At 41.7% G+C, this 144,179-nt stretch overlaps 4 protein-coding genes and 1 long non-coding RNA gene across 7 annotated transcripts; 3 read left to right on the top strand and 2 right to left on the bottom strand.

Moving 5' to 3' along the window:
• Positions 1-15,320: 15,320 nt before the first annotated feature.
• Positions 15,321-16,671, top strand: LOC311058167 (threonine aspartase 1-like; the record flags this gene model as incomplete). The annotated part of the gene is made up of 1 exon (XM_084075517.1): positions 15,321-16,671. The coding sequence occupies one exon, from the start codon at positions 15,321-15,323 to the stop codon at positions 16,557-16,559; it is 1,239 nt and encodes a 412-aa protein (XP_083931643.1). The 3' UTR covers positions 16,560-16,671.
• Positions 16,672-49,719: 33,048 nt separating this feature from the next.
• LOC311058253 (H-2 class II histocompatibility antigen, E-S beta chain-like) lies at positions 49,720-62,758 on the bottom strand. Of its 3 annotated transcripts, none has more exons than XM_084075633.1 (8): positions 62,670-62,758; positions 61,778-62,050; positions 60,496-60,709; positions 59,103-59,170; positions 58,817-58,900; positions 57,111-57,224; positions 55,742-55,802; positions 49,720-50,443 (listed from the first exon to the last, which is right to left on the bottom strand). In XM_084075633.1, exons 1-7 carry the CDS (start codon positions 62,728-62,730, stop codon positions 55,771-55,773), a joined length of 846 nt encoding a protein of 281 aa, XP_083931759.1. In that variant the 5' UTR covers positions 62,731-62,758; the 3' UTR covers positions 49,720-50,443; positions 55,742-55,770. The 3 variants fall into 3 exon arrangements, with proteins under 3 accessions (XP_083931759.1, XP_083931760.1, XP_083931761.1); XM_084075634.1 differs by having other exon boundaries at positions 55,742-55,769; XM_084075635.1 differs by having other exon boundaries at positions 55,742-55,765.
• Positions 53,831-55,725, bottom strand: LOC311058249 (arginyl-tRNA--protein transferase 1-like). Its single transcript, XM_084075621.1, has one exon. The coding sequence runs from the start codon at positions 55,533-55,535 to the stop codon at positions 54,186-54,188; it is 1,350 nt and encodes a 449-aa protein (XP_083931747.1). The 5' UTR covers positions 55,536-55,725; the 3' UTR covers positions 53,831-54,185.
• A 19,929-nt stretch (positions 62,759-82,687) lies between the features above and the next one.
• On the top strand, positions 82,688-128,713 carry LOC311058166 (low-density lipoprotein receptor-related protein 4-like; the record flags this gene model as incomplete). Its single annotated transcript, XM_084075516.1, has 29 exons — positions 82,688-82,727; positions 83,954-84,102; positions 84,804-84,897; positions 86,489-86,613; positions 86,737-86,850; positions 88,543-88,730; positions 89,030-89,238; positions 98,337-98,531; positions 98,880-99,028; positions 100,362-100,455; positions 109,211-109,311; positions 109,435-109,548; positions 110,695-110,882; positions 111,562-111,770; positions 112,068-112,262; positions 112,721-112,869; positions 113,835-113,928; positions 116,160-116,468; positions 116,998-117,098; positions 117,220-117,337; positions 118,321-118,469; positions 118,576-118,669; positions 124,339-124,433; positions 124,539-124,652; positions 124,996-125,192; positions 125,562-125,767; positions 126,252-126,440; positions 128,357-128,505; positions 128,612-128,713. 29 exons carry the CDS (start codon positions 82,688-82,690, stop codon positions 128,711-128,713), a joined length of 4,230 nt encoding a protein of 1,409 aa, XP_083931642.1.
• Positions 128,714-130,255: 1,542 nt separating this feature from the next.
• LOC311058257 lies at positions 130,256-139,921 on the top strand. Its single transcript, XR_014602037.1, has 3 exons — positions 130,256-130,369; positions 136,184-136,237; positions 139,767-139,921. It is a non-coding gene; the product is annotated as an uncharacterized lncRNA (long non-coding RNA).
• Positions 139,922-144,179: the final 4,258 nt, after the last annotated feature.

The raw sequence follows: 144,179 nt of genomic DNA, 5'->3' as shown, positions 1-144,179 counted from the left end.
GAGAAGGAACTGGATTAAATATTTAAAAAGGCAAACAGGTTCACCTTTTACATTATCCAGGTAACAAACAGGTTCACCTTTTACATTATCCAGGTAAATAATGTGTTAGATGAACTATAGAGAACTCAGTGGAGTAGCTGTTATTAGCATTAAACACTAGTAGAGAGAATCGTTTAGAGAAGCTGAATATAAAATAAATCAAATAGACAATGACTATGTCAGTAAATTCACCATGTGTTCTTTCACAAGTTATCCTGATAACTTGTTGGCTGGGTGTGAGACTGTCATTGATTGGTCTATAGCTTTATCATTCACATGTAATTCAGTCAAAGTGGTGCATAAGGATGGTGTTCTATTGTCATTAAAGGCCAGTCATTGTCATTGTTTTGTCTGAAAAGAACAGTAGTTTGTAATGATGATGAGTCATTGGTCAGTGATTTGGTCTATAGCTTTTACATTCACATGTAATTCAGTAGTGCATCATGGGGGTGGATCAAAAGTAAGTATTACAAGTATTAAACAGATAAGGTTACATCATTAAAATGAAGGATTACATTGATTGACACTACTGAAGCACAAACATAATAAAACAAGGTGAAGCAGGAAGTGGCTGAGGCACAAGCGGTCACTATCTTCTTCTGTGGATGTTAACGGCAGCTTGCATCCATTGTGTTGCACTACTGCCATCTGCTGGAGCTATTTAACTCCTACATCTTCCCACTGGTCATATTCTTCCCAACAGTCTGGTTCTCTTTAGGATATTGAGCAAATACTTCCACTGAATTAAACCCTTATGTTTTTGTCATTTTGATCTTGTCTATGACTGGCAGAGCAATTGTACTACAATGATGTCCTTCCATTGTGTACGAGTTCTCACTTACTGACTAGGGCTAAGTAAGGCTAAGTAAGACCACCAAGAATGTGTCTCAATTGAAAAACTACATACAAATGCTACTCATCCCTTTCACAACAACATTTAAGAGAAGGAACTGGATAAATAAATAAATACAAACATCACCAGTGTTTTCTACTTGGTAAAAACAGTAACCACCAGTGTTTTCTAGTAACCAGAGGCCAGTGGAAGGAAGGCAAAAGACAGTAACCAGAGGCCAGTGGAAGGAAGGCAAAAGAGAGACAAACATGACAATGTTGTGATGTTTAAGACCAGGCTTGCTGCAGCAGTCTCGATCACTTGACCTTCAACACATACATTATATTATATTGATAACAACAACCAACAATGTGTCTCAATAGAGCTTTTATTAAATTCAGGCAAACAAATGTAACAACATGTATTTTGGAAAACAAAAATAGAGCCTAAAAAGGGTATAAAAATACTTAATATAAATAAGTAAAACAGTGAAATCCATAAAAATATGCTAACTGAAAATAGCCCAGTCAACAAAAGGACCACATTCTCCCTCTTCTCTCAGCCGTTCCTAACACCAGCAGTTAACAACAGTCATAACAAACACATTAAGAGTATAGAGGGACAGGCTATTGAGGGACATTCACTACAAAGTTAAAAGACTACTGCTAATGTAATTGTGGAAATGATCAGTTAAAAGTGGACTCGACTTTTACAACATGTAAACTTATCATGAGCCTATAGTTCATCTATAAAGAATATGATCATATACATTTGTAAACAGTGTAAACAGTTTAGCAGGCTTACCAAACAACTAGAAATAGTCTCTAAATACAGCACATGTCTCCACAAGGTCGGGTGACCAGTCTACATATCTATGACATATGACAGCATAATTTGACAAGATTTTAAACATTGGGCTGGTGTATGTTTGCTTACTTTCCAATCAAGTTCATGTCACACAGGGTTTTCCTTACATATGTGTCGTTGTAGACTTCCTGACTGAGTAAACCCCTTTCCACATTGACTACAAGAAAAGGGTTTAAATCCTGTGTGCACTAGCTTGTGACGTTGTAAGCCATGGGAATGACTGAAAGCCTTTCCACACTGGTCACAGTGGTATGGTATGGTGTGAATTCTCTGGTGTTTTATTAACTCAGATTTTGTTGTGAATTTGCTCCCACACTGGTCACATTGGAATGGCATTTCTCCAGTATGAATCCTCTGGTGTTTTATTAAGTAGGATTTTGTTGTAAATTTGCCCCCACACTGGTCACAGTGGTATGGTTTTTCTCCAGTATGGATCCTCTGGTGTCTTTTAAGGTTGGCCAGTAGAGCGAAGTTCGTCCCACACTGGTCACAGTGGTGTGTTTTTTCTCCAGTATGAATCCTCTGGTGTCTTTTAAGGTGGCCCATTCTAGTGAAGTGTTTTCCACACTGGTCACATCTGTGGTGTTTTGGTTTTGCCAAGCTTCTTTTCTGTTTATTTACAGCTGGTAAGGTAGGGAAGCCAGACTGAAGATGCAACACTGAAAACAAAGACAAAGGGAAGATAGTTGAGAGGCAGAATGGTACAGTTATTTAGGTATTTGAAGTTAGTTGTGCATTCCCAATTGATAACTTAGTAACCGTGGTTGCACTATTTATATTTCCAACATAAACAAAATACTTAGTCAAATGGCAATGTCATTTATTTGGCTTTTTAATTCTGGACATGAAAACAATGATAGGTGTATATCCATACATCTATCATAATATAATTAGGAAAAGGTTACTTAAGTATCTACGTAACTAAAGGCACTAAAGTGAAACTAAAAATGAACAGACTGAGATAAGAGAAATCATAAACCCAAACACAGGTGCAGAACAGGAAGATAAATAAATGAGTGAAAACAAGTAACTTACTGAGGTCTTGATGGTCTTTGGGTTCCTCCTGTTCAGCAGAATTGTTCCTGGTGGGGTGGAGAGAGTTCATCTTCACCTGAAGTCTGGAGTCCACAGTCAGTTCTGGTTGAGATGAATTATATCCTGGAGGAGTTAATTGAAAAACTTTATAAAAATGTTACTCATCCCTTTCCCAACAACATGAAGGAAGTGAGGTCTTCTCTTTTTTTCTGAAGAGAAGGAACTGGATTAAATATCAAAAAATCAAACAGGTTCACCTTTTACATTATCCAGGTAAATAATGTGTTAGATGAACTATAGAGAACTCAGTGGAGTAGATGTTATTAGCATTAGACACTAGTGGAGAGAATCATTTAGAGAAGCTGAATATAAAATAAATTAAATAGCCAATGACTATGTCAGTAAATTCACAAGTGTTCTTTCACTACACTGACTTTTATGATTATCAGATCCTTAATGTATAAGTGCTTTAATCCTACCTATATCTTCACTTGTTTACATAATACCATGAACACAACACACATTTGAATTGTTTAGTGTTTTAATTGTTTTCGAGTTTTCGAGTGTGTGTGTGTGTGTGTGTGTGTGTGTGTGTGTGTGTGTGTGTGTGCGCGCGCGTGCGTGCGTGCGTGTGTGAGTGTGTGTATATATATATATATATATGGGGTGCCAAGAGAGTGTGGCCCCATTTATATGTATTTTAAAGGCTGGTCATTATTTCCAATATTTGTTTTGTGATGCTGTTTACATTTCATGTGGAAAACATAATGTCAAGCCCATCCAATAATAATACTGTGAATTTACGGTGGTGGAAAAAGTACTCAAATTCTTTACTTAAGTAAAAGTACCAATACTGCAATATAAAAATACTCAGTTACAAGTAAAAGTCCAGAATTCAAAATGTGAGTAAAAGTACAAAAGTATTGACATCAAAATGTACTTAAAGTACCAAAAGTAAAAGTACTAAATATTTGAAAATAGCAGATCTACAAGCTCACAACGCGTCGCGATGCGGCGCGTTGTGAGCTTGTAGATCGGCTATTTTCAAATAGCCTAGGTATAAAATAGTGTTAAAGTGGTTAATGTATGTTTCATAATATCATAATGTATCTGAAAAGTAACTAGTAACTGAAGTTTTCAAATAATTGTAGTGGAGTAAAAGTACAATATTTGCCTCTGAGATGTAGTGGAGTAGAAGTAAAAGTAATGGAAATTTGAAATACTCAAGTATACTCAAGTTTTTTTTTTGAGCAGTGAGGACGGAACGTTTGTTCTTAGCCAAGTTTCTCTGGGATCCCCACATAAAGCAGCACACCTTCCGGTTGTCCTCTCTTGCATTCTGGAAAGAGAAACGTCATTAAGTATGTTCATTGTTCCTGCTTTAACTCAGGTCAGTACAATGGAAACAACCCAACCATCTACCTCATAAGAGCAGGCTTTAGACATGATGTATTTCTGCTAAATGTTACTGTGTAAATGAGAGTTTAAAGTGACGTCTTTAGGTGAGGAAAAGTTTGAATGAAGCTGTAACTGTCAATGGGCGACGCCATTTTGTGCCTAAATGTCACTTGGTTCAGAACGGGCCGTTTGCAACTTTGCAAGGGCAGTGGTGGTAAAAGTACTCAGATATTTTACTTAAGTAAAAGTAGCAATAATACGATATAAAATGACTCTTGTTACAGGTAAAAGGCCTGTGATCAAAATATTACTTGAGCAAAAGTACCAAAGTATTGGCATCAAAATATACCTAAAGTACCAAAAGTAAAAGTACTAAAATGTTTTAAAATAACAGATCTACAAGCCCACAACGCGTCGCATCGCGACGCGTTGTGAGCATGTAGATCGGCTTTTTTCAAATAGCCTATGTGTATAAAATAGGGCTAAAGTGGTTCATGTATGTTTTATGATGTAATCATTTATATCTGCAAAGTAACTGGTAACAAACATTTTGAAATACTTGTAGTGTAGTAAAATTAAAATATGTCTCTCTGAGATGTAGTGGAGTAAAAAGTATTGAAAATGGGAAATACTCCAGTAAAGTAAAAAAAATACCTTAATGTGTTATTTTCTTTATATCATATTTTGTCAATGAGGAACACAAGCATTCTAAACCTTCAATTCAGTGTCCTGTGTCTACAAGCAGATCTACAAGCTCACAAGATATGCTTGTAGATCTGCTATTTTTGAAAAATCATGAACATTTATGCAAATCTTTGAACATTTATATATTTTCAAAGCAAACATTTGTAACTCAAATCTTTTCAAGATGACACAAATGACTTCTAAATCCTACAGTTTTTTGAAAAATATTTAGTAGTTTCTATATCAGTGGTGCTCGAACTTTTTCATGTCAAGGACCCCCAAACTTATATGTATTTGGCTGTGGACCCCCATCTCAAAATATTTTGTTCCAGGGACCCCCATGAAGAAAGATTTGAGTTAAATGTTCCCTTTAAAAAAAAATAGATATATTCAAATATTTGCACAAATGTTGAAGATTTTTCAAAACTAGATCTACAAGCTCATAGCACGTCACTGAGTGCCGCGCTATGAGCTTTTATATCTGCTATGTTTGAATATCCAAAGAAATCTTAAAACGACACAAATGCTTTCCCGGTCTTAATTGATTAAAGGGACAGTGCACCTTGAAACTGCACTTTGATAATGCACTTTTAAACAGTGATTCAAGCCAGTCATATGCTGTAGAAAATATGCTTTACGACTAAAGAGTATTAATGAACATCAAGGGTCAATTAAGGTATTTCAAGTGTTGAATAAGAGTGAATATGCGGGAAAGTTAATTAATGTGATCTGAATATGTATTTGGTGAACTGAAATTGTGATTAATGTGAAAATGAAGAACTCCACTGAACCAAAGACCCAATGTATGCTTGTGATGACATGATTTTTGATAGTTGGGTTTAATAAAACCAACAGATTATGAGTTGCTTTCTGGAAATGGAACATCAAGCGAAGTCTTTGCATTGTTCCGTGTCTTTTCCTGTTTTAACACAGTTTTGCTAATGGGACCCGTAAACATGTGTGTGGAATATGTATGGGGGAGGGGTGGAACACATGTGTGAACAATAAAATAAGATGTCAGGTTGTGATTGGTGGAGAGATGGTTCTATTGTTCTCCCCTTTGGCCAATCATCCAAAGCAGTTTTCGGTTCCACCTCAGGCTTTCTAGTATAAGAAGAGTGTGTAGTTGTAATGTCTTCACAACTCCTCCAGGATATCAATAATTTCAACCAGAACTGACTGTGGACTTTCTGACTTCAGGTGAAGATGAACTCTCTTCAAAGTTCTGCTGAACAGGAGGAACCCAACGGCCTTCAAGACCTCAGTAAGTTACTGTCTCCTTCTTTTCATGTTCTAGCATGTTTAACAGGTGAACATATGTCTCAAGGAACATCCTCCTCGTATGCTGCACTTTGTGTTTGATAGCAGATCTACAAGCTCACAATGTGTCACGCTGTGAGCTTGTAGATCTGCTATTTTCAAATGGCCGAAATGTTTATAGGGCTGAAGTGGTGAATGTATGTTTTGTAATAATAATACAAATCTACAAAGTAACTAGTTTTCAAATAATTGTTGTGAATTGGGGATGCATACAAACTGTTAAAATGTCTCAATTACTGTACCTTTCTACCTCTCAACGTTCTTCCCTTTGTCTTTGTTTTTAATCCAGTGTTGCATCTTCAGTCTGGCGTCCCTGTCCTACCAGCTGTAAATAAACAAAGAACCCCGGCTAAACCGAAACACCACAGTTGTGACCAGTGTGGAAAAGACTTCAATGGAAAAGCAGACCTTAAAAGACACCAAAGAATTCATACTGGAGAAAAAACATACCATTGTGACCAGTGTGGGAAAAACTTCACAAGAAAGGTTGGATTAGTACAACACCAGAGAATTCACACTGGAGAAAACTCCTATAGATGTGATCCGTGTGGAAAACACTTTATTACAACCTCTGCCCTTAAATCACACCAGAGAGTTCATACTGGAGAAAAACTATACAACTGTGACCAGTGTGAAAACAACTTCACTAAATTGTCCGTCCTTAGAGCACATCAGAGAATTCACACTGGAGAAAAACCATATCACTGTGACCAATGTGACCAATTCTTCACTTATCCGTCCAACTTAATACAACATCTGAATATTCACACAGGATCTAAACCTTATCCATGTAGTCAATGTGGAATGAGTTTTACTCAGTCTGGCAGTCTACGACGCCATGAGCGCCGCACGCATATGTAAGGAAACCTCTATTGCTTTGAACAGTGTGACAAGTAGCCTGGGATCCAGCCTGCTTCGCTACGTTCGGCGGACTTTTATTTCTCTCTTCGCTACTCAGTCTGGAATGCCTCCTATCTCCAAGGGAGGCGGGACATGCCAAACGTTTCGAATCGTGCCGTGGCTTCTGATTGGTCTGTGGTGCGGGGCGGGACAAATAAAACAGTGTGATCGTTGTGATTCGTCATTCGTTTAAACAACATCCAATCAGCAACGACGTTGCCTAACGTAACATATGTAGTTCCAGTGTAGTTCTGCAAAACGAGTCAATTCGGTGCATTCCAGACTGAGTAGCGAAGAGAGAAATAAAAGTCCGCCGAATGTAGCGAAGCAGGCTGGATCCCAGGCTATGTGACAAGAGCTTCAGTAGAAAAAGTACATCAGCACAATTTCTTAAATCTTGTTGAAATGTAGTGTCATATGTCATAGATATGGCATGACTGACTGACATCATAGACTGACCGCCCTGCCTGGTGGACATATGTGTTGTACTGAGACCATGTCTATTTTGTATTAAGACTCTATTAAAACTGCTTACAATCATAACATGTATATAAACATTATAGTTGTGTGGATAATAGGATAATTAAATGTGTTGGTTGTTGTCGAAATGCAAATACGTTTCTAACTGATCAAATTCACAGTTTAATATACAATAGCAATACAATTTAACTTACGTTGTAATTAGGAGTGTATATATACAAATTAGGAGTATATATACGCCTAATTTAGGAGAGTTTGGTCCTTTTTTTATTGACTGGACTATATTTTGCTGTCATGTTTTCATGGATTTCACTTTGACCTATGTGTGTACTTTTTTTTGGGATTAATTATAGGCCAAATGTGTGTGCTCCAAAATGTCATTACGTTGCATGTGTTTGCTTGAATTTAATAAATGTTCATTTAAGACACATTGGTTGCTGTTGTAGGGCCTACTTAATGTCTTATGTGTATTGTGTCATCATAGGCTGCGGGTAATGAAGGCTAGGGTAGGCTAAGCCTTCCCAAATGTTATGCTGGGAAATTCTGGTAATTGTGCAAATTATATATAAAATATGTGCGCAGTATTATTTAGTTAAATTTGTGATAATAAATCAGTAAATCCTAACTCTAAAACCGAAATAAGCTAACCAAAAACCTTCAAAGGTCAAATGATCCAGACTGCTGCAGTATGACTCATCTTAAATATGACTACATCGTCACATTCGTCGCATTCCCTTTACTGGCCTCTTGATTGATGTCTCTGCACCCGGTACAAAACACCCCGTAACCTTTAGAACGTGATCAAACCCTCACTTGTATCAGCTAATATACATAGTCGCTAACCCTTGCATTACAACATGCTGGTAACAACATGCTACATAGGAGTACTTTGTGTTTGTTGTACTTTCAGTCAATCACATGCAAGATCCTTTAATGTTAGAACCCATAACATCTGTTGTCAGATGACATGCTGTGGTGTACAATCGCATGCTATAAACGCATAAGCAGTTGCCCCTTCACCACACCATGTTGCTATGAAGGAATGTGCATTGACAGACCAATCACATCACTATAGAAACCACATGTGCATTATGAAAGACCGATTGGAAGGCAATAACAAACCTTACGTGACTTTACACCACATACCACCATATGCTGTTGTGTACAATCACATGCCTGTCCCTTCCCAACAGCAGGTTCTATTTTCTTTTTCACATGGCAAAACATGTCTCCTTGTGAGCACATTTTCAACTTGTAGCTTAGCTGAAAAGATTCACTCACTATAAGACACAACAATGGGAAGAAAGTCTGTCTCAGTGGCTGTTTTCTTAGCTGTTGTCTTTCTTGGTTGCTATCCTAATGATAAATAATTGATTTGTATAGTTATTGAAATTCTTTATTAGGAATAGCCCCTTGAAATGTAGCATCTCGTATAGTGCTTTTCCAAACAAAGTTAAAAAGCAGCTATGAATAGGTTGATTATGAATACAGGTGGTTGTGTTTCAATTATGCAGAATGTCACTAGTTAACATAAATCAAATCAAACATACATACTATTAAATTCGAATTTAGATTTGTTATTGATGTGTCCTAGATAGAAAATGTCAGTCAACATTTTAACATGCAGCCCTCTCTACCATAATCACAAGGAAATGGAATGCTTCAACCATACACCAGATATCTATAATAAGCCCATGGCATGTACTGAGAAAACAGTCACAAACCTGAATTTGATCAGTATTGTATTGGAAGTATACATGAAAAACAGATCATCATTCAAGAATTTATTTTGTCACAATGTGCAAAATAACAGATGCAGTTTCTTCTTCAAATACATCAAATGTATTTTAAAAGTTTTTAAACAATACAAAAACATTAAATGTAATAAACATCTTACTACTCTTATAACTTCTTGTTAACATCTTAAACCAAAAAACAATAAAGTGCTGCTGTGAGAGCAATATCTTAACTGTAAACAAAAAAACATAGTACAAGAATTATCACAAATAATCACAACTGTAAACAAAAACATGCTATGACAACACTTGTGTAGCCTACAAACAGTATGCTACGTTATACTGCTATGGAACTCAGACATTTTCTGAACAATTTCTTTTAATTAATCTGCTGCTGTGAGCTCTTGCAAGACTAAAATGCTAGCCTGTCTACAGACCCACTCACTGAGTGGACTGCCTCTGAACAAAAAAATAAAATAAAATAAAATGCCAAAGGCACATAATATGCTTCCCTGGCAAGTTGCACCCCCTGTTGGCAGACCCTAAAACTGTCTATTCTTCAAATAATATTTTAAATACATCAACTGTATTTTAACAGTTTTAAAACAATACAAAAAAATAAAACGTAAACAACATGTAACAGTAGTAATGCATACAACTTTGGCTTCAGTGCAAATTTTTTTTTTTTTACTTATTCTTTGAAATAAGTAACAGTATGAAATAAGTATTAGAAACAGTAGGCTGAGTCACTGAGTGTTTGGAGAGTCAATTTGAGCGCACAGTCCGATGAATTATAGCTTAAATTATGTTTCACAGTATGGTAGACATGCGCTACCTCAGCAGCAGTTACCTGTAAGAGAAACAAATATCACTATACATGTACAGATATTGTATAGAATATCAAACAGTACCTGACCTGTATTATACATGTATATGTTTGAGAGGTTCATAAAAGTTGTATATAGTATGTATTATTTTTATTTTGAATAAATATTATTATTACATTGCTAACAAAAACATCACTGTATCACTGTTGGAGTACTAAATTACATTTAGCAGTATGAAATTGACAAAAAAAAAAGCTAAATGTGAATAAAAGTATATGTTAAGTATACATGACTTGAACCTGCACTGACCTAAAATGTTGCTTTACCCCTTCATTATTGTTTTATTGTTTATGCCATAATGACATCCACAGGTTTTATAGCATAACAAATATTAAGCCTTACATGTTCAAATCATATGCTTGACCTTATTTCAGACCATTTTACAAAGCATAGAGGCTTCTCAGGTCAGGTGCCCATTCTTCTGGTTACCCAGTAGTAAAGATTCATATTTGCATATGCATACTAGGCTATAGTCAGTGGTTCTCAAACTTTTTTGTGTCAAAGACCCCCTTAATGTTTTTGGCCATGGACCCCCCTCTAAACATATTTTGTTCCAGGGACCCCCAGAAGCAAAGATTTGAGTAAAAATATATATATTCAAAGGTTTGCACAAATTTTCATGACTTAAAAAAAAATCTGATATACAAGCTCATGCTGTGAGCTTGTAGATCTGCTATTTTTGAACAGCCAAAGCATAAAATGTTAAAGTAGTTAAAATAATTGTGATACCATTGACTGCCTAGAACGACTTAACTCGTTTCTAGCTTTTCATCACTTACCTGCCAAAAAAAACATTTTATTTTATTTTTTATTTTTTTATTTTACCCAAAGACCAAGGAGATATGGATTTTCGAAGATCTTTACTCTCATCCACTTCCTTGTTAACTTAAAACTTTAAAATTTTGTATCTCGGCTCCTGAGTACTTTTTTTTTTCCATTGAAAAATCTCTGGCATGAATAACAATAGGCAGTGAAAATAATTCAGGCAGTCAACACATTTTGCTGGGGTCAGGGCCAGGGGTCCAGGGGTCCAGCCCCCCCCCCCCCCCCCCCCCCAGTTTCTAAGTAACAAACAAAACAAAATCAACATGCTTATTATTTTACACACCTGGTTAGCCTCTGGAGTTGCTTGGCGAACAAGGAACTGTGTCAAGGCTCCCTGGCTTCTCCTCTGCTTCTCAGTCCTCTTGTGTTTGTCACCTGCAGCATGTTGTTTAACGTCATGAACGCCACCGTGACCGATAGAGAAGGTTCTTCGGCAGACGGTACAGTTCCCCATGTACACGTCGTCCCTCAAACCTTCTAGCCACCCATAGTCCTTCTCCCACTCAATCCTGTACTTTTGTTTTCTTTTTTGTTCTTTCTTTGGTGGTGGAATTGGAGGATGAAGAAAGTTAACTTCTTCTAACTCTGAGGAGTCTGAGCCGGTAGAGTCATCCATGCTTCGCTGTGTTGTTGTTTTCAATGGGAAAGAGGGGAGGACTTTATACGCACCAGAGCCAATCACCATGCAGTATTGTATCTTAGCAACCACAAACTGCTTCTCAAGTTCTCATTGGTCCTGTCATGAGTACCGACCAGTGGTCTGAGCGGAGCGCAGGCGCAGCTATGGGATCAAAGAGCAGCTGCGCTCAGTACTCTGAGCCTAGCGTCAGCTGCTGTTTATCCCATAGCTGTGCTCCCTCCCTGCCCCGTCTCATTTGTGTGTGAGTGTGAGTGAGAAATACTCTCTCTCATATAAAAATCGCGCCGTCATTCCACAACCCCAAAATACGGAACATAGTGCGTCCCGTAACAGTTCAATACGGAACACGTCTTTTAGTTTCCAAATAAGGAACGATTCCGTATTTTACGGGACGGTTGGCAACCCTAGCCCTCTCACACAAACCTTAAAAACCAAGAGAGAATTCTAAAATACATTATATCACCTGGATAAATGTATGTCTATATCATAATATAATGTGCTAGAATACTGTAGGGCCGGTATGAACTTTACATGAAAGTATCATGTTTATTAGGCGGTGCCAATTTACCGTCATGCCACCAGCAAATATGTCTACAAATGTTTGCATACAACCAACATTATGGTGTCTAACTTTAGTTTAAGCCAAATGCTCTACACATGCAGGCTGTTGAATATAAATTACATCAATAGACCATCCTCCTATAATTTGACTAACCTCTGTGGCGGTGGGTGGTTGGTGTCTTGGAGCGCGCGACTGTTGCCGTTTGGTGCGCGCGCTCGCGACACACACGTGCGTTGCCAGGTTTCGCGCAAGAAACAAGCAGCAAGGTCTATGAGAACAAGGCCAAACGAAACGAACCCTACAAGCAACAAGGTCTATGAAAACAAGGCCAAACGAAGCGCCTTCACACATATACCTTGCCTCTTGGAAAACAGCCGATCTACAAGCTCACAACGCGTCCCCACACCCACCTGCACTTTCACAACCAACGCCAAAACACACTACCACCAATATTGTCCCTAAACCGCTTACAATAGGCCAACATGGCAACACCCACGCTGCCAGTGAGCTTAGCCTGCTACCACACCATAGACCCCGCCCACTCTCTGAGTGCATTCTTGTGTGTGTGTGTGTGTGTGTGTGTGTGTGTGTGTGTGTGTGTGTGTGTGTGTGTGTGTGTGTGTGTGTGTGTGTGTGTGTGTGTGTGTGTGTGTGTGTGTGTGTGTGTGTGTGTGTGTGCGTGCGAGGGGACCCGGGGGGGTGAGTAACATGGCAACGTCAGGGAGCCACATTTCATTCTGCATCGTGGCTCCGTGGTCACACCACAACTTGGGTCCGCGGCCGTGTATGCGTGGACACGCACGTGCGCATGCACGTTGGGGAGGCACGTGTCACAATGTACATTATTTGTGTTTGCGCGACGCCCGTGTGTGTGTTCGCGACGGGCCACGGGCCGCATGATGTACCGTGGTGACGTGTGTGTGTGTGTTTGTGCGCACTCGCGCACGTGTGTGTGGGGGACGGCTCCGCCTGTCAGATCTGTATATGCGCGGGTGTTTGTGTGTGTTCTGTGCCTCCACGACGGGATGTGCGTGTGTGTACACACTACACCATTGGTTCTCAAAGTGGGGTCCGGGGACCCCCAGGGGTCCTTGAGGGAGTTCCAGGGGGTCCCCAGCTAAATGATAGATTAGGCACCAAATGGACCCTTATGGGTCTGTACACTCTCAGAGTTAAATTAACATAGATTTTACGATATAAACTGGGGTCCAAGAGATAGAAATGCCATTAAATGGGGGTCCGTAGCCCTAATGCATGTCAAACTGGGGGTCCTTCAAATTAAAATGGTTTAGAATCACTGCTAGAGCCGTAAAAAAATCTTCTATTATGGGGGTCCCTGGCATATCTTTACAAATGGGGGTCCGCGGGCTAACAAGTGTCAATTTGGGGCTCCTTGACATGAAAAAGTTTGAGAACCACTGTACTACAGTACAAACTCACTTTCCATCCCTGATAAACTGTCTGTTCTCAGCGCATAAGCCAAACTGCACACTTTGGGTGCTCATATTCCCCTACGGGTATGGTCTAGTGTCAGTAATTTCACCAGTGTTTCATTGTTGGGGCTGACTTTTGTAAAACAATCTTTTTTGCTATTACTCCTTCACATTCTGTCCACAAATCATGCAAATTGGTAGACAGCATCTCTATAGTCATGTGATCAAGATGGAAGTGTCCGATATTTCATATTCCATCCTAATTGGCTAACACTGGCTTCCAATGTTTGCTGGATAGGTCTGTTTGAACAAAATGCCTCAAATTTCTGTGAAATTTTGCACACACATTCCCACTAGACCGAAGAAGAAATGCCACCCTTTTCACATTGGCCTGTTATAGTGCCACCAGCAGGTCTAATTTAACTTTTTCTAGTTTAACCTGTTTTTGATTACATTACAGTCATTTAGCAGACGCTTTTATCCAAAGCGACTTACAATCAAATGCATGTCAAAGTGAGGGGTCCTTGAAATTAAAAACAAAAGGTTGAAATTCAGTGAACTAAACTATTACTGGAGCCCCACCAATCTACACTGTAAAATCCTTAGTGTTTATTTAACTCTGAGAGTGTACACATGGAACCATAAGGGTCCATTTGGTTCCATTTGAACACACTCAGAGAACCCACAAAGTTCCATTTGGTTCCATTTGTACACTCTCAAGAGCTACAGACCTTTAACTCCTTCACTGCCAATGACAATATTTCTCGTCATATTTTGCTAAGGTCCAGTCTGCCAATGACGAGTGTGTTTTCAGTGGTTTTCTACAAGATGGCGCTGTTTGCTCGCCTACATGGGTCACCGTTTGGCTCCCAGTGAAGGAGAGAAGCAGCAAGTCACGTGATCGCAAAAAAAACCCCATCCTGTTCACTTCCTTGTTATTCGAGTTGGAAGATTGGCTTTTCATCTGTTTCTGTTGCTTTTTGGGGGAAACAGCCTACATTCAAAAGCCCACAACTATGGAACGGATGCTCGCGGCAGCACTGGTTTCCTACAGACACCTGTACCAGCTGCCACAAACACCTGTACAGGTAGTTGCAGTGCGTCGAGGATGTCCTCTACTTTGGATTTCTGGTCTCAGTTTGCCTCTAGAGATCCCCATCTGGTTGGTGAAAAACACAAACTTGTATCCTTTCTTCAACAAGCTGGCCAGCCTGGCCTGAATCTCTGGAAACAGAATCTTCCAGTCATCCGGTGCAGTGGGAAACACTTTTCCAGACTTGGTGGTGATGATGCAACCATCAATGTCAAAGCCTGCAATCTTGTCACTGCCCTTGACTCCAGCTGCAGTATAGAACATCAGGGCTCCTATCTGCTGCCAGCTGCTCGTGGTGCAGGCTGATGAAGATGATGATGAGGAGGACTGCTGGGCGCTTCCACTGCTGCTGCTGCCCACCATGGCCTGCTCTGCCATCACCTGCAGGTGTCTCAGCTTCTCTTCGGCCGGTCTCCGAAGCTGATTTGTTGAAACACCTGCCCATATATGGTTGAAACACCTGCCCTTATATGGAGAACTCTCCCAAGTTGGTGTGCCGTTAATATGATGTCATAGACTTCACATACTCAGATAAAGGGGTTAGTGGTGCAAACCCTAACCTGCTGACAACGGATACTGCAGCAGTTTAATGGAGTCTGCGGGTGAACCTTGTCCTCTGGTCGATGCGTGCCTCGGTCAGCAGGACACAGCATCGAGCAAGAACGAGAAACCAACACTCCTGGGTGGATTTGTGCTAGTGCATGCAGGGGCAGGCTGCCATTCTGAATCCAAAGCCAAGGAGTACAAGCATGTGTGCAAAAGAGCTTGCCAGAGAGCCGTGGACAGACTCAAGGCCGGCGCTCTTGCAGTAGAAGCGGTGGCGGCGGCGCTGGTGGAACTCGAGGACTCTCCTTTAACGAACGCCGGGACCGGCTCCAATCTGAATCTGTCGGGAGAGATTGAGTGCGACGCCAGCGCCATGGATGGGAAATCGCTGCGTTACGGAGCCGTGGGCTCCGTCGGTGGTATTAAAAACCCAGTCTTAGTGGCAAGTCGTCTCCTGAGCGAAGCACAGAAAGGAACGCTCTCAGCCGGAAGAATACCCCCCTGTTTGTTAGTAGGACGAGGAGCATGCGATTGGGCCGTTAGCCACGGAATACCACCGTGCCTGTCAGAGAAGATGGTCACTAAGTTCAGTTTATCGGCGTATAAGAGGAACAAACGCAAGATGGAGTTGGCTGAAAAGACGGACACAGATCCTCCTAACCACACCAAGAAAGGACGACGATCAAACCAGAAGGAGCGGGAGGAGGAGGACGGCTCTGGGTGTCTGGACACGGTGGGGGCCATAGTCGTAGACCAGGAGGGGAACGTGGCTGCTGCCGTGTCCAGCGGAGGCATCGCCATGAAACACCCAGGCAGGGTCGGCCAGGCTGCTCATTACGGATGTGGCTGTTGGGCTGAGAATGCTTCGAAGCAGACCTCCTCTTACGCCACCGCGGCCAGCACCTCGGGCTGCGGAGAGCATCTCATCCGCACCATGTTGGCCAGGGAATGCTCCACTGCCATGCGGTCTGAAGAGGCCCACCAAGCTGTGCTGGAGGCCATGCAGAACAAGTTCATCGGTTCACCCTTCCTGGCCGGAGAAGAGCGTGTTTTAGGTGGGGTCATTGTGCTTCGCGGCTCCATAGAAGCCCTTGGAGACGCCCAGACTGTACTGGTGGAGTTCCTGTGGAGTCACACCACAGAGAGCATGTGTGTTGGCTTCATGTCTGCCCAGGATAGCAGGGCCACCGCTCACATATCCAGACTGCCGCCAGGCGCTATTCCTGGTCAGTCCCTGGCTATCGAGGGCGGTGTGTGTCGACTGGTGAACCCGATGGAGTGAACCACACCTGTGGGATCCTTTGCCTCTCCATATAATTTTTATTATTTTTTATGTTTATTTATTTTATTTGGGTTTTTAACATGGGTTTGCTAAGTATTATTTATGAATTATGTATTATTATGAAAAAGGCTTCTTTTTAGTTTAGTTTGTATTATCCATCCCTCCATCCCGTCAGCTGTCAACTCTTGAAACACACTTTATTATGTTTTCAGTTGCTTGATTTACCACAAAATACTACAAATGTATATTTTATGTGACCGTAAAGGAAGAATAAAGTATCATGTAACCTTTTAAAGGTTACAGGATTTTAAAGTAAATATTTACTTTATTTTAAAGTAAGTAAATATATATAATTAGTTTTAAAGTAAATATATATAAAAACAACACATTAAAATTGGCCGATGGGGGGAGGACCACAGTATTCACGGAGGACCACGGTATTCACGGTATTCATGACCAATATATTCATGACCGTGGAGGGCCATGGTCATGTCAATATGAACGCCCATATATAGGCATATAATATGGAGAGTCCTTGCGATCTTGTTTCCATTGCGGTCCTTTGGTATGACAAAGCCCCCGACGTAGGTGTGAGGGTGGCCCGAACTCTAGACGTGAGGGTCGCAGAGCGGCCAGAACCTCTAGTAAAATAGATTTTCATAAATGTATGGGAGGGCAAAGTTTTGCCCAACAGCAACGACAGGCATTCTATGTATTGATTGCTAATGGCATCATCCTGTCTTTTTTGCAGAGAAACATACACTGTTATGCAATAGTCCTTTAATGTCTATATATTATATATTCAATATATTCAAGCTCCCCTTGTACTTTTAGAACTTGCTCTTCGAATACATTTCAACAGATGTCACGTGACTGTTACCAGTCCCAATCGATCAGCTGGTTGTACATTTAGCTGCCATATGTGTCCTTGCAAAGATCTTACCTCTGAAAGAGATCATTGGGCTCACATTGATGCACACCTAAAGAAAGAATATGTTTTTGGATTGCATCTTTCAAACAGATATCTGTGGGACGTTTAAATCTCATAGGAGCAGAAAACATAATCCTTATTCTTTATTCAGTTTTAAACCAGATACTGTAACTACCACAACAGTTGACCAAGAATCCGCAGACAATGCTGTTGATGATGTTGTAGGTGACCCATGCTTTGATGTACAATCAGATTGTAAGATTTCAATACTGATGTCACAGGGCATTTGATTCAAATACCAGAAAGTGGAGAAAACTCCAAAATGAAGGATGCAAGACTGGCTCAGATAATCATTCTTATTTATTGGGAACGCTTGACGCGTTTCGGCCTCAGCCTTCCTCAGAGCAGATTTAAAAAAGGCGCAGGGCAAGATTTTACAGCCATGAATCCAGTTCCCACCATGCTAAAGTTCCCAAACTTTCTAGGTGCTCTTAGACGGCATGCTGTAATTGCGTAAGCCCCACTCCTCTGGGTTCCTTTTGGCTGGGGTTTAAACAGCCATAACTCTATTTACCAGCATGCTAAACTTCCCAAACTTGGTAGGTGCTCTTAGACGGCCAATAGGAACAGGTTGTAATTGCTAAAGCCCCGCCCACTCTGTGTTCCTGTTGAGCAGCCTTGAAACGAATGGACAGGGATTCAGCATCGTTCCTGTAGTTCATAAAGCTTAATGAAATTAACTCATCAAATGCACCACTCACTTCACACTGGGTGTCATGTTTCATCATTACTGAGACAATAAATCACAAGAATAGGACTTACAGAAGATGTATAGTCTACCAGACTTTTCATCTAGAAATGAGAGCTGCACATAGCTTTGTTGTATGTTCAAACAGTAAGTGAATGAGAGGAAAAACTACTGGGGTAAGTATAATATGAAAGACACTCAGAGGGCCCTATTAAGCTGAGCTCAAAGAGCTGAACAATCTGCAATCTTATAAACATGTAAACATGGCTGAATAAAGTGGATCACAGTGCCAAAAATACCATTAAATACAATCTTTATAAAATAATGTAAAATGTGTCAGTGTCAAAATGCAGCAAATTCTACTGAAAAATGAACTACTACAGAGCAGGTGTGAAAACCTTCCTAGATCCCTTGGTCACCTCTCCTACCCCAGCAACAAAGCTCGCTTTTTTTTTGAGGGGCAGCAGCTTTCCAGAAGCCTTATAGGCTTTGATTGTGTCCCGTGTATGTGGGTCCTGCTGAATTGCAATGGCACATTCTATAGCAAACACAGGGAGTTCCACCCGTCGAACTGTGTGGTTTTCAACCAGTTCCTTATACTGCAGCAATGGAGCAATTAACAGCTCCGCGATAAGAGCATTGATTGATTGATTTGTTCACTGTCACAACAAAGGAAAGATAGAACAAAGTGATCTATCATGCACTCTGAATTGTCATCTACATGTAATAGGGAAATGATTGGATGAGTTGCTTCTACACGGATTTGCATTCAGGACATTTTCACCGCCCTCCAGGACATTCTGTAGAACCAAGGGCAATGCAAGCCACGATGCTTCCCAACCACAGTGCATTAACATATATGGCCCCGACCACACGCACGCGCTCATGCTTTCAATTTGGTTTATTGAAAGCATGACTGTTAAGATAATTTTATTGTGTTCTGGCTTTTAACATTTGTTTTAGTTTATCCCTGACACACACACACACACACACACACACACACACACACACGGATAGTAATCCATGAAAAGATCTATTCTCTCCCTATCGGTTTACAACTCGGACGGCACTGATTCGACTAGCAGCCATCGGCCGGTCGGCGCAGGCACTTGCTCGGGCACGCCTCCTCGGTCTCGAGCTCTGCTAAGTCGGCGCGCCTCCGTCATGGACAATAACTAGTATCACGTGTGTGTGTGTGTGTGTGTGTGTGTGTGTGTGTGTGTGTGTGAACGCATGTTCAGCGTTCCCCTAGCATAGCTTCCTGGTTGCTATGTGGGGGGGAACGACAAAAGCCAGGTCCGCCTCGCATCAAAGCCCCGCCTCACGGCGCCGCCTCCTCCTCCTCATCACGCCGCCTCGGATCAAAGCCCCGCCTCGCGGCACCGCGTCCTCCTTCTCCTCCTCCTCCTCCTCGCGAGCCTCGCTCAAAAAACCCCGCCTCGCCCCGAAGCCCCGCACCTAAAAACGAGCGCTCCGTTTTCAATTTCCCTGGTTCTCAAATTTCCCTGTGACATATATATTCAACCGACACCATGACCATATTAATTTGCTGACTTTTGACACTGATATTTTATATTGTTTTATGAAGTTTTTCTTTATGGTATTTTTGGCATTGTGATCCACTGTTGGCATATTTATTCAGCCATATTTACATGTTCATAGCAGTGCAGATTTTGTATTGTTTATTTTCATACAGAACAATAATGTTTATTTTATTTTTACACTGTAAGGGCTGTGTTCTGTGTCAGGTGTCGTTGTTTGTTGTAATACATATTGACATTTTCTATATCATTGCTTCTATCTCATTCATAACTGCTTTATAAGGCATAGATAGTCCTCACTTTAGATGGGCTCACGCAAGAAAATACTTACTTAAAAATTAGTATTTAGACTAGAGTATTTTAGTTACTACTCGTTAGAGTAGAGTAGTAACTACCTTCATGAGTATGAGTAAGTGTTTAGAAAACATGTATTAACACACTCACTAACCATGTACAAATAAATATGCATAACTATACATACAAATGGTTTGTATATAATTTACTTAAGACTTTCTAAATTATCATATTAACCATTAACAACTCCTAAATAACTCTTTGTGGCCCTCACATCTAGCGTCTACCTCACAGCTACATTGCACCAGTGATCCAACTGATATGGCCATATATGGAGATCTGCCTGCCCATCCTTCCTTAAGGACATTTTAAGGGAGGGTATTCAACTTTTCATGGACCTTTCTTTATCATAGATATTAGATGTTTGCATCTCTGACCAGACTGCATACACACCTATTGTCACAAAATACACAGAAGCAAAAATTCAAAGATAATACATTTTCTATGTTCCGCGACCCATGATGGATTTCTTAGTGTTTCTCTCAGGTTTCAAAATCATTATATAACACTTTGGCCCAAACAATGCCACCAAAAGGCCAAAACTAGATGCCAAAATAGCAAATACCTCCACTACATCTGCATATTTGCCTGGAGAGCTGATATATGCTGGGATGAAGGCTATCCACACGGCACAGAAGATTAACATGCTGAACGTGATTAACCTGGCTTCATTGAAGTTGTCTGGAAGATTCCTTGCCATGAATGCTAGGACGAAGCTGAGGAGTGCCAGTAAACCAATATAACCTAGTAACACTGCAAACCCAACTATTGATCCCACTTCACACTCAAAAACTATCTTATCACTGTGGTATTGTGTGTTTTTATGAGGAGTTGGTGAGGCAGACACAAGCCAGGCTGTGCAGATTATTGCCTGAATGGAAGTAAGAGCCAGAACTGTTCCTCTCTGCTGCCTTGCACCAAACCACTTCAGAATGTCTGCACCCCCAGGCTTGGAGGCCTTGAACACAGCCAACACCACCATAGTCTTTACCAGGATACACGAGACACACAGCACAAAGCTGATCCCAAATACTGCATGCCTTAGTTGACAAGTCCAGAGTCTGGGACGGCCAATGAAAAGAAGAGAGCACAAGAAACATAGTTTGAGTGACAGCAAGAGTTGGAAGCTGAGTTCTGAGTTGTTGGCGCGCACCATGGGCGTGTCTCGATGATAGACGAAGATTCCCAGGACAATGGCACAGATGAGTGTGCCTATCAATGAGATGGTTGTCAAGGAGATACCAAGGCCCTCATGGTAGGAGAGGAACTCAATGATCTTAGGGACACAGTGGTCACGCTGAGGACTGGACCAGAAGTCCTCTTGACAACTGGTGCATTCTGTAGAGTCTGTCAAAAAGAGCAAGGTAAGAGGGTCAGACAAGTAAAGTATCGTCCTAAAGATAACCTACATTGTTACATCCTATCCTATTATAATCCTACTATATCCTATTATATTTGTATCCTATGTTGCTATAAATCTGTCTGTCTGTCTTCAACCATTTATCTCCTTGGTGAGTTGAACAATTGATCGGAACTTGCACATGGGCACTGACCTTTCTTGGTATTTCTTTGCCACAGACTATGGATCTGTAGTAGCAGTTGTAATCCCTAGTCTCAAGTACGCACATAGTTTGGGTGTAAGCATCCCTGGGTATGGACTAGTAATGTAAATGAACCTGTCGTGTTGCTGATCTCTCCCTCAGAACAAGCAATGCAGTCAAAGCAGCAGACAGGTTCTCCTTTCCTTCTGGCCACACGGGTTCCAGGAGAACAGCTCTCACTGCACACTGACTGAGGGGGCTACAGAGGATATTATCTATGATTAATCTCAGACTAAACTAAATGACATTCACATCATGAGATCAGCATTGGTTATTTTAGAAAGCTGAAGTGACCTTTGTGGATTCAAAGCTCCAGAAGATTCTGTCTTCATCAAGGATGAGTTCTTCATCTCCGGAGGCTGACTTCTTGTACACACCTACATTTTGAACCTTTACACTTCCATCAGGGAGCCAAACCCAGTTCATGAAATCCACGATGGGTGAAGCTACTCCATTGTCATCAAACGATACATCATCCCCAGATGATGTGGTGAAGTTGACTTTTTCCATATAATACAAAAGCTAGAACGTGTGTAGACGACAAGGGAAAAATAATATCAACTCACACACTGTACTTCCCCATGTTTGTGAAACTATTTAGCAAGCGATGTGTCTGCTAAACGGCACTAATACAGGTATGGATGAGTAGAACAACTACAGTACAGAATAGCCTTCCCTTGAACTTAAGGGTTCAAGTTCATGTGCTTTTGGGGTGTAGGTGGATCGCAGAGAGGAGAGAGATAGTCTAACAGAAGAGAACAGCCCAAAGCGTGCTCATCTCGAATGACAAAAAAGTTGCAAAGGCTACATCACAACAAAGTATAATAATCAATCAAAGCCAAGATAAGAAATAAGTATGAGGGTCTGACTACATACACAGGCCATCTGTGTTAATCTTGTGCATGTGTACTGCAGGTTAAGACTTGAATGTCAACGAAAGTTGTGTTATATGCACTATATTTCTATAGCAGCTGAGTGCAGACATCAGTGGCCAAATTTGGTGTGAATGAAGATAAATTTAAGTGTCTGTCTGTTTATTGTTAAGTAATGTAAATTACAGTACATTCTGTTAAAAAGACTTGCTTGCATGTCATTTTGTGGTAGTTAATAGTAAATAATAGGCTATTAATTGTAGTTCTTGTAGGTGGCAGTCTGCCTTTACTACAAGAGTTGTATCTTACCTTCCTAAATCTGAAATAATTACAGGGATAGTATATTGCTATTTTAGATTTGTATCTTATTTTACGAGATGGGAAATGAGATTCAAATTATATTTTCCAAGCAATAATCAGCCAAGAATGTGCTGTGGCAATCACATAAACCTACAGAGTAGTTGGGTTTGCTAACTGTCCAATATCTAAAAGTTGGCTCCTCCACCTCGGATCAAACTTTTTTTTAGTATTTATTATTCCAACTAGAAAACCTTCACAGAAAGTGTTAATTGATATTGTATACCTGCCATGGCTGCATTGTCTGCACACTGGCACAGCTGTGCCCAATGAAAGGCCCTCTTCCTGGCTCACACTGCAGCATGTCATGGAGGGCATGGGCCAGAGCATACACAGACTTGTACACATTAGTCTCTGCCCCCAGGTCAGACAGATCCAAAAAGTATGTTTTTTCTAGGTCTTCTTGTCCAGTACACTGGACCAGCACTACATCAACATCCAACCACCATGGCGGAAAACCATGTTGTGAAAATGTGCACCCAAATGACATCTCCCAAAACTCCCTCACCTGAAAGACACCATGAAACCATGTGAATTACTTTAAAGAAGACATCAGTTTAAAATTGCAGCTTAGAGGTAGGGTAAGTGATCTATATTGTGATAATAATCATTGCTATAGAGTATTTGTTCAGTAACGGTGTTAAATAGCTCTATATTGTGATAGTAATCATTGCTATAGTGTTTGTTCTGTAACAGTGTCAAATAGATCTATATTGTGATAGTAATCATTGCTATAGAGCATTTGTTCAGTAACAGTGTGAAATAGCTCTATATTGTGATAGTAATCATTGCTACAGTGGGTTTGTTCAGTAACAGTGTTAAATAGCTCTATATTGTGATAGTAATCATTGCTACGTGTTTGTTCAGTAACAGTGTTAAATAGCTCTATATTGTGATTGTAATCATTGCTATAGAGTGTTTGTTAAGTAACAGAGGTCTCCCTGTCTCTCCAGCTCTTTAATTAACAGAAAATACATTTTCAGGTAGGTGACAAAAAATCAGCCAATCAGGAGAGAGCACCCATTCATCAGCTTCAATGTTTATAGTGTTCCAATTTAAAAAAAAAATCTGCTCATGTATTTGTGTCATCACTTCCAATTCCACTTGTTTATTCTGTATCCTTTCTGAGTTCTCTATCCTGATTGGATGAAATTGGCATCCCGACCTGAAAATGCATTTTCTGTTTATTAAAGAGCAGGAGAGACATGGAAACCCCTGTTACTGAACAAACACTCTACAGAAATGCGTACCATCACAATATAGAGCTATTCAACACTTATTTTAACCAAAGAAAATCACTTCAACTACCTTTAACTACTGAATGAAACAAAATACTCACTACAGTGTTGTCAGGGTCATTTTCAGGATGTATTTTCATCAGGAAGTCCCTCAGACCTGGCATGTCTCCATGATGGATGGCGGGGCCCAGGTGTCCTGTCATGTAGGGCATGTAGGAAGGATTCTGGAGTCCAGCGTATGTTATATCACCGGTCAGCCACTGCAGACCTGTCACATTCTGCTTTATCACCTAATGGGTTGAACAGAATCGTTGGTGATGCGAACACTGACTTTGAAGTCGGACCGTTCTCGAGGTATGTCAACTACCAGCGGACGTACAGACACACAGACAGACATAGATTTTGCACATTCCTTTGTAAGATGCTTACAATAAATGTTCCAAAATAAAGAACAATAAATAAGCTTGCCTTGAATACTGTATATCCCAATTCCACCCCTTCTCTCCCAACAACGGAATTAAACAATATCAACTCAAACACCAATACATGAAATCTTGCCTTGAATACAGTATTATCAAATTCAGATCCCTTATAATTATGAATCCTAAAATGAACATGTATCATAAACCACAATTAACCTCCTCCATGACAGTAGGCAGAAAGTATGCTGTATAAATGACCACACGAGCTGTGGATTCCTTCATCACAGTGACGGTCCTCTGCAGGCCGGCCAGGTCCTTGGTCAGAACCTCCACGTACGCCAGACATCCCAGACCAGTACGGTCCAGCTCTGACCGGACGTGCCTGGCGATACTGTGGCCGCCAACGTCATCATCGATCACCAGTCCTACCCAGGTCCACCCAAATCGCCTAATCATCTGGAGCATAGCTCGCCACTGATTGGAGGGATATTTAATTAGTATAGATCAGGGTTATTATAGTTAACTAAAACTAATGAAAAAAACTAGAATGAAAAAAGTATAATAATTTAAAAAAAATGCATTATTGGTAACTGAAATTAGTATTAAAAACTAGGCCTTTACAACAATGATAACGAAGTGAAACTGTGTTGTGTGTAATTACAAAACTTTCTAAAACGACTGTTTGCTTGTTAAATCTTGCCTCTGACTAGCCCACATTACCACAAAAAAAACACATCTATAGTCTGTAGACGTTCACCATGAAGGTTCCAGTTGTCAATGTAGTAAAGAAGGAGGGGAACTTGTGACGGTCACCCAGACTGGACATGTAACTGATCTGTAAAAAGACAGAAACATTCGGAATATGCTTTTTTTATTCCCCAAACGTCCCCTGCAAGCAGAGAATGAGAGCATTATGAATGAGAATATAAAAATAAATCCAGTGGGATAATCACCCCCTCAGCCTCTCCCTCTCCCAAAAGCATTTGAAAGGACTAACAGAAAAAGGCAAAAGCAGCAGAAAGCATGAGCACTTCCATTTCAAAGTGTCACCTTCAATTGACTGATTGAACAAAAGCATCAAAGGTAGCAGCTCTATAAGTTCGAAGCGTGTTGTGAAACGACACGTTTCGAGCTTGTAGATCTGCTACTTTTGATACTTTTGAATTTGAATCCTGAACGTAACGGTTTTGGACATTTGAGGTTTCCACCCGACAGAGACGATATATTATTTCCACTGGAATTATTTTCCTTGTTAGTCTGCGGTCTGCTGTTGATGAGGAATTAAACAGTCAGACTTTACAGACAGTAAAGCAGAAAATGTTTAGGAATGACCGCTACGGGATCTTACAAGACGTGCGTTGTGCACATATGTTGCATTTTGTAACCATTGATACATAGGGTTTAAGGTAGGGGTGTTCAACGAGGGGTCCGGGACCTCTAGGGGGTCCTCAGAGTTACTACAAGTAATGCCAAATGTTTGAATGATAGGAACTATTTTTTTAAATAACCATTTGAACCCCTAGCATCCTTATTCTGGGGGCAACATTGAAGACCCCTGGTATAAGGTTACAAAACATGGGGACTCATAGGATATACTATTTTTAGGTCCGGTCAGAGAATCCAACCTCTTCAGGTCCATTGCGCTCTGACCCTCTGAAAACCAAAATGAGCTCCACTCACATGTCCTGTCTGCAAATAAAATGTTGTCGCTGTCGGCAGAAAAACATAGAAATTATTTTTCAATAAATGGAAGAAGAAAAAACTCTGCTCCAATGGATCTACTGTAGTCATTATTTAGTCAAAAGCTAATCATTTTCATTGGTGAAATGTTTATGAAAACCCACACAGACTTTAACACTTTAACTTAAAAAAAAAAAAAACACATAGCTGATCTACAACGTGTCACATCATGGTACGTTGTGAGCTTGTAGATCGGATATTTTTGGTACATTTGTGTAACGAAGCATTTACGAGAGAGAGAGAGAGAGAGAGAGAGGAAAAAAAAAGAAAACATTCAAAGTTGAAATATGGAGATAAATGGTTTCTGCCTGTAACAAATATCAAGTATTTCAAGCTGTAAAAAAGACAACATACAATGTTCGTCACATTTGTAAATAAATAACCAAAATTTAGCATATACCAAATAAAAAACGGCTTTACCAAACGTACCATGGGCACTCTGTACAAACCTACCACACTAGAGATGAAGTAGTAAACTTACCATGGGCACTCTATACAAACCCAACACACTAGAGACGAGGATAGAGAGTGTTGGGGCACCGGGGCCCACAATCCCCAGCACCGGAGGGGACCCGACACAGCTCTCGTCCAAATCAAACCGCTCCTCTCTCCCGGTGACCAATGACATCGCTGCATGGAGAGCACCTCTCAGCATGAAACAGGTGTCATAGATCTCATAGCCCAGAGTCACATTGGGCAGCAGGCTGGGGTTTCTGTTGATCTCTGTGATGGCAAACGCCATTGTCTGGACAGCCCTGAACGCGTTAAAGTAAAGACTAACACAAAACATTCCAGTTATATTTGTAGAAATAAACAACATACTATCAAAACTGTCCAAAAAAGTTGCCCTGTTCTCTTGCGTTATTTAAATGTTTATTTGACAGAGACAATACAAAAAATAATGTATCAAGTTATGCAAACATGAATTGTATGTGGGGTTTCTAGCCGAGGCTAATTTGCGACCCCTGTCCCTGGTTAGGCCTTTCTATATCTACCTACTTGCTATTTGCATGTGTGATACTCACTCTTTGCAATTGTGGTCCAGTTGCCTGGAAGTGAAGTCCACCTCAGGAAAGATGACTCTTTTGTGCATCGGAAACAAACCACCCAGAACAAAGTCTCCAGCCTGGTAAAATCTGCTGAGATTAAACGGTGCCTGTGACTCACAAGAAGAGGGAGATGAGGAAGACAAAGCAGAGAATGAAGAGAACAATATCAAGGTCAAGTTCAAGTATGAAAGCAGGTGTGTGTCTTGAGAAGCCCTCATGACTCGCCTCCTCTGTCTGACCCACACCTTTCTAAATACATTGTCCAGTTGTTACGTTTTATACACGGTGCTGTGCCATCCCCTGTGCCAACGTATGCCACTACGTAATTTTTTCACAACACCCATCAGTGCTGTGCCATCCCCTGTGCCAGCTTATGCCCCTACGTAATCTTTCACAACACCCATGTGGGCAGAGGCAGATGTAGGGGCATGACTTAAAGGGGTACACCATGAATTTTTACTTTTTCTTCTTTTTTGTGTGTTTTTGGTCTCCCCTACCTCTCTTCTATCCTCAAAAATACCCCAGTTTGAACACTCAGGCTTTCACAGCAAATCTGGGGTTTTCTGTAAATTGGTCTAAAAACAGACCAAACTGAATTGTACGGGCTAGTGATGTCACTAGCCCGAACAATTCCTCCCGTTTTTCAGTTCCAACCAAAACAAAAAAAATATTTTTCTTATTTATTTTTTTTACTTTTTCCACACATAACCAGGAGATAACATACAATGCATACAAACTGGCTCAATAGCGCCCCGTGCCAAACAGGACAATGTGGTATTGCAGGTGAAAGTGCTTTATAAGCCAGAGAGAAGTTAGTTGGAATGAGTATATCTGAGGCTCAAACCTTTTGAAAAACGTTTGAGGGACATAAACAATATGATATTAAATATTATTATTATTTTTTAAATTCATGGTGTAACCCCTTTAACATTAGAGTTTTCAACGGGCCTGAAAATTAAGGCCCGGCCCTAACTGGGCCGGCCCGAGGCTCGGTCCTGCCCCGAAAAATGACCACACTTTTAGGCCCGAAAACCAGAGAAACCCGAAAAAGTGTCATAGATTGCTTTATGTCCTCAAAGTCACGCATCTAACACGCTTTGAACTGAGCAGATTGGACCTTCCGTTCTTGAGATAATGGCCAAAACATCTTGAAAACTGCCTCTTTTGCCGATTATCGATCGCCGATTTTGATTGAGTTTTGGCCATTGTCGCCGTTTTTTGTTTAATAACACAGGCTAGGAAGGTCGGACGGCGACAAACTAGATACATGAGTAAAGTTCACTTTGAGTTGCATCCAACACATCCACTGCTATTATCGTCGGCCTTACCGTTAAGCCGCTAGGTGCAGTTGAAATAAATTTTTAGGGGTAATAGATTTTTTCCCCTTTTTTTTTCTTCTTCATGAAACCCGAGGCTCGGTCCGGCCCGACTAATTAGAATAGATTTTGAGAAAATATCGGGTAGGGTCGGGTTCGGGCAGAATTTGAGAAGTCTACTTAACATTCACTAGCAAATGCTTTCACATCAAAATAATGTTTGTGTTCTGTAATGTGTCAACAACATCGACCACATAGTCACCCACTGTAGTGATCAGACTCATGTATACGACGGTGTCCCGTGCGGAAAATAGCTGATCTAAAGCTCACACGGCATCACTTTGTGAGCTTGTAGATTTGATATTTTCGACACAGGGACAAGGTTGCAAAAAACATGTAATGGATATTATGCTGTCTGGAGTCTTCAGTGCAGTTAACAAAAATGTTGAAAAGTGCTAGATAAAATAATAAAATTAACCTATAATTACTCGCAATGCATATTTAACCCAAAGATCAATAGTTGATTATTTAAAAAAACAAACAATTTAAGAGATTTAATTGTCATGCTCATACAAGTTATATTATGAGCATGACAACATGCTCATACAAGTATGTTGTCAACACTTGTGATGCTGTATTTTCCTTAAATCTTGATTTTATGATATTACTCACGGGTCTAGTAAGTTTTTAAGGTCATACTAACAAGGTTGCTTACCATTGTATATGCTTGTACTTTGTCCACCACTGATCTGATGACATTTGTATCTGATCTGTGGGGTTGACATTTCATCCTCCTGGAACTCTGTTATTTAGTTTTCACAACATTCATTGTCAGACTCCCTTTGCCTTCCGAGGCAACCGGACACTGGCCATGTTCTTTTTTCATTACATTACTTTCCTTAATTGTGGGATCGCTTTAGCGATCACACTAATATTATCGTCACTATTTATTGTCTCCGCCAGGAGACATTGTTTTCACTTTCCGTCTAACAAGCTAACATTGGTCAAGCCTCACGTGACACGTGACAATACGGTGAAATAGTGTGATCTGATTGGCTAGTGACGTATAGCGGCCTATAAATACATGTGTCACTTTGAAAGAGTCTTAGCCTCTTTCAAAGTGAGGTAAGACAGGAATAATCACGAAATGGCTGAGAAATGGCGGATACTGTAACAATTGGATAGGACACTTACACAGACAGGACAGATAGGACACTTACACAGACAGGACGGATAGGACACTTACACAGACAGGACGGATAGGACACTTACATAGACAGGACGGATAGGACACTTATACAGACAGGACGGATAGGACACTTATACAGACAGGACGGATAGGACACTTATACAGACAGGACGGATAGTACAGTTATACAGACGGATAGGACACTTGTGTCATGTTACTATGACACAGTAACATGTTCTATTTTTTGTAAGAATTAGAACATAAGAATTAGAACATTCCCAACATTCCCAACACAAGTCTGCTGGCGGAGACTTGTGCTCCGAGGAGCACTTTTTCTAGTTACTCTCCGCCAGGAGAGTATTGTTATCACTGCGTTTTCACTTTCTAAACATGACACACCGATTGGTCAAGCCTCACGTGACACGTGAAATACTGTGATCTGATTGGCTAGTGACGCCACCGGGCCTATATATACATGGCATCACTCTGACAGTGTCTCCGCCACTGTCAGAGTGAGGTAAGACGGGAACCATGAAATGGCTGCATGGCTGATACATAATTGGCAGATAGGACAGATAGGACATTTATATAGACAGGAGGGATATGACATAGGACACTTATACAGACAGGAGGGATAGGACACTCACACAGACAGAACGGAAGAGGACACTTACCCAGACAGGTTGGATAGGACACTTACATATACAAGAGGGATAGCGACCTATAAATACATGTGTCACTGTGATAAGCCAGATTCCAATACCGAAAATCCGGCCACTAGCTCACTCCCAGACCTTCGAACCGGAAGTAGTCAAGTAGTCGCGGTCCAATTGTTCCTATCTGTCTTATTGGACAGATAGGACAGATAGGACACTTATATAGACAGGAGGGATATGACACTTACATAGACAGGACGGATAGGACAGGAGGGATAGGACACTTACACAGAATGAACGGAAGAGGACACTTACCCAGACAGGATGGATAGGACACTTACATATACAAGAGGGATAGCGACCTTCGCGACCTTCGAACCAACACAAGTCTTCTGGCGGAGAGTTGTGCTCCGAGGAGCACTTTTTCTAGTTATTATTATTATTATTATTATTATTCCACCCGTTTGGGTCATTTCAATGGAGAAATGCCATTTAGTGACGTCATAATGCATAATGCCATTCTAGTGAATGGTAATGCCATTCTAGTGACGTCATAATACTGATGTCATTGTATTATGACCCCACTACTAACACTATCAATACTCAATACCAGCAACATTCTTAGCGATCCCTCACTGTTTCTTCAGGAACAGTATTTTATTTTTTTCATATCATGTATTGATTACATTATTGCCATCTGTTGTATCAAATACATCTACTAAAATACTTTTATTGTAGTTGCACATCCCTTCATTCTCTCACGAGGAAAACATTTAATTTATATTATACTGATTGGAGAGAATCACCACTAGTGTCATTGTGTCATGATGGACTCTATGCTGAATGGAAACTCCTTGAATACGGTTCAACTTTTAAACTAGATGTTGCAAATCGTCTCTGTCGGTTGGAAATCTCAAATGTCCAAAACTGTTACTTTGCAGGATTCAAATGAAAAAATATCAAAAGTAGCAGATCTACAAGCTCAAAACAGTCGCTTCACGCCATGTTTAGAGCTTGCAGATTTACAGAGAAAAAAAGAGGTTTCTGCCCAACAACAGCGAAATGTGAAATATTAATCAATATTGAACAACTGTATGTTTATTTTTGTGTACAGTGTTTGTGTTGGGTTTTACAGGTGGAAACACCAGAGGTCCAAATGGACCCTTACAGGCCTGTGTGGGTAAACGGAACCAAATGGACCTGTGGGTCCATCTGGTTCCATTGCACACTCTCAAAGTGAAATTAGCACTGAGGATTTTACGGTGTAGATTGGGCACCCAGTATAGAAAAATGTTGAACCATGTCAAAATATCTGAACTATTAATGTCTCAAGTGGCCCATGATGATGCAACAGACCTGAAAGACAGGTTCCAGGGGTAAGAGAGATCAGGGATGTTTTGTGTGAGGGGAAAAACAGAGAGAAGCCTGAGGCATCTTCAACTCACCAGTCGTGTCCCAAATGACCCTCAGCAGAGTGATGTCATCCACACACACACACACACACACACACACACACACACACACACACACACACACACACACACAGTGGTGTTTTTAATTAATCCAGACCTTAGAGGATAAAACTTTACAATAACACTAATTAAATCTCACATGGGTCAATGCCTTGCTAAATCTGCCGCTCTAATTAAATGTGTTTATTTGATGAGATTGTCCAAAGTATAAGTTTAATAACTTTATATAGATTTATAATTCCCTTACAATGTTGTAGAGTATAATAATGTAACTTTATATCAAAATGTGCCAAAATCATGTATTGTTAATTCAGAGTGAGCGTGTTAAAGTAAACACACGCACACACAGTACTATAGTGTCTCATAGTGGCCCTCACATTGAAGTCTGAAAATTATTGGTCTACAAACGCTATGTTTAATTTCAATTAAACATGATCAGGCATAATTAATATCAATAGAAATGGCAAGTGGATGAACACATGACATTCTGCCCAAACCCGACCCGACGTTTTCGGACCGGGCCCAAAATCCTTGCTAATTAGTCGGGCCAGGCCGAGCCTCGGGTTCCGTGAAGAAGCAAAAAATCTGCTTAGTTAGAAGCTTTTTGGATGTGTCACTTTGAGGACATTAAGCATTCAATGACACTTTTTGGGGGTTTTCTGGCCTAAAAGTGGTAATTCAGGCCGGGCCAGTAGGGCCCAGTTAGGCCGGGCCTTAATTTTCAGGCCCGTTGAGAACTCTAATGTTACGTAGTGGCATAAGCTGGCACAGGGGATGGCACAGCACTGATGGGTGTTGTGAAAAAATTACGTAGTGGCATACGTTGGCACAGGGGATGGCACAGCACCGTGTATAAAACGTAACAACTGGACAATGGATTTAGAAAGGTGGGAGTCAGACAGACGAGGAGAGTCATGAGGGCTTCTCAAGACACACACCTGCTTTCATACCTGAACATGACCTTGATATTGTTCTCTTCATTCTCTGCTTTGTCTTCCTCATCTCCCTCTTCTTGCGATTCACAGGCACCGTTTAATCTCAGCAGATTTTACCAGGCTGGAGACTTTGTTCTGGGTGGTTTGTTTCCGATGCACAAAAGAGTCATCTTTCCTGAGGTGGACTTCACCTCCAGGCAACTGGACCACAATTGCAAAAGGTGAGTATCACACATACAAATAGCAAGTACTGTAGGTAGATATAGAAAGGCCTAACCAGGGACAGGGGTCGCAAATTAGCCTCGGCTAGAAACCCCACATACAATTCATGTTTGTATAACTTGATACATTGTTTTTAGTATTGTCTCTGTCAAATAAACATATATATAAAGCAAGAGAACAGGGCAACTTGTTTGGACAGTTTTGATAGTATGTTGTTTATTTCTACAAATATAATGTTTTGTGTTAGTTTTTACGTTCAGATGTTCAGGGCTGCCCTGACCATGGCGTTTGCCATCACAGAGATCAACAGAAACCCCAGCCTGCTGCCCAATGTGACTCTGGGCTATGGGATCTATGACGACTGTTTCATGCTGAGAGGTGCTCTCCTTGCAGCGATGTCATTAGTCACCGGGAGAGAGGAGCAGTTTGAATTGGACAAGAGCTGTGTCGGGTCCCCTCCGGTGCTGGGGATTGTGGGCCCCGCTTCCACAACACTCTCTATTGCCGTCTCTAGTGTGTTGGGTCTGTACAGAGTGCCCATGGTAAGTTTACTACTTCATCTCTAGTGTGGTAGGTTTGTACAGAGTGCCCATTGTAAGTTTACTACTTCATCTCTAGTGTGGTAGGTATGTACAGAGTGCCCATGGTAAATGTATTACTTCATCTCTAGTGTGGTAGGTTTGTACAGAGTGCCCATTGTAAAGTTTACTACTTCATCTCTAGTGTGGTAGGTTTGTACAGAGTGCCCATTGTAAGTTTACTACTTCATCTCTAGTGTTGTCTGTACAGAGTGCCCATGGTAAGTTTGGTAAAGCCTTTTGCCAGCTCCAATTTGATACATGCTCAAATTTGGTTATTTATTTACAAATGTGATGAACACAATGATGTGATGAACACAAGCGGAGCTAATACCATTAGACGGCCCAATCTAGTGGTATCGGCCCAAGGAACCATCACGCCAGAAGGAAATGTTTGGATCGGGGCGGTGCATCTGATCTGGCGCAGCGCTCAGGTCCTGGACCTGGTGAGACGAAGGAGGAGCCCGGCCAGGAGACAACCCACAGTGCCTAGTCCCTCCACGTGCCAGAGCCTCCCCGAGTCCCGGCAGAGTACTTCCGGAGAAGCGGACTGAGTGGCCCTGTCTTTCCCTATAGGACTGACCGTGGGTGCTACTGGGACGTAAGTCGGGGCTTGATCAACCCTGGCTGGGTCACCTGGGCGAGGGTGTATGTTGTATGTTGCGAGACCCGAAACACCCTATGACCCCAGGCTACAACACTGATGATGCGTCCCAGTTGCATCCATGTGATGTATTTCTTTATTAGTTATTCTATTTATAGTGGCTCATAGGAATTTATAGACTACGTGACAACCAGGAATAGTTTGGTGACCACAGGAGAGACTGTTGACAGCCGGAATGTAGACGGCATCCCGGGAGCAGTATGGGTTAGCGCCCCATGCTGTGTCTTCTGTGAGGAAGAAGCCCAAAAAACCCGCAGTGAGGCCTTTAGGAGGGCCATTCCATTCCAGCGTACCGCAAGCGGAGCTAATACCATTAGACGGCCCAATCTAGTGGTATCGGCCCAAGGAACCATCACGCCAGAAGGAAATGTTTGGATCGGGGCGGTGCATCTGATCTGGCGCAGCGCTCAGGTCCTGGACCTGGTGAGACGAAGGAGGAGCCCGGCCAGGAGACAACCCACAGTGCCTAGTCCCTCCACGTGCCAGAGCCTCCCCGAGTCCCGGCAGAGTACTTCCGGAGAAGCGGACTGAGTGGCCCTGTCTTTCCCTATAGGACTGACCGTGGGTGCTACTGGGACGTAAGTCGGGGCTTGATCAACCCTGGCTGGGTCACCTGGGCGAGGGTGTATGTTGTATGTTGCGAGACCCGAAACACCCTATGACCCCAGGCTACAACACTGATGATGCGTCCCAGTTGCATCCATGTGATGTATTTCTTTATTAGTTATTCTATTTATAGTGGCTCATAGGAATTTATAGACTACGTGACAACCAGGAATAGTTTGGTGACCACAGGAGAGACTGTTGACAGCCGGAATGTAGACGGCATCCCGGGAGCAGTATGGGTTAGCGCCCCATGCTGTGTCTTCCGTGAGGAAGAAGCCCAAAAAACCCGCGGTGAGGCCTTTAGGAGGGCCATTCCATTCCAGCGTACCGCAAGCGGAGCTAATACCATTAGACGGCCCAATCTAGTGGTATCGGCCCAAGGAACCATCACGCCAGAAGGAAATGTTTGGATCGGGGCGGTGCATCTGATCTGGCGCAGCGCTCAGGTCCTGGACCTGGTGAGACGAAGGAGGAGCCCGGCCAGGAGACAACCCACAGTGCCTAGTCCCTCCACGTGCCAGAGCCTCCCCGAGTCCCGGCAGAGTACTTCCGGAGAAGCGGACTGAGTGGCCCTGTCTTTCCCTATAGGACTGACCGTGGGTGCTACTGGGACGTAAGTCGGGGCTTGATCAACCCTGGCTGGGTCACCTGGGCGAGGGTGTATGTTGTATGTTGCGAGACCCGAAACACCCTATGACCCCAGGCTACAACACTGATGATGCGTCCCAGTTGCATCCATGTGATGTATTTCTTTATTATTATATTGTCTTTTTTACAGCTTGAAATACTTCATATTTGTTACAGGCAGAAACCCTTTATTTCCATAATTCAACTTTGAATGTTTTATTTTTTCCCTCTCTCTCTCTCTCGTAAATTAATGCCCTACTTCGTTACACAAATGTACAAAAGAAATCTGAAAAAATCCAAGCTCACAACGTGCCATGATGTGACATGTTGTAGATCAGCTATTTCTGTGTTTTTTTAGGTTTAAGTTTTTAAGTCTGTGTGGGTTTTCATAAACATTTCACCAATACAAATTATTAGCTTTTGACTAAATAATAACTACATTATTTACATGAGTTTTTTATTTTCTTATTGCATTTATTGAAAAATAACATAGACAGAACATGTGAGTGGAACACATTTTGGTTTTCAGAGGGTCAGAGCAATGGAACTGAAGAGGTTTGATTCTCTGCCCGGACCTAAAAGTAGGATAATATCCTATATGTGTCCCCATGTTTTGTAACCTTATACCAGGGTTCTTCAATGTTGCCCCCAGAATAAGGATGCTAGGGTTTAAGTGGTTAATTAAAAAAACAGTTCCCATCATTCAAACATTTGGCATTACTTGTAGTAACTCTGAGGACCACCTAGAGGTCCCGGACCCCCTTTTGAACACCCCTACCTTAAACCCTATGTATCAATCACTTTGGTCAACGCATAAAAAGGTTGCAAAATGCAACATGTGTGCACAACGCACGTCCCTGGTAACGTAAGATCCCGTAGGTCATTCCTAAACATTTTCTGCTTTGCTGTCTGTAAAGTCTGACTGTTTAATTCCTCAACAGCAGACCTCAGACTAACAAGGAAAATAAATCCAAGGCACTCCGTCTTCCAGTGGAAATAATATATCGTCTCTGTCGGGTGGAAACCTCATGTCCAAAACCGTTACTTTTCAGGATTCAAATTCAAAAGTATCAAAAGTCGCAGATCTAGAAGCTCGAAACGTGGTGCTTCACGCCACGTTTCGAGCTTGTAGATCTGATACCTTTGATGCTTTTGTGTGATGCTGTAGTATGATTAAATAGGGCGTTTTTATACGAAAAAAAACACAAATAGTAAAAATATGGAGATAACAGGTTTTCTGCCCGACAACAACAATATGACCTACACGTGTCGAACCTTTCAGGTCTTCATTGTGGTCTGAAGTGCCCTGGATGTGTTTCTACCTCCCTGTTCCACCAAAGAGCACCTGTCCAGTGAGACGCTTCCTTCTCTCGTTTTAAATGGTTAATTCCAACGTCAGTCATGTTTTTTTGTATCAGTCAATTGAAGGTGACAATTTGAAATGGAAGTGTTCTGCTTTCTGCTGCTTTTACCCCTTTTACTGAGTCCTCTCAAATGCTTTCGGGAGAGGGAGAGGGGGTGATTATCCCACTGGACTTATTTTTATATTCTCCTGTGCTCATAATGCTCATATTCTCCGCTTGCAGAAGACGTTTGGGGAATGAAAAAAAGCATATTCCAGATGTTTCTGTCTTTTTACAGATCAGTTACCTTGCCGACTGCTCCTGTCTGAGTGACCGTCACCAGTTCCCCTCCTTCTTTAGAACAATCCCAAGTGGAGCCTTCACGGTGAACGATAGATGTGTTTGTTTTGGTAATGTGGGGTAGTCAAGGGCAAGATTCAACAAGGTCAGAAAAATACCAAAAATAGTAGACTAAGGACATTCCCTCTATGATTTTAGTTTGTCTTATAGTTAGTAATTACACACAACACAATTTCACTTGGTTATCATTGTTGTAAAGGCCTTGTTTTTATTCTTATTTCAGTTTCCTAAAATGTATTTTTAGCGGCGCGGTCCTGCTCTATACCTGGCTTTTCCGTCAACGTTCTGATTGGTCAGGCCTGTCAAGGTTCTGATTGGTCAGGCAAGGGGACTATTCATGACATCACTATTATGTCATGAATACAAAATTAGATGGCTATAAATCCTGTCCGTGTCTTTGTCCAGGTGTGTGTCCATCCGTATGTCCGTCCTCTGTATTCTTATTAACTGGGCTATAAACTAATATTGATGACAACACAAACTCCGCATGAATGCGTATGTTGAGTACGGGATAAAGTGATTGGTCAAGCTTCACGTGACACATGGCTATAAACACATTATAAACACATATCGATGACAAAATGTATCTAAGGCGCCGCTACCTTCACACAGGTGTGATTTTTTAATATATCATTGTCTCCGCCAGGAGACTATGTTTTCGTTCTCGTCCTTCCGTGTGTCCACCAAGCTAACATTGGTCAAGCTTCACGTGACACGTGACAATATGTTGAAAGGGTGTGCTTTGATTGGCTAGCGAGACGCATGATGAAATAGAGACCTATAAATAGGTGTGTCACTTCGAAAGACTATTTATGTCTTTCGAAGTGAGGTAAGACAGGATTAATCCGGAACCGGAGGAGTGTCAGACACGTGTCAGACGAGGCTCCCAGAAGAAACACATCTCCCCCGTTCAGGCTCTCAGCGAGTTCAAGGCCATGGACTCCTTCTAAAAAGAGCATCACGAAAACGCAAGCAAAACAAAACACGATGATGATGATGATGATGATGACAACAAAAATTAAAAGAAGTTTGAAAAACTCCCTTTTTACTTTGTGTTAACCCGCCTCCATTTGCCCTGTGTGGGCTTGGTGACACCTCAGGAGGACTTGAGTACCTGCTAACTGCCACACTACGGCTCCCATGAACTCTCTAGACCTGATGGTCAATGGGCAGGCCAGCACATGCCCAACACTATTGTTTTACTTTCCCTTTTTACTACTGGCGGAGACCTGTGCTCCGCCAGCACATTTTCTAGTTATTATTCCATTACTTTTAGTTATCTATAATAACCCTGATCTAGACTAATTAAATATCCCTCCAATCAGGTGCGAGCTATCCTCCAGATGATTAAGCGGTTTGGGTGGACCTGGGTAGGACTGGTGATCGATGATGACGATGACGGCCACAGTACTGCCAGGAGCCTCCGGTCAGAGCTGGACCGCTCTGGTCTGGGATGTCTGGCGTACGTGGAGGTTATGGCCCCGTACATGGCCGTCGTGCAGAGGATCGTCACTGTGATGAAGGAATCCACGGCTTGTGTGGTCATTTATTATGCACAACATCTGTTCAATGTCATGCAGGAGGTTGGGCTTTATGATATATACCTATGATTGTAGGATTCATGATTACAAGGGATCTGAATTTAGAATATTCAAGGCAAGATTTCATATATTGGTGTTTGAGTTGATATTGTTTAATTCCGTTGTTGGGAAAGTGGGGGTGGAATTTGGATATGCAGTATTCAAGGCAAGCTTATTTATTGTTCTTTTTTGGCACATTTATTGTAAGCATCTTACAAATAAATGTGCAAAATTTATGTCTGTCTGTGTGTCTGTACGTCGGTAGTTCACATACCTCGAGAACAGTCCGACCGTCCGACTTCAAAGTCAGTGTGTGCGTCACCAACGATTCTATTCAACCCTAAGGTGATAATCCAGAATGTGACAGGTCTGCAGTGGCTGACCAGGCCTGGCTATACGACATGGACTGGACTCCAGAATCCTTCCTACCTGCCCTACATGACAGGACACCTGGGCCCCGCCGTCCATCATGGAGACATACCAGGTCTGAGGGACTTCCTGATGAAAATACATCCTGACAATGACCCTGACAACACAGTAGTGAGTCTTTGGTTTCATTCAGTAGTTAAAGGTAGTTTAAGTGATTTTCTTTGGTTAAAATAAGTGTTGAATAGCTCTATATTGTGATAGTACTCATTTCTGTAGAGTGTTTGTTCAGTAACAGGGATCTTTAAAAAGAAAATGCATTTCCAGGTCGGGATGCCAATTTTATCCAATCAGGACAGAGAACTCAGACAGGATACAGATTGAACAAGTGGAATTGGAAGTGACAAATAAATGAACAGAAAAATGTTTGAAGCTGATGAATGGGTACTCTCTCCTGATTGGCAGAATTTTTGTCACCTACCTGAAAATGTATTTTCTGTTTATTAAAGAGCTGGAGATACAGGGAGACCCCTGTTACTGAATATAGCAATGATTACAATCACAATATAGAGCTATTTAACACTGTTACTGAACAAACACTCTGTAGCAATGATTACTATCACAATATAGAGCTATTTAACACTGTTACTGAACAACCACTCTATAGCAATGATTATTATCACAATATAGATCACTTACCCTACCTTGAAGCTGCCATTTTAAACTGATGTCTGCTAATGTAATTGTAAATGTCTGCTACTAATTCACATGGTTTCATGGTGTGTCTTCAGGTGAGGGAATTTTGGGAGTTGACATTTGGGTGTAAATTTTCACTCCATGATATTCCACCATGGTGGTTGGATGTTGATGAAGATATAGTGCTGGTCCAGTGTACTGGACAAGAGGACCTAGAAAAAACATTCTTGTTGGATCTGTCTTTCCTGGGGGCAGAGACTAATGTGTACAAGTCTGTGTATGCTCTGGCCCATGCCCTCCATGACATGCTGCAGTGTGAGCCAGGAAGAGGGCCTTTCATTGGGCACAGCTGTGGCAGTGTGCAGACAATACAGCCATGGCAGGTATACAATATCAATTCACACTATCTGTTAAGGTTTTCTATTTGGACTATGTAGTTTTATGTGATTGCCACAGCACATTCTTGGCTAATTATTGCTTGGAAAATATAATTTGTATCTCATTTTCCATCTCGTAAAATAAGATACAAATCTAAAATCGCAATATACTATCCCTGTAATTATTTCAGATTTAGGAAGGTAAGATACAACTCTTGTAGTAAAGGCAGACTGCCACCATATATTAACTACAATTAATAGCCTATTATTTGATTTTAGCAACCACAAAATGACATGTCATGTGATCATATGTGTAACCAAGTCCTTTTTAACAGAATGTACTGTAATTTACATCACTTAACAATAAACAGACAGCCAACTAAAGTCTGCCCTCAGCTGCTATAGAAATATAGTGAATAGAACACACCTTTCATTGACTGTCATCATGCAAGTCTAACCTGCAGTGCACATGCACAACATTCAGATAGATGGCCTGTGTATGTTAGCCTGGGATCCAGCCTGCTTCGCTACGTTCGGCGGACTTTTTTTTCTCTCTTCGCTTCTCAGTCTGGAATGCACCCCATTGACTCGTTTTGCAGAACTACACTGGAACTACATATCTCTGCTGTCCAGCCAGAAACTGCTAACTCCAAAACGCTCATTGTTCAGGAAACGAAAAAACAAAATATACGTTTTTCAGGAAATGAAGAAAACCTTATATTTTTTAAAACAAAGCAATACTGCCTCATCAAAGTTGGTATAGTGACTTTATATATTGTCAGATACTTGCATGTGTCATTATATTATCAACACTTTAACCAAATCGCGGGTAAATCAACACTTTACCCAGCGCAAGTGGAGTTAGTAGTTTCAGACGAGCAGAAATCAAGCTGAAGTGGAGTTAGGTGTCCAAACAACAATAGCTCCACTCGCTGCTGAGGGTTTCAAAAGGGTACCAATTCTCAAAAGCTAACAATGGATCTCCAAGCTCACAATGCATCACAACAACGTGTGAATTAATGCCCTGATGCTTCATGCCACTTATTATATAGGCCTACAATAATAAACAGGACTTTAACTTCTGCAAAGAGGTAGTAGAACTAGCGCGACAGAAATGCGATGAACGCCTTTCTTCTTGTCACATTGCTCTCCTCATTAAACACTTCATAGATTTTAGAAATATAATTACTTGTTTTCATAACATTAGCGTCAGTGCTAAGTTTGATAAACAGGTACACTGCATAGTTTTAACAGACTATGGGGAGCTTGTTTACGTGTTCCTCCTCCTCGTTCACTGCGCACCGCGCTCTACTCATGCTGTTAAAAAGCAGCGCTGTGGAGGAGAGGGGGGAGTTGTTTGTTTTTGACGGACAGTTTTAGGATCCAATGGAGTTGGGAGTTTTCGTCGGATGCGCTTTTTAATACTTTTCATTGGTTCAAATGTTCTGATTTTTTACACAGACCTAAAGGGTGTTCAATAGCATTGATCTATGAAAAAAAAAAAGATGAAAATGGAGTTAGCTGGTTCGTCCTGGACACGTTACGTATATGTTACGTTAGGCAACGTCGTTGCTGATTGGATGTTGTTCAAACGAATGACGAATCACAACGATCACACTGTTTTTTTTTGTCCCGCCCCGCACCACAGACCAATCAGAAGCCACGGCACGATTCGAAACGTTTGGCATGTCCCGCCTCCCTTGGAGATAGGAGGCATTCCAGACTGAGAAGCGAAGAGAGAAAAAAAAGTCCGCCGAACGTAGCGAAGCAGGCTGGATCCCAGGCTATGTGTATGTAGTCAGACCCTCATACTTATTTATTATCCAGGCTTTGATTGATCATTATACTTTGTTGTGATGTAGCCTTCACAACGTGTTGTTTGTCATTCTAGATGAGCAGGCTTGGAGCTGTTCTCTTTTGTTAGACTATCTCTCTCCTCTCTGCGATCCACCTACACCTCAAAAGCACATGAACGTAAACCCTTAAGGTCAAGTGAAGGCTAATCTGTACTGTAGTTGTTCTGCTCATCTAGCCTGGGACCAGACGAATCTGACAGTGCAAAATAAAATTGCCCTCTGCGATTTGGGTCTGGCACCGCTCCGTTGTGAATCCATTTCCTGCTCCCGAAGTCTGGGGTGACCAATCAGGGCCCAGTATTCAAATATGTGAGATTGGTAGTTGGTTGTAGGTCTAACCAATTGCGTCGAGAGCCATTGTTTTGATCCCGCCCCCTTGGAAAAAAAACGTCCTCATAGAGGTACCAGACTCATATCCACGCAGTGATATAGTCTGGCTATGCGAGGCTACTACTCATCCATATTAGTGCCGTTTAGCAGAGACATCGCTTGCTAAATAGTTTCACAAACATGGCGAAGTGCAGTGTGTGAGTTGATATTTTTAAATTCCCTTGTCGTACACACACTTTCTAGCTTTTGTATTACCTGGAAAAAGTCAACTTCACCACATCATCTGGGGACGATGTATCTTTTGATGAGAATGGAGATGCTTTACCCATCTTGGATATCTTGAACTGGGTGTGGCACCCTGATGGAAGTTTAAATGTTCAAAATGTAGGTGTGTTCAAGACGTCAGCCTCTGGAGATGAAGAACTCATCCTTGATGAAGACAGAATCTTCTGGAGCTTTGAATCCACAAAGGTCACTTCAGCTTTCTAAAATAACCAATGCTGATCTCATGATGTGAATGTCATTTAGTTTAGTCTGAGATTAATCATAGATAATATCCTCTGTAGCCTCCTCGGTCAGTGTGCAGTGAGAGCTGTTCTCCTGGAACCCGTGTGGCCAGAAGGAAAGGAGAACCTGTCTGCTGCTTTGACTGCATTGCATGTTCTGAGGGAGAGATCAGCAACAAGACAGGTTAGTTTACATTACTAGTCCATACCCAGGGATTCTCACACCCAACTATGTCCGTACTTGAGACTAGGGATTACAACTGCTACTACAGATCCATAGTCTGTGGCAAAGAAATGCCAAGAAAAGATAAGTGCCCATGTGCAAGTTCCGATCAATTGGTCAACTCACTAAGGAGATACATGGTTACAGACAGACAGACAGACAGACAGACAGACAGACAGGATAGGATGCAACAATGTAGGATACCATTAGGAAAATACTTTACGTGTGTGACCCTTTATCCTTGCTGTCTTTGTTAGACTCTACAGAATGCACCAGTTGTCCAGCAGACTTCTGGTCCAGTCCCCAGCGTGACCACTGTGTCCCTAAGGTCATGGAGTTCCTCTCCTACCATGAGGGCCTGGGTATCTCCTTGACAACCATCTCATTGTCAGGCACACTTATCTGTGCCATTGTCCTGGGAATTTTCGTCAATTATCGAGACACGCCCATGGTGCGCGCAAACAACTCAGAACTCAGCTTCCAACTTTTGCTCAAACTATGTTTCTTGTGCTCTCTTCTTTTCATTGGCCGTCCCAAACTCTTGACCTGTCAACTAAGGCATGCAGTATTTGGAATCAGCTTTGTGCTGTGTGTCTCGTGTATCCTGGTAAAGACTATGGTGGTGTTGGCTGTGTTCAAGGCCTCCAAGCCTGGGGGTGCAGACATTATGAAGTTGTTCGGTGCTATGCAGCAGAGAGGAATAGTTCTGGCTCTTACTTCCATTCAGGCAATAATCTGCACAGCCTGGCTTGTGTCTGCCTCACCAACTCCTCATAAAAACACACAATACCACAGTGATAAGATAGTTTTTGAGTGTGAAGTGGGATCAACAGTTGGTTTTGCAGTGTTACTAGGTTATATTGGTTTACTGGCACTCCTCAGCTTCGTCCTAGCGTTCATGGCAAGGAATCTCCCAGACAACTTCAATGAAGCCAAGTTAATCACGTTCAGCATGTTAATCTTCTGTGCCGTGTGGATAGCCTTCATCCCAGCATATATCAGCTCTCCAGGCAAATATGCAGATGTAGTGGAGGTATTTGCTATTTTAGCATCTAGTTTTGGCCTTTTGTTGGCATTGTTTGGACCAAAGTGTTATATAATGATTTTGAAACCTGAGAGAAACACTAAGAAAGCTATCATGGGTCGTGGAACATAGAAGCAGAAATGCAAAGATAATACATTGTCTGTGTATTTTGTAACAATAGGTGTGTATGCAGTCTGGTCAGAGATGCAAACATCTATTATCTATGATAAATAAAAGTGAATGAAAAGTTGAATACCCTCCTTTGTGTGATATGTTCATGGTCAAAGGAGAGAAAACAGCAGCCGCAAACTGAAACACTGTGCAGGTACCTAAGAGTTTAGGTTAAGAGTTTAGGTTAAGAGGTTAAGTGTTAAGCTGAGAGGGCTTTTGTAGGACCATTTACAAATTGCAGACAGGTGCTCTTTTATGGCGGCCTTGAAGGAGGGTACGTGGTCACACTTTTTGATGTTTTTTTTGGAAGGGCATTCCACATTTTGGTGGCATAGCAGTAGAACAGATTTGACCCCATTTTTGTGCCGAATCTGGGTTGAGTGAGATCAGTGGAGCTCCCTCTGGTGTTGTGCCTGTGTGTGTCTTTCACATTATTGAAGTATTTTGACAGGTACATGGGCGTCCCCAAAGACCAGGGGCCAGTTGCACCACCTCATACTAAGTTCAAACTTAGCCTAGTTATAGCTTAAATGGCTTTTAAGTCAAGACATTACTAAAATGTAAGCTGTTATACCACACAAATTAGTTATAACGTATCTCTAAGTATTAATTCAATATTTACACCACCTTTTGGCAGCACTAAGTCCTAGGAGTAACTATCAACATGGCAGACCGTATTGATTTTATCGACAAATTAATTGAATACAACGAACAACCCCATCCTCGCCAACGCATTTTGCGAGACAGATTACATCCCCTGGACCTTTTTGATGATGTTGACATCTATGCCAGACTCCGTTTTAAGAGAGATGGCATTATGAAAATAACAGACATGCTAGCGGCAGACCTACAGCACAACAGCGACTTGAACGGTGCGGCGCTTTCCCCGAGTCTCCAAGTATGCGTTGCCCTGCGTTACTTTGCAACGGGGGCCATGCAAAATTGAGTTGGTGATTCCTTTCGAATACACAAGTCTACCGTATGCAGGAAAGTGCGCAGGGTTGCGCTGGCCCTGTGCACACGCATCAATGATTTTGTGTACATGTCAGTGGACAACAAAAAAAACAAAATGACACCAGACAGAAGTTCCATGCTATGGCAAGCTTTCCAGACGTGCTTGGATGCATAGATGGGACCCACATCAATATAACACCTCCAACAGTGGATGAGAACGGATATGTGAACCGAAAAGGTTTCCATTCAATCAATGCACAAGTGGTTTGTGACACTGATCTCATGTTCACAAACTGTGTGTTGAAATGGCCCGGGTCAAAGCACGACAGCTTTATCCAAAAAACGGTCCAGCATATGGGAAGAATAGGCTCTATGCACAGCAGCCATATTGGGAATGAATTGGGCCCCTTCCTTACTTCCTTCACAGGTGTTACCAATAATACTAATTAAGGCTCTGTTCCATTTAGTATGGCATAGTGGTTGTCTAATTTTCAAGGACCCCATAACTCTGAGAGTGTACAAATGGAACCAAATGGACCCTTACGGGTCCATTTGGTTCCATTTGTACACTCTCAGAGTTACACACCCACCATAAGGGGCCATTTGGGAACCAAAATGGAGTGTTTCTAGTGAGCCAACATGCACGATATCAGCACCCTGACCAGAATGGAACAGAGCCTTCATTAGTATCATTGGTAACACCTTTGAAGGAAGTAAGAAGAGGCCCAATTTATTTCCAATATGGCTGCTGTGCATAGAGCCTATTTGAGGCTGGACAGTTTTCAGGAATGCTACTGGGGGACTCCGGCTACCCGCTGAGAAAGTGGCTCATGACACCTTACTTGAACCCATCCAACAAGGCAGAGGAGAAATACAACTATGCCCTCTGCAGCACTAGGTCTGCAGTTAAGAGGAGTATAGGAGTATTGAAGAAGAGATGGTCGTGCTTGCACAAGGGTAGGCATCTTTTATCATTTAGCCTATATAGCAAATCAAGTCATAGTCTATATATTTGTCCACAAAATGAATAATTCTGACCAATATGGTATGTTATCAGTTATAGAGCAAATCAATTCATAAAGTATATATTTGTCCACACAATTATTAATTCAGACCAATATGAAATTATTTTAGTCTGCAGTAGCAAAATAGGCTCTACTATTCTCTAGACTAACCCTTAGCTATTTTACCAGTGGTGGAAAAAGTACTCAAATGTTTCACTTAAGTAAAAGTATTAATACTGCAATATAGAATATATTTAAGTAAAAGTTCGGGATTCAAAATACTTCAATAAAACATACATTAACCACTTCAGCCCTATTTAAACTTTGGCTATTTGAAAATTAGCGGATCTACAAGCTCACAATGCGTTAAGAGGCAACGTGTTGTGAGCTTGTAGATCTGCTATTTCCTATTTTCAAAACATTTAGACATGATAACTTGTGAACGGGACATTCTGCATAATGAGTACTTTCTACTTTTGGTAGTTTAAGTATGCCAATACTTAAATAGGGCTGAAGTGGTTAATGTATGTTTTTTAATAATAATCAATATCTACAAAGTAACTAAAGCTCTCAAATAATTGTAGTGGAGTAAAAGTGCAATGTTTGTCTCTGAGATGTAGTGGAGTAGAAGTATAAAGTATTGGACATACTTTAGTAAAGTAAAAGTACCAACAAAATTAATTGTAAATGTACTTAGTTACTTTCCACCACTGTATTTTACCATAGGGATTGCAATGGATCCTGACAGAGCAGCAGTTGTGCCTGCTGCATGCATTGTACTGCACAAGTCCCACAAGATGGACCTGACTTTGATGCTCGCATGCAAGAGGGTGCTATAGTTAGGCAATATATTACCCAGAATAATTTCATGTAAACGCATCTATAACTCCAACCCCCATCAGTATATCGCTGGATAGACAAAATGTATGTCACCTTTCCTGAGGCATGGCAAACAATTGACTTTTCTTTCTTAGTGCGAGCCTCCTTGTTTTGGGTTATTGGACAATGCACCAGAGTGGTGTAGAGACATTTTTCATGTCTCCTGTGTGATGTATCCCTTATATTTACAACTCTGTTTAAAATTAAGTTTCAAATGATTTAAGACTGAATTTAAAAGAAAAAACATCTAATGTTACATTACAAATACTTAATCCCAAACATTTAATTAAGGATAAACTACAAACCTGCGAAAATGAAGTGCAGCATGTGTGGGGTGACTTTGAAAGATCAGTGGAGAGTACTGCCAATAGGGAAGAGAGCCTGAGAGGGTACATAGATCGCAAAATGTTGGAGATGGAGACTCTCATCCGAAACTCAGTTGAACAATTCCAGCAAGAAGTGGTTAAATGTTTTATGAGGAGAGATGAGAAATGGAACAGTGAGGTGGCAAAGATGAAAAAAGTCAGTACATCGCACCTTAGGTCCCATACTCCACCTTGGCCAGACATTGGTTTCTGTGGAACCCATAATGTACTTATCAGGGCAGTCCGACCACTACTATTATTGTAGCCATGTTCATATATTCTGCCTCACTCAACCTATAGGTATTTCATTTTATTCATGATTGTAATACCTTTCTACTGACTTATTTATTTGTGTCTTTGTAGCTATATTGTATTCTCATGTTCTGTAAGAATATTAATTTTACTGTGGAAAAGTACCACCTTCACTCACCTATACGGGGCCGCCTCCTGCACCATGGCAACGGATTGGCGTGTGGCTTTGATTGGCCCTTGCCTTTCTGAGAGATGTCATTTATACTGGCTGTGTGCCAGCTGCTTCTTTATGCCTGATGAAGGTCCAAGCGACCGAAACATTGCATCTTAACTAAATAAACTCCTATATAAGTGAAGACAGTGTGCGGGACTCCCTCCCCCTTCTCTCTTTTTCTTCCGTATGAAGGACCCCCAAATGAATATGTATTTTGGCCGCGGAATATATTTTGTGCCAGGGAACGGCCATACAAGATTATTGTTGTTATAATGTTTCAAATGCTATTCCACATTTTTTAATTCTTTTTTTTTTTTTAAATAGCTAATCTACAAGCTCACAACGCATCACATCGCATCGCGTTGTGAGCTTGTAGATCGTCTCAACATGGTTCAACAGATTTTGATGCTATATTAACTCACAGGACGATACTCTCTTTTTTTCCTTTGTGGATACAATGTTTGTTTTGGGGGCTCCCCCCACCCAGGCTATTATTCCCCAGTTTCAACTCTGCCGGGAGAGGGATAGTCTGGTTGATTGCAGAAAACGAATCAGGTGTCTCCAAATTCTTTATCTCCACCTCCATCTTTTCCCCAGCTAATTAGAATCGAGCATTTCCATTAAATGGAAATGAGGAGGTGTGATTTGAAAACAGCAGTCAATGACAGTGTAGCTTTCCCATCTTATGGGGGAATTAGGAAATGCTGAAATGTGATCGCACGTTATGGTAACCAGACTATCCCTCTCCCGGCAGAGTTGTTATAGGATGGGAACTATTCTATTTGGCCAGCGCAATATTCCTTTTCGTAGGCAGATGAGTGACCAACGCAGCTTCCGCTAAGTTGTCACAAGGCCTTTACGCACATTGGCCATGAGTCATGTTACACTGTACACCTTTGCTATTGCTTATAGGCTATGAGATGACTGTTTGCTGACCACTGATATTGATGCTATCAGCTGACCTTACCATATCTATCCATCCATCCATCCATCCATCCATCCATCTATCCATCTATCTATCTATAGCTCTCCTGCATGGTGGAATACCCCAGCCTCAAAGAGCCTCTAGTGGTGGACTGGGCTATGTCACCCTGTTGTGTTTTACTCTGTTGCAGGGGTTCTAAAACACTAGACCATACCCGGTCGACGCATGCGTGGGGGGATATGCGCACATGATCTGGCAACCCGGGAGGCAGTTCGTCCCATAGCTGGGCAGCCCCGTAACCATGGCGACAGTGTTTGACACAAAAACGCTAATAAGAAGCTGAGATTTGATGAAATTGAAAAACGGGCTTCACAGTTAAGTTCAGATGGTAATGGTCAATGGCTGTGTGCAAAATCAGAGCAATTGGTCCAGCCAGTGGGGAGAACCGGGTAGCTTCACCACCACCACTACAAACGCACAGAGGTTACTAGAATTATAGTAGGATATAGGATAGTAGGATAGTAGGATGTTCATGTAACATCCAAAGTAGCAGATCTACAGTGTTTTGGGATGGGATGAATTGAAACACAGCACACTGACACAGTGCTTTCCATTGCTGTATTTATGAATAAAATGTCCCATTAAACAATGCATGGTTATGAATGATTACACATAAATGATTACTTATTATGAAGGATTGCAATTGTCATGATTGCAACTCGTGAATTATCGCATAATTATAAACAATTGCAAATAGATAAGACCTTTAACATGTTCATGTCCATTTAGATCAGTAGTTCTCAACCTGTGGTCCGGGGGCCCACTGGTGGGCCGGGAGGATATAGTAAGCGGGCCTCCATATAATTGGCAAAACACTGAAGAAAAGAGAAAACAGATAGAGACACATCTTCTCTTCTAGGGGTCCCTGGCACAACATCTTTTCAGATGCATATCAAGTTGGGGTCCTTGACATGAAAACGTTTAAGAACCACGGGTTTAAAGACAGTGGTGGAAAAAGTACTAAAATGTTTTACCTAAGTAAAATTACCAATACTGCAATACTGTTGAAATACTTTGTTACAAGTAAAAGTCCAGAATTCAAAATGTACTTGACTAAAAGTACATAAATATTGGTATCAAAATGTACTTAAAGTACCAAAAGTAAAAGCACTCGTTATGCAGTCGTTAGTAACTTTCCACCACTGTTTAAAGGACTCATGTTGTGAAAAAGGTTTATCAAGTCATCAGAGTGCTTCTGTTGACATGGATTTAAAAGCTGATTGGACAGGCGTGTTATTTCCTCTTCTCTCCACCAGGGGTCAGCAGTGACTCGCTTCATCTCTGAAAACACAAACATCCAGTTAGAACACATGTGGAAAAACTCACTTATTAAAGACAAAATAATTCTACCTTCTGACAAGAAAAATAATCAAAACAGTTTAAAAGTACAACAGAAGTTTAATAAGGACTGTTCATGAACAGGGCAGAAGCTGCAAAGCAACTGTGCTCTCATACAGGATGCAAACTCTCTTGTACTTCGGTTGCTATGCTGTTGCTATGCGGGAAGAGGAAACAGGTATCAAACTGCCATCCTTAGCCTGCCGTACACAGCCAGTGGTGTAAAGTAACCAAGTACATTTACTCAAGTACTGTACTTGAGTACGATTTTGAGGTATTTGTACTTTACTGGAGTATTTCCAATTTTCAGTACTTTTACTTCTACACTACATCTCAGAGGCAAATACAATTAATCAAAACTTGAGTTACTAGTTACTTTGTAGATTTTGATTATTATTACAAAACATACATTAACCACTTCAGCCCTATATACATGATTTTGGCCATTTGACACAATGCGACATTTGAAAACGTTGAGCAATGGTACATCCTGCATAATGAGCACTTTCTAATGTTGGTACTTTAAGTACATTTTGATACAATACCTTTGTACTTTTACACAAGTACATTTTGAATTCTGGACTTTTACTTGAGTATTTCTACAGTGCAGTATTGATACTTTTACTTAAGTAAAACATTTGGGTACTTGTTCCAGCACTGTACACAACAATACCAGGATGAGGTTTGACGCCTCAGCCCTTGATTTAGGTCAGCAGACAGCAGAACTAACACATTTTCTTCAGGAGTTCAGGAGAAGTTGTCTCAGTAAAAATTACAGAATTGTTAATACTGTAGGCTCTATGCACAGCAGCCATATTGGGAATGAATTGGGCCCCTGCCTCACTTCCTTCACAGGTGTTACCAATAATACTAATTAAGGCTCCGTTCCATTTAGTGTAGCACAGTGGTTGTCTTATTTTCAAGGACCCCCATAACTCTGAGAGTGTACAAATGGAACCAAATGGACCCTCATGGGTCCATTTGGTTCCATTTGTACACTCTCAGAGTTACACACGACACACCCACCATAAGGGGCCATTTGGGAACCAAAATGGTGAGCCATTTCTAGTGAGCCAACATGCACGATATCAGCTCCCTGACCAGAATGGAACAGAGCCTTCATTAGTATCATTGGTAACACCTGTGAAGGAAGTAAGAAGAGGCCCAATTTCTTTCCAATATGGCTGTTGTGCATAGAGCCTATTCACATGTACGCATTAACAATAGACACAGTCCACAAAATGACAGCTTCAAGTGCCTAAAAAGATTTTTCTACAAGATTTGATTACATTCTGACAGCTTATGACATCAGCATACTGATAATATTACACGTGTTCATTCCCAGTATGGATGTGACACCGTTCCCACACCATGCATAAGGATGAGGAAAAACATAACAATGGGAATAGAATCACGTAACTACAAGAGTACTTGAGATCAGATATCTTTTTACTCTACAAACCCTGCATTGTTCTGTGAAAATACAATGAACCTCTAAGAATTAGACTGTACTAAAGTCTATACTAACCATAGACTGTCCTAAAGTCTATACTAACCATTAGCCTGTCCTAAAGTCTATCCTAACCACACAAGTCTTCTGTGTGTCAGTTAATTTGATGTCTGGTGGAGTCTTCTATTGACTCATGATGACACGGTCATCCAATTATTGGCTTAGGAATGTGACAAAAACAAAACAAATCTCCATTAATTCAAGGCTTCATGGGGTGTGTAATTGATAGAAAATAAGCATTTTTTTTGGGGTGAACTACTCCTTTAAGCAAGACTTTTTAAGCATGTCCGAAATCATGTCCGAAGAATTCAAGAGAATGCATGACCTACAATTCAAGAGTTGTAGGCCAATAATGTGAAGCGACCTGTTATAGCACCGATTTTTGAAAGATTTGGGTTGGTGGTTCTAGCTTGGCCTAGTGGTGATGTACTGTACCTGCAAAAGTTTCACAGCAGTTCGGATGCTGCGTTCATGATTTGTGGCATGAAAGATGATATGTCTGACAGACTCACAGACAAGTGGCCTATTTGAGGGGTTGAACCATGATGGATTCTTATTTTGAGTGTATGACCTATGGTTCATTAGACTCGAATGATTAACCCATTAAGACTTGGAACTGTGTCATTTTTAGATTTGAGCTAAAAAGCATTTTACACTTTGGGCTATTCAAAAATAGCAGATACAAGCGCGGCACCGAGTGCCGCGCTATGAGCTTGTAGATCTGCTATTTTTGAAAAATCGTGAAAATGTGTGAAAATCTTTGAATATATATATTTTTAAAGCGAACATTTTTAACTCAAATCTTTGCTTCTGGGGGTCCCTGGAACAACATATTTTGATAGGGGTCCGCGGCCAAATACATATAATTTTGGGGGTTCTGGCATGAAAAAGATAGAATCATACATTTTCAGAAAACTATTGAGATTTAGGAGACATGTAGAATCGGCTTCAGGTCTCAAAGGGTTAAAGTGAAACAGCAAAAAACCCTTTGTACAGAGAGGAGATGGACACACAGACAAAGAAACGGAGTCTCTCTCAGCAATGAATCAAAACGGACTTCATGTGACCAGCCTGTTTTGTTGCTATCGCCCGTTGAATAAGGCCCGTTCTCACCAAAAAAAGAAGAAATCCGAGATGTGTTTTTTCTACAAATCCTAATATAGAAGTGGACGGAAGTGACGTTTTTTGGGATGACGTCACATCCGTCCATTCCTTCTCTCAGAGTCAAGGGATCATTTCCTAAGTTGTCTTAGAGCAACAAAAAACATAACATAACTAGAAAAAGTGCTCCTCGGAGCACAAGTCTCCGCCAGCAGACTTGTGTTGGGAATGTTGAGAATGTTCTAATTCTTATGTTCTAATTCCTACAAAAAATAGAACATGTTACTGTGTCATAGTAACATGACACAAGTGTCCTATCCGTCTGTATAACTGTCCTATCCGTCCTGTCTGTATAAGTGTCCTATCCGTCCTGTCTGTATAAGTGTCCTATCCGTCCTGTCTGTATAAGTGTCCTATCCGTCCTGTCTATGTAAGTGTCCTATCCGTCCTGTCTGTGTAAGTGTCCTATCCAATTGTTACAGTATCCGCCATTTCTCAGCCATTTCATGATTATTCCTGTCTTACCTCACTTTGAAAGAGGCACAGACTCTTTCAAAGTGACACATGTATTTATAGGCCGCTATACATCACTAGCCAATCAGATCACACTATTTCACCGTATTGTCACGTGTCACGTGAGGCTTGACCAATGTTAGTCCCAGTTTCAGAAAGTGAAAACAAACTCTCCTGGCGGAGACAACAAGACCAGGAGACCTGGTTCTGCCAGACCCGGCTGATGCCCATGTGCCTATGCCCATGTATGGACGAAAGGGGGACAGACTTTTATAAGCCGGACTTCACATGACGTGTCAGCCTGTGTATGCCCATATATGGACGAAAGGGGGACAGACTTTTATGGCTGGGGCCTAAGGACAAAGGGGGCATGCCCATGTATGGAGAAAACAGGTACAAAACATGCCCATGTATGGACGAAAGGGGGACAGACTTTTATGGCTGGGGCCTAAGGACAAAGGGGGCATGCCCATGTATGGAGAAAACAGGTACAAAGCCTCATGTAAGCCAGACCCCTTGGGTCTGGCAAACATACGTCCTTGGCAGGCAATGTGTTAAGGTTCAGGTGCGGTAGAGCAACATCCTCTCTGCACAGACCTGCCCCACCAGACCTCCGTACCACCGCACCGCCGCCTCATCACTGGAGCCCTCCTCGCGCTTGCGTCTGTAGGCGGCGTAGGACATGACTGTCTTCTTATACAGCACCAGAGCCTTGTCCACATCGCTGAGCACCCGGGCATCCCCCGCATCAGGGTCCTGGTTGAAGCGAGAGTAAAGGGAGTTATCCAGACGGGGTACGCAGCGCTCTATGGGCGTCCAGACGAAGGTCTCCGGACACAGGAGGTCTGAGGGGAGGTACTGACCCTTGTAACACATTTTGGGACAGGAGCGGATGTAGAAGCCCAGATAGTAGTAGCACAACCTGGGAGACTGTCTGTGCAGCTGCCTGGTGAAGGCGATCTCCCTGAGAGCAGAGTAGGAGCCCAGAGACAATGTGGTGAACTCTGGGTGGTAGTAGAGGTAGACGGACGTCACACAGGTGGGCAGGATGTCGATCACCCCCACCGCGACCATACGCCCGTCCAGCCAGTACTGCTGGTGGAAGGAGCCGTAGCCCGCATCCGGCCCGCCAGGAGGCCACTCCGCCTCCAGCGGAGAGTCGCAGAGGAACCTCTGGAACTGGCTCTCGGAGGGCTTGTCTGGAGGGTCCTTGTGAACGGCCATCTGGTACAGTTTGTACACCTGGTAGGAAGCGTCGAAAGAGGCTTTGAACTGTGCGCTCGGGGGGCTGGAGCGCACCAGCCTCACCTCAAGGCGATGAAGAGGGCTTTCGGGCGGCGGAGCTTCGGTGATGAAATCCTCCAGGATTGTGCTCTGGCTGTGTGGGCCAGGGGGGGTGATGGGGGCAGCAGAGACCCCCTGCGTCATCTGCTGCTTTAGAAGACGACGCTCCTTCCCCAACTCCTTGGCCTTCCGACACAGAGGCCGGCTAGGATCTGCTCCTATTCCTGGTTTAGGGTTCGAGGCGGGTGGTCTCCCATCCGGAGAAGACACTGGATAATTTCTGGATGCTTCTGAGACTGATAGATCAGAGTCCCCCACCTCAGTCTGAACGTCGGTGAAAACGGGTCCCTCTACTTTCTCCTGTGGGCTGGTTTCACCACAGCCAGCGTCCGTGGGGCGCCCCAGTTCCGTTGGCGTTAATTCCCCTTTAGACAGAAATCTACTCATTCTTTTCAGGATCTTCTTGTGAGAGTTGGACGGCTGAAAGTCCAAGGCATGACACCTGATGGTGTACTGTGGACAGCATGTCTTGTTCAGTGTAGGCTTGTAGATGTACCTTCCACTTCTTCTCCAGCCTCGGTCTATGAGGTCCTGGTAGTCTTGTACCGTCATGGTGTGGGACCACATTCCCTGAGAGAAGCTTCCCTTTTCGTTCTTACAATAACCACAACGGCTCTCATCTTCACCAAAATACTCGACAAGTGTACGTGATTGTTTCCTGCCTTCAATGGTTGCAATGGTAACCTAAATAATTTTTATAAACGTGTGTTTGTGTCTATTCAGGAGGAGGATGTGAACGGGGATATGTTTTGGAGGAGTCTACAGATACTCACCTTCAATTCTTCAGCACCGGGAGACTTCCTTATGAGATGGGTGACATAGACACAGACAGATCTGGTTATCGGTAGATAGAGATAGTTATTGGTAGATAGAGCTAGTTATTGGTTGATAGAGATAGTTATTGGTAGATAGAGTCAAGCATTAAGTATCTAACACTCACCCAGAGTCAGTTCAGAACATTTTGTCTGAAGCAAATCTATTTTATATCAGTCTAACTTATGACATCAGATCATGTAAAACACGCCGTGATCAACTTTGGCTTAATGCATGAAAGTCACATTTGGTCCCTCCTCTTGATTAAAAAAATGGACACGATGTCATGAAATGCAGGATGATGTCATGATATTGGGGTTGGGTTTACGGTTAGCGACCTTCAGCATTTAATGTAATAGTTCATCAGGTTCCACATACTGCATTAGAAGTAATAACATGTGCGTTTCACTCTTAATTGGGATTAAAAATGATGACATATTAAGCACAACAGTGACAACATAACTCTTATGTCTAATCTAGTGAAACCAAAAATCTGCCTAAATCAGGTAATCTAAACTAGTCTAAACCAGTAGGTAGTCTAAGGACCCCTAAGTTGATATGTATTAATTGTATTTTGCCCCATAAAAAATAATTGGTCAAATGTTTCACATAATGACAAATGACTATTTGTGTATGTAGAGTTAAAGTGGTTAAACTGGTTTTGATGTCATATTAACACATTTTACTGCGGAATCCCTGGGACCACCTCAAGGACCCCTGGGGTGTCCCCGGACCCCACTTTGAGAACCACTGGTCTAAAATAATGTAAACCAGTAATGTAAACCAGTAATGTAAACCAACGTAAACCAGTAATGTAAACCAACGTAAACCGGTAATGTAAACCAATGTAAACCAGTAATGTAAACCAACGTAAACCAGTAATGTAAACCAACGTAAACCAGTAATGTAAACCAATGTAAACCAGTGTAAACCAGTAATGTAAACCAACGTAAACCAGTAATGTAAACCAATGTAAACCAGTGTAAACCAGTAATGTAAACCAATGTAAACCAGTAATGTAAACCAATGTAAACCAGTAATGTAAACCAATTTAAACCAGTAATGTAAACCAACGTAAACCAGTAATGTAAACCAATGTAAACCAGTAATGTAAACCAGCTCCAATTAGTCTGTTTTTGCATACATAGCAGGCATTTCTCCATCAATGGTTCTCAAAGTGACCCTTACAAGTCTGTAACTCTGAGAGTATACAGAGGTTCATTTGGTTCCATGTGTATACTGTCAGAGTTAAGGGGAGACCTTGGAATGTAAAAAAACTTCAGAAGTCATTGCTCCATGTGACCTGTGACCCCTGTCTGTGTCACTGACCTTGTTCCTGTCTCTTGTAGTAGATGAATCCAGACAGAGTGAAGAGCAGCCCCACAACCACACCTGATGCTCCCATGAGGATCTGGTTCCTCTCTGACTCCAGCAGGGAAGGATCTGACAATATAACAAGTAAACCAGTGGTGGAAAAAGTACTCAATGTTTTTACTTAAGTAAAAGTATCAATACTGCAGTGTAGAAATACCCTGTTAGGGCGCGCTCCCACCGCACTTTTATTTTACTTCTGGGGCAGAATCTGCCAATGCTTTGTCAATGTAAATGCGTGGATTCACACAAGAGCGGATCTTTCCGCCTGTCGCGCAGACCGTGCGTTTATTCGCTCTACAGGACCTGTCCATTTGAAGCAGAAAACTGCTGGAGGCAGGAGCTGATTTTCCCCCTCTGTCCAATCGGGTGAGTCGAAGGCGGACCGTCCCAAGACTCAGGAAGCAACATGATGCTCAAGGCAGAAGGCGGTGCGGGCTACGGGGAGGGTCCTGAAAGTGAGTGACATGCGCGTCACTCCCGTTTTTTAGAATCCGCTGGCTGCAAAAAACTGTGGCCGCGCACAACCTGAGTTTAACGCTAGCCGACCATGTTTTGGTGGGAGCGCGCCCTTACAAGTAAAAGTAAGGTATTCAAAATTTACTGGAGTAAAAGTACTAAAGTATTGGTATCAAAATGTACTTAAAGTACCAAAATTAAAAGTGCTCATTGGGCAGACTGTCCCATTCACAAGTTCAAAATGCATTTTGAAAATAGCAGATCTACAATGTGTCGCATCACGACACATCGTGAGCACATTGTGAGCTTGTAGATCGGCAATTTTCAAATGGCCGAAATGTATATAGGGCTGAAGTGGTTAATGTATGTTTTGTGATAATCTAAATCTGCAAAGTAACTAGTAACTAAAGCTGTCAAATAATTGTAGTGGAGTAAAAGTACCATATTTGCCTATGAGAACATTTCAGAAAATTGGAAATACTTAAGTAAAGTAAAAAAAAAATACCTACAAATTGTACTTAAGTACAGTGCTTGAGTAAATGTACTGTACTTAGTTACTTTACACCACTGATAACAACCAAACACAATGATACGTTACAAGTGGTTCTCAAACTGTGAGTGTTTCAACATATGCAGGGTATCTGCACATTTCTAAAGTGATAATTTAAGGACAACAAAGAAAAAATAAGACCATTACTGTGTCAGAAAGTAATCAGCACACTATTTACAACCAATGGTCAAATGTGACCTAAGAAAGCGTTGTGAGCTTGTAGATCGGCTAGTTTCACAATCTGTGGAACTGAGTCAAACTAAATGTAATGCCTCAAGTCCTACAATTCCAAGTGCTTGTCAGGGTGGGGGGTCCCCAGTTCAAATATGATTATTTTGGGGGGTTGTGGCCTTAATTGTTTGAGAACCATGGAACCATGATAATATATTATATTATATTATATTATATTATATTATATTATATTATATTATATTATATTATTATATTATATTATATTATTATATTATATTATATTATATTATGTTATATTATATTATAATGCTATATGGTATTATATTATAGCATATATTGTATATGTTATATTATATACATGTATGATGACATGTTATATGATATATGGTATATAGTTGCTTGTTTAAAATACATTTTACAACATTTTAGTTGAGAATTACTGTCATACAGTAGAGTGACATACCCCAGTCCACCACTAGAGGCTCTTTCAGGTTGGAGTGTTCCTGCATTCTCTCCTGATCAGAGGTCAGTCTCTCATAGGGCTCCACTGGAATAAGAAGAACATTATGAATGCATTGTTATATTATCAGAAACCTCTCATCTCCATATTTTAATTTGTAAATGACTTGATCATACTACAGCGTCACACAACGACGTCAAAAGTAGCAGGTCTATAAGCTCAAAACGTGGCGCAAAGTGACACGTTTTGGAACCCCTGCATCAGAGTAAGACACAACAGGGTGACATACCCCAGTCCACCACTAGAGGCTTTTTGAGGCTGGGGTGTTGCACCATGCAGGAGAGCTTCTCTCCAGATCTGAAACACACACACACACACACACACACACACACACACACACACACACACACACACACACACACACACACACACACACACACACACACACACAATACATTAGCAGTGTCTGTTATAATATAGTTTCAATGAGTTTCAATGCACTCGTCACATTATTGGTTTAGAGGTTTGGGTGGAATTATGTTCGTATAAGCTCCCTCAGTAGTATTGCAGTTTTCTAGAAAGGGAATAAGGAAGAAAGAAAGAAAGAAAGAAAGAAAGAAAGAAAGAAAGAAAGAAAGAAAGAAAGAAAGAAAGAAAGAAAGAAAGAAAGAACACAGGCCAGACATTAATATGTGCCTGATAGAGAGTGCAATATAAACATAAACACGTAGCTCACATATTAGTCTCAAAGTGAAAGACTCTTACGCCAGTGTGACTGTGATTTTTTTTGCCTCCGGCCGCGCGAGGTCCCAAATACTAACCGATGAGCAATATGAACTTTTGCCACAAAGTCTTTATATTCCATAATGTCCCATGACCCACGTCCGTGTTATTTACATTTTCACGATGCACGTTAGTCAAGTGGAGCTGTGTTCCGTGAGCAGAAAGCTGTCAAGTGGCCTCCAGAAAAGAAATCTGGTTTCCTTTCAAAACGATATGCATTTCAGAATAAGAGTTTTTTAAAAACTCTATCCTTGTAATGTTACAATTCAACACACGTTTTATTTTGAAATCATACTACTGGAAGTAGAAGTACCCAGGTAGCCCAGTTGAAACTACTTAACTTCACGCGAAAACAGCAGTTTATGCGGAACGGGGGGAGAAAAAAAAAATAAGTCAGACAAACAGTGCGGGGAAATCACGGATCTGTGAGAGTGTCCCGTCGTACACACAAATTAATGAATGGTTGTGACGCCCTGTATGTTAATCTGACGTTAGTAGATTATGTTTTATTCTTGAACATGGCCATATGGGTCTGTGGCAGGTTATTTAATATCATATGGGATTTCCACAGCTGCCTTTGACTTTTTCTTAACGGAACGGCGTTCCGGCAACGAATCTTTTACCGGAACGCCGTTCCGGACTGTGCCGGCCCACTTTCACCCCTGCTGGTAGTACCATGTATACAGTCAGTGGGTGTCTATGTGTATTTCTATGTATAGGTGTGTACCTGGGTGTGTACTCCAGGTAGGAGTGGAGCTGGTAGTACCAGTAGAGGTGTGTATTTCTATGTATAGGTGTCTAGTAGGTCTGTACCTGGGTGTGTACACCAGGTAGGAGTGGAGCTGGTAGTACCAGTAGAGGTGTGTATTTCTATGTATAGGTGTCTAGTAGGTGTGTACCTGGGTGTGTACACCAGGTAGGAGTGGAGCTGGTAGTACCAGTCACCATCTGCCAGCACATCAGTGGAAGAGACAGTAGAGGTGGTGGGTTCTCCGTCTCTCAGCCAGGTGATGATGATCCCTTTAGGATAGAAGTCATAGACGCTGCACTTCAGCATGGACGCATGTCTGCCAACAGGGGGCCTCACTGGGCTCAGTCTCACATTAGGCTCAGCTGGAAGAACAAGAACATTTTATTATCATCATCATCATCATCATCATCATCATCAGTAGTAGTAAGAGTAAGAGTAGGAGTAGGAGTAGGAGTAGTAGATACCATTAATATGTAAGTGTCATTATCTATAGTTTCAGTTAAATATAAATGAATGTTGTTGTTTGACCAGCAGATGAAGCCAGAGGATAGTGAAATATTTTACAAACACTGATTTCTACCATAATTCCACAGTTTGTTTACAGTGTAGAATATATTTGTATCTGATGTGATCTAAACATTATATTAAATTATTACAATATAATTCAAACTGATGTTCACACAGTTTCATAAAAAGAGGCATTCATTATGTGTTATACATTTCCCCACAGGGATCATTAGGTTGATCTTATTATTTGCACTTAACAAAACAGTTATGTGCTTTACATAAACAAAAAAATGGAACAAAGAAGAACACACTTCCCACATAATCCTGTAAAACAGAACTAAAGACAAAGAGTAAAATATAAAAGCAGGTAGTGAAAGCAAGTCTAGAGTTGTTTTTTAACCATTTAAATCCTATATACTTCAGGGTTAGGGTGATATACTGGAAAGAGCAGATGTACAAGCTCACAACATGTCACTTGGTGATGCGTTGAGCTTGTAGTTCTGCCATTTTCTGTATTAAAAATAATAATCATTATAATGTTTGCCTATAATGACATGCCCAAAAAAAAAGTCGCCCTTCCAATTAATAAAAAATAAGAAAATGACATGTAATCAAACATATACTTTAAATAATAATAATTATATATATATATATATATATATATATATATATATATATATATATATATATATATATATATATATATATATATATATATATATATATATATATATATATATATATATATAATTAATGTGATGTTACCACCATGTGAACCATGGAACATTCTATCAGATATTATGTACTGTAGCTGTGCCTCATGGCAACCAGTGACTCGGATAAAACACACAGAAACATCACACTTATTAATGAAGCATCAATCAATCAATCAATCAATCAATCAATCAATCAATCAATCAAACCTGTCTTATCCAGAACATTGGGGTAGTCTATTTCAGCATTGGGTTTGCAGTATGCCTCTCGCTGTGCTCTCATCACAGCCAGCTCTGTAGGGTCCTTATTCAACCGCTCTGCGTTCTTCACACCAAACTCAGTGTAGCCAACAAACTGGTCCACCCTGCTGTCCCACCTCAAAATCTCCACTCTGTTGAAAGTGGACGAAGAAATGTACTGAATGTCCTGCAGCTCAGTGGAGTTGAACACACACTGGTGAACCTCAAAGAAGAGATATCCATCTGGAAACAGAAACATTCAACGTCATCAGTCTTACATACTATCTCTATAGTCTATAATGTAACAAATTGAATTGATTTTTAGGCCAAGGACCCCTTAGCTGGGAGAGAGATGAAGCAGGGACAATTGTGTTTCAGATTCAACTTTTTCATAGATTCCATAGATATCTTCATAGACTTATTTGACAGCACTATCAGTGTTGTGTCAATTCATGTTTTTACACAATGATACAAAATATCAATATGTTGGATTCATGTTAATGTGTATTTTCGAGACATTTAACCACTTCAACTATTAGTATAGTAAACTTGACCTTTCTCTCTATACTTGGTCTGCCCTTTTTTCCCTCTACATCAAACCTCTTTGCCAAAAATAGCCGATCGCGAGGAGTTGTGAGCTTTTAGAGCGGCTATGTTTGTCTAATATTCCCCCCAGAATATGACTGCTGCGTTTCAAGTGGTTAATATTATGGCCCGGTCGGCTGGCGTAGCCATCTGGGCACCTTTGCTGTGTGTCACTCCCCATCTCTCTCTCTCTCTCTCCTCATTTCCTGTCAGTCTACTGTACATATCAATAAAGGCAAAAATATATAACTGATTAATGAATTAAATGAGAGTTTACCTGCTCCATGGAGACAGATGAAACACAGTGAAACACAGAGCCAGAGTTTAGCTGAAGCCATGTTGATGAGATGACGTTCTGATGTGGAACTGAAAACACGGACTCACTTTTTCACTCCAACAGTCTGTACTCTACTACAACCAATGAAAAAACATATTTCACTCTCATCACTTGTTGCCAAGCAGGCATCAAACCAAATAATCTACAACTGCTAACAGCTTGTTTTAATGTTGACTAAATGTGTCTATAATAGGACAGGACTGGGGAACCTTTTGGAACATGAGATCATCTTCATCCATTTACATGACTGGACACCTCATATGTCCAAAACAGTTACTCTTCAGGATTTAAATACAAAAGTAGCAAAAGTATCAGATCTTCAAGTTTGAAACGAGTCGCTTCACGCCGCGTTTCGAGGTTGTGGATCTGCTACTTTTGACCCTTTTGTGTGACGCTGTAGTATGATCAAGTTAGGGTGACCACCTTAAACCGGTCAATTGAGGGACAGATGAACCCGTTTCGCGGGCGAGCGCGTGCATGAGGACCTCCCGCGTGTGAATTTCTTTTGCGGTTCTGGGCGGATTGGGTTCGTTTTTTTCCAGTTTTTGGTTTCTTTATTCCGGTTTTAGGGTTAGGATTAGGGTTAGGTTAGGGTTATGTTAGGGTTATGTTATTTAATTCTTATTTTTGCCTGATTTTACCGATTTATTATTAAAAAAAAAGAAAATCTCTTTGTTTTCTTTTTTTTTCATTTCTTGTCCACCTTTGGAGTTACATCATGGCAAGGAAACTACTCAACCCAAACCTCTACCAAAGTGGTCTTGCCCTTTAAGACACACCTTTTTAGCATTGCCTTTACCTAGGTTTTAGCATTACTCCTTTTTTATTGTCTCCGCCAGGCCGAAAGGCATGGCGAGAGAGTATGTTTTGCCCCCTGTCCGTCCGTACGTCCGTACGTCCGTCCGTGTGTGTGTGTGTGTGTGTGTGTGTGTGTGTGTGTGTGTGTGTGTGTGTGTGTGTGTGTGTGTGTGTGTGTGTGTGTGTGTGTGTGTGTGTGTGTGTGTGTGTGTGTGTGTCCTGTCTGTCCGTTACCAGCTGATCTCCGGCACCGTTGGCCCGAAAAACTGCGAAACTGTGCACACCCACTCCCTGGATGCCAATTCAGAACCTCTGCCCAACGTTTTTCTCATGGGCCTGTCATAGCGCCACCAGGAGGCCGATTTGTGCAAACCCCAGTTTTTTTTCCATTACTCCTACAGCTTTTATCCAAACGTCATGCAAATCGGTACACAGTATCTCTATAGTCATGTGATCGACCCAGAACTGTCCCATTTTTCATATTCCATCCTCATTGGCTAAGGTTGGCTTCCAAAGTTTGCAGGATTGGTCCGTTTTGAACAAACTGCCTCAAATCATGAACGCAGCTTGCTATTTCCATAAAATTGCACACGCACATTCCCACTAGACCGAGGAAGAAATGCCACTTGAAAAAATTTAAATCAGCCTCATGGTGGCGCTATAACAGGCCAATTTGTATTTTTAACTATAACTGCACCGATCTGCGTGAAACTTTGCACGCACACTCCCTAGAGGCCAAGGAAAAACATCTGCACTGCATTTTTCACATCTGCTTTTTACAGCGCCACCAGGAGGCCCACTTATGTAAAATACATTTTTGGAGATTATTCCTTCAGATTCTGTCCAAAAAAACACGCAAATTGGTACACAGTATCTCCATAGTCATGTGATTCTGTGGATCTGTCCGATATTTCATATTCCATCCTATTTGGCTTACAGTGGCTTCCAAAGTTTGCAGGATTGGTCAGTTTTGAACAAAATGCCTCAAAACATGAACGCAGTGTGCGATTTGACTAGGCCGAGGAAGAAATGCCCCCTTTTCACATTCACATTGGCCTGTTATAGCACCACCAGCAGGTCTAATTTAGCAAAACACATTTTTGGAACAAAATGCCTCAAATCATGAATGCAGTGTCCGATTGCCGCAAAAGGCCTAAGAAGAAATGCCATCCTTTTCACATTGGCCTATTATAGCGCCACCAGGAGGCCACAATAACCTGCCTGACCTGGCGGAGACTTTTATTTTCCCCATTGTATGTTTTTTTAAATGTTTTTTTATTTTTTATTTTTTTTGTTTCTGTGAAGCGCATTGGGTTGCGCTTGCTGTATGAAATGTGCTAAATATAAATACAATTTGATTGATTGATTGATTGATTGATTGATTTGGTTCAATTTGTACACTGTCAGAGTTACACACCAATAAGGGGTCCATTTGGAACACCCTCAAGGTACCATCAGACTTTGACCACACTTTGAGACCCACTGGTGTGGTAGAGTGTTTCCAGTGAGCCAACATGCACAATATCAGCACCCTGACTCTGTTTGACCAGAATGGAACAGAGCCTTCCCTTCATTAGTATCATTGGTAACACCTGTGAAGGAAGTAAGGAAGAGGCCCAAGTTCATCCAGGTCATGAGATGAACATTAGGCAAGAATAGGTAAATATTCAGTGAAAATATCCAATCTACAAACTTTGCGATTTGACGTACAACATATTGTAGTATAGGGTTCAAGAAGTTACAGGAGTATGAAAGCCTAGGATGATTTTGTAGTTAGTTTTCCAGTTCAGGTTTAAAAACCTAGAGCAAAATTAAAACATGTGTCGTGGAAATCTGTGGCACAACCTCGGGAACAAAGACTCAGAGCAAGGAAACACGAAACATTGTCTTAAAACATGTATGAGTTGTATTGTTGCAACAAGAGAAAGACATATACAATACATATGCAATGCAATGGAACATCCTGTCTGTCCTAGTGCATGTCAGTTCTGACCACATCTCATATACTGAGCCCACCAAAGGCTTCTCACATGGCCATAAACCATATCAGGGTTTCCGCTAGGCCTTTTTTGGGCCGGCCACCATGGCCGACAGGATTATATTTTACAGGCCAAAGAAAAAATGTATCGGCCATATATTATAATTAGCGTCACATGCGTGTTTGCACTGCATACATGCACCCAACTGATCATTACACCTTGTTACGTTAGAGCTGCGCTTCTTTCCACTTTATCACAGATGCAGTCTGTTCCTGTTTTTATAGATAACTAAATTATATGATCTACTCTATCATGCAGAGATGTCGCTTGCCAAAAATGAAATTAATAAAATGTGAATGAGTGAAATGTGAACAGTCGCCTCGGGGAAAATCTGGCGGTATTCGCCTGGTATTCCTAAACATATCAGTAAACTATGCCTAATTCCTAATCTTAACCTCAGTAAAACTATGCCTAATCCTAAACCTATTTCTACCCTTATCCTCAGTAAAACAAGTATAAGAATACAAGAAACGCTGGTCCGCCTGAAAGATGGGGCCTAGGGTGTTTTGGGGCGAGTCCTCCGGTTACCCTGCGCCAGAGCCTTTCCCTGCGCGACTCCGTCGCACAGTATAAACAAATTGATTTATATTTTGGGCTATACATCGATTCTCATTCAACCTTGATATGCAAAAGTAGGTTTTGTTTTGTTCTGTTAACGTTAATTATATATGTCATGATATATGTGGCCTTGCACGAGGTTGATTACTTGCCTCTATAGTTGCCTGCTGCAATCAGTGTCACCAGCTTTCACCAACTTTCACCACTTTATCCATTGCAGACAGACAGTAACTGTGCTTGCAAAATATCCACGACCCAGACGTGTTCGGGTCCCTTTATCGACAATTGGGTCCGGCTTGGTTCAGATTCTCGCCTCGGAAAATCCCGGTTCTGTTTATCAACGCACGAGCGAACCACTCTACTCAGGTACTCAGGATTAGGAGGAGACACAGCTGTGTCTCTCAGCTGTGTTGTGGCGTATCAGAAATAGCAGTTGAGACGTGCTGTGAGCTTGTAGCTCTGAGATTTTCAACGCGCGACACCATCGTACATCGAATAGGCTAGATAACTGCAGCGCGCAGCAGCAGGCTGTCGGAATTAAACCACACAGTCAGATCATGATAAAAACTTTAAATGATAATGATTTTAATGGTAAAAATAGCCTAATAACAGCATTTTCCCAACCGGCCACGGTGGCCGGTGGTGTTTATAATTACCGGCCAATTAAACATTTTACCGGTCAATGGCCGGTAAATACCGGCTAACGGAATCCCTGAACCATACCGTAGGAATGTACAGGAACAAGGCAATATATGAAGACATATCTCATGGCATGGCAGAAAAGCGGTTCACAAGGTTCTATCTGCAGTGTCAGAGGAAAAGAAAGAATTTGAAAAACACATACTGTATAGAGATAAAAGTCACGACGCCTGTGTCGTATCAGAAGCAGATATGTCGAGGGGGTAGGGAGTCATTCTGAACACACAGATCTGTGACAGATCAGATCTGGTCACTTGCAAATGCAGTGTGAACAGTCGGGCCAAAAGATCAGATTTGAGAAATAAATGATGTGACTGCAGTCTAAACGGGGCCTAACAGCAGGAACTCTTCTCCCGCTAAAGATCAACATTCAACAGCTGTTTGGAGGAGTCCACTGTTGGAGGAGAGATGTACAATTTTCTCTCAAAGTTCTCTCAAATGTATAATATTACATATTCCAAATCACCTCGACACATGGCAGACTAGTAAGCAACACAGATAATCAAAATAACATTCTACTACTCCATCAAAATGTGGAATGCCCTTACACCCTCCATTAAAGCACTGTTTCCCAAACAATGGGTGAGGACCCATTTTTATGGGTCACAAGTAAATTACATCTTACATCATGATGTACTAAAAGGTCAGCCATGGCGTGTTTTTAATCTGCTGTAGTTTTTATTAACCTGGACTGGAAAACAAAATACATCAGCCCAACTGTACGTGAAATCACATCTACAGTTCAATCAACATTGTTCAAATGATTTGGCTTCATTCCACCGTTTACTTTTATTTCCAGACCAGTTTTTTATGCACATTCTGCCAGAGTGACATCAGCTAAAGAGCCTGACTGTTTGCATTGCCTCTGACTGATTGAATACTTTATTAACAGTTTGCAAAGAGTACAGAGTGAATCTATTTATCATGAAAGTGCAGATGGTGTCTTATGAATTGCAATCTGAAAATTGTTGATGTAGTTATACTTGTTATTCTGTTAAACCTCAAATCAAGAAGCCACTTTGTTAGTTCACACCATGCACACTGGAAACTCCCCAAACTTGACTTTCACTTCCCGCTTCACTCAGCAGCCAATCAGGCACTGGAAACTCCCCAAACTTGACTTTCAATTCCTGCTTCACTCAAGCAGCTAATCAGGAACACACATTGTTGACAGCAGAAGTACATGTTGGACATGGATGTTGTGGGAATTGAACTTGACTTTGTGGTTACAGGGCAGCCTTGCTAAGTGCCAGAGAGTGGTTCTGACTTGTTTATCATGAATTATCATGTCCCAACCAAAGGTCTGGCATCTGGACTTCACTGACAGCTGGAGAGAGAGAGAGAGAGAGAGAGAAAGAAAGACAGACAGACAGACAGACAGACAGACAGACAGACAGACAGACAGACAGACAGACAGACAGACAGACAGACAGACAGACTATGACAGTAGTCCTTTCAGATTACAGTCAGACAGTATTCCGAATACAAACTGACATTCTTTACAGACAGACAACATTTAGAATACAGACCGATATTCAAGGAATCTCTGTCTATGATTATGTGTGTGTATCTCTGAAATGCCCAAATATGGAGATGTAGCAATGATGTCATAGACTGACCTCCGACTAACAGATACTGCACTAGTGTATTTGGATGTAAACAAGGGAACCAGGAGACCTGGTACTGCCAGACCCCTAGTGGTTGAAATCTGAATGGCCGGACTTCGCATGACGTGTCATGCGAAGTCACGTCATGCGAGGTCCCTTCTATGCCCATGTATGGACGAAAGGGGGACAAAAGATGGACAGACATTTAACCCCATATATGGACGAAATAGGGACAAAGCCTCATGTAGGCCGACCCTCTGGGTCTGGCAAACATAATTAATATGTAGATATGAGTAGTTTTATAAATGTTGTGATGCCACAGGATGCCACAGCGTACTTGCATCCAGTCTATGTGTCAATAGATATTACAGTTTTTGGTGAACATTGAATAAATAAACCTGACTGTATGTAGTACAGTGGTCTGACCAGCAGAGGACACTGACGTAACACCCAGTCTATGAATTGATAGCCAGTTGCCTCATTAACCTGTTGTTTGCTGTAGTAATTAAAGACATCTTTTTAAAAGTATTAATCTAAATAAACAAGGATTGTATTAACTTTGAATAAAGGTAATTACACTCATACCTGCAGAAAAGCCCCTGCCAATCCACTATTGATGAAATGCATAAATACCCAGTGAACAACCCCATACTGTTGTCACTGCACCACAGAATCAAGAGACTTCCATGCATGTATGGGGGGGGGGGGCTTAATTTCTGCCGAGCTGGCCGGGTTGTGCTCTGGGAAATGCCTTGTAGCCTACAATATGGTTTTATTTAGGCTATTTATTATTAATTCAGCTTATAACCCGAGAGAGAGAGAGAGAGAGAGAGAGAGAGAGAGAGAGAGAGAGAGGGGGAGGGAAAACATCACGAGAGTGAATTGAGGAGTGATCAGGTGTGTTCTCTCAAGTTTGATGTTAGTAAATAAATAAACAGCCGGTAACGCGCTCTCTCTAGTCTGTCTGTGTTGTTAACTAACTAACTAACTAACTAACTAACTAACTAACTAAATGAGAATAAATAAAAGAGAATACATAAATAAAATGAATACATTAAAATAAAAATTAATTTAAAAATACAGGGTCATCATTGATAAAGAAAGTGGGTGTTTACCGAATACCAAAACGCCCGCTCGCCCCAAAACACAGTCGCCCCAGGGAAGATCCGGCGGTATTCGCCTGGTATTCCTAAACATATCAGTAAACTATGCCTAAACCTAACCTTATTCCTAATCTTAACCTCAGTAAAACTATGCCTAATCCTAAACCTATTTCTACCCTTATCCTCAGTAAAACAAGTACAAGAATACAAGAACCGTTGGTCCGCCTGAAAAATGGGGCCGAGGGTGTTTTGGGGCGAGTCCTCAGGTTATCCTGCGCCAGAGCCTTTCCTTGCGCGACTCCGTCGCACAGTATAAACAAATTAATATATATTTTGGGCTTTACATCGATTCTCGTTCAACCGTGATATGCAAAAGTAGGTTTTGTTTTGTTTTGTTAACGTTAATTATATATGTCATGATATATGTGGCCTTGCACGAGGTTGATTACTTGCCTCTATAGTTGCCTGCTGCAATCAGTGTCACCAGCTTTCACCAACTTTCATCACTTTATCCATTGCAGACAGACAGTCACTGTGCTTGCAAAATATCCACAACCGAGACGTGTTCGGGTCCCTTTATCGACAATTGGGTCCGGCTTGGTTCAGATTCTTGCCTCGGAAAATCCCGGTTCTGTTTATCAACACACGAGCGAACCACTCTACTCAGCGCTGATTAGGAGGAGACACAGCTGTGTCTCTCAGCTGTGTTGTGGCGTATCAAAAATAGCAGACATACAAGCTCACAACACGACACCATCGTACATCGAATAGGCTAACCTATAACTGCAGCGCGCAGCAGCAGGCTGTCGGAATTAAACCACACAGTCAGATCATGATAAAAACTTTAAATGATAATGATTTTAATGGTAAAAATAGCCTAATAACAGCATTTTCCCAACCGGCCACGGTGGCCGGTGGTGTTTATAATTACCGGCCAATTAAACATTTTACCGGTCAATGGCCGGTAAATACCGGCTAACGGAATCCCTGAACCATACCGTAGGAATGTACAGGAACAAGGCAATATATGAAGACATATCTCATGGCATGGCAGAAAAGCGGTTCACAAGGTTCTATCTGCAGTGTCAGAGGAAAAGAAAGAATTTGAAAAACACATACTGTATAGAGATAAAAGTCACGACGCCTGTGTCGTATCAGAAGCAGATATGTCGAGGGGGTAGGGAGTCATTCTGAACACACAGATCTGTGACAGATCAGATCTGGTCACTTGCAAATGCAGTGTGAACAGTCGGGCCAAAAGATCAGATTTGAGAAATAAATGATGTGACTGCAGTCTAAACGGGGCCTAACAGCAGGAACTCTTCTCCCGCTAAAGATCAACATTCAACAGCTGTTTGGAGGAGTCCACTGTTGGAGGAGAGATGTACAATTTTCTCTCAAAGTTCTCTCAAATGTATAATATTACATATTCCAAATCACCTCGACACATGGCAGACTAGTAAGCAACACAGATAATCAAAATAACATTCTACTACTCCATCAAAATGTGGAATGCCCTTACACCCTCCATTAAAGCACTGTTTCCCAAACAATGGGTGAGGACCCATTTTTATGGGTCACAAGTAAATTACATCTTACATCATGATGTACTAAAAGGTCAGCCATGGCGTGTTTTTAATCTGCTGTAGTTTTTATTAACCTGGACTGGAAAACAAAATACATCAGCCCAACTGTACGTGAAATCACATCTACAGTTCAATCAACATTGTTCAAATGATTTGGCTTCATTCCACCGTTTACTTTTATTTCCAGACCAGTTTTTTATGCACATTCTGCCAGAGTGACATCAGCTAAAGAGCCTGACTGTTTGCATTGCCTCTGACTGATTGAATACTTTATTAACAGTTTGCAAAGAGTACAGAGTGAATCTATTTATCATGAAAGTGCAGATGGTGTCTTATGAATTGCAATCTGAAAATTGTTGATGTAGTTATACTTGTTATTCTGTTAAACCTCAAATCAAGAAGCCACTTTGTTAGTTCACACCATGCACACTGGAAACTCCCCAAACTTGACTTTCACTTCCCGCTTCACTCAGCAGCCAATCAGGCACTGGAAACTCCCCAAACTTGACTTTCAATTCCTGCTTCACTCAAGCAGCTAATCAGGAACACACATTGTTGACAGCAGAAGTACATGTTGGACATGGATGTTGTGGGAATTGAACTTGACTTTGTGGTTACAGGGCAGCCTTGCTAAGTGCCAGAGAGTGGTTCTGACTTGTTTATCATGAATTATCATGTCCCAACCAAAGGTCTGGCATCTGGACTTCACTGACAGCTGGAGAGAGAGAGAGAGAGAGAGAGAGAAAGAAAGAAAGACAGACAGACAGACAGACAGACAGACAGACAGACAGACAGACAGACAGACAGACAGACAGACAGACTATGACAGTAGTCCTTTCAGATTACAGTCAGACAGTATTCCGAATACAAACTGACATTCTTTACAGACAGACAACATTTAGAATACAGACCGATATTCAAGGAATCTCTGTCTATGATTATGTGTGTGTATCTCTGAAATGCCCAAATATGGAGATGTAGCAATGATGTCATAGACTGACCTCCGACTAACAGATACTGCACTAGTGTATTTGGATGTAAACAAGGGAACCAGGAGACCTGGTACTGCCAGACCCCTAGTGGTTGAAATCTGAATGGCCGGACTTCGCATGACGTGTCATGCGAAGTCACGTCATGCGAGGTCCCTTCTATGCCCATGTATGGACGAAAGGGGGACAAAAGATGGACAGACATTTAACCCCATATATGGACGAAATAGGGACAAAGCCTCATGTAGGCCGACCCTCTGGGTCTGGCAAACATAATTAATATGTAGATATGAGTAGTTTTATAAATGTTGTGATGCCACAGGATGCCACAGCGTACTTGCATCCAGTCTATGTGTCAATAGATATTACAGTTTTTGGTGAACATTGAATAAATAAACCTGACTGTATGTAGTACAGTGGTCTGACCAGCAGAGGACACTGACGTAACACCCAGTCTATGAATTGATAGCCAGTTGCCTCATTAACCTGTTGTTTGCTGTAGTAATTAAAGACATCTTTTTAAAAGTATTAATCTAAATAAACGAGGATTGTATTAACTTTGAATAAAGGTAATTACACTCATACCTGCAGAAAAGCCCCTGCCAACCCACTATTGATGAAATGCATAAATACCCAGTGAACAACCCCATACTGTTGTCACTGCACCACAGAATCAAGAGACTTCCATGCATGTATGGGGGGGGGGGGGGGGGCTTAATTTCTGCCGAGCTGGCCGGGTTGTGCTCTGGGAAATGCCTTGTAGCCTACAATATGGTTTTATTTAGGCTATTTATTATTAATTCAGCTTATAACCCGAGAGAGAGAGAGAGAGAGAGAGATAGAGAGAGAGAGAGAGAGAGAGAGAGAGAGGAAAAACATCACGAGAGTGAATTGAGGAGTGATCAGGTGTGTTCTCTCAAGTTTGATGTTAGTAAATAAATAAACAGCCGGTAACGCGCTCTCTCTAGTCTGTCTGTGTTGTTAACTAACTAACTAACTAACTAAATGAGAATAAATAAAAGAGAATACATAAATAAAATGAATACATTAAAATAAAAATTAATTTAAAAATACAGGGTCATCATTGATAAAGAAAGTGGGTGAAAGAGATCCCGTCCTTAATGTGTGTCTGTCTGGTTATACTCATTCTTCTCAGTCAAAGAATCAACCACTTAAACCATTGATTCTCTATTCTCTGCCTTTTACATTTCAAAGACCCCCATTTGATACCATTATTTATATCCGGGACCGGGACCCCCAATCTACACCGTCAAATCAGTGTTAATTTGACTCAGAGAGGAACCAAGTGGACCCTTAAGGGTCCATTTGGTTCCATAAACCCTCACTTGTGAGTTTTTTTCGCCGGACGTTCGTCTACCTTCGCCAAATGTTCATCCTCTATTTCCTCCGCATTGCTTCGTCTCATGTTTTCCAAATATTCATCTATCTTCGCCAAATCTTCATCGATGTTGTCCGTCGAATCTTCGTCCGAGTTCGCCGGATGTCTCTCGTCCGGATCCGCTCTCCAGAGTCTTTGGCGCTGCGGCGGGTAAACGGCGTGGAGACACTGCGAGGTCTTCTGCTGGATGCGGTCCAGGACGCTCTTCTTGTCGGCCACGCTCCTCCTGAGCGTGTCCACCTCCTTCTTCTTCTTCTCCCACCTCTTGTGCAGCTTCAGGAGGCTCTTGTCCATGCGATGGAACTGCTGCTCGATCACCATGATGTCCTCGTCTGTCCGCTGGAGCCGCTGCTGGAGCTGAGCGCTGCTCATGGCCTGTAGGGTCATTGTTCTGCCTGCCTTTGTCGGTAAACCCATTGTTCTGTCTGCCTCTGCCTGTAAACCCATTGTTCTGTCTGCCTCTGTCTGTAAACCCATTGTTCTGTCTGCCTCTGTCTGTAAACCCATTGTTCTGTCTGCCTCTGCCTGTAAACCCATTGTTCTGTCTGCCTCTGCCTGTAAACCCATTGTTCTGTCTGCCTCCTGTTGCTCCATGGCTTTAATAAATGTTAAAATATCACAAATACAGAACCTCTAAACGGGTATCTGATTACAAAACTGTATTTTCCAATTAGAATGTCTGATCAACAGAACAGCCATTAATGTACTGCTAATCCATCACAGTCTTAACTGCAGCTGCTGTATGATGCATTTATATAGTTATGGAGTTATGTAGTCATATAGGCCATATTTCTTGAGCGTGATGTAAGCACAGATGATGAACTAACCGTTGCCCAAATATGGACTTCTGGGCATGAAGTCTATGATGGCAGTGTGGTAGTCGGGATATTTTGAACTTAAGTGAATCGATGCTATTGTTATTACCCCCAGTATAAATGTGTACAGACACCGGAGTTCAGCTTGCGTGTCACAAAGTGACACACTGTGAGCTTGTATATCTGCTGTTTTGAATAGCCAACATATAAATGGATACCTGGGGGTCCCCAGAGAACCAATGGTTTAGAGTGTGCGGTGTGCGCCCTGAGATTGGGAGGTCCCTGGCCGAGTCACACCAAAGACTATAGAAATAGGACCCAGTGCCTCCCCGCTTGGCACTCAGCATCAAGGGTTGGATTGGGGGGTAAATAAGTGTGTATACAGCTTGAGGGAACCATTCAATGGAGTTCAATGGACAGGTGGCGCCATCTTGAGGGGCTTTCACTATTACTTTCAATGGGATGACATCACATTCTCTTAATCTCTAGATACCTTTTACCTACATACTTGGTTGTGTTTTGGGCCGAGATACAGTACTGTGAGAACACTATAACTTTATATTACAGCATAGTACAGGCTAGTGGTTGGGGTATATTACTGCATAGTACAGGCTAGTTGTATACTGTAGGTATATTACTGCATAGTACAGGCTAGTTGTATAGGTATATCACTGCATAGTACAGGCTAGTTGTTTAGGTATATTACTGCATAGTACAGGCTAGTTGTATTGGTATATTACTGCATAGTGCAGGCTAGTTGTATAGCTGTATATTGTACACTGCTGTTCATTATTGATGGTGCTTCTGTAATGATATTTCTTACCTTTGTATTGCTGTATCAGACAGTACTTTTCTTACTCTTTATCTGTAACTTTGTAACTCTAACTGATGTGCTGCCTCTTGGCGACTGAAATCCCCCCCACGGGATCAATAAAGGCCTATTTAATGTATCTAAGTCCCTGTGACATACTAGCATCGTGCCCAGGGGGTGTACTTCAACACTGAGCTGCCTCACGCTACAGAAACCATGATCTGGTACCACCCACATTTAGAACAAACATTTAGGAAAATTGTCATTCTATAATGATATTCGAATACTGGGCCCTGATTGGTCACTCACGTCTTCTGGAGCAGGAAATGGATTCTCTATGGAGCGGTGCCAGACCCAAATCGCAGAGTGCAATTTTTTTTTGCACTCGCAGATTCGTCTGGTCCCAGGCTACGTGTGTGTGTGTGTGTGTGTGTGTGTGTGTGTGTGTGTGTGTGTGTGCGTGCGTGCGTGCGTGCGTGCGTGCGTGCGTGCGTGTGTCAAACATGCAGTGAGTCAAAACAGCACTGAACCAATCCTTCCATCTACCTCTGTGGTTAAACTGCTCGTCTTCTCCAGGCACTTACTTATACCCAACTCAACTTGCTCCGCCCACTCACCAGCGATGTTGAACTTATGGCCCAGGTATGGGTAGGTCTCATTACGGGAATATACCCTAATGGGTTGACCCATTATTAGAAAGGAGGGAGGCTTGTCTTTCTTGGCCTTGTACCAACGGTTGCCGCCGCTGCGGCGTTCATGGAGCACAGCACATTTTGTGTTTGACCTCCAGCCCGAACCAGTGGAGGAATTCATCGGTGCGTGCCAGCATGTTCGTGATGATGTTCTAATGATGTAACTGTGGATCCAACATGGAGGATGTAGTGTAGTTCTATCTTATAAAGACACATGTATTAAAAAATCGCAAAACTCCTCTTTTGGCATCTGCCACTTGAAAGTAAGGTAACTTGAATGATTGACATGAAGAACGGCCTGACAGCTGCCTTCACGGCTTCTATAGTGGGCATACCCACAATCATCTTAACCTTGATTATCACCTTGTTTTCACTGATAGTTATACTACCTATTCAAAATAAAATCATCCTTAACCCTAAGTTTTAATAAGTTAAACCTTTAATAAGTTACAAGTTACATTTATTTTTGTGGAGTTAAAATCATTGTTTCAGAAGGCAAAAATGCTAATGTTAGCAGTGATGTTTACCTTTCCAAAATATAACCATAGAAGAAGTAAATGTTGTATAAACTGAAATTATCCTTGCATTCGACACATCATGGGTCCGTTTCGGGGTGAACTACCCCTTTAACAAGAGCTTATAATGCAATAATAACTACACGTAGATCCACCAGGCCATTGTTGTAGTCAACCAATAAATGCATGTCAGGGATGAAATGATCATAAACTTGTTGTTTTGCATGTTCATGTGGACTGTTGTGTTGCTGTTACTACAACATCATTGGTCTGACTGAAATGCAACACTATTCATGACATGATATTCTGTTCTGGAGCCATGGTGTTGCCTGCAATATAAACGTTGTCCACTTGAAGGCAGCAGGTTACAGTGCAATGAGAACAGAGGCACTGTTTGGCCATGTCAGTTCCAACCATGTCAATGTATTATTTTTGCCCCTCAGTGACCACTGGTTCAGCACATGGTGGACTTGTGCTCGGGGGGCGTAATGTGTGCCTGCCCACACAGCCCACCACTGCACCTATATGTAACACTGGGGAATCGAACTCGGGTCTTACCACTTTAGCCATTGGAGATATTAGGGTTTTAGTCATCAGGCAGAGGCTCTGAACCACAACTTCTTCTGTACATACTGTACTGTATACAAACACAATTGGCCCATGTTCGGGGGAGGGATGCCTAAAGTGGTTAGTGTGTTTTATAATATAATAATTTCTATCTACAAAGTAACTAGTAACTAAAGTGGAGTAGAAGTAAAAGTATTGAAAATGAGAAATACTCCAGTAAAGTAAAGATTCCTCAAAAGTGTACTTAAGTACAGTACTTTAGTAAATAAAAAAAGTTTAGTAAATAAAAAAGTTTAGTAAAAAAACACACAAATAATGGTGAGGGCTCCTCACTGGTAGTTTAGTCAGTAGGATACAACAGCAATGACAACATATAAATGTGTGTGGGGAGTAATTAATTGGTATAACGGCTAAATAGGGGAGAAAAGGGGTAAAAAGCACAAAGAAAATAGATGGTGGTCTTGAAATGAATGTATAGTGATGAATAGTTTTTCATAAAGAAACAACAACATTTTTGCTATAATGTATGGCTATTGGCTAGTGAATCAAACTTAATGTACATTGCTTCATACAGTATAAACTAAATGAGATGCACAATGTTTGACCAAGTATTAAACCCCAGTACTTGAATCAAGGTAGATATTCCTGGTAAAATATTATTCAACTACGCGTTACCGAAAGTTGCACACTCAGATTTTTACTGGAGTAATCTAATTGCTTATTCAAAAATGCATGCTTTTAATAATACGATTTGTACATGTGTTTTTCTGTTTGAGTATACTGTATATTGTGTGTGTCTTTTTTTTTTTTGCTTAAAGGACGACTTCACCACTTTTCAACATATCTTCATATAATAGGTCCTCACTAATGCTCATGATAAAATGGTAAAAAAATAATCTAATCAGTCTCTGTCTCAGAGGAGGGCTGTAGACAGTTCAGAAACCTGTCTACCAGTGATGGGGAATCCAAGCTAATAGAAACTGCAGGCTTTGTATTCCTGGAAAGTTGCAATGCAATAATAGATCCCATTGTTCTCGCCTTAATAAAAATCTGAATACAAAATGTTTAACTTTTTGGAGAAAAAAAATCCTGCCTAACGATGATGTCACTGGTAGACGGGTTTCTGGACTGTCCACAGCCCTCCTATGAGACACAGACCAAGTAGAAAAAAATGGTATCATTTTATCATGAGCATTAGTGAGGACCTATTATATGAAGATATGTTGAAAAGTGGTGAAGTCGTCCTTTAATAAAAATAATACTTTGAATTAGTGTTTACAGTGTGTTGGATTTCCCAGTTCAGATTCGCTGACAGGAAGAACAGCTTCCTGTCAGAATGTCAGTCAGAAAACTGTGACGCTAAAGAGAAAGCACATCCTGATGAAAAATGAAAGTTGAAGAGGACAGCTGATGTGTCAGACATAGAGAGATAGAAGACAGGAGGTCGTGCTCGGTCAAAGACCAGTTCAGACTGCAGTGGGACTGAATCATCTAGAAGGCAAATATGGATCCAGTGATCTTTCTAATTGTGTTCTGGAGCTCAGGTAAGATTATGTTAGAATACTTGTTGGGTTTATGTCACTTGATTTCAAAATATTAGTGAAATCACTCATATGGTTTAGGGCCAAAATATAACTCTGACTTTCTTTTACGCTATGATGCCTCAAGAAGTATCAGGCCGTGCAGGACTGGTATACTGTTTAATTATCATTATTTAGCAATACCTAAAGAATACCTATTTGAATACCTTTAAAACAAATTAATCGTTACTGTCCGGCAGGAACCAGCTAACTCCATTTTTACGCTTTTGCATTTTTTCCCCATAAATCAGGGCCATTGAACACCCTTTACGTCTCTGTGTTGGTAAAAAAAAATATTGAACCAATGAAAGGCATTAAAAAGCGCTTCTGACAAAACCAGCTAACTCCATTGAATCCAAAAGTCCACCGGAGTTAGCTGGTTTTGTTGACTCCAGGCTCCACCCCCTTTTGACCTCCAACCTCATTGTGAGCTTGGAGGTCCATTTAGCTGTTCTTATCAATGATGAACGAAACCTCCTAACTCCACTTTTTTTCATTTCCTGAAAAATGAACATTTTGGAGTTAGCTGGTTCCTGCCGGACAGCAGAGATATGGGAAACATAAAAGGGTGTATTTTATACTTGCGACTCATAAGAATGGGTCCCGAGACTTATGCCAATGTTCACCACTGCCTTTTACTATTAGATCATTCTATTTTAAAGGTAGGGTAAGTGATTTACTTTGGTTAAAATAAGTTAAATAGCTCTATATTCTGGTACTCATTGCTGTAGAGTGTTATGTGGTTCTGCTCTTAGCTCAACGATAGGAGCTTCTCCGGTGGTGATTGGGGAGGCTCCCATGTCCTGTGGTGTCCCTCAGGGTTACATTTTAGGCCCATTATTATTCTCCATTCACATGTTTCCACATGGTGATATTATTCCAACGTTTTTAACCCATTAAGACCGGGAACACATCTGTGTAATTTTAAGATTTCTTTGGCTATTCAAAAATAGCAGATATACAAGCTCATAGCGCGGCACTCTGTGCCGCACTATGAGCTTGTATATCTGCTATTTTTAGATCTGCTATTTTTGAAAAATCTTGGACATTTATGAAAATCTTTGAATATATACTTTTTTAAAGCAAACATTTGTAAAATATTTTGTTCCAGGGACCCCCAGAAGCAAATATTTGAGTTACAAATGTTTGCTTTAAATATATAGATATATTCAAAGATTGGCACACATTTTCTCGCAGTCAACAGCATACAAAGCGTGAACTCTGCTATGGACTGGGGTCAGAGGTCATACATCTATTAGGGTGAAAAGTCTGCCAGTGATTCCCTCTTGTCTTGATGGAATCTTCCTCTTTCTCATTGTCTTCATCACTGGGTGTTATTAACTCTACGATGGCATCGAGGTAGATGAAATGTTAACTTTTGTTGTTCAGTCTCAGTTCTCACAGGGAGCTCTGCAGCACAAATGTCATTTTTCTTGAGGCCACTTGACCCCCCTGAACACTTCCCCAAGCTAGAAAACTTGTCTGGCATGTTCCACAGTCAATCATGTTTGGAGGATTATTGTCTTAGTTTGTTATTGGTGGAGGTCTGTGTGACCAAATCATAACGTGACAACCAAACTGTTAGTTTACAACATACTATGCCTTTGTCATCTTTTTTTTAAATTAAATGTTTACTAATTTCCCTTGTATAAGCCCTCTCTTTTACAGGCAAATATTCCTATGCCCTTTCCTATGGGTATAACCCTGTAGGTTACAAGGAATGTATGTGGCTTGCAGGACGATAGGAATAAGTTATTTATTCTATATAACTTCACAGATAGCCTCTTAAATTAATGTTGTTTGTTTGCATATAGTTTCTATTAGTCTGTTGGATTCATGTTAATGTGTATTTTATGACATTTAACCACCTAAACCCTCTATAGTAAACTTGACCTTTGGCTCTGTACTTGGTCTGCTCTTTTCCCTCTGCATCAAATATTTTTTGGAGAAAATGGCCGATCTACAAGCTCACAACATGTTGCAGCAGCTTTGGTTTAGGCAAAGGCAGTATTCAAATCTAGATGAGGCTATATCGTAAAATAATTCAGATCCTCCAGTTGTCTATGCACGGAATGACACTCTGTGCAATGTATACGAAGTTGTGTGAGATCGGGTTGATTAACAACTAGGATGAAACACAATTTAGACTTTTCATGAATGCAGGTATAATTGTATTAAAGCATTACAACATAAACCAAGTACATGAAACAGTCATGTTATACACTTCAATGCAGTAATAAAAAAAGCACACCCAGTGTGAAGAGAGTGGTGCCTATCATCTTTTACGTATTTTTACTAATTTTGAGTATTTTTACTCAGTTTAAGTATTTTTACTCAGTTTAAGTATTTTTACTCAAAAGTGTGTGTGTGTGCGCGCGCGTGCGTGTGTTGCACTCCTGTTTGTGTAATTAGTGAAACTGGTTTTGTTTTGCAATCAGCCGCAGCTGTTGAGGTCATGCTGAGGTCGTGCTCATACGGACACCCACCCGGCACCCGGACACCCGGACATAACATACGGACAGACAGACAGACAGACAGACACCCACACGGACAAAGTCATGTATAGGAATGGTTGGCACCACTCAAAAAGACAGCACAGCCTTTCTGTTCCTATGACTCATTCCTTGTTTAGAGAGAAACAGAAACACACTGGCCAAGAGTTCTCACTTCGTCTTTTTAGCCCTGCTAGTTGAGCTCCACACACACGTGCGGCAGAATGCAATGGACCCACACACACGTTCTGCAGAATGCTGTGGACACACACACACACACACACACACACACACACAAACAGAGTGCTGTGGACACGCACGCACGCACGCACACACACACACACACACACACACACACACACACACACACACACACACACACACACACACACACACGTTCTGCAGAATGCTATGGACACACACACGTTCTGCAGAATGCTATGGACATACACACGTTCTGCAGAATGCTATGGACCCATACACACTTTCTGCTCTGCTGTTTCTAAACATTAGCTAGGCTGGCTGCGGGTTACATGTCGCCTTTCCGTCATGTCGCCTTTCCGACGTTAACGAACCCTATACCTAACCCTAACCCTAACCCTAACCGCACGCGGAAGCCACTAGTCGGAGTAGTGAGATGTCGGAATGGAAGGCGGTTACCCTGGCGGCGATTATGAGAGGCCTTCTCAGTTTGCGGTTCATGGTGGAAGATAAAGGGAGAATAATAGACCTATTGCTAGCCAACTATTTCTGCAAAAGATCTCCTTCCAAACATATAACTATTCAGAGGGGACAATGGCAATCGGACAACAGCAGAACATAAGCACATCGGAACTGTCATATACATGAACGTGATTTTACTCAGAGGGGAAAACATGTAACTGGACAATGGCAGACTGTAACTACATAAACGGTATTGATTGGACATGTCCATGCTCATTTTGTTTTGTTATGTTTCTCCACAGCTCTCCAGGCTGAACCAACACTCCACACAACAGGTAAAAAAAAAATCAATCAATTGGTCTGCCTGCTTGCACGCTGTGTGCGTGCATGCATTTAAATATACAATTTCAGAAAACTTGTAATACGATAAATCATTGTCTTCATGTAAGTAATCAACTGGGGAAGTTTCATTATGATAACTATTTTTAAAATGTTGTCATTTTTTTCACCTGTCATGTACGTATGGGGAAAATAACAAAATGTGTGATAAATATGAAAAAGCTGCTCCTGTGGAAAGGATATCATATATTTTTATATATTACAATTTAATATAGGTATGGTTTTTGCCCAGTCTTTCGATAATCATTGCTCAATTTTGGGGCTCTGGCTCATGGACTATGTAGGCCTACATGAGAATATACACGTAGGCCCATAAGGCCGGGGTCTCACGTCCTTCTTTATTTTTCTCAGCCGGGAGAAGGTTTGTCAGAAAGTATCTTTCCAAGTTCCCTTTCTTCAAAATTGCTGCTTACTTTTTTGCTGATCAGCAAGCACATTTCCCATTCTATAAACTCATAGCACGGCAGCGCTATGAGCTTGTATATCTGCTATTTTTGAATAGCTAGGAATGATGATATGATTCATTGGGGTTCAGGGTTCCCATTCAAAACCAGTACACCTGACAGTGGACGATGTGAATAGATGTTTTTGTCTAGGTTTTCAAATTGTTTGAAAAAAAAACATTTGACCGGTCGATCTTAAAGACATGGTCGCCCACCCCTGCTCTAGAACTGCTGTTGGGTCACGTAATGGAACAATAATATTTCTAACGCGATCCTCCATTGCAGAGTGATCGCCGATCGAAAACGGCTCACTTCCACCACGTTAAAGGAGAATTCCGGTCATTTTAAGTGTTATGTTTGATGTGTGTCAAATCACTTACCAACATAGAAATGAAAATCGCGTTACTCCACAGATCCCCCTGTCGACCCCCACCGTTGGCATGATAGGAGGCTCGTGGATAGCCCAAATTCGCCTAATTTAACAAATGTAAAGTCTGTTTTTTTCTCCTAGTACTCATTGTGGAGTCCCATGATAACGTAACAGGCGCTAAAACTCCCGACAAGCTAACGGCTAATAACAGAACGAGCTAACGCTGGGGCTGCTTATCTCTCTGCATGGCAGCCCCAGGTTGCCAGGTCGGGAGAGAAACCAGCAACCAGCATTAGCTCGTTCTGTTATTAGCCGTTAGCTTGTCGGGAGTTTTAGCGCCTGTTACATTATCATGGGACTCAACAATGAGTACTAGAAGCAAAAAAACAGACTTTGCATTTGTTAAAATAGGCGAATTTGGGCTATCCACGAGCCTCCTATAATGCCAACGGTGGGGGTCGATAGGGGGATCTGTGGAGTAACGCGATTTTCATTTCTACGTTGGTAAGTGATTTGACACACATCAAACATAACACTTAAAATGACCGGAATTCTCCTTTAAAAAGAAATGGAGATATTAAGCTTTTAGTCAAGGAGTTAACATTGGGGCGGCTGACCGGAAGGATTTTTGACATGGATCCACAGCCGACCTCTCCTTCTCAGAGACTCCTTGGATGATCCCAAAGTTTCGTTAGAGCGCCCCACGTGGGCCCCACGTATACAAAAAAAAGTACCAAAAGTGAAAGTACTAAAATGTTTGAAAATAGTAGATCTACAAGCTTGCAACACGTTGTGAGCTTGTATATCTGCTATTTTCAAATAGCCTATGTATAAAATAATGCTAAAGTGGTTAATGTATGTTTTATAATGTAATAATTTATATGTGTAGTAGTAGTATTGATTGAATATTTTATTAGGCAGAAATGTAAAAACAGCACAAGTACAATTAAAACAATTTGTCTAAAAGGTCCGTCCGAAAAATGAGCTTGCGGTCTTGTTTCCATTGAGGTCCTTGGTATTAGTAGTAGTAGTGGATGTTGTTGTTGTTGTCTGGGTCATCGTATTCGTTACATCTGTGCATGTTTTCTCCACCCTGCAGTATCAGGTCATCCATGTCAGACCAACAATGGAGGCTGCAGTCACCTGTGTCTGCTCTCAGCTGGAGGAGGCTATAAGTGTGCCTGTCCTATCAACTCCTACTTGGCAGCTGACGGCAAGCAGTGCATGTCCAACTGTTCTGCCAGTCAGGTGATTCACCTCGGGTTGACTTGTTTCACGTGTATGACTTCATACGCCGTATTTTGCGCATATTAATTACTGGCAGGTCTTATGTCTTATATTAAGGCTTGGAGGCGAGGTTATCGCTGGTTTGCTATTTTGAGGAAGGTAAAATGCGCATTGCGCAAGGCGGTAGACGCTAAAGCGGCTGTGAATTAGTCGTGGGTGTGGTCTGGGCGCTACTTTAATCAAACAATCAGAGTATCGGCTGCCATTCCCTTTAAGATCAGCGCAAGACGCAGCACTTTTCTGTGCCAAGAAATATTCACATTCTCAGTTGCCAATTATTAATGGCATGTGTGTGTAATGTGCACCGACCGCCGCCCGACACTTCCTTTTCACCCTTAAGGGTTTGATAGAGGGATAATAAGACATGGTCCTGACCACATCTTAGCGCTATGCGGTAAGTCTTGTTAAGTCAGGGACAAAATAGCAGATACCGCATAAAGTCTTTAATTAACCTATGAACACTCAAATTAAATATGCCGGCGAGTCTTAAGCCATACGCGTTTGTGTTCAGCACAACATATAAAATAGCGATTGTGCATAAGATGGTGGCGTTATTATTGCATAAGACCTGGAAATAAGATGTGCAAAATAAGACCCTATGTCTCATGCCTGGTTTTGATACATGACTGACTCTAAAGATAAGCCTGTGTCTCTCCCATCAGTTTGCTTGTAAGAACTTCAAGTGCATTCTGCTCTCATTGAAATGTGACATGGAAGATGACTGCGGGGACCAGTCGGATGAACCCACAGACTGCCGTGAGTGGAGACAGAGACATTATCTCAACAATCATGCTTTATTATTACAGAGCTTACAGTGATTAGTTACTACTGCATACTCCAATCGTCCTTTGACAGTTTCCGAAACCTCTATCCTAACGTAAAATTAACAAAACTCTATCTGCTCTCATTCAATTTTCTCCACACATGGTGGGTCTGTAGATCTGCTTTTTGGTGGCTTCTTTGCCCAGAATGAGTGCTCATAGGCGGGTAGGAGTAGCGAGGAGAGTCGGTCTCTGGTGGTGCTTGTTCCCAAACTTCCATGTGGTGCATGGCTGTGTGTTAGGCTGATCGAGGGTCTCCCAAGTTGGTCTGACTCACTGGATAGTCCCGGAGGGTCATGGTTTTTATCATAGTTAATCATTAATAAAGCAATTAACTACTGTAACTATTAACTAAAGAGAGTACATGCAGGTGTGAATCATGTGAATCATGTTCTCCCTGTTGTTAAGTGTGTGTGTGTGTGTGTGTGTGTGTGTGTGTGTGTGTGTGTGTGTGTGTGTGTGTGTGTGTGTGTGTGTGTGTGTGTGTGTGTGTGTGTGTGTGTGTGTGTGCGGTGTGGTGAGTGCTGTATTTTCCATTTAAACGTAACGCTGATTGCTGAGAAGTGGGCTTGCTGAGCTTGTAATAACTAGAATCGTAACTGATTATGCATAAACATAGGCCTATGTGGCTGGGGTTTCAGTTCTTTTTCTCGGCTGGAGATTGAGAAATGATTTGTGGTTTGTCAGAAAGTGTCTTTCCAGGTTCCCTTTATTCACTATCGCTGCACACTTTTTGCTGATCAGCTTCCCAATCAACTTGACATAAAATTTTCTCATGGTGTTTGTTCCCACACGTATTCTACTGATTACTTGTGTAATATGTGTGGATGAAAAGTAGTAAAAAGTAGTAAAAAAGTAGTATCCAAATTTGTCCCCTGTTTACATGGACCATTGATATGCTGCCAGGGTCAACGCTGTGCTGCTCCCCTGATATGATTCATTCAGGGTTCAGGGTTCACACTCGAATCAGCAAACCTGAGAGTGGATGATATGAACAGATGTTTTCGTCTGTGTGCGCCTCTGTCGTTTTAACTGTTTTTAGCGGAGCCGCCAACCTTTTACATCTTGGGTTTGAGAACGGCACTTCTGTATTCCTGCAGTGCAGCAGGCAGTGCCCGGGACGTCTAACGCTCCACTCCCTTCCAGTCAAACGTTTGACGTTTGGTCACATTTTGCATTTATGCATTTTGAGGAGCTTTGGCTGATATAACCTAACATACTGTATCTCATTAATGGGAATATAAAAGCTGCGTAAGCTTGATTTACCACTTTAAACGTTGGCTGAAGTTGATAATAGGCTATAGTGTACAGTACATAGTGTACATGGTCACATACAATAAAACATGTATAGGCCTACCGATAGACCCCACCATCTGCCAGTCCAGGTCTGGTAAGAAACAATAGTAGTTAATTTAGATAGTCCTGCATTGAGGTTTATGTGTATTTTTAACCTCTTAAACCTTTTATGGTTGACCGGAGTCCCCTCAGGGCTCTATACTAGTCTCTTTTCTGTTTTCTGCTTTCAGCTTTTGCTGAAAATAACCGATCGACAAGCTCACAACATGTTGTGGAGCCCTTCCTCATCTTTGCCACCGTCAACAACCTGAGGAAGATCAACTTGGACGGCTCCAACGGCACAGTGCTCAGACGGGTGAAAACTATTGAACATAACAACACATCCTGAACAATATCATGTACAGAATGCTCTTGACATGATGGCAGAATCTATATCTCTCAGAGACTAATAACACAACTGTGTGTTGGTGTGACACAGGGCTTGACGAACGGGGTGGCTCTGGACTTTGACTATCAGCAGCAGATGATCTACTGGACAGACGTGGGGACTAAAAGGATCAGTCGCATGCACATCAATGGCAGTGACTTCCAGGTCAGTGTGATAATGAGGATGGACGACGAGGAAGGGAAATGATGTTCCAAATCAGTTGTCGGGGAGTAACGCATTACACCAACGTGTTACAAGTAACACAGTACTGTAATAATATTACTTTTTCAAAGTACAGAGTAACTGTTGTTTCCAGCATAATAACAGCTACAACAGACGGCACTCCCATTGAAAAAAAAAGTTCAGGTGTACTGCTAGTGGTGTAGGCCTATTGCAAAGTCAGAATATTCAGTAGAATGCAATTACCAATTTTGTGGAGTGTAACGGAAAAGTAATGTAAGTAATGTTCCTGTTGGCAGGGACTAATAGGTAAAGTAATAATATCACTTTTCAAAAGAGTAACGAGTAACATTCTTTTTTATTTTTTTTTGTAATTAACCCAACACTGTTACTTGAGATGTCACCGTTAAGACACGCATGACGGCATTTAGACCATCCCCTATGCAGCCTGACTTCAGATCAAAATGACCGTTTTGTCCTGCTATTCCATCAGCCACTGTCTCCCGTCTGCGCTCCAGACGAGCTGACACCTTATCCCCCACGCTGCGGGGCACAGCGGTGCATACCATTGTCTTTTAAAGACAATGGTATCAGTGAGCTCAGTGAGCTCACATATGTTGTCAGACTACATGCAGGCAGAAACATTATAATATAGGCTAACTGGGAACGTGAATATGTAACTTGTAATGGTAACTGTAGATCCTGTATGTAAAATCTCTATGAAAAAAAAATGTATAAAACAGCACGATCGCTGTAGTGGTACATTAAACTATTGAGTGAAACATGGATAGCCTATATGAACCATTAGGCCTCTGTCTAATTATGTGACTGTCTCCATTGTCCAAAACACATGGATATCTCTTGACAAACCAATATTATTATTATTATTCATAATAATATTCACATTAGTTGCCTAAGCGTAAAGCGTCTCCTTCTATCATCACTGTCCACTGTGCCTTATAATAAGCAGACATGGCAAGCGAGAGAGAACCAAATACGCACGCAGCATTGCTCATTGCTTAGATGAAATACAACATTTAGAGGTTAGATTTATGGGGACAACACAGTTGTCATTTTTATTTAATTATTAGTAGGCCTAAAGGCGAGAAGTCGCTTGGCCAGGCTGACTGTGAAATGCAAATCATCCATTAACTATAGAACAATGTCGGTCTCCGGGTGGTCTGTAGGTGTGAAGCGCTCTAAGCCTGGGGGACAGAGGGTAAGAGCGGTCTTAATAGCCGCAAAATAAGGTCAGAGACGATATAAGTATAGCTAATTTCATATTTAGAAAGTGTTTTAGATGGAGAAAAAAAAACGGAAATCATTTAAATCGAATATTTAGGAAAAGTCATGGAAGGGAAACCTTCTGAGAGCTTCATGAGAAAAGATATTCCACTTCAAAGTCTCAAAATCGGTCAGCATGACTGCTTAGACACGCGTGTTAAATGAAAATGTGGTGCTGGTGGTCTTACCTTGCATGTCTCTCTGCCCTTGATTTCCTGTCTTTCAACATTTGCTCACAGGTTCTCATTGGAAACAAGACCGCAAGGACTTTCATGAACGACCTGTTAAAAGGAATTATCCTTTATCCTTATAACATTCTCCTATAAGACCTAAATCATAAAAATGGTGATAAAGCAACAAGTGGTGAGTGCATACTGTATGGCTTGTTTGCAGGTCCTTCCCCACAAGTCGCTCGGAAAACCAGACGGTGTGGCTGTTGATTGGGTGGGACGAAATCTGTACTGGAGTGACACAGGGCGGAACACCATAGAAGTGTCCAAACTAAACGAGGAATACCCATCAGTACTGGTCAACACCGGCCTAGACGAGCCACGCGCCTTGGCTGTTGATGTACGCTACGGGTAAGAGCACTTTGGTGAAGGCATTATTTTATTTTTTTAAATGCAAAAATGAAAAAAGCCAAGTACAAGAAGGTTACCATTTACCACATGAGGAAAGTTTTAATAGAGTCATGTAATTTGTCACTTACATGACTCAATTACATTGAGTGTGGAACACTTCATTATGATTGTCTAAGCTTCTGCTTGATAGTACTCCTTTGAGGCAAACTCATATTGTATGTCCACTAGTAGGCTACTCTACAGTGCTCTATGGCTGTTATGTTGTGAATAGTGACCCTGATGCTGTTTCTCCCTGACAGGTACTTGTACTGGTCAGACGTAGGTGACATCAACCCCCACATAGGGAGGATGGGGATGGACGGCACCAACAGGAGCATCATCGTGAAGGATAAGCTTGGCTGGCCTAATGGCCTGACACTAGATTTCAACAATGATCGCCTGTATTGGGCCGATGCCAAGGAGGATAATATTGAGTTTTCCAGCCTGGACGGAACCAACAGACACACAGGTAACACACACACACACGCGCACGCACGCACGCACGCACGCACGCGCGCGCGCGCATACACACACCCACACCCACACACGTATGTACTGTATACATATATACACACATTATCATATAATATCATTACTATACTATTAATATTAATTATATATATATATATATATATATATATATATATATATATATATATATATATATATATATATATATATATATATATATATATAAATATATATATATATATATATGTATATATATATAATGTGACCGGCCACAACATCTTCTCGCTGGTGCCCATTGTTCAGGAAAGCAGAAAAATCCCAGTTAGACTCTTCACATACTAGAGTATGTCTGACATAAATGTCAGAACTTAAATCAACATGTAAATATGAAATAAATGTATAAACATGTTAGTAAAATATAAGGTTAGAGCTAGCATTTGTTAGCATTACTAACCAAATCCTCGGTTTCCATCCAAACATCGCGAAATCGCAGTAAAATCTGCTATTTCTACCGGATCGTTTTGAAAGGTATCACTAGTCTGTTGGCTTGTGTCTAATGTAAATTTCAAAGAAAGATGTATTAACAATCATATTTTGTTCAAACTGTCGTGTACATGTATCCATGTTAGTCTTCCTGGGGCACTAGTTCCAGCAGAGGGCAGTGGCGAAACGCTTGTTGCCAGATAGTGTGTGTTGCCAGATAAATGTTACAGAAATAAGCAACCAGGTCACCACCAACACCAAGAGTTTTTTTGTATTTTTTCACACAAACAAACACGTGTACACTAGTGTGTCACCTACCTAGTCAAGCTATATACCATTTTAAAGGAACGCAAATTTTAAAATGATGCAAACTATTCCAAGATAGCATCAAAACTGACGCTACAATCAACGCCAAAGTCCGACATACACAAACAACCAACAACCAAAATAGCAAATCTACAATCTCACAACATGTCGCATTGCGACGTGTTGTGAGCTTGTAGATCGACTATTTTAGATTTCTGCACAGTGTAACATTACTGTCCTGTTTAAAAATGAATGAATAAACAAGGTTACTGTAGCAACATTAATGAAACCAAATGGACCCATTTGGGTAATTTTTTCATGTTAGGTACAGTAAGCCAGTAGTGAAAAGGGAAAATGTGCATTTATGAATCAACAACTTAAGCCCTGTTCCAAATAGTGACGATAGAAGACACTTTGCGAGCTTCACTTTTATAAAGGCTAAATGTGAATTAATAGCAGTATATTTATCATTCCCTTTTTTAATGTGAATTAGAACTTTAGTGTCAACTTTTTAATAACTTGAGACCCTGTGACAGCATCTGAGGTGTTTACCTGGCCCCCCTCAGACCCCTTCACCTTTCAGCAATGCATGCTGGGATAGGTGTTAAAATCTCACAGATCACAGAAGTGAACCTTTGAGGGCAGTTTTCTCAGTTCACTGAAACGCTGCATGTCATCATTCTATAAGCCATAGCCATCTTGAAAACTGGTGGGTCAGAACTGTACAAGCAATATGTCAATTTGTAGCTATGATTCCCTGCTTTCATATGACATAAAAAGACATAAAAAGATGAAAAAAGCCTAGATGACCGTATCCTTTATCGTGCTGGGTCACACACGCACGCACACACACACACACACACACACACACACACACACACACACACACACACACACACACACACACACACACACACACACACACACAGGGGACATATATATATATATATATATATATATATATATATATATATATATATATATATATATATATATATATATATATATATATATATATATAGCGATACAGTATGACATCACGACGATACATATTATCACGTTTTAATATTGTGATATATTGCGGCACGATATATGGGCACACCCTTATATAAAACATATTAATATTAATATTCTTTTGGTTTTGTCCATCTGTAGTTCTAAGTCAGGGCATCCCCCACATCTTTGCTATAACTCTGTTTGAGGAACACATCTACTGGACAGAGTGGGAGACCAAATCCATCTACAGAGCCCACAAGACTAAGGGTACCAACAAGATCCGGCTCTTCAGCATCCTGTTTCCTGACAGACCAATGGACATCCACGTCTACCACCCCCATAGGCAGCCCAATGGTCTGTGTCACTTACTGTATAGATATAACACTCTTTCATTACTAGTCTTCATTGTATTTTGTGGCTTTTATTTATTGTATATTATCGTATTATTGTCTCCGCCAGGCCAAAGGCATGGTGGAGAGTATGTTTTCACTTCGTCCGTCCGTCCGTCCGTCCGTCCGTCCGTCCGTCCGTCCGTCCGTCCGTCCGTCCGTCCGTCCGTCCGTGTGTGTGTGTGTGTGTGTGTGTGTGTGTGTGTGTGTGTGTGTGTCCGTCCGCTTACATTGGTCAAGCTTCACGTGACATCACAATATGTAATATAAATAGGTAAGACAGAATTAATCAGGAAAAGTACTTTCTAATGTGATACTATCATGAACACAGCGTCCGATGGCCTTGATACTTCACATTGTCCTGTTTATGTCATCCTGATTGGTTAAGATTGACTTTTACCACCTTGCCTGGCGGAGACCTGTGCTCCGAGGAGCACATTTTCTAGTTTGATCTGTTTTGAACGGTGCTGTGTTAATACCATTATTATTATTATTATTATTATTACTATTATTATTATTATTAGTTGTAGTAGTAGTAGTAGTAGTAGTAGTAGTAGTAGTAGTAGTAGTAGTAGTAGTAGTAGTACTAGTAGTAGTAGTAGTAGTAGTAGTACTAGTAGTAGTAGTAGTAGTAGTAGTATTGATTGAATATTTTATTAGGCAGAAATTTAAAAACAGTACAAGTACAGTTAAAACACTTTTATTATACACAATTATTATTATTATTATTATTATTATTATTATTATTAGTAGTAGTAGTAGTAGTAGTGGATTTTCTTGTCATTATTGTCGTACTGTCGTTCTAACATGTCTGGATCATCGTATTCATTACATCTGTGCATGTTTTTTCCACCCTGCAGTATCAGGTCATCCATGTCAGACCAACAATGGAGGCTGCAGTCACCTGTGTCTGCTCTCACCTGGAGGAGGCTACAAGTGTGCCTGTCCTATCAACTCCTACTTGGCATCAGACAACAAGCAGTGCATGTCCAACTGCTCTGCTAGTCAGGTGATTCATCTCACGTTGACTTGTTTTACGTGTATGACTTCAAAGGCCCTATTTTCCACGTATTACTTGCCGGCAGGTCTTATGTCTTATATTAAGGCTCAGAGGCGTGTAAAATAGCGATTGTTCATAAGATGGTGGCGTTATTTCTTAATTACTGCAAAACACCTGGAAATAAAACGTGCAAAATAAGACCCTATGTCTCATGTCTGGTTTTGATACATGACTGACTCTAAAGATAAGCCTGTGTCTCTCCCATCAGTTTGCTTGTAAGAACTTCAAGTGCATTCCGCTCTCATGGAAATGTGACATGGAAGATGACTGCGGGGACCAGTCGGATGAACCCGCAGACTGCCGTGAGTGGTGACAGAAAAATTACCTCAACAGTCATGCTTTATTATTACAGTGTTTACAGTGATTAGTTACTGCTGCATACTCCAATCGTCCGTCAACAGTTTCCGACACCTCTATCCTAACATAAAATGAACAAAACTCTTATATGCCCTCATTCAATGTTCTCCACACATGGTGGGTCTGTAGATCTGCTTTTTGGTGGCTTCTTTGCCCAGGATGAGTGCTCACGAGTGCTGGTTTTCAGCATAGTTAATCATTAATAAAGCAATTAATTAGCAGAGAGAGCACACACACACACACACACACACACACACACACACACACACACACACACACACACACACACACACATGTGCGTTTGTGCGTTTGTTCCCACACGTATTGTACTGATAAAAGATACTGTAAAAAGTAGTAAAAAAGTCGTATCCTAATTTGTTACCTATTTACATGGACCATTGATATGCTGCCAGGGCAGTGGTGGAAAAAGTACTCAAATGTTTAAAATGCTTAAGTAAAAGTATCAATACTGCAATTTAGAAGCACTCTGTTACAAGTAAAAGTCCGGAATTCAAAATGTACAAATACATACAAGTACAAAGGTATTGGTATCAAAATGTACTTAAAGTACAGTACCAAAAGTAAAAGTACTAAAATGTTTGAAAATAGCAGATCTACAAGCTTGTGGCTTCTTAGGGTGACTACATTTGGTGTCTTCTTAGGATGGACCGTCCCCTATGAAGAAGTCAAATGTTGACTGCTGAAACGACACCTGTTGACCAGGGGGGGGGATATCGGGACATTAACTCTAACGGCACTGGGTCTGCTGAATGGACTTTGCAACGACTCTCTCGCCCAGCGGCTCACTCGGCGGTGCCTCTCGTGGCTCAATTCCGCTTTAGCCGTTGTTTTAAAACAGTCGTTTTAACTGTTTTTGGCGGAGCCGTCGCCCTTTTACGTCTTGGGTTTGAGAACGGCACTTACGTATTCCTGCAGTGCGGCAGGCAGTGCCCGGGACGTCTAACGCTCCACTCCCTTCCAGTCAAACGTTTGATGTTTGTTCATATTTTCCCCAAAAAGTCACAATATGCATTTTGAGGAGCTTTGGCTGATACAACCTAAAATAAGGTATCTCAGTCATGGAAATATAAAAGCTGCGTAAGCTTAATTTATCACTTTAAAAGTTGGCTGAAGTGCTTATACTGTCAGATACCTCTTATCTCCGTATTTTACCTTTATTCGTACATTTTTTTTCCGCCATTCTATGTCACACAAAAGTAGCAAAAATAGCCGATCTACAAGCTCAAAACGCGTCGCAGTGCGACACGTTTTGAGCTTGTAGATCTGCTGTTTTTGCTATTTTTGAATCGGAATCCAGATTGGTTTGTTTGCTATTTTTGAATTAGAAACCTGAAAAGTTACATTTTGATTTAATTTCAAATGCATTTAGTTATACTTATGTTAACTTTATGAACTTAAATACAAATACATTGGACATAAAAATGACAGAGTTTTAATACTAGTAATTAAGCTACTAATACAGACTGAAGTAATTAAAGCGGGTCATGTTTGCATGTTTGGAATTGTAACAGCTGAAATCAATAATATATCAGTAATCCAATATTAACCTGCGGGCCGCATTAAGTGAAGGTGAGGGGCACATGTGGCCCCCGGGCCGCCAGTTGCCCACGTATGGGCTATAGTGTACATTGGTCACATACAATAAAACATGTATAGGCCAACCGATAGACCCCACCATCTGCCAGTCCAGGTCTGGAAACAATAGTAGCCAATTTAGATAGTCCTGCATTGAGGTTTGTGTGTATTTTTTACTTTTTAAACCTTTTATGGTTGACCGGAGTCCCTCAGGGCTCTATACTAGTCTCTTTTCTGTTTTCTGCTTTCAGCTTCCGCTGAAAATAGCCGATCGACAAGCTCACAACACGTTGCGGAGCCCTTCCTCATCTTTACCACCTACTACAGCCTGAAGAAGATGAACTTAGACGGCTCCAACGGCACAGTGCTCAGACGGGTGAAAACCATTGAACATAACAACACATCCTGAACAATGTTGTGTACAGAATGCTCTTAACATGATGCCAGAATCTATATCTCTCAGAGACTTAGCTCTGGTCCTTAGCGTTAGAAGGAGTTCTCCTTAACGCTATGGGACTTTCGATCCTTCCCCCTCACACCCGCGGTAGCGCAGGCTGCGCAGCCTCTCGCCTGTAGTAAAAAGAAAAAAAAAACTCACCAAACTACTCACCAAAACAAAGAGGGTTTAATGGAGTTGAAAGCCTACTCTACTGCCCCCCACCTCACGTCTAAAATACACTTTTTGGCCAGATAAGAAAATATTTCACCGGAGGCAAAAAAAGTTTTTTGGTTACTCCACTGCGCCCCCTACAGATCTGGTCAATGGAACTTTTCTATGGACCAAATTTCACCCTCCGGTGAAATATTTTCTTTTCTGACCAAAACGTGTGTTTTAGTCGTGAGGTGGGGGGCTAAGAGTGTATTTTTTATTTTTACTACAGACGAAAGGCTCGAAAGTCCCATAGCGTTCGAAGGAGAACTCCTAACGCTATGGACCAGAGCAATCAGAGACTAATAACACAACTGTGTGTTGGTGTGACACAGGGCTTAGCAAACGTGATGGCTCTGGACTTTGACTACCAGCAGCAGATGATCTACTGGACAGACTTGAGGACTAAGAGGATCAGTGTCATGCACATAAATGGCAGTGACTTCCAGGTCAGTGTGATAATGAGGATGGATGACGGGGAAGGGAAATGATGTTCCAAATCAGTTGTCGGGGAGTAACGCATTACACCAAGGTGTTACAAGTAACACGTTACTGTAATAATATTATTTTTCCAAGTACCAAATTGTTTCCAGCATAACAACAGCTACAACAGTAAATGGACGGCACTCCCACTGAAAAAAAGGTGTACTGCTTGTGTAGGCCTACTGCAAAGTCAGAATATTCAGTAGAATGCAATTAGGAGTGTAACGGAAAAGTAATGTAAGTAATGTTCCTTTTGGCAGGGCCTAATAGGTAAAGTAATAATATTACTTTTCAAAACAGTAACGAGTAACATTCTTTTTTATTTTTGTTGTAATTAGCCCAATACTGTTAGTTGTGATGTCACCGTTGTCGTGTCAAATGAGGCATAAGCTGCGGTTTAGCAGGCTGGTAGATGTAATAAGAAGTGGAGGAGAAGAGACATCAGGTTCCCAGAGTTTCCATATTCACCATTTATTTCAGCATCAAGTAGGCTACAACAGCAGAAGCAACCAGGAGCCGAAGCCCCTGGCCTACAGCCTGACGGCTTGGGACAGTACTACTTCACAGTCACATATCAGTCACCTTTATACTGTAGGATCACATTTGAATGCAGTTCTTGGGGTGGGGGTCGCCCTGTGGGTGACAAGACACCCCTTCATGTCCTTTGAACATTTGGCAAATGGTACTGTCTCTGCTTCCTCTGCTCAAGGTGTGAGCAGGATGGGACCATTCTGATCAAACAGTCTTCCGATTGACAATAGAATGTAAATGTACTTCACAGCTATATGCAGAGTGTCCCTGATTGATTAGCAGACGCCAGTCTGGGCCTGAGTCAACAACACTATTATTCTGACTTTAGCTTTTTGTAGATTACATTCTATATGTTTTTACTTGCATACTGGTATAAAATATAACCAGATACGACACCGTTAAATGAAAATGTGGTGCTAGTGGTCTTACCTTGTATGTCTCTCTTCTCTCTGCCCTTGATTTCCTGTCTTTCTACATTCTCCTATCCAAATTATAATCTAAACTAAATCATAAAAATGGTGATAAAACTAGAAGTGGTGAGTGCATGTATGGCTTGTTTACAGGTCCTTCCCCACAAGTCGATCGGAAAACCAGACGGTCTGGCTGTTGATTGGGTGGGACGAAATCTGTACTGGAGTGACACAGGGCGGAACACCATAGAAGTGTCCAAACTAAACGGGGAATACCCAACAGTACTGGTCAACACCGGCCTAGACGAGCCACGCGCCTTGGCTGTGGATGTACGCTATGGGTAAGCGCACTGTGGTGAAGGAATATTTTCATGCTTGTCACTATTAAATTGAGTTTGGAACACTTTCTCATGATTTTCTCAAAGAAGCACTATCAAGCAGATGACTAACTCATATTGTATGTCCACTAGTAGGCTACTCTACAGTGCTCTATAGACCATATTCACACGACGGCCATATTCCCATTAAGTCAATGAAATGCCACCACAGTGGCCTCGGCAAAGGGGTAGCATTTTCAATGTAAAATTCCAAAATGGCCGCCATGTGAATATGGTCTATGGCTGATATGTTGTGAATAGTGACCCTGATGCAGTTTCTCCCTGACAGGTACTTGTACTGGTCAGACTGGGGCATCAACCCCCACATAGGGAGGATGGGGATGGACGGCACCAACAGGAGTATCATCGTGAAGGATAAGATCGGCTGGCCTAATGGCCTGACGCTAGACTTCAACAATGATCGCCTGTATTGGGCCGATGCCAAGGAGGATAACATTGAGTTTGCCAGCCTGGACGGGACTAACAGACACACGGGTAACTAGGCATTTAACAGTATGAAATGCTTAAACAATGAAATTAACACATTGAGTAATATATTAAAATATGATTTTAAACTTAGTTTTATTAATTTATATTTCAGTCACAAAGCCTTGTTTGAAAAATATATATTGTAGAGACCTGGGGCCCTATTTTGCGACCAAGTCGCGTTACCCACTATATGGGGATTTAGAGCCGGCTGCGCTAGCCTTAACTTTAAATTACAGCAATCGCTTGTGTTCTGGATTAATTAAACTGAATGGTCTGGTGCTGTGATTTATAACAAACGTAGATCGATTTGTCTTTGATAAGCTTAACTGGCAACTGCTGATAAAAACACATCTTATTGACACAAGGAATTAACAGTCCACAGTTGTGGATTACAGTAAAATGACAATCACATTCACAATCCCTATATTGTTATTATTAAATAAAAATAATAAATAAATAAATACTGTGAGCTTTGAGGTTTATTCTGCGGTAATAACGTAATAACGTATACCGTTACATGCCTACAGGTAACACACACACACACACACACACACACACACACACACACACACACACACACACACACACACACACACACACACACACACACACAAACTCGTGACAATTTGTCTAAATATCATTATCTCTTCAGATTATTTGACCGTATAATCACAAACAGAACACATTGACACATATTCATTGTGGGCAAGATTTTGACGACCTTTTCCTCATTTCTACACTCTCACTCAGTTGATACTGAATTTGACTGTGTATGAATAAGAACAAATGCTTATTTTCCATGAGTAGTGGAAGAGAAAGCAAGGAAAGTAGTGAGCTACATTATTTACTTTATTGATCCATTTGAACACTTATTATAATGGCTTTGTTTTGTATTGTACAATACATTATACATTATACATTAATACATACATTAATATTAATATACTCTTTTGGTTTTGTCTATCTGTAGTTCTGAGTCAGGGCGTCCCCCACATCTTTGCTATTACTCTGTTTGAGGAGCACATCTACTGGACAGAGTGGGAGACCAAATCCATCTACAGAGCCCACAAGACTAAGGGTACCAACAAGACCAGGCTCTTCAGCACCCAGTATCCAGACAAACCAATGGACATCCACGTCTACCACCCCCATAGGCAGCCCAATGGTCTGTGCGACTCACTGTATAGATATAACACTCTCATTATTAGTCTTCATTGCATTTTGTGGCTTTTATTTATTGTATATTATAATATTATTTGATCTGTTTTGAACGGTGCTGTATTAATACCATTATTATTATTATTATTATTATTATTATTATTATTATTATTACCATTATTATTATTACCCTTATTATTATTATTATTATTATTAGTAGTAGTAGTAGTAGTAGTAGTAGTAGTAGTAGTAGTATTAGTAGTAGTTGTGGATTTTCTTGTTGTTGTTGTTGTAGTTCTAACATGTCTGCGTCAACGTATTCATTATATCTGTGCATGTTTTCTCCACCCTGCAGTATCAGGTCATCCATGTCAGACCAACAATGGAGGCTGTAGTAACCTGTGTCTGCTGTCAGCTGGAGGAGGCTACAAGTGTGCGTGTCCTATCAACTCCTACTTGGCAGCGGACGGCAAGCAGTGCATGTCCAACTGCTCTGCCAGTCAGGTGATTCACCTCATGTTGACTTGTTTTACGTTGTATGACTTCATAGGCCATATTTTGCGCGTATTAATTACCGGCAAGTCTTAGGCCTATGTCTTATATTAAGGCTTGGAGGCGTGGTCAGCGCTAGTTTGCTATTTTGAGGACGGTAAAACGTGCATTGGGCAAGGCGGTGGACGCTTCCTTTTTACCCTTAAGCGTTTGATAGCGGGATAATAAAATCATGATTGATACACCAAATGAACATTGACACTTCACAGATTACAGAGAACTTCAAATTATAATAATGGTTTGAGAATTTGCCAAGTATGGCTTAGTTAACTCATTAACTGGGGCGGCCATAGCTGAGTGGTTAGTGAGCCCGCCTAGGGAGACAGAGGCCCTGGTTGCCCCAGTTACGATTCCAGGCCAGGCCAGCAAATGTGTCTATGAAATTAAATTTGTCCCTGAGCAATACTCTTAACCCCTAATTGCTCACAGGCCCTCATTGGAAACAAGACCGCAAGGACTTTCATGAACGGACCTGTTAAAGGAATTATCCTTATCCTTATTAACCGCCAGAGTAAAACATCGTCCATAACCGACCTTGCCAGCGATTCCGAGCGTTTTCACTAACCATTGAAAAATCATAGAATATTATTCTTCACAACGTTCCGTCCACCAATTGCTTTAAAAGCTGTATCCGAGTCTCGTAGAATCGTTTATAAAAAATTGTGACATCCATCTCGATAATCCGTTCCATGGTTATTGAATGTAGGCTGTTGAACGTTTTTGCCAAAAAGCAACAGAAAGAAAGAACAAGAAAAAAAGCATTTTTCCAAATCCATTAGAATGGGAGTGAATGTGGGTGTTTTCTTTTTGCGATCACGTGATTTCCTGCTTCACTGCTTAACTGGGAGTCAAATGGTGACTCATAGGTTAGCGAAGAGCACCATCTAGCGTAAACACTGAAAACACAACATGCGTCAAAAGACATCATTAAACTGCCGGTGTCCTTACAACCAAACATTTATTTTTGTGCTTAAGACGTGGTCCTGACCACATCTTAGCGCCATGCGGTAAGTCTTGTTAAGTCAATGGAAAAAAATAGCAGATACTGCATAGTGTCTTTAATTAACCTATGAACACTCACACATGCGTTAAATATGCTGGCGAGTCTTAAGCCTTAAGCGTTTGTGTTCAGCACAACATGTAAAATAGCGATTGTGTTGGTGGCGTTATTACTTAATTAGTGCATAACACATGGAAATAAGACGTGCAAAATAAGACCCTATGTCTCATGTCTGGTTTTGATACATGACTGACTCTAAAGATAAGCCTGTGTCTCTCCCATCAGTTTGCTTGTAAGAACTTCAAGTGCATTTCGCTCTCATGGAAATGTGACATGGAAGATGACTGCGGGGACCAGTCGGATGAACCCGCAGACTGCTGTGAGTGGAGACAGAGACATTATCTCAACAATCATGCTTTATTATTACAGAGTTTACAGTGATTAGTTACTACTGCATACACAGTGTTTACAGTGATTAGTTACTACTGCATACACAGTGTTTACAGTGATTAGTTACTACTGCATACTCCAATCGTCTGTCGACAGTTTCCGGCACCTCTATCCTAACATAAAATGAACAAAACTCTATCTGCCCTCATTACATTTTCTCCACACATGGTGGGTCTGTAGATCTGCTTTTTGGTGGCTTCTTTGCCCAGGATGAGTGCTCATAGGCGGGTAGGAGTAGCGAGGAGAGTCAGTCTCTGGTGATGCTTGTTCCCAAACTTCCATGTGGTGCATGGCTGTGTGTTAGGCTGATCGAGGGTCTCCCAAGTTGGTCTGACTCACTGGATACGCCCGGAGGGTCATGGTTTTCATCATAGTTAATCATTGATAAAGCCATGAATTAAAGGAGTCATCCGTTAATTTTTAGTGTTATCTTTGATATGTGGCAAATCACTCACCAACGTAGAAATGCCCATTGAGTTACTCCACAAATCCCCCTGTCGACCCCCACCGTTGGCATAATACGAGGCGCGAGGATAGCCCAAATTCGCCTATTTTAACAAATGCAAAGTCTGTTTTTTTTCTCCTAGCACTCATTGTGGAGCCCCATGAGACCCTTACGGGCGATGAAAGTCCCGACAAGCTAACCGCTAATAACAGAACGAGCTAACGCTGGCTGCTTATCTCTCTGCCTGGCAACACCAGGTTGCCAGGTTTCGGAGAGAAACAAGCAACGAGCGTTAGCTCGTTCTGTTAGCGGTTAGCTTGTCGGGACTTTCATCGCCCGTAAGGGTCTCATGGGGCTCCACAATGAGTGCTAGGAGAAAAAAAAACAGACTTTGCATTTGTTAAAATAGGCGAATTTGGGCTATTCTCGCGCCTCGTATTATGCCAACGGTGGGGGTCGACAGGGGGATTTGTGGAGTAACTCAATGGGCATTTCTACGTTGGTGAGTGATTTTCCACATATCAAAGATAACACTAAAAATGAACGGATGTCTCCTTTAACAGAGAGAGCACACACACACACACACACACACACACACACACACACACACACACACACACACACACACACACACACACACACACACACGCAGGTGTGAATCATGTTCTCCCTGTCGTTAAGTGTGTGTGTGTGTGTGTGTGTGTGTGTGTGTGTGTGTGTGTGTGTGTGTGTGTGTGTGTGTGTGTGTGTGTGTGTGTGTGTGTGTGTCACAAGCAATGATGTCTGTACTTTACAACCTATAGGCTGCTTTACAAATCTGAGTCTCTTCAGTTTGCTCATTGTCATGATGGAGCAGAGACGTTGGTGAGTGCTGTATTTTCAATTTAAACAAACTACTGGTAACTAGTAACGTAACTGGTTCCCATAAACATAGGCCTTTATGGCTGCGGCTTCAGTTATTTTTCTCGGCTGGAGATTGAGAAATGATTTGTGGTTTGTCAGACAGTGTCTTTCTAGGTTCCCTTTATTCACTTTCGCTGCACACTTTTTGCTGATCAGCAAATACATTTCCCGATCAACTTGACAAAACATTTTTATCATGGCGTTTGTTCCCACACGTATTCTACTGATGTCTTGTGTAATATGTATGGATGAAAAGCAGTAAAAAGTAGTAAAAAAGTAGTATCCTAATGTGTCACCTGTTTACATGGACCATTGATATGCTGCCAGGGTCAACGCTGTGCTGCTCCCCTGGTATGATTCATTCAGGGTTCAGGGCTCACACTCGAACCAGAAAACCTGAGAGTAGACGATAAGAACAGATGTTTTCCGTCCAATATTGCCTTGTTTAAAAACAATAATCCGGCAAACAGCCCAAACAAAGTAGTCCATTGAAATAGATAGGGACAACTCTTGTTGTCGAGGTAAGCACAACATTTTAGATCCCTTTAGAGCAGGGGTTTTCAACAGGTGGTCCGTGGACCACTTGTGGTCCCTGAAGGTATTGCACGTGGTCCCTGACCATGTTGCAATATGTTTTTTTTTTCTTGTTCCATGGAACGGTGCATATTATCGACCTGGTGACCTATGATGACATGTCAATGTTGTCAGTTTCTGGGAAGTCGGAGGTCAATAAATTCCACAGAAAAGGGAGTTAGAATCTTAAGAAGGGGAAGTGTACCGGATTGCCTGATGGAGTCATCATTATTAGGAAATGTGGCCATATAATTGCATGTGTCTGTGTAGTCCATGGACCACTGGTTGAGAAACAGTGGGATGTATCATGGAATGCATGCATACTGTAGCAAGTGTTAGCAAAGCACTAATCTTAGCTCTAATCTCATCCAACACAACAATGGTCCCCAGGTTGATTCTTAATCAGGGTGGTGGTCCCTGGTTCACAATCAGTTGAAAACCCCTGCTTTAGAGAGTTTAAAACTATAACTCTCACTGGAGTTTAGGCTAGCACTAGTGTTTAGCGCATAGCAGTGACATATGGTACCTTTTTTTCCTTGAATATTCTTGAAAGGCAAAGAGTGACATGCTTTGTTTTTTGCCTTGAAAACAATGCATGCGCCTTGAATGGGTAAACGTTTTTATTTTATTAGGACTCATAGAATCACAAAATGTCCCTGGGCTGGGACCCATTCAAATGACCACTCCTGGGTCCTGACACCCACTACTACATTGAAAACCTAACATCACTGCTAGTGCTACTGCTTAGATGAGGAGTTATTTTGTTGCATTAGCATTGCTGAGGTTTTAGACATATTCTAGTTTGTTCAAGACAGTATATTTAAATGTAATATTTTGTGGTTATTTGGTTATTTTGTGCTGCACCACTAGCTATAAAGATATGAATTTAGATTACTCGTTTTGAACCAATGCTGCACTAATTTGACTTGTGATTTTAAAAGGTGTGTGTGTGTGTGTGTGTGTGTGTGTGTGTGTGTGTGTGTGTGTGTGTGTGTGTGTGTGTGTGTGTGTGTGTGTGTGTGTGCGTGCGCGTGCGTGCGTGCGTGCGTGCGTGCCCAATATTGCCTCGTTTAAAAAAAAAGAATCTAGAAAACAGCCCAAACAAAGTAGTCCATTGAAGTAGATAGCGACAACTCTTGTTGTCGAGGTAAGCACAACATTTTAGATCCCTTTAGAGCAGGGGTTTTCAACAGGTGGTCCGTGGACCACTTGTGGTCCCTGAAGGTATTGCATGTGGTCCCTGACCATGTTGCAATATGTTTTTGTTCTTCTTGTTCCATGGAACGGTGCATATTATCGACCTGGTGACATATGATGACATGTCAATGTTATCAGTTTCTGGGAAGTCAGAGGTCAAGAAATTCCACAGAAAAGGGATTTAGAATCTTAAGAAGGGGAAGTGTACCGGATGGCCTGATGGAGTCATCATTATTAGGAAATGTGGCCATATAATTGCATGTGTCTGTGTAGTCCATGGACCACTGGTTGAGAAACAGTGGGATGTATCATGGAATGCATGCATACTGTAGCAAGTGTTAGCAAAGTAGCTACTAATCTTAGCTCTAATCTCATCCAACACAACAGTGGTCCCCAGGTTGATTCTTAATCAGGGTGGTGGTCCCTGGTTCACAATCAGTTGAAAACCCCTGCTTTAGAGAGTTTAAAACTATAACTCTCACTGGAGTTTAGGCTAGCACTAGTGTTTAGCGCATAGCAGTGACATATGGTACTTTTTTTCCTTGAATATTCTTGAAAGGCAAAGAGTGACATGCTTTGTTTTTTGCCTTGAAAACAATGCATGCCATGCGTGCAAGCCATATAAAAAAAATACAGCAATTCATTGATGTGAAAAATAAGAAATGTACTTTTACTTTTACTTGTAATTGTACTTAAGTATTTTTAAAAGCATTTACTCTTGAATACTTAAGTACATTTAAAAGCAAGGACTTTTTTACTTTTACTTGAGTAATATTTTGACTGAGCTACTTTTACTTGTAGTGGAGTAAATTTAACTAGGAGTATTCTGTACTCTTACTCAAGTACTGGGGTCGAGTACTCTGTTCACCTGTGGTCAAACGTTTGACGTTTGGTCACATTTTCTCCAAGAAGTCAAAATATGCATTTGGAGGAGCTTTGGCTGATACAACCTAAAATACTGTATCTCATTAATGGAAATATAAAAGCTGCATAAGCTTAATTTACCACTTTACAAGTTGTCTGAAGTTGATAATAGGCTATAGCAGGGGTGATGCAACTTTGAAGATGGAGAGGGCCACTATATTTCCACACTCACTCCAGGGGGCCACATTGCTTATACTGTCAGGCAGACACCTCTTATCTCCATATTTTACCTTTTTCGTAAAGTAATGCCGTACTTCGCCATTCAATGACACACAATGTCACTTTCTGAGTGCGACGCGTTTTGAGCATGTAGATCTGCTATCTTTGCTATTTTTGAATTGGAATCCAGATTGTTTTTCTTGACATTTTTTAATTGGAATTCTGAATAGTTACATTTAAAAAAATCAAATGCATTTAGTTAAACTTATGTTAACTTTATGAAACTTAAATACAAATACATTAAATTACTGAATTTTAATACTAGTCATTAAGCTACTAATATAGACTGAAATAATTAAAGTGGTTCATGTTTGCATGTTTGGAATTGTAACAGCTGAAATCAATAATATATCAGTAATCCGATATTAACCTGCGGGCCGCATTAAAGGGAAATACCACTCATTTTCAACATTGAACTATGTCTTTAATAGCCTACACCTTAGAGCTGTTTTGTAGACATAAGAAAAAAGTCCCCCCCCCCTTCTATGTTGCCTAGAACTAGATAATTGATTGAGGTCATGTGATCAGTGACATACGCACGGTGTACTTTTGGCTCCTCCCTCTAGGCTGCTGCATTCACTAGAATGGGGAATCTCACTTCCAGCTGAAACAGTGCGACTTGTAGTAGTTTATAATGGCATTATGGGTAAATATTACATTTCACAAGGCATAGTACTTGTAGATAATAGAGATCAATTGGCTTAAAATGCACTTAGTCTTAACTTTATATTCAAGACATTCAAGTGTATTAAAGACATAGTTCAATGTTGAAAATTAGTGGTATTCCCCTTTAAGTGAAGGTGGTGGCCACATGTGGCCCCCGGGCCGCCAGTTACCAATGTATGGGCTATAGTGTACATTGGTTAAATACAATAAAACATGTATAGGCCTACCGATAGACCCCACCATCTACCAGTCCAGGTCTAGTACTTGGTGTCAGTCCGAGGCTAGCGCATGTATTACAACATCCCTTACTGCTCTGGTTACAGCCAAGTTACCCCTCTCTCCGAAACAATTCACTTCAGACCTCGTTGTTATATCTACTCTTAAAATTTGGGCCCAATTCCGTCAGCATTTTAATTTTAGTGGCTTCTCTTTAGAAGGCCCCATACTGTATGCAACAACCATTTATTTCTCCCTGCTAAATTGGATGCCAGCTTTTTGCACTGGAAAAGATCAGGCCTGTATAAATTTACTGACCTTTACATAGACGGGACCTTTGCCACTTTCAATGAACTTTCACTCAAATTCAACCTCCCCCGCTCACATCTATTCAGGTACTTTCAAAACAGACACTTCGTTCAAACCCAAAGCCCAACCTTTCCTAATTTATTTGTCCCCCCTGCCTACGTCACGGAACAATTCCTCCCGTTTTTCAGTTACAACCAAAAAAAAAAAATCTTAAAAAAAAAAAAAAAAAAACATTTTTTTTTTTTTTTTTTTTTTTTTTTTTTACTTTTTCCACACAGAACCAGGAGATAACATGCATACAAACTGGCTCAATAGCGCCCCGTGCCAAACAGGACAATGTGGTATTGCAGGTGAAAGTGCGTTATAAGCCAGAGAGAAGTTAGTTGGAATGAGTATATCTGAGGCTTGATTTAGGCTCAAACCTTTTGAAAAACGTTTGAGGGACATAAACAATATGATATTAAATATTATTATTATTTTTTAAATTCATGGTGTAGACCCTTTAAAACTCTCTCAGATGCCTTTGAGGTGAATATTCAACCTAGCTTTGAAGTCACTATTTTTGGGGTGTCCGGTGACCACTCAACATCTTGAAAAGAAATCAAGAATGTATTTCCTTTGTGTCCTTGTTAGCCCGTAGGAGAATTTTACTAGAATGGAAATGAGCCACCCCACCTAGAATATCACTCTGGTTAAAGGACCTTATGTTCTTTTTAAAATTAGAAAAAATAAAGTACTCTATCAGAGGTTCAGCTCAAATGTTTTACTCCATCTGGGGCCCCTTCCTCTTATATTTCCAAAACCAAAACGCGCTCCCTCCAGATTAAATCGTTTGGGGGGGGGGGGGGGGGGGGGAGGGGACTCAAAGTTATTATTATATAATTTTTATTTTTCTAATCATTTCCCTTTTATGATCTGGGCTACCCCTGGCCGACTGTATTGAAGGCTGTTACTTCATGGCATGTGAACCCTGACTGATTGGTTTGATTAATATGCTCTTTTTTTATATATCCTTTTTTCTTTTTTACTACATGTATGTTTGTATATGGTAAACTGGAACTGTAAACCTGTACACAACAGCTTTTTTGTCTTTCTTTTTTTTTTTGGTCATGATGTTTTATTTTTATTTGGATTTATTACAGGGACAGTATTCTGTCACTTCTTCTTCTGCCACTTTTCGCAGTTCTGGCTGAACCGTGCTGTCGCTTTTTACAAAACTCGGCCATATGGTAGATGGTCATGGATACACATATGCGTCTCCTCATGCTGAACAACTTTCACCCTCTGACTTTTGACCTCTGACCTTTAGATCTCCCACCATTTTGAATTATATGAAAAACAGTAATTGGTTCCTAACTTCTGCATTTTTTCACTTATGGAAAATCCGCTCCCATCATTATGTCGGCAGAGGTCCAAAGTTCAAGTGTTAAACGTTTCGTGCAGATTGCTCCAAAATCCTAGGATTCCATAGATTTTAACTATTGCAGTTTTATGAAAATTATTCATCTGCGCCTAAAACATACATGCAGACTCACATTTCTTTGAAACTTTGCAGCAGAAATGTACAGGGTCATTCCAAATATCACTGAAACCAATCTTACTCCAATTGGCCAAAGGGGGGCGCTATAGCAATTTTTTGAAAATGCAGACTTTAAACAGGCATAAGTCATGCCTCGTTTGGCCGAAAGTCGTGAAACTTGCTTACACATGTGCCTTGACTCATGAGGAACACACGTATCGATTTGACCATTAAGCTCCGCCCTTAGATTTTCTGCAATTTTGAGCAGTATGAAAAACACTTAAACCCAGGATTTTTCAGCTATTTGCGTGAAACTGTATCATCTGTGTGATCTCCTTTTTCACAGTTCCTTGTCTGTTGGTCCAATGGCGTCTCCCTTAAATGAGTGCTTCACAATCTCAAGGTCGTCAGTTCAAGCCTCACTTGCAGACTTCATTTAAGTTGAATTGCAAACAACATGACTGTATCAATGAATACATGTGCAAATGATAAAGATAACCTGAAATGCATATTTGAGAGTACGTTTTTCAACGTATGACATACTTCATTCTGAAAATAGCCGATCTACAATCTCAAAACCTTTCAGATAGCAACGTGTTTCTGAGCTTGTAGATCGGCTGCTTTCACTGTTTTCGGTTGCGAGGAGACATACAATTTCTCTATTGGTAAATGGTTTGTGAATGAGTGATCTTAGTGTTGGCTTGGTTCATGACAGAAGGCAAGAGTTTATGATCTTCAACAGACAACATCAGCCTGGACAAAACTATAGCACTAAAGGTAGTGTTGCAGCCTATTAGTCCGAAGGTTGAGAGTTTGATTCCTGTTAATGGCAATAGGTTGAGATGTCCAATCAATCCATTCTGTTTTCATCTCTCTCTCTCTCTTCAATCTATTCCGTTTCCATGTCTCTCTTCAATCTATTCCGTTTCCATGGCTCTCTCTCTCTCTCTCTCTCTCTCTCTCTCTCTCTCTCTCTCTCTCTCTCTCTCTCTCTCCCTCCAGTTTCCATCTCTCTCTCTCTCTCTCTCTCTCTCTCTCTCTCTCTCTTTCTCTCTCTCTCTCTCCAGTTTCCATCTCTCTCTCTCTCTCTCTCTCTCTCTCTCTCTCTCTCTCTCTCTCTCTCTCTCTCTCTCTCTCTCTCTCTCTCTCTCTCTCTCTCTCTTTCCAGTATCCATGTCTCTCTCTCTCCAGTATCCATGTCTCTCTCTCTCTCTCCAGTATCCATATCTCTCTCTCTCTCTCTCTCTCTCTCGCTCGCTCGCTCGCGCTCTCTCTCTCTCTCTCTCTCTCTCTCTCTCTCTCTCTCTCTCTCTCTCTCTCTAGTTTCCATGTCTGGCCCTGTATTATCGCTGCTTGCAGCTATATTTTTCCACTTGTGTTTCCTTTACTTAGCCTTTGACATAATGCAATGTTTGTCTGGTTGACAGTATGGTCATAGTCCTCTGGGGTGGGGTGGTTATGGGGAGAAAAAAGAAAAGAGGAAAGGGGGGATATGGAAAAAAAAAATATATACATATATGCACTTCAGTTTGTCTTTCTATGCTGTATCCCAAACCTTTTCTGTAATATAAATGAAAAAAAAATAAAAGAAATTAGAGTTAGTCCTGCATTGAGGTTCATGTGTAATTTTAACCTCTTAAACCTCTCAAACCTATGGTTGACCGGAGTCCCTCAGGGCTCTATACTAGTCTCTTTTCTGTTTTCTGTTTTCAGTTTCTGCTGAAAACGTTGGGGAGCCCTTCCTCATCTTTGCCACCATCTACAGCCTGAGGAAAATCAACTTGGACGGCTCCAAAGGCACAGTGCTCAGACGGGTGAAAACCATTGAACATAACAACACATCCTGAACAATATCATGTACAGAATGCTCTTTACATGATGCCAGAATATATGTCTCTCAGAGACTAATAACACAACTGTGTGTTGGTGTAACACAGGGCTTGACGAACGCGGTGGCTCTGGACTTTGACTATCAGCAGCAGATGATCTACTGGACAGACGTGGCGACTAAGAGGATCAGTTGCATGCACATCAATGGCAGTAACTTCCAGGTCAGTGTGATAATGAGGATGGATGACGGGGAAGGGAAATGATGTTCCAAATCAGTTGTCGGGGAGTAACGCATTACACCAACGTGTTACAGGTAACACGTTACTGTAATACTATTACTTTTTCAGTACTGAGTAACTGTTGTTTCAAGCATAACAACATGCTACAACAGACGGCACTCACACTGAACAAAAAGTTCAGGTGTACTGCTAGTGATGTAGGCGGCCTACTGCAAAGTCAGAATATTCAGTAGAATCCAATTACCAATTTTGTGGAGTGAAACGGAAAAGTAATGTAAGTAAAGTTCCTGTTGGCAGGGACTAATAGGTAAAGTAAGAATATTACTTTACAAAAGAGTAACGAGTAACATTCTTTTACATTTTTTTGTAATTAGCCCAACACTGTTACTTGTGATCAGGGGCGTCACTACCGTCACGCAGACAACGCGGTTGCGTTGGGGCCCATGACGTTAGGGGCCCCTCCCCACCCAGGAAAAAAAAAACCTGGTTGAACAAGGTTGATTTTATGTCGCAACATAATATCTCAAATTCGGACTATGACTGTCACTTGTTAATTTTATGGGAGGAGGAGAGGGGGTCCAGAATATATAGCCAGAATATGATCTATTTAAATAACGAAATTAAATCTTATTTGCAACCCTGCATTAGGCTATGCAAGCATAATGAAGTTGAACTACTATTTTGTACCGCATTTAAAATAAGATTTCGTTATTTTACTTAAGCATTTCTAATGACTGTTATATAGATGTTTGACTTTTATGGCCGTTTTCTGTGTTTTCCCTTCATTCAGTAGTGTTTTGTCGGTTACAAATCGTTGTTTATGTACCCGAAATCCATCACAAACCCGCGAAAAAAGCATCAAAACCACAGAAACCGCAAAATGTTCGCGCGCACATGCACGCGCGCATGAGGGCGCGCTGTGACCACCTCGCGTCGGGGCCTACTGTTGCTTCGTTACGCGACTGCTTGTGATGTCACCGTTAAATGAAAATGTGGTGCTTGTGGTCTTACCTTGCATGTCTCTCTTCTCTCTGCCCTTGATTTCCTGTCTTTTTACATTCTCCTATCTAAGCACTAAATCATAAAAATGATGATGAAACAAGTGGTGCATGAATGGCTTGTTTACAGGTCCTTCCCCACAAGTCGATCGGAAAACCAGACGGTCTGGCTGTTGATTGGGTGGGACGAAATCTGTACTGGAGTGACACAGGGCGGAACACCATAGAAGTGTCCAAACTAAACGGGGAATACCCAACAGTACTGGTCAACACCGGCCTAGACGATCCACGCGCCTTGGCTGTGGATGTACGCTATGGGTAAGAGCACTGTGGTGAAGGCATTATTTTCATGCAGATTTTATTTTTTTAACATATTTGGTGCCAGAGGTTTTTTAAAACAGGGTACATCCAGTGCCAGCGTTCTTACCGTTTACGCTGGTCTATTTAGACCTGTAGACGACTCCACGAGGATCCGGATGTAAACACAGCCTGCATGCGTGATGGTAGTGGGTCCCGTCTAAGTACTGGAACAATAACATTTCTCACACGATCCGCCATTGCAGAGTGATCGTGCGTCAAAAGTGGCTCGTTTTCACCACGTTAAAAAGATATGGAGATATGGAGCTTTTTCTCAAGATTACATAATGGGAGTGGACGGGAGCAATTTTTTTTTGCCACGGATCCACATCCGTCCTTTCCATTTTACAGGCTCCGTGGGTCATTGTTGTGTTAGAGCGCCCCATGTAATGAGTTAAATGCAAAAGTTAAAAAAGCCAAGTACAAAAAGGTTACCATTTACCACACAAGTAAAGTTTTAATAGAGTCATGTAAGTTGTCACTATTAAATTGAGTATGGACATTATGATTGTCTAAGCTTCTGCTTGATAGTACTCCTTTGAGGCAAACTCATATTGTATGTCCACTAGTAGGCTACTCTACAGTGCTCTATGGCTGATATGTTGTAAATAGTGACCCTGATGCAGTTTCTCCTTGACAGGTACTTGTACTGGTCAGACGTAGGTGACATCAACCCCCACATAGGGAGGATGGGGATGGACGGCACCAGCAGGAGTATCATCGTGAAGGATAAGATCGGCTGGCCTAATGGCCTGACGCTAGATTTCAACAATGATCGCCTGTATTGGGCCGATGGCAAGGAAGATAATATTGAGTTTGCCAGCCTGGACGGAACCAACAGACACACAGGTAACAAACACCACAAACACACAAACACACAAACACACTCACGCATGCACGCACACACTCAGTATGTCTCTCTCTCTCTCTCTCTCTCTCAATATATATATATATATATATATATATATATATATATATATATATATATATATATATATATATATATATATATATTGCGATATAATATGACGTCGATACAAATTGTCACGTTTCAATATTGTGATATATCGCGGGACGATATATCAGCACACCCTTATACAATACATGTTAATATTAATATACTCTTTTGGTTTTGTCCATCTGTAGTTCTGAGTCAGGACCTCCCCCACATCTTTGCTATTACTCTGTTTGAGGAGCACATCTACTGGACAGAGTGGGAGACCAAATCCATCTACAGAGCCCACAAGACTAAGGGTACCAACAAGACCAGGCTCTTCAGCATCCTGTATCCTGACAAACCCATGGACATCCACGTCTACCACCCCCATAGGCAGCCTAATGGTCTGTGCCACTCATTGTATAGATATAGTCTCATTACTAGACATCATTGTATTGTGTGGCTTTTATTTATTGTATATTATCATATTATTTGATCTGTTTTGATCGGTGCTGTATTAATACCAATATTATTATTATTATTATTATTAGTAGTAGTAGTAGTAGTAGTAGTAGTAGTAGTAGTAGTAGTAGTAGTAGTAGTAGTAGTAGTAGTAGTAGTTGTAGTTATTAGGCAGAAATGTAAAAAACAGCACAAGTACAGTTAAAAACACTTTGTCTAAAAAAAGTCCTTGCGGTCTTGTTTCCATTGAGGTCCTTGGTATTAGTAGTATTAGTAGTATTAGTAGTAGTAGTAGTAGTAGTAGTAGTAGTAGTAGTGGATTTTCGTGTTGTTGTTATAGTTCTAACATGTCTGGGTCATCGTATTCATCACATCTCTGCATGTTTTCTCCACCCTGCAGTATCAGGTCATCCATGTCAGACCAACAATGGAGGCTGTAGTCACCTGTGTCTGCTCTCACCTGGAGGAGGTTATAAGTGTGCCTGTCCTATCAACTCCTACTTGGCAGCTGACGGCAAGCAGTGCATGTCCAACTGCTCTGCCAGCCAGGTGATTCACCTCACGTTGACTTGTTTTTCGTGTATGACTTCATAGGCCCTATTTTGCACATATTAATTGCCAGCAGGTCTTGTCTTCTATTGAGGCGTGTAAAATAGTGATTGTTCATAAGATGGTGGCGTTATTACTTATGTAACGCTAGACGTCTGATGACCTTAACAGACAGTGCCTGAGTTCTGAATTTTACCTCTTAAACATGCAACTATAAACTTATAGTATTGATTATAGGATGTGACTATTATTTTATCCCTGATAATAACACAATTAACCCCTCAAATGTGCCCCATGCAAGGGTTAACACAGCCCTTGTAGGGTTCTCTTCCAACACAACCTTGTATGTTAAATGACCACTTAAGTTGATACCTCTGTCAGGGGTCGCGCTAGTATTTTGTCCGGAATGATTAAAATTTATCGGACATTTGATAAAAGATACCGGTCATAATTATATTTATGCATTAATTACAAGCAGGTGCGTAAATACAGCATAACACTTAGGCCTACAGCATTATATTTTGGATTGAGCTATTTGAACATGAACCATGATGAACGAGTAATATACACATTTTATATAGCAGGGTCATCTTGCACAAATACATTCATTACCTACATTACCATTTGCGCATGCTGCGTCACTGCTTGCGTAATGCTTTCTCAATAATCAATTGCGTTTGAACGCATTTTCTAATCAAATGGCACTGCACAAAAATGGGCATTTCAGGTTAATCCTTCATAACGTGGCTCAGCTGACCTGTTAGGGCAATACATTATAGACCACTACTCACTCACAGGAGGTTATACTGTATATACTTAGGCAGTGGATGCCGTCCGTGCGTCTAGTTGGGACAGCCGTGGGAAAGTTGATGAGTTGTGAGAATGTTGTTGTCTCCTCATAGAGCTATTCAGTTCAAAGTGATACATGACTGACTCTAAAGATAAGCCTGTGTCTCTCCCATCAGTTTGCTTGTAAGAACTTCAAGTGCATTTCGCTCTCATGGAAATGTGACATGGAAGATGACTGCGGGGACCAGTCGGATGAACCCGCAGACTGCCGTGAGTGGAGACAGAAAAATGACCCCAACAATCATGCTTTATTATTACAGTGTTTACAGTGATTAGTTACTGCATACTCCAATTGTCCGTCGACAGTTTCCGACACCTCTATCCTAACATAAAATGAACAAAACTCTATCTGCCTTCATTACATTTTCTCCACACATGGTGGGTCTGTAGATCTGCTTTTTGGTGCCTTTCTTTGCCCAGGATGAGTGCTCATAGGCGACTGACTCACTGGATTAATGAAGCAATTAATTAGCAGAGAGAGAGAGCACACACACACACACACACACACACACGCACACACACACACACACACACACACACACACACACACACACACACACACACACACACTTTTTCTTTTTCTCGGTTGGAGATTTGAGAAATGATTTGTGGTTTGTCAGAAAGTGTCTTTCTAGGTTCCCTTTATTCACTTTCGCTGCACACTTTTTGCTGATCAGCAAATACATTTTCCGATCAACTTGACAAAACATTGTTCTCACAGCGTTTGTTCCCACACGTATTCTACTGATGTCTTGTGTAATATGTATGGATGAAAAGCAGAAAAAAGTAGTATCCTAATTTGTCACCTGTTTGGACCATTGATATGCTGCCAGGGTCAACGCTGTGCTGGTCCCCTGGTATGATTCATTCAGGGTTCAGGGTTCACACTCGAACCAGCAAACCTGAGAGTAGATGATATGAAGAGATGTTTTCGTCTGGGTGTGCCTCTGTCGTTTTAACTGTTTTTAGCGGTGCCGTCACCCTTTTACTTCTTGGGTTTGAGAACGGCACTTCTGTATTCCTGCAGTGCGGCAGGCAGTGCCCGGGACGTCTAACGCTCCACTCCCTTCCAGTCAAACCTTTGACGTTTGGTCACATTTCCCCCAAGAAATAACAATATGCATTTTGAGGAGCTTTGGCTGATACAACCTAAAAGACTGTATCTCATTAATGGAAATATAAAAAACTAGAGGTGCGGGTCGCTACGCGACCCTTCCGTCTAGTCGCTGGCGCGAGGCTCTCGTGAAGTGGGCTGTAGATGTTTTGGAGACGGAAACCAAAAGCGAGAGCAACAGTGTTTCCAGACGCAAACCGAAAACGAAAGCAAACTGAGAGACGGACACATTTCACCCGTTCATCTATCTATGTATTCACACAGGCTCTTGCAGGAGCAGAATGTGCGGCACAGATTGATGAAGCAGCACGCTCAGCCCAGCGAGACGGCGCGCGCTGCGTTCAACCCTCTCAAAGAGTCAGACAGACAGACAGTATTTGGATGGGGGGCGTGGTTGGCGGGGTTGCCATGTCCAGGAGTTGTAAGCGTGAAGTGGCGTGTAATTGGTTAGGGAAAGTGCGTCCACGCATGCGCAGTGCGCAGCGCGGTGCTGTTGGATGAAGCTGGTTGCTTGTTGCTGGCGCGCAAGTGTGGCAACACTGATGCAAGTCATGCGCCACAGACAACCGTCGTGGCGCATGACTGTAGATCCCAATTGTAAGGTAGATACGTAAGCTTAATTTACCACTTTAAAAGTTGGCTAAGTTGTTAATAGGCTATAGCAGGGGTGATGCAACTTTGATGATGGAGAGGGCCACTATTCCACACTCACTCCAGGGGGAAAGACATTGCTTATACTGACAGGCAGACACCTCTTATTTCCGTATTTTACATTTTTTCGTAAATGAATGCCGTACTTCGCCATTCAATGTCACACAAAAGTAGCAAAAATAAAAAAAAATGCAGTGCGATGCGTTTTGAGCTTCTAGATCTGCTATTTTTGAATTGGAATGCAGAATGTTTTTTTGCCATGTTTTAATTGGAATCCTGAAAAGTTACATTTTTAAAAAATGCATTTAGTTATACTTTAATAATGTTAACTTAATGAAACTTTATTCAGATTTGTGTTCTACATGCCAAAGTAATTTGAACACCCCTCTTTTTTGATAAAAAAAATCACACCCAGTGTGAAGAGAGTGGTGCCTTTGAAAGTGTAACTGGTTGCACCCTTGTGTTGCAATCAGCAACAATATGTTGTCACGTGTCACGTGAAGCTTGACCAATCAGCCGTGCTCAAACATACAGACGGACATACGGACGGACGGACGGACGGACGGACATACGGACACACGTACAAAGTCAAATGTAGGAGTGGTTGGCACCACTCAAAAAAACGTTTCTTATAGGCTGATCATTGTCATCTTTTAATGTTTTTCTTCTCATTCAGATCCAGTGAGGCTGGTCGGTGGTTCAAACTCCTGTTCAGGCAGAGTGGAGGTTTACTACCGTGGTAGCTGGGGGACGGTGTGTGATGATGATTGGGGTCTGGATGATGCCCAGGTTGTGTGTAGACAGTTAGGCTGTGGAACAGCTGTGTCAGCACCAGGGAAAGCCCACTTCGGACACGGTGTTGGAAACATCTGGTTAGATGATGTCAGGTGTTCGGGCAGTGAGTCACAGCTTTCACAGTGCAGCCAAGGGGGGTTTGGACGCCACAACTGTGCACACAATGAAGATGCTGGTGTTGTTTGTACAGGTAAATATGATTTTTATTGCAATATGTGTGTTGTCATCCTATCCTATATTAAAATGTACTAAAGGGAGGACGGGCCGGCGGCCTGGCCGGCCAGCCGGCAGGGGCGGACCTCTGACGTCACGCTCATGTCACCATGACTCAGGCATAACCGTATAAGGAGTTCCCAATGCAGCTACGCCCAATGTTGAGCTCATAGGACTAGATAGCACAATCCCTTAATCAGCACCTGGTATTGAGTGGGGTAAGGGTAAACACTTCACTGGGGTCTTCAGGTGGGCACCCTCCTTCATTGGTGTTTCGTTGATAGGCCCACGACATCTCCGAAGGGCTCAACGGCAACACCTGGCGTCCGTGGGTTTTCTCATCATCATCATCATCATCATCATCATCATCATCATCAGCCAGTATTTAAGTTCTACTGGCTGCTGGAATCAGAGAGTCAATTTGTCTTTTTGTTTGGGTTTCTTATATGGTTGACCGGAGTCCCTCAGGGCTCTATACTAATCTCTTTTCTGTTTTCTGCTTTCAGCTTCCGCTGAACACGTTGCGGAGCCCTTCCTCATCTTTGCCACCGTCAACAACCTGAGGAAGATCAACTTGGACGGCTCCAACGGCACAGTGCTCAGACGGGTGAAAACCATTGAACATAACAACACACCCTGAACAATATCATGTACAGAATGCTCTTGACATGATGCTAGAATCTATATCTCTCAGAGACTAATAACACAACTGTGTTGGTGTGACACAGGGCTTGACGAACGGGGTGGCTCTGGACTTTGACTATCAGCAGCAGATGATCTACTGGACAGATGTGGGGAGTAAGAGGATCAGTTGCATGCACATCAATGGCAGTGACTTCCAGGTCAGTGTGATAATGAGGATGGATGACAGATAATTAAATCAGTTGTTGGGGAGAATTACACCAACGTGTTACAGTAATAATATTACTTTTCCAAGTACCAAGTAGCTGTTGTTTCAAGCGTAACAACAGCTACAACAGTAAATAGACGGCACTCCTACTGAAAAAAAGTTCAGGTGTACTGCTAGTGGTGTAAGCTTACTGGAAAGTCAGAATATTCAGTAGAATGCAATTAGGAGTGTAACGGAAAAGTAATGTAAGTAATGTTCCTGTTAGCAGGGACTAATAGGTAAAATAATAATATAACTTTTCAAAAGAGTAACGAGTAACATTCTTTTTATTTTATAGACATAACACTCTCTCATTATTAGTCTTCATTGTGTTGTGTGGCCTTTATTGTCTCCGCCAGGCCGAGGGTACTATGTTTTGCACCCAGTCCGCGTGTCCGTCCGTCTGTGAGCAGCTAATCTCCGGCACCGCTGACCCGAACGACGCGAAACAGTGTGCACACACACTCCCTGGATGCCAGAGCATCTGTTATAGAGCCACCAGGAAACCGATTTTTGCAAGACACATTTTTGGATATTACTCCTACAGATTTTGTCCAAACATCACAAAAATCGGTACACATTATCTCTAAAGTCAAGTGATCAAGACGTATTTGTCCGAGTTTTCATATTCCATCCTGATTGGCAAATTCCAAACATTGCTGGCCCACAATAACCTACCTGACCTGGTGGAGACCTGTGCTCTGAGGAGCAGTTTTTCTAGTTTATTGTACATTATTATATTATTGTATGTATCTGTTTTGAAAGGTGCTGTGTTAATACCATTATTATTATCATTATCATTATTATTATTACCCTTATTATTATTATTATTATTAGTAGTAGTAGTAGTAGTAGTAGTAGTAGTAGTAGTAGTAGTAGTAGTGGTTGTTGTTGTAGTTCTAACATGTCTGGGTCATTGTATGTTTTCTCCACCCTGCAGTATCAGGTCATCCATGTCAGACCAACAATGGAGGCTGCAGTCACCTATGTCTGCTCTCACCTGGTGGGAGATACAAGTGTGCCTGTCCTTTCAACTCCTATTGGGCAGCTGACGGAAAGCAGTGCATGTCCAACTGCTCTGCCAGTCAGGTGATTCACCTCACTTTGACTTGTTTTACTCAGTATGACTTTATGTCTCATGTCTGGTTTTGATACATTACTGATTCTAAAGATAAGCCTGTGTCTCTCCCATCAGTTTGCTTGTAAGAACTTCAAGTGCATTCCGCTCTCATGGAAATGTGACATGGATGATGACTGCGGGGACCAGTCGGATGAACCCGCAGACTGCCGTGAGTGGAGACAGAAACATTTACCTAATTGTCATGCTTTATTAACACAGTGTTTACAGTTATTACAGTTATTATGCACTCCAATTTCCTTTGACAGTTTCCAACACCTATATCATACAATAAAATGAACAGAACTTTATCCGTACTCATCCAATTGATCTGAACATGGAAATGGGGATTGACAATTGCCATTCGCAAGGAGTAATGAAGTAGATTTTTAACTACAACAAATGTTTATTAACATTTTCGCCAAAGGCAAAATCCTCCACCTTAATTTAACTCTGACCAAAGGGCCACAATACATATTGTCCTGGTCAGTCTCAGTCTATCCATCTCATTCAGACAATGATAGTGATAGCCTGCAATATTATAGCTTGGAAAAAGTTCATCAACCAGTTCTTCATCAGTAAAGATGGCGGTATTAAAGTCCCGGTGAAATGGCTTTTGTATTTTTTTGCCGAGCTTAGCTCAGAAACGGGCGTGTTTTGTCAGCCGGCGGCCCCGTCCCCTCGGGCTATGGGATCGTTGAAGCACACACTGCCGAGTGTGCCCATAAAGTTATATTATATCTAGAGAGCGGATGGCCCCGCCCCTACCTATTCATTTCAATGAAAGTTGCTTACTGGCGCATGAAGCTAGCCTGGGATCAAGCCTGCTTCGCTACGTTCGGCGGACTTTTATTTCTCTCTTCGCTACTAAGTCTGGAATGCCTCCTATCTCCAAGGGAGGCGGGACATGCCAAACGTCTCGAATCGTGCCGTGGCTTCTGATTGGTCTGTGGTGCGGGGCGGGACAAAAAAAACAGTGTGATCGTTGTGATTCGTCATTCGTTTGAACAACATCCAATCAGCAACGACGTTGCCTAACGTAACATATGTAGTTCCAGTGTAGTTCTGCAAAACGAGTCAATGGGGTGCATTCCAGACTGAGTAGCGAAGAGAGAAATAAAAGTCCGCCGAACGTAGCGAAGCAGGCTGGATCCCAGGCTAGCATGAAGCACCCAGAAGAACACTCTACGTCCGCATTTTCCTTGATTTGTGCACCAAATTCTGGTGCTCAAATGAAGAAGACTTTTTTTAATATACTTTATTGAGTCCAAACATGTTAAACAAATGAATCATTCAGTTTACTTTCATAATAATAACAATTTCCACATGTTTTATGTCCCTGTTATTTACAGACATTTCGAACCCATTTTTTTTCTTTTTTTGCATGTAAATCCCCTTCACCATACAGAAAGTAAGAAAAAAAAAGGGATAAACTATAATTAAATCATTTCATCCATGCGTCCACATACTCCTCCTTTAAGAGGGGACGTATGCAAAATATATACTTGACACAGGGAAATGTAACAATAAAAAATAAAAATAAAAGCACAAAACACAAAAAGAAAAATATAGCTGCAAGCAGCAATAAGCGCTTTCGAGAATAGGGCAGAGAGAGAGCGAGAGAGAGAAAGAGAGACAGAGAGAGAGAGAGAGAGAGAGAGAGAGAGAGAGAGAGAGAGAGAGAGAGAGAGAGAGAGAGAGAGAGAGAGAGAGAGAGAGACAGACAGAGAGAGACAGAGAGAGACAGAGACAGAGATGGAGACAGACAGACAGACAGACAGACAGACAGTGTGAGAGAGAGGCAGACAGACAGACAGACAGACAGACAGACAGACAGACAGACAGACAGACAGACAGTGTGAGAGGCAGACAGTGTGAGAGGCAGACAGACAGACAGACAGACAGACAGACAGACAGACAGACAGACAGACAGACAGACAGACAGACAGACAGACAGACAGACAGACAGACAGACAGACAGTGACAGAGTGAGAGAGAGGCAGTCAGACAGACAGACAGACAGTGACAGAGTGAGAGAGAGGCAGTGAGACAGACAGACAGACAGACAGACAGACAGACAGACAGACAGACAGACAGACAGACAGACAGACAGACAGACAGACAGACAGACAGACAGACAGACAGACAGACAGACAGTGACAGAGTGAGAGAGAGGCAGACAGACAGACAGACAGTGACAGAGTGAGAGAGAGACAGACAGAGAGAGAGGCAGACAGACAGACAGACAGACAGACAGACAGACAGACAGACAGACAGACAGACAGACAGACAGACAGACAGACAGACAGACAGACAGACAGTGACAGAGTGAGAGAGAGGCAGACAGACAGACAGACAGACAGACAGGCTACCAGGAGTATGTTTGTAACAAAGTAAGAATTCCAAATGATGATCACCTCAATGCATTGTTGGGGACAGGGATCAAACCAGCGACCTATGGATTCACCAGCCTGATCGCCAGAGAATTAGTATACATTGCACGGATTTGTGCACGTCATTCCGTGCATAGTCGCCTAGAAACCCCCAAATTCCGTGCATATGTACGGGGAGTCCCACGGTGGGCGTAACCAGTCGCAACCCGGAAAAACCAGGAAGTAGAGCAGTCCCCACAACAAAATTTACGATTCTGTGCCTATCGGTACGTAACTCAAACGCCGCTGAGTAGGCTCAAGGGAATGTCGCAATGTTCAGGACGGCAACTCGCTCGCTTTAGCTCGCTCGGTGGTCCTTCACACGGCGACAATTCCCTTGAGACTGCGCGGCTCCGAAATGGTTTAGTCACAATGGGGGAGATGCGAGGCGGCTATGCACGGAATTTGTGGTTTTCCAGTAGTCTATGCACGGATTTTAAGAAACGTTGAAAAACGTTCAATTAGAATGTTTCCTCTGGCGATCGGGTTGGGATTCACAGGCTGCCTCTCTTCTTATTGAGCTAGAAATATGGCCTCCCTGATGGTGTCTGTTGATATCTATAGGTTTTTCAGTCCGTTATGAACCAAGCCTCTGTTTTGCTAACTACTCTAGATTACTGGTTGACAAATATTTAGCAATAAAGTTTTGTTTTGTGTTCTTGGAATGGAAACTAGTGAAAATAGTTGATCTACAAGCTGACAATGTGTTGCTAGAAGTTGTGAGATTGTAGATTGGCTATTTTCACAAGAAAGTATGTTGTACATAAAAAACAACTAGTCTCAAAAAAGCATTTCATGTTATTGTTTAAAAGTTGCACATGTCTGAATTAACAGGGTCATGTTTTGTACAATGCAATTTAAATGTAAAATTTTCAAAAAATTGCTATAGCGCCCCCCTTTGACCAATTGGAGTAAGATTGGTTTCAGTGATACTTGGAATGACCCTCTACAATATTGCAAAGTGTCAAACAAATGTGAGTCTGCATGTATGTGTTAGGGGCAGATGAATAATTGTCATAAAACTGCAATTTTCATTGGCTTATAAAAGCTCTCTCACAGGCTCTCTTGTCCTCACTCCATGTAGTTTCCATTCAATGGAGGGGGAATTGAATTAGGACTGAAAGTTTTATTTTAAAAATAAAGCCTAAACTGAGTGACGCGTTGTCAATCGCGCAGCAATTGCATGCCACACACACACACACACACACACACACACACACACACACACACACACACACACACACAAAACAGCGCCGCTCGCTGACTGTCCATGGTGCTATAGCCTACGGTTAACAGCAACGCATTATGCCGACAGTGCAGCGACTGCAGGCCATACAACTCCACACGTTTTCACTTGCCAAACACTCATAATTTCACAGCACAACCATCGTTCCTAATCAAAACACTGCACAACAGAAAATAGCAACAACGTATTCTTACCTTTCAGTTTATCTGTTGAAAACCGCCCACACAACATCCATAGAGCCCGCTTCCGCCATATTCCTACTTCTTACTTGGAAGTAACCTACTGGTTTGAAAAAAGTTGACCGTTTTGTTTGTCTTTTTGAGCAGTAGGCTAACGCTCGCTCGTAAACCACCTGTTTACCTCTTGAGTGCGGACACTCCGGACAGTGCCGGTACGGAAACAAAACTACTCATTACGCATTGCGTGGTGTGACACGGGACTCCGTAAATCACTTTTTTCCCCTGTCTTATTTTTTTCTGATTTAAATGCATAAAAAATAAGCAAAAAGGCATCACTTCAGAGAGAAATAAAACACAGAGAGAACAGAGATAAAAACACAGTTTATTTATAGATTTTCATTGACAGGAAAGGTGCTGGATCCAATCAAAGAGGTGCCGGGTCCAAACAAAAAGATGCCGGTACCAATCAAAGAGGTTCCGGAGCTAGCTCCGGCTTGCTCCGGCACAAATTAAGCACTGATTTTGGGGCATGTAAGATAAATATGGGTATGGTCCGCCTTATTCTCCCCACATCCTCTCCGACAACAAGAGTTTAATGTATACTTGGATATCGAAAGAGGCGTTTGGAAATACCTTATATTCATCTTCCAGGCATATTCCTGCCAAAAAGGCGATCTTAAATTATTGAAAATGTCTTTAAAACTCTGATTCCACTCACTTCCTTGTATGGTTATTTTCAATTCTTTATCCCATTTATCCTTTATGTGGTCTAGATCTTCAATTTTGTTTTCCTGAAAAAGGTTATAAACTTGTCCAATTGTGTTTTTGTAATCATGTCTTTGATGGGATTTTACTATATATCTTAGGAGAGGGTGAAGGTCTCCAAGAGTTCTAATTTTGAGCTTCTCTTTTAAGTAACTCCTCACTTGCAAATATCGATAAAAATGATGACTAGGGATGTAGAAGACTTGAGCACCGAGCAAGCGCACCAGGGTTTCAAACGGTAGACGCACGCGCAGTAGCGTTTTAATGCGGAAGTCTTGCAACCCCAGATTTGACCACCAGGCGACAGCGACGCCAGCTTCACTGACTGTTACAACGCGGTTCTGGGGGCTTGCCCCTGACTTGCCGTCCAGAGAGAGTGAGGGGAGCAATGCTGGGGCACGTTTATGTAGTGCATCGCTTTCTTCTCTCGTCAAATGTTTTCAGGTACACATGTTAATGTACTGTTTTAGTTTAAAATGAGTAATGCACCGTCTGAACGTGGCAGCCCAAGAGAGTGTCTCCCTAATTAAAAGCAGTGCGAGGGGAGGAAAATTAGCTATGGGAATCACACAGATGAATGAAATCATGGGGCTTGCCTATGTCATCACGCAGTGTGTTTGCGTTTACAGGAAGTAATACAAATTGACTTAGGGACTTTTGCCATAAGAATATACAAAATAGTGTTTTTTTCTTCCTTTTTTCTTCCTTTTTTATGACCGCTGGTATTCTATAAAAGTGTGAAAAATATTGTATTTCGTTAGGTCTTTAAGGCCTGGTGTGTTTGTGTGTTCTTCGATGGGGCGGAGTATCTGTGGGCTGGTTGTGAAGTGACGGTCCAGTCTAAGGCCACGTTTACACAGTAACGACAAAGTGCCGTTGCATTCTCACTTTTTATTCTGCATTAACACGGAGACGCAACAGTGATTGAAAGCGCTGTAATGTGCATGTCAGGTGGCTAGGTGGCGGTGTAACACGTTGCCAGATAGACCAGTCACGCATGCATAGCACATCTGATATTTCATTTTGCCGTTTTTTCTAGAGACCGTTGTCGTCTAAACGGGGCCTTAAAATGTCAGGGCCACTCTTTGTTCCCAGTCCGTCCCTGGAGACACATCGTGAAGAAAGGGGAGCCTTCCAGCTCAAAGTTAATTGAGTCAAAATTTTCAAAACACCCTTGTGTACTTTTTAAAGGTAAATCAACTTAAATGTGATGTCTCAGTTTCTCCAGATGTGAAGCCATTCCTCATATTTGCCAGTGGTACGAACCTGACAAAGATCAACTTGAACGGCTCCAACAACACTGTGCTCAAACAGGTGAAAACCATTAACAACACATCCTATACAATATTCCGCACAGAATACTATTGACAAGCCAGAATGTATTCCTGTCAGAGACTAACACAACTGGTGGTGTGACAGGACTTGAATTACTCGATGGCTCTGGACTTTGACTATCAGCAGCAGATGATCTACTGGACAGACACGGGCACCAAAATGATCAGTCGCATGCACATATATGGCAGTGACGTCCAGGTCAGTGTGACAATGACAACCATGAGGACAGGTGTGACACACACACACACACACACACACACACACACACACACACACACACACACACACACACACACACACACACACACACACACACACACACACACACACACACACACACACACACACAATGTTTTCCTTGTGAGTTTGAATCTGACTCCCGGTATTGTCTCGTATGTCTGTCCTCTCTCTGCCCTTGATTTCCTGTCTCTCTGCATCCTCCTATCTAAGAAATAAAGCATACAAGTTGTACAAAAAAGTGCTTAAGAAAAAAGAAAGCAGGAAAACGAGAGTATATCCAGAGTGCATGTCTTGTTTACAGGTCCTTCACAACGAGTCAATTGACCAAGCAGTTCTGGCAGAAGGTCTGGCTGTTGATTGGGTGGGAGGAAACCTGTATTGGAGTGACAAAGGGCGGAACACCATAGAGGTGTCCAAACTAAACGGGGAATACCCATCAGTACTGGTCAACACTGGCCTGGACCAGCCACGTGCCTTGGCTGTGGATGTACGCTACGGGTAGGAGCACTGTGGTGAAGGCATTATCCTCATACTGAATTTTTTACCCATCATGTAAAAAAAGAGAGGAATTTACTTTTTAAATTGTGTGAGTTGTTTGTTTATTTTCACTTCTCCGTCTGGCTTTCATCCTGTTTGAGCTGGATTTCCAAACATCACCAATCACGGTGTCAAGTCAGGAAGTGACTCAAAATTTATATTGGAAGACACTGTCGTCGTCCCCCTCCCCCCCATAAATAAACAACAACATGTAAATGCTTAGTAGCACTCACGATACTCTTTCTCATATTGCATGTCCACTAGTACTGCACAGTGATGTATGGCAGATATGTTGTGAATAGTGACCCTGATGCAGTTTCTCACTGACAGGTACTTGTACTGGTCAGACTGGGGCATCAACCCCCACATAGGGAGGATGGGGATGGACGGCACCAACAGGAGCATCATCGTGAAGGATAAGATCACCTGGCCTAATGGCCTGACGCTAGACTTCAACAATGATCGCCTGTATTGGGCCGATGCCAAGGAGGATAAAATTGAGTTTGCCAGCCTGGACGGAACCAATAGACACACAGGTAACACATATATGCGCATATATGAAACTGTGCACACACACTCCCTGGATGCCAATTTAGAACCTCTGTCCCAAATTTTTCACATGGGCCTGTTATAGCGCCACCAGGAGGCTGCTTTTTGCAAAACACATTTTTTGACAGTACTGCTACAGATTTTGTCCAAACGTCACGCGAATCGGTACACAGTATCTTTATAATCATTGAACAAAACCAGTTTTTCATATTTTTCATATTTCATCTTGATTGGCTAAAAATGGCATCCAAAGTTTGGAGGCCGACTTATATAAAAGATATTTTATGATATTACTCCTTCAGATTTTATCCCAATTTCACACAAATCGGAAGACATGATCTCTATAGTCATGTGATCAAGATATACAAAAGTAAATTTTACTTTTATATACTTTATTGATCGATTTTAACACTTATCATTCATAATAATATCATTAATATAGCCTTCTCTTTTGGTTTTGTCCATCTGTAGTTCTGAGTCAGGACATCCCCCACATCTTCGCTATTGCTCTGTTTGAGGAGCACATCTACTGGACAGAGTGGCAGACCAAATCCATCTACAGAGCCCACAAGACTCAGGGTACCAAGAAGACCCGGCTCTTCAGGACCCGGGAACAACCAATGGACATCCACGTCTACCACCCAGATAGGCAGCCCGAGGGTCTGTACCACTTACTGGGCCCTATTTTGTGTGTCTTAACCCATTAAGACCGGGAAAGAATCTGTGTCATTTTTAGATTTCTTTGGGCTATATATATGTGACTGTGCCTAGAAAAAAGTGCCTCATGTCGCCCGTTGTGAAACAGTAGAAAACAGCAAAATAAGTTTGCTTTTTTTGTGTGTGTTTTTGGGGGTTTTTCTTTTCATATTAACACAGTTCGAATGTTGAAGAAGGTTTGTATTCCAAAAGATAGTCGTTTTAGAATCATTAAGTGGTTTAAGTTACATTACAAAAACAGCTGTGTTTGTGTCTGTTTCTGTCGGTCTTGTGTGGCCGGAGAGTGAGTGGTTTTGGTTGGTCGTTGAATCCATTGTTCTCCGGTTACAAGCCTAATCCCCGCCCATCAGTATGCGTGCCTGTCTGTTCTCTGTTCTACAGTGGTGTAAAGTAACTACGTACATTTACTCAAGTACTGTACTTAAGTACAATTCTGAGGTATTTTTTACTTGAGTTTACTGGAGTAAAATCCAGCTGGGTGAATATCCAACTCGAAACTAACTTCACCACGGTGGGAAGCGGGAGCGGCCAGTATTGCGTTAGTCTTTTCCAGGACTTATCAGCATCTAGTTGTATAAAAATATAACATTGTAGAGAACACAGCAGCTACATGAGGGCGGCCCCAGCTAAACAGGCCGCTCAACATTCTTTTGTATGGAAGTATTTCACTGAAGATGTGGACAAAACAACGTGGAGTGTTTGTGTAGCTAGGCTAGATAGCCTAGCCTTATTAGCTCGTCGTGACGAGCGTCGTGGCTAAACTGCAAACTGGTGTTTGCACTTTCTTCATTTACAGCCCGTACATCTACATAAACGTTCAGATTTGAAATATAAAGTGCTTAACCCATGGCCACGGATGTTACAATTATATACGGGCCCACATAAGTACCCGTATCTTCCGTATTGTTCAATAATTTTAATCCGATTGGTGGCCATTTTCTACATTTGCTTTCAATTACGCAACCGTATCGGTTGGGAGGTGTATTGCACTTATACATTATAACTCTATGACAAAATGGCCACGGATCGGATTAAATGCTTTTTATTGAACAATGCTGAAGATACGGGTACTTATACCCGCCAAAAGTGAATTGTAACATCCGTGGCCATGGGGTAAGCACTTTATATTTCAAATCTGAATGTTTATGTAGATGTAAATTTAGTTTATGGGTTGTAAATGGAGAAAGTGCAAACACCAGGTTGAAGTTTCATAGGGCTAGATATTGCAACCTAGCTGGTGCAAATTAAATACCGTGCCTCATACAGTGTTGCCAGGTCTGATTATTCTTGTTTTCCTAGACCTCGTCGCTTGTTTCTCTCACAGAACAACACCAACACTGGCCCAAGATACATGTTTTTTTAAGCGGACATTTGTAACTCAAATCTTTGCTTCTGGGGATTCTTCAAAATGTCTTCCAAATCCTAACAGTTCTTTTGAAAAAAATTGTATATTGCTATAATATCAGTGGTTCTCAAACTTTTTTCATGTCAAGGACCCCCAAAATGAACTGTATTTGGTCACGGACCCCCATCTCAAACCATTGCATACATTAACCACTTTAGCCTTATTTTTATTTGAATATAGCCAATCTACAAGCTCACAACGCGTCGCATCGCTTGTAGATCTGCTATTTTCAAACATGTTAGTACTTTTACTTTTTTACTTGAAGTATATTATGACGCCAATACTTTTGTACTTTTTTATTTGAAGTATATTATGATGCCAATACTTTTGTACTTTTACTCAAGTAACATTTTTAACACAGGCCTTTTACTTGTAACAGAGTATTTTTATATTGTGGTATTGCTACTTTTACTTAAGTAAAATATCTGAGTACTTCTTCCACCACTTCCTGCAGTATCGGGTCATCCATGTCAGACCAACAATGGAGGCTGCAGTAACCTGTGTCTGCTCTCACCTGGAGGAGGCTACAAGTGTGCTTGTCCTATCAAGTCCTACTTGGCAGCTGACGGCCGGCAGTGCATGTCCAACTGCTCTGCCAATCAGGTGATTCACCTCACGTTGACTTGTTTTACTCAGTATGACTTTATGTACCATGTCTGGTTTTGATACATTACTGATTCTAAAGATACGCCTGTGTCTCTCCCATCAGTTTGCCTGTGAGAACTTGAAGTGCATTCCGCTCTCGTTGAAATGTGACATGACAGATGACTGCGGGGACTGGTCGGACGAACTTGAAGTCTGCCGTGAGTAGAGACAATTTTATGTTTTATTATTTTGAAGTTTCCAGGCACGGACTGCATATCGGGAGGGGCGGGACAATTCCAGAGCTGATGTCTTTTACCAAAACCATGAAGAAGAATCCGTATTATTATAATAAAAATGTAATAATTCTAATACCATGACGGGGTTTCTTTGGGATGAACATGACACTTACATTACTTATTAATGAATTATTAATGCGACTCGTGTCGCTAAGTAAAGGAGCACGGATATTAGCACGAACAGAATAATAAGTGCAATAATATTAGCCTAGTATTAGCCACATTTGTTTTTCAACCACAGTTCCACATTAATACATTTAGTTCATATTATGTACATGCTGATTTAAGCTCTGGCAGGATTCTTAACAGATTACCCGCCAAGATATTAAACATTGTTTTTTATCCCCTTGCCAGCGTTTATTACCTTAAATAGATGATCTTTGAAACGCCGTGGAAGCCACGTCGTACAAAAATGTAAAGAAAAAGTGTCCGTGGGTTGGGGGAGGGATCCGTGTATCCACTGGAACAATAACATTCCAACCATGATCAGCCATTTTGGAGCTATGGCCCGTTGAAAACGGGTGGTTTTCATCACAAAAAAATAATAATCTGAGTTAGGGCACGGCCCCACCGCACCTTTATTTTACCTCCGGGGCGGAATCTGCCAATGCTTTGTCAATGCAAATGCGTGGATTCATGGTCTTGCAGATTTTTTCCAAGAATCCATGCTTTTGCATTGACAAAGCATTGGCAGATTCCGCCCCAGAGGTAAAATAAAAGTGTGGTGGGGGCATGCCCTTAGAAGTGTTTTTCTAAAAATCCTATAGTTGGGGCGGACGGAAGTTCGTTTTTTTGGAATTACGTCACATCCGTCTACTGCTTCTCTGAGTGACGAGGGATCATTTCTAAGCTGTGTTAGAGCGCCCCTTGTGGAATTTTCAAACATAATAATTTGAAAATAGAACGCATATCTGCGTCCTTGCTAGGGAATGTGTTAGGACTAGTTGTTAAAGATCCCTAAATAGTCAGCACAACAATTGAATGGGATTGGAGATGTCCTCTTGGGTGGGGTGGAATTTGGCAATAATCACGTGGTGCCACCAGTACGACACATCTTCAGTTGTTTTCCCCGACCTCATTGGGTGTTTCGGCCATTTTTCACAAGACGCCCTCTACCGAGATTGGCCCACCACAGGCTGATCAGACCTGTGTGTCGCACAGTGGCACCACATGGTCTTTTGACAGCCCATGATGCGTCCCTACGTTTCAGCCACAGCCAGTGACTGCTCCGTTCTGCTGCAGTGGCAGTGTAGCCTGGTATTACTGGATTGCTACTGTGGCTTTAACACATTTTAGATTAAAGGAAAAACATCTACTGAGATTTTAAAATGTTCACATGTTGATCCTAAATAATTCAATGCTTTATAAACTAACATTAATAACAGGTGAACCATTATTTTAATTATTTTATATTTATTTTATATCTATTTATTTTAATAATAACCTCTCTTTGCTAGCAGTGGCACCGAATCTAGTGGAACAGACTTATCCACTCGTAGTGGCATGGACTGTAGGACCTGTTGTTGTGATTCTACTGACCGTCCTTCTGGCCCTGATGTATCGCTACAGATTCAGAATATCCAATGGTGAGTACTACCACTATTAGATGGATTACATCTAGATTACAGTCACTGAGCAACTGTCCATGAAAGATACTGAGTAACACTGCAGAGCACAGCAAGGTAAATGTTTTAGGTGCGATCTCCATCCATACATCTTCAACCGCTTATCCGGAGTCGGGTTGCGGGGGCAACTGTTCCAGCAGAGAGTGCCAGACTTCCCTTTCCCACACAACAATGGCCACTTCATGGGGAATCCTGAGGTGTTCCAAGGCCAGCGTGGAGATATAATCCCTCCATTTGGTCCTAGGTGTGCGAGGGGGTCTCCTCCCAGTGAGTTGTGCAGTGAGGACCCCCTTAGTGAGACTTCCGTAGTTCCATACTAGATGCCCGAACAACACAATATTATTTTTTTCGGTCACTTCATGACCATAGGTGAGAGTAGGAATGAAGATTGAAGCTTTTCCGTCTGGCTCAGCACTCTTTTCATCAGTGCGGTACAGCAACTGCAATACCGCTCCTGCTGTTCCGATTTTCTGGTTGATCTCCCTCTCCGTCCTCCCCTCACTCGTGAACAAGACCCCGAGATACTTGAACTCCTTCACCTGGGGCAAAGTCTCATTCCCTACCTGGATATCTTGTTTCCAGCTGAGCCGCCACACACTCAACTGCAAACCGATGCAATGAGAGCTGGAGGTCAATCACATGCCTTCTCTAAATCCACAGAGAAGGCACGAGCCGTTCTCAGTAGCAGGGGGCGGGGCCAGGAGGACAGTACTCCATGGTAGAAAATAATGCTCGGCTCTGGCATTGCCTAGGGGGGGCGGCGATAATTTACGATTATGTGCCTATCGGTACATAACTCGGACGGGGCTGAGTAGGCTCAAGCGAACTTCGCAACATTCAGCACGGCAACTTGCCCGCTTTAGCGCGCTCGGTGGTGCTTCTCGTGGCTCAAGTTCGTTTGAGACTGCGCCCCTCCGTCGCGGTCCAAAACTATACTTTATCGGCGAAAAAAAGTAGTCTGCGGTTGTTGGAAAAATTATGTCTTAAACGGGAGTCAAACCCGAGAGGTGTGGGTTGGGAGTCTAGTGATTAACGAGACAAGCTCGTTCTCTCAACTCTTCTAAGTCTCTCAACTCTTCTTCTAGTAGGGCCCTACTGGGCGTGGCTACTGCGAACGACTAGTAAAACGCTGCTCACCTCCAGGATCCCTGCTAAAGTGAAGAGAATGGTTCCCCGCTTTTCCCCTCCTGAGGTGTCAAATGGTTTTCCAGAAGCACTTTGGTGCCGCCTGAACTTTTACTTCTCCATATAGTTTCTCTTCCCACACCCGTTGCTTTGCCTCTGTCACGGCTGTGGCTGAGTCCTACGGGGATAATATTCCCCGAGAGGCCTCCTTCTTCAGTTGGACGGCTGTCCCTGACCACCGCTGTCTACCAGGGTGCTCGAGAGTTACCCCCCCCCCCCCCCCCCCCACCACACTTTATTTTTTTCTTACATTTTTATCCCACTATTTTTGTAACCCCTATTCTTCACCCAGTGCCAATGCCTAAGCAAGTAATCCTGGGTGCTACTCTCCCTCTGCCAGCCTGGGGAGTTAGCAGACTGCTTCTTATCAGCTGACAGGGGGGAGTTTCCCCGGTAGGACGTAGCGCGTGGAAGGAACCAACCAGTTGGTTATTCCAACCAGTTCCTTTCCCCTCCATCAGGCGCCCTGGCTGACCAGGGGGAAGCAGTATAGTGACCAGGATTACTGCATGTTTTTTGTGAGTGTACCTACCCTAGGGTACACGGGGAGAACATGCAAACTCCACACAGAAAGGCCCTTTCGCCAACCCCACCTAGAGCTACCTCCCTTGAGGCACCTAAGACCTTCTGACCACAGCTCACCGCCGCAGCTTCAGCAATAGAAGCTTTGAACATCGACCATTCTTGTTCAATGTCCCCAACCTCCCCTGGTACCTCCTACACTTATGATCATCCTAATGTTCGAACATGGTATTTGTCAGAAGTACAATATTATGTACAACCTACATGTTGTTTCATTTAATTTTACAGCATTTGTCAGGTAAGTACAGTATTGATTTCTGTCTATGTGTCAACATGACAGCATTAGATTCCATGATGCCTCCTTGCTACTTAATTTCTGCTAAACATGTATGTATATATTTTATTATATACCTGTTCAATATCAGGGAACCAATCAGGTCTCAGCCACAGATCAATCAAAGTTGGACTCCTGATAATGTGTACTGCCCACTGCGGTATGGCCAGTCTGATCATTTTTAAAGACGGGGTGCCGTGATTTTCAGTGATCCCCCCCCCCCCCCCCCCCCAAAACATAATCATCAGGTATATGGTTATACTAGGAGGAAGGTTTTTTTTCAAAAAAGTGTACAGAAATTGTTAAAATTATGTTTTTATGTGGACACGCCTCCAGTTCATTAAGTATACCAGGGGCCTGTTCCTCAAAAGGTGAATAAACTAAGCCTGGACTTAAGCCAAATCCAGACTTGACAAAGTCGGGTCCATATAAGCCTCGTTTATTCCGTTCCTCAAAGCAAAGCCAGGCTGAAAAGGAGCGACTTTGTCGAGCTAGGCCTTGTCAAGCCAGGCTGTGTCGAGCCAGGATAATGAAGCCAAGCTTCACGTATTTCTATAAAAGACCATGAAAGTCGATAGCAGAATCCTTGAACTTGACCAATCATGGAGTCCAAAACCAGAGCGGCGTTCCTCTCTGTGGCTGAACAGCAGCATTGCAGCAGCTCATGAAATCATACAAGGAAGTAAAATCTAAAATGTATTATAAGCGAGAAACGCGACCGCAATAAATAGATCCAGGGAGAAAGCGTGGCAAAGTATTGCAAGCACACACAGAGTGTGTGTGTGTGTGTGTGTGTGTGTGTGTGTGTGTGTGCGCGCGCGCGACGGGACGGGACGCCGGGGGGGTTGACCGCGACTGGGGGCCGCGACGGGATGAGCGGGGGACAGGGGGACGGGGGGGACACGCAATAGCCCCACATTTGCAAGACCACTTTGGTAGAGGTTTGGGTTGTGTAGTTACCTTGCCATCATGATGTAACTCCAAAGGTGGACAAGAAATAAAAAATAATTTCTCCATTGACTAGAAATTGATAATTTAAAATATGATCCTCATTGACTTACATTCAGTGAAAAAAAAAATCTGTTATATATTATCAAACATCTAACAACAATATGAACTAGTGTTAACAGAGTGACAATATGACATCCCACGAGTCATTGTGAAACAATTATGATTCATGGTCACACACTATTTCAGTAATATAATTAATTTGATTATATCTGATATTTTATTTGAATGCAAGGTCATTAAAATGAGTCCATATTCAAACACATGTGTTGAATTAACTGTGGAAAAACTTGAAGAACAAGGCACTGGATTAAGTAAGCTTGGCTGTTAGCCTGCTCCTGACCAGGCTAACTTCACAGCTAAATTGCCATGGTAACTAAGGTAGGATTGCTTCAATTCTCTTTTGAGGAATCGGCTCATGGCTAAACTTAGCCCGGGTGAACTGGCTAAACTAATCTTCAAGCTAATTCAGCTTTTGAGGAACCGATTCAGCCCTAATCCTGGCTAAATTAAGCCAGGATAGGTGTTAAAGCCAGGCTTAAGCTTTAATTCTCTTTTGAGGAACAGGCCTCTGGTTCTCATCTTAGCACCTCCTCCACCACCTTAGCACCACCCACCTGTCCTAGTCCCTCCTCCTCCTCATGCCCACACCTGTTGTGTTATGATAATGAGGGGGAGGGTATGTTTTTACTATGTCACTAAAGCGCTGTTTCTCTATTGGCACGTTTGACCGGGAGGCATGCGTTAATCCGACAGACCTTTTCTCCGACTATGTGGCATCCGCGTGCGGTTAGGGTTAGGGTGCGGGTTTGGTTCGGGTTTACTGTTTAACGTCGGAGCACTGCGCTGTCGGAGGAATGCGCTGTCGGAGGAATGCGCTGTCGGACTAACGTACTGCACCCCGTTTGACCCTCAAGGTTTCAGCCTCCAGGTAGAAAATCAAAATGGTCAGAGAAGACATAAAACACCATAAAAACACCACCAGGGGGCTTAATGAAGTTCTATTAACCTCATAGACACATGAAAAACCGAAAAAGTGCAAAACCATGGCACCACCTCTTTAACCACTTAAACCCCAGCATCCATACATTTTTTTCACAGAAAATATTGTACAAGGTCACAATGCGTCACGTTGGAATGCATTGTGAGCTTGTAGATCAGCTATTTGCGCCTGATAAATTGAATGTAAAGCTAAATTATACAACAGGTAGTTCCGACCAAGCAATCTGATTGGTTGAAATAGCTTTCTAGCCGTGCTTCAAACCAGCATCATAGCACGGGCCTAATCACATTAATAAATCACTCCGCACTGCAGTTCAGTCCGCACCTGATTAGACCATATATGGCACAGCTGTGCTGTGAAGTCACGCTGTCCCACGGTAGGAAAACAAACAGACAGTAGCCTGACCCACCGCCGCCACCGGAGAACAAACAGCTATGCAAAATGGACTATGTTGTTAATTTGGTGGATTTACGTTTGATCAATGGTTAGAAGGTTATAAATATCCTCCTGTGTAAAGTAAAATTACTCCCATTTCGTTAACAGTCCAGTAGGCTATATGCTCCGTTGTACGACCGTGTCACGGGGCCAAAATAGCCGATCTACAAGTTCACATGTCAGCTTGTAGATCAGTTATTTTGGCCGCGTGACACGGTCGTACGACGGAGCATATAGCCTACTGGAATTCATTCCACTGCGCAAGCATTGATAGCTCAGCTGTGTTGATGAGACGGCGCCTCAAACTCAAAGCGCTGCTACAGGGACTATTTAATGTCTCAGTCAAAAACTCTTCTCTTTACAGGGAAACGGACAATAGCGAAACATTTTTATTATGAATTGCCCCACAATATGAATACATGTGGATGTGTTTTGCTGGTAACTGTTGTATAATCGCAATATTACACTCGAGGGTGTGCTTTACCGTCATTATTGGCACTTCAGTGATGCTGGCGGAACTCGGCTGGCGCCTCGTTCCTGACCGCATCACTGTCGTGCCAATAATGACGGTAAAGCACACCCTCTCGTGTAATATTGCTTAAACATATAGAGCCCTGAGGTACTCCAGTCAATCAAGTTAGGGGTTTAAGAGGTCAAGTGTTCACCCTATAATGACAAGTCCTTCTGACAAGTACAACTAGTTATAATGTCAATCTAAATGAATATATAACTTCATATTAAAAACAGACCTCTATTCATTAAACAATTAATGTCCTATTTGGAAGTACATTAAAGTCTGTCAGGTGTGTTAGTCTTTACCTATTTTACTGCCATGGATGCGTTAACGCGTCCGTTGGTACTTGGTCCACAGTGCCATGGGTGCGTTTTTCTCACAGAACCAGGAGATAACGCGATCCAAAGATTTACTGCTCCATTCACTTCCTGGTTAAAGTATTTTGGAAATTCTGTATCTTGGCTCCTGTGTTTTACTATGTATTTTTGGCGAGACATGCTATTTTCAACGGCGTATAACAACAAGCGAACGGGAGGTCGCCATGACATTTTTTCTTTTTTCACGGAAGCACAGTGAAACCCTCAGTGATTAGCAACCATCAGGGGATCGATCATACTGGAGATACATATCACTGGGCACTGGGCAAACAAACACAGCCAGAAATAAGTCTTGCAGTAAAAGACTTACTAACCGTCACTCAACCAATGTGACACTGAAACAACCCACATAAATAAATAGCCAATTGACCACATTAATGCTTATTTATTCTTTCAGGTGACACAAACGTCAGATATGCAGACCTCATCCACTCTGATGAGAATGAACATGGTACAGTGTATACTTTTTTGAATGATCCAATACAATGATTTTACTCTAATTTAATTGTGTTTTACTGTGAATATTAATGTTAGGAAGTGTCCTTTTTTTTAGGTTCAGATGTATCACTTGATTACTTAGAACTGTTTTGTGAACTGTCAGGTGATAAGAAGGCTTGTTAGCTCTCACGCATTGAAGGAGGCATGAGCTCGGCTCTGAGCTCTCCCTAGATTGGCAGAGGGAGTGTGGAGCCCAGGATTACTTAGACAATTGGCACTGGGTGAAAAAAAATGTTTACAAAATTGTGGGATAAACATTTGGGGGAAAAAAATGTTTTAGCACCCCCTGCTGAGCATAGTGACCTCTCAGTGGGTTGTGGGGTTTCAGTGGGTTGTGGGGTTGTGGTCCTCTGACAGTTGCTCTGTTCACAGGACAGAGAACATTGTGATGTTTTTAGCGGTGCCAACCACTCTACGTTTGACTCTGTCTGCGTGTCCGTCCGTCCGTCCGTCCGTCCGTCCGTTTGTGTGAGCACGGGATGAGCACGGCAAAGAAGCAACACATACAAACACACGCACACACACACACACACACACACACACACACACACACACACACACACACACACACACACACACACACACACACACAGACTTGCAGATTGCCTATGCCATCTCTCCTCTCATTGGCCACACGTGCCACTGGTTATCAAAGAGGGGTCCAGGGACCCCCAGCGTATGTTATGTCCGTCCGCCCGTATGAGCACGGGATGAGTATGGGATTTTAAACAGCTATAACTTCAGTTTGCAGCATGCCACCAAGTCCAAATTTGGTATGTGGACTTAGACCACCAATAGGGACGAGCATGAATTGATGACGTTATCAAAGAGGGGTCCAGGGACCCCCAGCGCCCGTATGAGCACGGGATTTTAAACAGCTATAACTCCAGTTTGCAGCATGCCACCAAGTCCACATTTGGTATGTGGACTTAGACCACCAATAGGCACGAGCATGAATTGATGAAGTTATCAAAGAGGGGTCCAGGGACCCCCAGCGCCCGTATGAGCACGGGATGAGCACGGGATTTTAAACAGCTATAACTCCAGTTTGCAGCATGCCACCAAGTCCACATTTGGTATGTGGACTTAGACCACCAATAGGGACCAGCATGAACTGCTGAAGCCCCGCCCCCTCTGTCTTCCCATTGGCTGGCCTTCAAACAGCCATAACTCAAGTTTGCAGCATGCTATGGAGTACAAATTTTGTACATGGACTAAAGCCAGCAATAGGGATTAACTGTCATTACTTAAGCCCCACCCCCTCTGTCTGCCCATTGGCTGGGATTTAAACAGCCATCATTCCAGTTTGCAGCATGCTACCAAGTACAAATTTGGTAAGTGGACTCAGACCACCAATAGGGACGAACTGAAATGAGTTAAGGCCCGCCCCAAAGGCACCGCTTCCTTCACACAGGGTGTTATTTTTTGGTATGTTTTTAGTTAGATTCTCAGACTTACAATGTTGTTAAAACAGAAGAACCATTTTCACTCACACTATACAACACACTCACACTATCACTTATCCCTTCCTACCAGTCAGAAATTAAAGGTAGGGTAAGGGATTCATTTTTTAGTGGTGCCAGCCACTCCTACACTTGCCCGTGTGTGTGGGTCCGTCCGTCCGTCCGTCCGTCCGTTTGAGCACGGCCTCAACAGCTGCAGCTGATTGCAACACAAGGATGCTACCAGTTACAGATGTGCCACTTCAAAACTTCACACGTTACTGTTCTTTCCCTGAAAGTGCCCTGAAAATGCATTTTTCCCTCCCTGTTCTGCACTTAAAAATGCACTGTTTTGCCCCTGAAAAGAAGTTGTCACTACACCCCCCCGTCTTTCCCTTCAACAGACATCCATATACATGAGAACAAAAGAATGTGTGTTGAAGAAGGTGTCAGACTCATTATGAGGCGAAAGGTGATTTGAAGAGGTCCTTGACCAGTTGCTCAAATTAATTAGCATCATAAAAGCAGTGATCATCAAAATAATTCAGCATTTTAAATGCCCTTCTTTGTCCCTCTTATTGCCCTGGGAATCCCCTGAAAATGTACTGTCTTGCCGATGGCAGGGCATATGAAGTTTTGAAATGGCACATCTGTACATTAATTCAAAGGCACCACTCTCTTCACACTGGGTGTGATTTTTTTTTTGTTAAAATAAAGCTTGCTTTATATTCTGATAGTAATCATTGCTATAGAGTGTTTGTTTAGTAACAATCTCCCTGTCCCTCCAGCTCTTGATTAAACAGAAATTGCATTTTCAGGCCAGGATACCAATTTGATCCAATCAAGAGAGAGAACTCACACAGGACAAACAAGTGAATTTGGAAATGATGACACAAAGAAGTGAGCTGACAAAATTGGAATTGGAACACTATAAAATTGAAGCTGATAAATGGGTACTTTCTGATTGGCTGAAGATTTGCCACCCACCTGAACACTTATTTTCTGTTCATTAGAGAGCTGGAGAGATGCAGAGACCCATGAACAAACACTCTAAAGCAACACGTACTATCACAATATGTGCTTAATCCTTTTAACACACAAAAGACCAAAAGAAAGTTTAGTTTTAACCCATTCAATCCGGGAACGCATAATGTGTCACTTTAGATTTGTTTGGCTATTCAAAAGTAGCAGATCTACATGTAGATCTGCTATTTTTGAAAAATCGTGAATATAATGTTCTACAAATGTCTTTAAAATCCTAACATTTTTTTGAAAAAAACGTATGTTTCTATATCAGTGGTGCTCCAACTTTTTCATGTCCAGGACCCCCAAAATGATATGTATTTGGCCGCGGACCCCATCTCAAAATATGCTGTTCAGGGACCCCACTCAAAAGCACAGATCGGAGTTATTATTCTTTTTGCTTTAAAACATAAATATATATTCAAAGATTTGCACACATTTTCAGGATTTTTCAAAAATAGCAGATCTACAAGCTCATAGCGCGGCACTCGGTGCTTGTAGATCTGCTATTTTTGAATAGCCAAAGAAATCTAAGACAGATGCGTTCCCGGTCTTAAAGGGTTAACCGAAAAGTATCACTTATCCTACCTTTAAATCTATGTAGTTAGTTCATCCACTGAACGTCAACTGACAATCTGACATGATGACGGGGTGGAGGTTCTTTCTTGGCCTAGTCGGAGTGTGTGTGCAAAGTTTCATGCCAATCGGACTTTGTGCTTATGATGTGTGGTGCAAAATGTTGTGCAAAACTACATTTTGACATTCAATATTAGCCAATCCGAATCAAAAACAATTGACAGATACAAAAAGAGTGTTTTGAAAAAAACACAAAATAGCAGAAAAAGGCAACCATCCTGTGATCCTAACTCCACTTTTATTTTAATTTCCTGAAAAATGAACATTTTGGAGTTAGCTGGTTCCTGCCGGACAGCAGAGATGTATTAAATACAGATAAAATGCCAGACTACTGCATGTTCAGCGACAGAGTACCGTTTTAAAATGTATACTTTGTTTCAGCTCTTTAGATAGAGACGTGAAGGACAACCCAACCCAACACGAGTGGATCAAGTGAAATGGATCTTCACCAATAAATGCCTCGGGTGGCACGGTGGTAGAGTGCCTGCCCACCATCGTGGAGGTTGTGGGTTCGAATCCACTGCGGTGCATCCGGCTTTGACGAGCGAACACAATTGGCCAGTGTTCGGGGGGGAGGGAATCCAAGCGGGGAGGCTGATAATAGGCTCTATGCACAGCAGCCATAAGACATTCACAGGTGTTACCAATGACACTAATGAAGGCTCTGTTCCATTTTGGTCAAACAGAGTCAGGGTGCTGATATTATGCATGTTGGCTCACTGGAATCACTCTGCTACACCTGTGGGTCTCATGGTTCCTTAAGGGGTTTCCGAATGGCCCCTTACGGGTGTGTAACTCTGTACAAATTTTTACACTCTCAGAGTTATGGGGGTTGTGGAAATTGAAAAATCTGAGAACCACTGTGCTACACTAAATGGAACAGAGCCTTCATTAGTATCATTGGTAACACCTGTGAAGGAAGTGAAAATATGGCTGCTGTGCATAGAGCCTATTGTCATTGCACGTAATCCTACGGGCTGGGGGCGGAGCCTGTCAGCAGGGAGTGTTGGGCGGGAGGAGTAGGAGGAAGGCTCTACGTCCTCCCGTTTGGGGCTCCTCACTGGTACGTGAGTCAGTAGGATACAACAGTGACACACAGAAATGTGTGTGGGGAGGAATCAATTGGCATAATGACTAAATTTGGGAGAAAAAAGGGTAAAAAAGCAAAACAAATGATAAAAATGAAATGTATGGTGACATTTATGCATGTAACCATACAAATGGATCTCCACGAATAAATAGCACATTAGAGATTTTTTTTTTGTGGTTTTAAATTAATTGTATTAAATATTATTACATGAATTGAAATTGCGTTTGTTAAATCTTTTTGGGTAATAACTAACTAACTAACTAAGGTAGTTGTAATAATAATGAATTAATAGTAGTATAAGTTGTGTTTTTAGTTTTTCCTGTTTTTAAGAGCAGCCAATATTTCTTTTCCTACAATATTTTGACTTCAAGTTTTTGTTCATTTGCTCCTAAAATGTGGTCATAATCCTTGTATGGATGATCTTTGAATGTGAACAAGCGGCGATTGGTTCCAGCATGTCGGCAGTGGCTCAGGAGGTACAGCGGCCACTTAGGAGACAGAAAGTTTCCAGTTCGATCCCAGGCTCCCCCAGAGTCAGTGTCGAAGTGTCCTTGAGCAAGACACTGAACCTCTAACTGCTCCTGATGAGCAGGTTGGTGCCTTGCATGTTTCCTCCGCCGTCGGTGTGTGAATGTGTGTGTGTGTGAATGGGTGAATGGGTGAATGTAATGCACATTGTAAATAAACACGCCGTATAAATGCACCATTTACAATTTACCTTTTAAAAATAGTATATATAGGGATCTGTAGCAGTTTCGAAGTTACTGCACCCGCGCGGCCACGGGTGCAGTACGTTAGTCCGACAGCGCATTCCTCCGACAGCGCAGCGCTCCGACGTTTCCAATACTAAACCCGAACCAAACCCGCACCCTAACCCTAACCGCACGCGGATGCCACATAGTCGGAGAAAAGGTCTGTTGGATTAACGCAAATGACAAATGGTGCATTGTTTAAGCTTAATTTTAGATAGGAGAGTGCAGAGAGACAGAACAGAGAGAGGGGAGACTTGACAGAAGTTGGATTTAAACTCACGTCCTAAAGACACACATGCAGCACATGGTTAGTGCAGTGATTGGTTGAGTCACCAGGCAATGTAATGGATGCTATGGTAAATATACAGCTAAATCTCATTTAGCCAAATCTATCAGAGATCTCTATCTACCAATGTCAAATATGCCAAAAGATGACATGACACAGAGGAGAGAGAGGAGGAGATCTATGAGAGTGTGGCCCATGCCAGGAGCCGTGAAAACGTCCCTGGACCTCAGGAGGACATGACAGAGAACACAGCAGGAAGACAGAGTCACAGTAGTCTAGATGGAAAGGGGGGTCCACGCGCATAGGGTGGATTTTTTTGACGCCACCTGTTTTTTCTTAATCCTTGAAGGGTGTATTTTAAGATTCTGCCTGTTCATTTTTAACCCTTTGTTACTCATAACCTACCCAAATCCGAAAATGGGAAAAAAAGTAAAACAGAATAACTATTAAAATAAACAACCTACAGGGACAAATGAACACATGTTTCCATACAATTAGGACCCAGGGAATTTATTAAAATTGTTATTATTAAGATTCAAGCACATCTTGACTCCATTTCGGGGCAAAAACTGCACAAAAATAGCTGAAGATTTACAGATCACATCTACTGTATATTTCTCTTTTTAGTAAATCCTTTAGGTGGATTTTTCCTAGCCAACTGATTTTTCTTGATCCTTGAAGGGTGTATTTTAAGATTCTGCCAGGTACCAGGGCGCGCTCTCACCAAAAGTTGGCTGGCCGCTGTTAAACGCAGGTTGTGCGCGGCCACAGTTTTTTGCAGCCAGCGGGTTCTAAAAAAACGCTGTGACGCACCTGTCAATCACATTCAAGACCGTGCCCGTAGCCCGCACCGCCACTAGACACGAGCCACTAGACACGAGCCACTAGACACGAGCCACTAGACAAAAACATGTCTTTGCACTTTCACACTTGGGGTTCGTACATCTACATAAACATTCAGATTTCAAATATAAAGTACTTACCCCATGGCCAAGGATGTTACAATCATGTACGGGTCCTCCTAAGTATCCGTATCTTCCGTATTGTTCAATAAAAAGCATTTTAATCCAATCAGTGGTCATTTTCTCCGTATTCTTTCAACTGCGCGACCCTAGCGATTGAGAGGTGTATTGCACTATTGGTACATTATAACTCTATGGGGAAATGGCCACCAATCGGATTAAAATGCTTTTTATTGAACAATACGGAAGATACGGGTACTTCTGAGGACCCGTACATGATTGTAAAATCCGTGGCCATGGGCTAAGCACTTTATATTTTAAATCTGAATGTGTATGTAGATGTACGAACCCCAAGTGCACAAATTATAAAGTACTGGGTGAGATGCAACAGCTACAACCAGTTGGTCCACTGAGAGCACCATGTTGCTTCCTGAGTCTTGGGACGGTCCGCCTTCGACTCACCCGATTGGACAGAGGGGGAAAATCAGCTCCTGCCTCCAGCAGTTTTATGCTTCTTCGTGTAGAGCGGATAAACGCAAGGTCTGCGCGACAAGCGGAAAAATCTGCTCTTGCGTGAATCCACGCATTTGCATTGACAAAGCATTGGCAGATATTGCCCCAGAGGTAAAATAAAAGTGCGGTGGGAGCGCGCCCCCAGGCTGAACAATGTCATATGGGGTTCATTTTTAACCCTTTGTTACACATATCTTACCCAAACCCGAAAATGGAAAAAAAGAGAAAACAGCCTAAGTATTGAAATAATTAACCTACAGGGACAAATGAACACATGTTTCCATACAATTAGGACCCAAGGAATTAATTAAAAGTGTTATTATTCAGATTCAAGCTCATCTTGACTCTATTTCGGGTCAAAAACTGCACAAAAGTAGCTGAAGATTTATAGATCACATCTGTATTTCTCTTTTTACTAAATTCTTAGGTGGATTTGTCCTTGCCAACTGTTTTTTAATAATCCTTGAAGGGTGTATTTTAAAATTGTGCCAGGTACCAGGCTGAAATAACGTCCCATGGTGTTCCTTTTTAACCCCTTCATACACATATCCTACCCAAACCCGAAAATGGGAAAAAAGAGAGAACAGCATAACTACTGAAATAAACAACCTACAGGGACAAATGAACATATTTTTCCAGTCAATTGTTGTTATTAAGATTCAAACACATCAAGACTCTAGTTCCTTTTTAACCCCTTCATACACATATCCTACCCAAACCCGAAAATGGGGAAAAAGAGATAACAGCATAACTACTGAAATAAACAACCTACAGGGACAAATGAACATATTTTTCCAGTAAATTGTTGTTATTAAGATTCAAACACATCTAGACTCTATATCAGGACAGACCCCCCCCCCCCCCCCCCCCCTGGAACTCCTGCCTCCCCCCAAGGTTTGTCCAGATGTACAGCATGCCACCTTCAGACCAACCAATCTTTGAGAGGCCCAACACCTGTGATGAGTGTGCGATGCGAGAGTGTGGTCTAGCCAACACCAACTCGGGACTCCTGGATCACTGCCATCCACACTCTCCAATCTAACATCAGGATCTTGCGCTCTACAGACTGGAAGGTTTGCTGGTCTAGCCTATACACAAATCTACAACTAAATACTAGGCATGTAACGATTCACTCAACTCACGATACGATTCGAATCACAATGTTTTAACGATTTTTTTAGCACATTTATT

This window comes from Gymnoscopelus microlampas, assembly GCF_963454915.1.
Source record: "Gymnoscopelus microlampas genome assembly, chromosome: 13".
NCBI lineage: Eukaryota > Metazoa > Chordata > Actinopteri > Myctophiformes > Myctophidae > Gymnoscopelus > Gymnoscopelus microlampas.
Note: the sequence above shows the minus strand (reverse complement) of the source record. Positions and strands in the feature narration are given on the sequence as shown.

Coding starts and splice junctions, on each gene's coding strand:
- LOC311058249 (XM_084075621.1), bottom strand. CDS start 55,535: ATGTGGTCCCACACCATGACGGTACAAGACTACCAGGACCTCATAGAC.
- LOC311058253 (XM_084075633.1), bottom strand. CDS start 62,730: ATGGCTTCAGCTAAACTCTGGCTCTGTGTTTCACTGTGTTTCATCTGT. Junction 58,901..59,102: donor GCCTCTAGTGGTGGACTGGG/GTATGTCACCCT, acceptor TTCTTATTCCAG/TGGAGCCCTATGAGAGACTG. Junction 55,803..57,110: donor CTACAAGAGACAGGAACAAG/GTCAGTGACACA, acceptor ACCGATAACCAG/ATCTGTCTGTGTCTATGTCA.